The sequence below is a fragment of the Myiozetetes cayanensis genome, unplaced genomic scaffold (genome assembly GCF_022539395.1).
Source record: "Myiozetetes cayanensis isolate MyiCay16 unplaced genomic scaffold, myiCay2020 scf13, whole genome shotgun sequence".
Classification (NCBI taxonomy): Eukaryota; Metazoa; Chordata; class Aves; order Passeriformes; family Tyrannidae; genus Myiozetetes; species Myiozetetes cayanensis.
The window spans coordinates 20,699,906-20,844,084 of NW_026086937.1; the positions used below are offsets into that span (position 1 = coordinate 20,699,906).

At 41.0% G+C, this 144,179-nt stretch overlaps 1 protein-coding gene and 2 long non-coding RNA genes across 5 annotated transcripts; 1 reads left to right on the top strand and 2 right to left on the bottom strand.

Annotated features, from left to right (window-relative positions):
• Positions 1-11,400: 11,400 nt before the first annotated feature.
• Positions 11,401-27,404, bottom strand: LOC126636141 (uncharacterized). 2 transcript variants are annotated; one of them, XR_007627913.1, is made up of 5 exons: positions 26,774-27,404; positions 20,791-20,834; positions 15,667-15,735; positions 15,021-15,170; positions 11,401-13,335 (listed from the first exon to the last, which is right to left on the bottom strand). It is a non-coding gene; the product is annotated as an uncharacterized LOC126636141 (long non-coding RNA). The 2 variants fall into 2 exon arrangements; XR_007627914.1 differs by lacking the exon at positions 15,021-15,170.
• An 82-nt stretch (positions 27,405-27,486) lies between these two features.
• LOC126636140 (uncharacterized) lies at positions 27,487-47,170 on the bottom strand. The gene is made up of 4 exons (XR_007627912.1): positions 46,911-47,170; positions 36,045-36,154; positions 32,547-35,256; positions 27,487-30,153 (listed from the first exon to the last, which is right to left on the bottom strand). It is a non-coding gene; the product is annotated as an uncharacterized LOC126636140 (long non-coding RNA).
• A 1,325-nt stretch (positions 47,171-48,495) lies between these two features.
• BCHE (butyrylcholinesterase) lies at positions 48,496-97,768 on the top strand. 2 transcript variants are annotated; one of them, XM_050308028.1, is made up of 4 exons: positions 48,496-48,607; positions 72,615-74,136; positions 90,689-90,855; positions 97,446-97,768. In XM_050308028.1, exons 2-4 carry the CDS (start codon positions 72,620-72,622, stop codon positions 97,565-97,567), a joined length of 1,806 nt encoding a protein of 601 aa, XP_050163985.1. In that variant the 5' UTR covers positions 48,496-48,607; positions 72,615-72,619; the 3' UTR covers positions 97,568-97,768. The 2 variants fall into 2 exon arrangements, with proteins under 2 accessions (XP_050163985.1, XP_050163986.1); XM_050308029.1 differs by lacking the exons at positions 48,496-48,607; positions 90,689-90,855; positions 97,446-97,768 and adding an exon at positions 69,297-69,415 and having other exon boundaries at positions 72,615-74,140.
• The last annotated feature ends 46,411 nt before the right edge of the window (positions 97,769-144,179 follow it).

The following is a 144,179-nucleotide window of genomic DNA, read 5'->3' on the forward strand; positions in this document are numbered from 1 at the left end:
ATCTGGCAGCACAATTGTCAGAGCAGCTCTATCAACACAAGGATGGAAAACAAACTCCCTGGCAGCAGCAGGCACAGCTGTGGGTGCCCACTCCCTCCCTCTTCCTACCATGGAGTGCTTTTTTAGCCTAAACTCTTTGTGTGAATTAGAAGGGGGAATGTGAGATTAGAACTATCTGACAAAAAAAAAAGAAAAGACCTTTAAATGCAGTTAATGCCTCTGCAAAATACTTTTTTCATAAACTTGGCAGTTGCTCTTTTAAAAAAAAAAAAAAATCAGCAACCTGCCATCTGAAAATAACTTGTAATAATTGGGGGTGTGAATGACAAAGGAATTAAATGTAAAAAAAAAAAAAATTATTGTTTCTGCATGAAAAGTTAAGCTTTGACCACTTCCACCTCATCAGGGGACTGTTCAGTGTGGAAGTTTAATGACACTTAGCCCTGGGTTTCCTTGTTTTGTATTTTTTTGTACATTAAGTGTATGGAAAAGAGCAAGAAATATCACGAGTGTAGCAATATTAATTATATATTAACTTTTTAGTGTTCTTGCTAATGGTGGTCAGTTTTATTAGAGAGTCTTAATTCATGCTGAAGGCACTGGAGCATCTCTGTGACCAGGACAGGCTGAGGGAGCTGGGGCTGCTCAGCCCCCAGAGGAGACACTGAGAGGGGACCTTCCCAGTGCGTGTCAGGGTCTGCAGGGAGGGGGCAGAGCACGGACCACGCTCTGGGACAGCAGGTGGGACAAGAGGAACAGGCAGGAAATGATGCCCAGGGAGTTCCACCTGAACATGAGGGACAACTTCTTGCAACAGACTGTCCAAAGAGGGCCTGGAGATGCTCCAGAACTGTCTGAACACAATCCATGTGCTCTGGGATGACCCAGCTGGAGCAGGGGGGTGGAATACGCTGACCCACTGGTCCCTTCCAACCTGACCCATCCTGTGAACTATTGAATCGAGAGGCTTTTTATTCAGCTTAACAAAATTTTCAGGGTAGGTTCACCTGAGCTTCCCAAACCATCATTGCTGTGTTTCAGGTCTTTAAAGGAGAGACTAAATGAAAAGGAACACAACTGAAATAAGATGAGGCTGCACAGGCAGTTTATGTGCATTCCTGGGCTAATTATAATGCCTCTTTTAATGCCATTTATTTGCATATCTTTTGGTGTATTATACAGCTTGCAAATTCTTAGCAGGCATTTGGAAACTATTATACATTATTACTTCCTTAAAATCATAACACTTAAATCAGGTCACCCAGCTGTTTAGCATCTGATAACAAGATTAGAGGGATTGATTGTACTCTCTGTAAGACTGCAAATACCTATTAATCTGGGAGTCTTTGGAAGTTAATCAAAATGATATTTTTCTTCTGAGAATGTTATAAACAGTGGAAAATACATTCATAATTTGCAACGGGTATTTTAGGCTCTGAGGTACATTATTCTTTTTGAATACTAATCTTTTCAGCCCTTGCTGTAATTATTCCAACTTCACACAGTAGATAGTTAATACTCCAAGTTTCTGCTTTTTAGTATGTTGGAGCTGTCCCCGTTTTCATTAATTCCATCAATCAAACTTAACTCTCCTCCACCTCTAAGAAGTAATTATAATTATTTTTATGACCATATATATGCTAATGAAAGAACTATTTCATGACATTTTAATTAATTCTCAAAATGCTTATGGACTCAACACTGACATTGTCTTGGAATGACTAGTGCAGAGAAAAAAGGCAAATTACAAAGTTATGGCTAATTGGAATAAAGCAGGAAATACTGGCAAACACAATTGGAGCCATCTTGGTTTGGTAATTCATTTGGCTTCTAATTCTCCTTTGTGTAATTATAAATGTAAATGTTTTTGATTTCAAGGCAGTGTAAACCTGCATTTTGTGGAAAACTTTGACATGTGGATATTTTTCAAAATTTTTACTTTTCTTTATCTTCTCTCTCCTTGTTCTTTTGTTTGTTTCTGGAATTTGTTGGCAAAATCTGGCTCCCATCCCCTGCCTTCATGTGAAAAAACAAGGGAGCAAACTCTGAAAATGACAAAACACTTTCATGCAAATGGAAATAAATAGAGCAAAATAGTAAATAGAAATGACTCTGACATCCAAAGGTGTCTTAGGCCATTTCAATGCCCAGAGCAGAAATTGCTGAAGTAATTTAGGAGTACACAGGGAGTGAATAAAACCTGTGTTTGAAAATCAAATGGGATATTTTTTGAAAGCAAAATGAGTGGGGGGAAAGCTTCCAAATTTTTGATTTGGCTTTAGCTCCCTGCTTTGCTTCATTTCCGATTCTCAGCCATAAGCACACAATAAAATAAGTGTTGTTTGATATCTTAGAATCCTAACTGACCATCTGGTGATATGGGAGCCATTTGGGATGGTGTTGTAGGAGGGGATTTAGTGAGGACTGGGGTTTTTGGAGAACTGCAGAGAGGTGGAAGGGGAAGGCCCATCCTGGTGCTTGGTGGGCTGTGGCCAGATAGAAAAGCCTGAACAGAAGAAAAGTGTCCCTGCCTGTGGTGGGTTGTTGGAACCAGATGATCTCTGAGGTCTATTCCAACCTAAACCGCTCTGATTCTATGAAATTAGTGCCTAGGCTGCATCTTTTGTAATTTTTTTGATCAACATCCCAAGGGAATTGATCCAACCCAGCCTGGGAAGGGTCTCAAAAGCTCCACATTCCTCCTTTCAATCACACCATGCGGTGCCACAGGACCTGCTGACTTGAGCCAGGCCTTTGACTCAGCTTAGATTTAAACTCTTCAGATCTCTTTCCTTCTCCACCTAGGCCTGAGCTCCCATTTTCTGCCCTGAATTCCTGCAGTCTCCTCTGACACATCGGTGTCTGAGGCAGCAGAGCCGTTCCTGCCCTGAGCCCGGGGGAACTTCAGAGCGCGGGGATTTGACAAATATTTGCTTTATAATGGCAAACAAGGGTGAACATTAAAGACACGAAAGATGTGCCAGCATTGGCACAAGCACTTTTCAAGGGGAGAGTCTTGCAGAACTAACAGTGTCATTTCCTTTTCTACTCATCATTAGCAAGTCCTTTGTCAGCACATGTTGTGTTCCTTGGCCCTTTCCTGTCAAAACGGTGTTAAGGGCGAGTGCTTTGAGTTCAGGCATTTGTGGGGCACTGGAGTTCTTGTTCTTATGCATGAAAAGCTCTAAAAAGGGATGGTTATGCTATGGTTTGGAGGAGGGCAGGAAAAATCCAGCTGTTGATTCCTGCAGGGCAGTGAGTAGGGGCTGAATTCTGGCCTTGCCCCGTGGTGGCAAATCTGGGAGACCCTGCTGGGGGCACAAAGGTTGTGTCTGTGCTGGGGTTGGGTCCCAGATGCACAAGTTTCATCCCTTCCTGCACAGGAGCTGGCTTGTTAAAACATCTTTGCCCCCTCAACCCTTTCAGCCCTGATGGCCCTCCTGCAGAAATAAAATCTTGCTGTTCCTGCTGGCTCATCTTTACATCTCGAGGAAATATTTTTACACCTCCAGGAGAGCCACATCTGATGGGCTTGTTTGCTTTGCTCCTGCCTGTGATGTGAGGTTTCTAAGAGCTCTTTTTGGTGTCACCTCCTCTGAGGGTGGCAGGCAAAAGTGCTGCAGGTTGGAGCACATCTTGGCTGATTATTTCCCTTCTATTCTGTCTAAATTAATTCCTACTTTCTCCCCCTAAAATATGATTTTTAAGTGAAAGCAGCCATTGACCTTTTTTCCAGGGGCAGTTTCTTGGGTCAATGAAAGGATAGAAGTATCTTCTTGGAAATTCTACACAGTTGCCTGAAGAGTGAAATGAATTTCTTAGTCCTGGATCTCAATCTTACAGGAAGTTGTGTTTTTTTCGTGTCAATAATTATTTCTAACCTAATGAAGTTCCTAAAGGGAAAGTTAATTTAGAAGATCTAAAGTTTGTGCCCAGATGCACACTGTTATACCATGTTCTGGAACCTTCTTTGAGGTATTCAGTACATGTTGCCAAATTACGAAAAAAACCACTAAAATAAAGTAAATGAAAATGTGTCAGTGGAATTTTACAGATTCCATGTGCTGGAACTTATGGTGGGGTTTTTTGTGGGTTTTGTTTGGTTTATTTTGGTTTTTGCTTTTTTCTTTTTTTTTTTTTTTTTTTTGTGGGGGTGTGTGGGGATTTTTGTGGTTTGGTGTGTTTTTTTGGTGTCTCTATGATTGTTTTTTTTTTGTTTTGTTTGCCTTTATTAAAAATTTGGTCACATCAAAGTGTTGGGGCAATAATGAGATATGTTTAATTTCTGTGCTTTTTATATAATTCCTAAGTCTTCTCATGTCCTCTGTAAAAGTGATTGAGCAACTCAGTTGGAAAGCAGTTGGTTTTGAAGTAGATATATTAAAGGGGAATAAAAGAAGCAGATATGATTTATTTTAGGTGGAGAGCTTTAGGAAGCACTGTGGGCTTTCCCATTAGGCTGCAGAGGTGTCTGGTGTTGGGTGTGACCTTCTCCACAGGACCTGGATTGAAGTTCTCTTGCACAAATGGCTCTGCTCTCCTTCCCCACCGAGGCTGCAAACACAGAACTGATTTCCTTTTGACCCTGATGGTTTAAACCCACCCAGAGCCCCCCATGATTGTCTGGATCAGCCAGGAATTTCCCCTGGTGGCACCACAAGGAGCAGCTGAGTCAGCAGAGCAGTTCAGTCAAGCTGCCCCTAAACCCAACTATCTCAAATATAATGTCAATAATCATTTCATCCTGGTTTGTACAGTGGCTGTTTTTTAATCCCTGCTACTGAAACCTTTTCCTTTTTATTTTCTAAGGGCAATTAATTCCGTGAAGTTCAATATTTTTCTTTTTGAAGCACTGTGGGGATAAACACTAGATTTTCTCTAGTTCTCAATAGCTGCTGCTTTTATTAAAAGAACCAAGAAATAATAAAAAAATATCTTGCTGTTTTTATTGACTGATACTTGGGGTGTTTTTTATGAAGGCAGTAGAGAAAAAAATCAGCAGCAGTTTTTCAGGTGAACACTTTGGGTGGGATTACCTTTCACCACATGGTTTGTGTTTAAGCAGAAGGCAAATCTCCAGTGTTGTGGTCCAAAATTGTGTCAAACCAAATCAGAGTTTTATGATTCTAGCAATGCAGACCAGACATCCAGACCCTGGAGACTCAGATCAGTTAAGAAATCACTAATAAATAACCCCACAAACAATCCATGTTCCTTTTTTAACAACACTGATCTAACCCTTGCTGTATTTTAAATGCATTAATTTCTGCAAAATCTGTGGTATTAAAAATGTAAATGAAAGTTTTAATGCAAGGAAACAAATTTCTTTTAATGTACTATAGGAGCTTCTGCTTCCTGAGAATTAAATTGCATGTAAATGTGATTGAGAGTTTGGAAAAAAAAGAGATGTTCACATACAGATAAATGATATTTAATGGCTTTGAGTGGAGGATCAGTTTACACCTCGAAGAATCATGCAAATTTCTGTCTAAATTTGATACTGCTGTGTATGATATACACCAAGTAAAACCACTTTGAAAACCTATTAGAAAACACAAAGGTTAAGCAGGTACAATAAATAACATCCAAGTGATAACAGAGTAATTGATGCCACAACTGCAGGGATATGTGCAGGGGATTGTAATTAAATTGCTGAGGATTGCAATGCAGGTGGCAAGAGCTGCTGATGGACTCGGTGCTGCAGACACTCATAAACACCCACAACTGTTTGTAACTAGAAAAAATCTGCCCCTATAAAACTAATTGTGTGTTCAGCACTTCGGGCAGTAAATGTGTGAATGGGTTGGTGTTTTCCTGGCATATTGTGATTCCTCAGGCTCTTAAAGGGTGAGGCTCTGGAAGGGGTCTCAGAGATTCGTTTTCTTTGAAGCAGCCCTTGTGCCGTGTTTTGTTGGAGATGGGGTTTAAACCTGAGTTCAGAGTCCTGTGTTCTGGTGGAGGAATTTACAGGTATTTATATCTCTACATTCCTTCTCCACCCACCCCATCCCACGGTTTTACAGGAGCAATCCCTTGCCAGAAGTTGAAGCCAAATGAAGAAGTTCCTCTTAAATTCACTCTTAACTTCATCCCTTTGACCTGACCCTGCAGTCCCAATTCATGAAGCAACATTTGTGCTTCAATTTTTACCAGATTTCATTATAAAAAATGTTTTTATTTCTGCTTGCCTTCTCCATTTCCCTATGATATTATGGGGAAAAACCCTTATTTTTCTTTGTGATGTTTCCTAGATAACTTCTCTTGTATTGTTTTCAGCTTTTCAATAAAGGAAAAACTGTCCCTGAAACTATTTCCAGAGGAAGGGACTGTTTATATTCAGAAGAAAAGCTTTTTAAAAATACCTTTTCTTGGCTGCTTACAAATCTTTTATCATCACTAAACTCCAACAATCAAATAAGAACAGTTAAAACAGTTCAAGAAAAAAAAAAAATTTGGCTCTCCAGCAACCTCGGTAGCTTTAATGATCTGGTAAAAGACCAAACAAATAGACATAATTATCATAAAAAAGCTATTACATAGCTCATCTCATTTCAATTGTTTATGGGAGAAAAATTAAAGTACTTAAACCCATCAGAGGTTTCCTTTGCTTTCAGAGTCTGTCCTTTCCCACTGAGCTCAGTGAAGCCATTAAGGCTCTTACCCTGGGAAGGCCTTGGATAATGAAATCCAGACTGTCCTTTACTTGAGGAAAATGTGTCAGTTCACTGATCTGCTGCCTCTGTTCCAGTCCCAGCTGACAGCACTGGAGTGGCTGAGTCGTGGGGGCTCATCTGTCCATTCCCAGATATTCCTCAGTGTCACACCCAAGTCTCCTAAAGTCTGTGGGAATAAGGTAGTTTGGACTTTAGGTGGGAATAACGAAGTCTCAGTTCCGTATTTTCAATGTAAAAAAATAATCCTGGCTGATAAAAAATAAATAAACTCTGAATTAATTTCTTTTGGCTCTACTTGTTGGAGTAACACTTTGCTTTGCAACCTGTGCTGCACCTTGGAGGTGTAATTAAGGCTTTTCCCCCAATTTTGTCCTGTAAGTATTTCTGTACTACCCATAAACAGCAAAATACCTCTTAAAATATCTATTTGTACTCTAATACATACAAGAATTAACCAATTTCCCTTTTCCCAGTACTTACATGTTAAGTATGTGCTCATAGGGCAGAGATAATTTAAAATGAGTAAATATTTACTTGTGTTTGGGTTTTTTTTTTTTAGGTTTTGGCAAATGTTTTAAAATTTGTTTCTCTTGTTTGTATTTTGAATGGGTTTTGTTGTTGAGGTTTTTTGCCTTTTTTTTTTTTTTTTTTTTTTTAATATAAACGTTTGGGAAGCCTCTAAAGCAAAGAATTTTGTACTCAATCTTGATTCCTGCTGCCTGTTTGCTGCCACAGAGACTCTCTCACAGCTTTAAGGACAGCTTTCTTTCTGCCAGAGTGATTGATTTGCCCTATAAATCAGTTCCCACATAAAATTCACAAGGAACAAGTGATGGGTCATGTAGCAATGAACTGATGGTGAGAATTTGCTTCCTTGCTTGTGTTTCTCCCTCTCTAATTCTAGTTTTAACCATTTTCATGCCTCCCTTTAAAGACTTCATTTTAATCTCTGAGTGTGTTTGAATTTGGACTGAATGAGCCTAATGAAGTAATATTTCCTGCTACTAAATTTAGGAGGAAAAAAATCACTAACTGCTACCTTGAATCCATGAATTAAAGAGGACTCAAGGAAAACGTGAATTTCTGCTGTAAGTAAGGATATATGGCATGTAAATTGATTTAATGTATGGTAAAAGGTAAAATAAATATATTTTTCACTTTCTAATGGAAATAGATGGGCTCAGTAACCAGGAATCAAAGACACCTGCCCAAACCTGCTTGTTCAAAGACATTTTAGAACACTAGAGCTGTGAGGGACCTGCAACCTCCTCTACACAGGTTTTGTAGGAAACACAGAATTTTTGAGAGCCAGAAACCTTAGTTTTGAAAGTGATAGCAACTAATGGGTGTAAAACACAGAGAAATTGTTTCACAGAATGGAATGGGTTTTGATGTTCTGGTGAAAACACAGCCTTGGTGGGGTTAAATATTCCTTTTTCTCAATGAGTATTTGGCATAAATGGCTTTGAAATTTGGCATAATTTGGTAGGCTCAGGTGTGGGTACCTAAAATGCTTTAAACCAGGGACTGGGCTGTTGTGCCATGCAAGAGAGATGCATTGCTAGATTTCCACCTTGCAGTACTGATGATGATGATGATGATGATTCGAGGATGGTGGGTTTTGAGGGTCTCTCTTCTCTTTCTCTGTCCTGTCCCTTTGTATCTTTGTAATTCTTTCCCAATTAACTCTAAGAAGTGCAGCAGAATGAGGAGATAATCTGGGGGAGGAGGCAGCTCTGAGGAGGAAGGAGGTGCTGGATTATTATTAGCAAAAGACCTGCAGAGAGAACTCCTGTTCGAGGACAGTCGGTGACATTCTGAACAGACCTTGCATGACAAATCACTTGAAGGCTGAGAAAAAGATTAAAAAAAAAAAGAATCCAAAAAAATCTTTTTACATCCTGCAAGGATGTCACCAACTGTCAGGGACACGCAAGTGGATTTTCCTTTTTTATATATATATTTTTTTTTTAGTCTTGCCAAAAGAGCGTTTGGGAGCAGAGTTTGGTTTGCACCAGGCTCTGCACAAATGGATGATCTCTCCATGGAAGGATCTGCAGCATAAATAGACAAGAGGATGTCTGATGGTTCCCAAACCACAAGTGGCAGAAGACGTCGCTGCCGCGGTTTGAGGGATCGCGGGTTGTCGGATTGGGGGTGAAGCGAGCAGGGTTTTAACTGGAGAGAAGCAAAAAGGTGGCAAAGGGCACAGGGAGGGTGACAGGGTGAGAGAAGAGGAGGGGAAAAAGGCGTTGGGTAAGGCGAGGATGTGCTTTCTCACTCGTGGTAGGATGGATTTAGAACAAGCATGAGGAGAAATAGGGAGCTGGGAGAGATTTCCATGGAGTCTGCTACCATCAGAGTGATGGCAAGCTGGGCTGGCAGCAGCAGCCAGAGCTGCCTGCAAGAAGAGGAGGAGAGAGATTTGACTGAAACTTAGTGGAAGCAGAAGAGAAAGGAACAGTAATGTTGGAAAATTAGCATTTTGCTTTCTTTGATCTTCGTGACTCTCCCCACAGCAACACATTTTATCGTTACATCCCTGTCTCCCCTGCAGATTTCACTGCCTTGACAAACACAATAGAGGATATTTTTTTTTCCCCCCTTATTTATTTGTTCTAAAGAGTTTCAGCTGTAAGGCCAGCTGTTTGACTTTGAGTTCAAACTTTAGGTGACTGTCATTGTTTTGGCTCTCATGGTGGGAAGATGAAAGGAGCTGAGAGGACAAAGTGCTGCAGACTGAGATGGGAAGAGTCTCCCATGGAATTTTTCCAGAGTCTCCAAATTGACTCTGAGGCTTATGGCTTTATTGCTTGATTCAGTGTAGGAAGGAGATATTAACAAGTTTTCTGCAGTGATTCACTAAAATAATACCATGTATTGTATTATATAGGATACACTTGGGCACATATCCTGTAAATGCACGGAACAGGCATTATTGATGAGGGAAACAATGGAAAAGGTTAAATGAAGAACCAGGAACAGAAAATGAATTTGAATCAGGTTTGGTTCTAGGAGGAGCTGAATGGCATGGCCATGAAGTACAAGGTCACTGAAGATCCAAACTAATCTAAAAATTAATTTTTTTCTCTCCTTCTTTAAATTAAGAAACCAAAACACCTGATTTTGCTAAAAAATACTTTATCTTGTGGTCTGAAATAATTTGCTCTGTTAGTCCTCAAGGTTACTCACAATGCAAGATAATGTATTTGGGCTCAAGGTGGAATTCAGTTGTGCACTTGTTCTTTCTGAGATGAGAATTTTGTGTTAGCTGAGATTTATGTGCTTTTGGATTTATCTTTGAGTTTGTTTTTAACTTGTGCCAGATATATCTAAAGAGCCAGGTCAGCAAACTTCTGATTGCCTCACTAAACCAAAGAATTGGGTTATAAGAAGCATCATCCTTTGAATATCAATGAACAAATAGGAAATAAATTTAAAAAAAAGGAAAAAAAGAAAAAATGAACTTGAGGAGTTTGAACTGATGTAAACATGAAATCAAAACAAAATCAAGAAGTCCCAAACAATGTGAACTGTGCTCCTGGATTGTAGGCAAACCTCCTGGAAGCCAAAAGTCCCTTAACTCAGTCATAGGTGAGTTATGTTGATGTGCTTAGCTGAGCATCTGGCTGATAACTTTTCTTATCAGGGAATGCATCATTTTCTTGAAGTTAGGGAGTTTTGCAATCATTTGTTAGGGATTGGTGTTCCATCTTTTCGTGCCAGAGATGTTCAGAGTTTGCATAATATCTGACAGCAACTTTCTTATCTTCAAGATGTGGAGAAATGAGGGTTAGTGATTATGGAAGATAAATATAGGCAGTAATGATTAGTGAAAGGGATTGATAAATGGGGTGGGGAATGGGAATAAACCCAAGACACAAAAAGGCAGAAACAAATGCTTAAATTTAGAGTTCTGTCCTCAAAAAGTCCCTGCCTGTCAAATATGGCGCAATAAATGATGAAAACCTTGGCATTTGATATTTCCCAGCGACAGCCATGACATTCCTGAGATGTATGTTGAGAAGTCTTTGCCCAAAGGAGGTTTGTGCAGCATCTGCAGCCTCTCCAGGAAACAGGCAGGGAACTTAAAGATGTTTTGGAGACCAGAACACACCAACAGTTTGGGTTGGGCTCTGGGACAGGGTGAAATCTCGCCTGTTTTGTGACACAGGCGGTTTCAGTGCCAGTGGTGTCACTTGGGTACAGGCAGACAAAATAGTTCTAGGTGGTTGAACATTTATTTCAGGCCATTAACAGCTTAAAGTCAACAATTTACGTGGGGAACTCAAAAATTGGATCTTCCCCTCTTGACATCAGTGACAGAAATCCCGTGGTTTTCCATGGTGTTGCATTTCATCCACATGCTCCTGGTGCCTTTTCCTGCTGTGCTCGAGCTGAGTTTTCAGAAAACACATAAATATTTTGTTTTTCTCCTTAGAGCTTTTCTTTTCATAATTATTATAAAACCAATGTGAAGACAAGTTGGCTGCTCGTGGCCTCACACCCCAACTCACCAGGCTACTCAGTTTCATTCCTCATTCCTTGTATTTATTAATCTACACCTGCCTGACATTTTTTATTTGTGTGTTTAGACTAAAAACTTTGTTTATTTGAATTACAAAATCACAAAGGTTGGAGAAGATCTCTAAGATCAACAAGTCCAACCATCAACCCAGCACTGCCAGGTCCACCACTAAACTTGGTGTCCCAAATCCCCACATCTACAGAGGTTTTGAATGATTCCAGGGATGCTCATCCCACCACTGCCCTGGGCAGAACACCTCAGGGAAGTGGGATTGTGCACCACCTGGCACAATGGATTCCATCTAGAGAAAAATATTCTGGATGTTGAAATATTAAAAAAAAAATAAAAAAAAAGGATAGATTAATTTTTTCATTAAAGCCTTTGAATTCGAAAATAACAATGCAATAAAACAGAATAACCCATTATTGTTGTTGTTCTTTTTCTCTCAGTATTTTATGGAAGAAAAATAACGAAAAGGTCAGAAAAATTTCACGTGTCCCAAGATGATATCGGATGGATCCCGTATTTATTTTTCGAGGTACAATATTTAAATGTCAAGCCTCCCCAGGAGAAATAAATTATTCATTATAATTAGAAAATGTAATTTTTATTTTTTTTTTAAATCATTTATTGGTGACTAAGCAGCATATTCAGTGAGAATGTTTCTTCTTTTGTACAATAGCTGTGTACTTTGAGATAATGTTCTAATTACCTAATTGCAGCTATTGTACTGAACTGGAGGTTGAGATCCAAAGTGTCATGGCAACTGGCAGGAAAGCTCTGCAAGCCTCTGCTTCCTCAGTAGAGTCTCAAAAATAGCTCTTTATTGTAGGAAATAAGGAGGTAAATCTTCTTAACAAGATAAAGCTTGAACCAAGAAAGAATTTTCCCCTTTGCACTTGATGGTAAAGCATAAATTAAGCATTTCTGCTTCAATTTAATTAGCATAAGCCATCATAATAATGTAGCCATAAGTGTTTGCTTTTCCAGTCTAGAGCAAACCTCCTGTGCTCAAGAGATTTACTGTAAATCATTGAATATTAATTTCTTGGATTTTATTGAAGAACATTTTACACAGTCAGCTTAGGAGAGAGAGAACAATCATTTTCTTTCCTTCGCAGGAAAGATCTTATTTAATACTGTGATATTAACTAAAAGGAACTCCATGAAATGCTGCTCCAGTTTTATGATCTTGTTAAACTCTGGAGACTTCTGGGACTGGGAATTTCAGAAAATAGGAAGAGTATATTTTAAATATGTCTGACTCTGAATGTCTGATAGTATTACGTCTCTCTGTTCACTGCAACTCCAGCGATCTCTCATTAACAGTTGTAATGCTAATTAGGAAGCTGTTTCTCACTTCAATTCATAGAAATATATGATTCCATTCAGGCTGAGTAATGATTGCAGAACTGCCATAAATTCAGAAGGGAGCTTGGCACGAATAAAGATCCCAGTTCAAGTCTAATAAATTTTGTAAGTTTAAAATGTAATGGATTAGAGTTTACTTGCACGTTGGTGCTCTGGTGATCTAATCAAAGCAAAGGTTGTTACTGTTGTGCCAGTTCCCATAAATTATGCAACTAATCCTCCACATCTGGGTTTTGCTGTTTGGTTGTGATTTTTTGTTGCTGTTTTTTTGTTTGTTTTGGTAGGGGTGGTGGGGGTTGGTTGGTTGTTTTCCCCCTGAGAAATGTAAAGTTCATCTGTATTGGACACAATTTCAACTGACTGCTGATGCCTGTGCTTTCTGGAGAGCCCATAAAAATGTCCCATCAAACTGAAGTTTCATGAGCTTTTTTTGTACTCTGTCATTAACTGATTTGGGAAACAAATATTTACGAGGTCCATTTGGTTTCCATATGTTTGCCTGGGAAATGGGAGCAGCTGGGAGAAATCTCCTGCCAGGATCACTGGTGGTGTCCAGGAATGATTCTCCTCTGCTCCCAGCACGGCCCTGATGGCACATGGGGCTGGACCTTAACTGGTTCCTGGAATTTTCTGCTTCCAAACATCCCTTTCCCAATGTATTCCACTTCCCAATGTATCTAATTTTCTTTCCACAGAGAAAAGCCTTCACAAAAATATGCCCTTTACCTGTGGGTTTGCACTGAGCCGCTGGAAAACGTGGACCTGGAAAAGAAAGGCCAAAATTTAGGATCTTTCCTTCCCTCCTCTAAAATCCAGCCCAAACAGCAGATTTATGGGAAAAGTTAACACTGATATTGGCTTCCTAGGAAACACAAGATGCTAAAACTATAAGTGATTGTCCCTTAAATTCTGGAAATATCATTAATTCCCCAGGCAGGAGGAGGTAGTGCCTGTTACTGTGGTAGATTTTGGTGAGGTAAGGGCCGAACGTTTATCCTGGTGTTCCAATAGCTCACAAAATGCATATTTGCAAGGCTGCTGGGAATGGCATTTCATATCCAACTGTCTGATGTGCTGAAACAACACTTGCATGAAGGAGCTGGAGACCTGAACTTCCATCTCTTCCACCGGGACACACAAATGTAACTTGCCCGTGGAATTCTGCGGCCGTAAACTTTTATATCTGCAAAGGGAAAGCTGGTCAGGAGGCAAATCCAACTGCAAGAGGAATGCAGAAGTGGTGACCAGCGCACCACACGGTCTGGTTGACTGCACTTAATTTCCTCTGTGAGACTCGAGGCCGTTAAAGCAAATCCCAGGCTGAGACGCCGCTGCTGCTCTCGCCGCTGGAATTCTGGAACGCCGGCTCTGCCTTTTATGAGCTCCCATATAAATCTCGACGAATCCACTGTGAATTAAAATGAATTGCAGCCTCCAAAGTTCTCTCATTTTGCTTTCTTGCCTATCTCTAAACTTTTTTCTTTTTTTTCCCCCCTCTTGTACCTAAGTGAAAATGTTTTCTCTAAACAGTTTTAAGCGCTTAAAAGAATATGTCATTTTCTACTTCCTAAACCTCTTTTCTGTCAGGAAAAGAATATAAGAGGTCCACAGAGATTAAGGATTCAATTTAAAAGTCATCACATACTCATTTTTCTTATGAATATTTAGACCAGTGACTTTCCAGAGCTCACACCTGAATCTGTCAAATTCTGGGCTTATTTTCCTGGAGTCAAGGACCATCAGTTTCTCCTTTTTCTGTTCTTACACAGGATTTTGGTTTTTTTATGCTCTGGCTGCTCCATTACAATCCAGAAACATCTGTTGCAGCTGCTCTGAGCAGGAGCTGAACCAAAGGTCTCTGAGTCAGGAGCAGCAGGAAAACTGATCAGTCCCTCAGATTTCTCCATCACTTTGCAGCCCTCAAAAGCAAATGGAAATTCAGGGAGAGGGAGGCCTGGATTGAGCATTTCCTCTCTAGAAAAGGCAGCAGAGATTCAAAACCGAGTTGTGCTGCAAAGCTGATGTCGCAATTTGTCACATCCGATACTCTCAAACCACATTGAGCTTGTTCCAGTTTACAACTGGAGCTTTCCCTTCTTTTTATCCCTAGATGTGGTTTTTTTTCAGTAACAACAAACCACGAGATGCAAACGGGTGACATTTGAAATTTGTTCCTTTACCGCAATGGAAATTTTTTTTAATTATTTTTTAAATCCCCACCTTCTTTGCCAGTGGGGGTTACTGGATCCTCAGTTCCTCTGCTGTTCCTACATGTTTTGAAGGATTGCTTTGTCTCCAGCTGCTGGGAGCTCTTTTCTTCCTAACAAATGTCAAGAGCTGTTTTGCTAATTCCTCTCCTACGTGTCATCCCTCCTCATTAATTCTCCCAATGACAATGACATCTTTTCCAGAGACACTTTCCCCCCCACCACGCCCCGAGCTGTCACCTTATTTATTTCTTCCTCTGCCTTGCCTTGAGGAACATGATAAACTTGAAGTCAGTGCAGAAGGTTTCTCAATTTGTTTAGGTTTTTTGGTAGAGTTGTGTAGCTCTGGCCAAAGCAGGTATAAGTCTCTCTGTTATTATTTTTTTTTCCCTATAAATAAACATACATATAACAGTACAATAATTGAATAAAATCATTTTGTTAAAATAAAATTAATTTATTTTATAGGGTCCTTTCAGGCTGTGCAGTCTGACCTCTAAAAATAGCAGAGCCAAGAGCTTTGACTCAACACTGTAGAGCTGCAGCTGGTCTATCATGAAAATACCTGATGTTGACTTGGAGAAATCAAGTAATGAAAAGCCTTTAACACCCCTATATTAACAACTAATAAATGCTACTGTTTAGGCTGAATATCTTTAACCCCCCTCCCCCAAATTGTAGAGTTTTGTAGAAATATTTCTATTAGATTTTTCCACAGAGTTTACATTAGGGTGAACATTTCTTCTCTTTCTAGATCTCACCCTGTAATAATTTCTCCTGTTATGAGAATTTCTGCAGTTGCCGGTTTTAATCTTTTCTATTGCTCTGTTCCCTCTCAGAGGAAACACGGTTTTTCTCTGGCAATGTTGCTCCCTTACTTACTCACCTTTCTTTAAATAAACATTTGCTTTTCACATCTTCTTTCATGAGGTGGTTCTTGTAAGAGGAATGCACACTGTAAAGCAAGAAAATAAAAATTAATGCATGCTCAATCTTCTTCAAAGGTCAGGAAGGATCCAATAAAAGCTGATGGGAGCTGGGTGTGTGATTTACCTGTCTGGAAAATCCTGGCCACAGGCAATATTATTATCTATTAAGCAGCAGTAACACGAGTCAGATCCTTTCCACCACACAGGAAGATTTTTTTGTCAACCCAAAGACCACAGGAAAAAAAAGCATTTAGTAGAAGAAAATAAACCCCAAGAAGTATCTCAAGTCTTATCTTGGAGTCTGTGAGTCAGAGACAACAAAAGCTCTGAAGATGGAATGATTTGTACTAGAGGGGAAATAATTCAGCTTAATGAAAATCAAAAAAAAAAAAAAGGAGATATGGACTTCAGAGTATTTGAACAGATACTTTTAATAGAAATAAAATTTATGTACTACAAGGAAAGGTTATGAATACAATTAGGAGGAGGCAGCAGTTGGAAGAACAAATGATGGTTAAAGCAAAATAGGAGAAAGCATGAAAATAAATACCTAGCAGGTGTGCAAAGGTTTATCACGTGTTCTTATCTCCTCCATTAGTACTAGAAATACTGCCAAATCTCCAGAAATGTATTTAAATAATTATTCACTCAAATTGATGATAACTACTAAAGTTTGAGGGCTTTGGTGAGGATGAGGTTGCAACAGTTCCATGGAATATCCCAGAGAGCCTCTGGGAAGCTTCTGTTTGGATCCATCAGGTAAATGGGAGCTTACTGGTTTGGTATCAGCATCGCTGCACCTCTTAATTTACATCACAACTTCATGCCTGCAAGTTGAACATCATCTAAACTTCTCCAGTGCCTCCTCTGAAGCATTAATTCATATTTCTCACAAAGGTGCTGAGCAGGTGTTTTCCCTCTCCCATAAATCGAATAGTGTGTCAGGAAAATGTATTTTCACACTGCATGGAGAAACAGCCTGATGCTGTAAAGTGCTACTGCAAGGGCTGGGAAGGCACCATGAAGTCTCTCCTGCTTTGTGAAAGTGGAAAGGAAAATCAAACTGCTGAGTATTAAAGATCAACCCTAAAAAAGGGAATTCATGATGCTTATTGTCCCAAACAGAGATCCAAGATTCCAAACCTATTCCCCAGCAAGGCCTCCTACCCACACATGCTGTTTTCAGCAATAAATGAAGTTCTGGCTTATGGAAAAAACCAAAACAAACAAACAACTAAACAAACAAATAGATTTGTTTTCCATTTGCTTGAAAAACTTTTTCCGTGGTGGCTGTGAAAAAATGCACATTTATAATTATAAGGGTATTACTTTACTTAGGTCCAGCTAGTTTTAGTTCTTATATTCAAGGATTAATGTTTCAGTTCTTGTGTTCATCTTGCAAAAAATTAAAAGAGAAGATCAGCATTTTCATCTTTCTCCCCAACATAGAACCTAAGTCCTGTCTGACCAGCCTAGAAGAGAGGATTTAAAGTTGAAGAGCCTTCAAGGGCATCCAGAAATTAACTTCACGTCATTAAAAATGGTTTCCCAGCTGATTCACTGTCACTGTAATTCAAAGTTAGTCCTTCCATGAAGGTTCAGCAGTAAAAGATTTCCTTCTCCAGGACTCTGAAACTTTTTGTTCGGGAGGTTTCCAAGAGATACCCCTTGGAAATTTGAGCTTATTCTTAAAGAAATGGAAAAATAAAAGCCAACTGTAAGGCCACAAATGAACATAAAAAAGCCAGACACACTTTTAGCAAAAAAAAAAATTTAAAAAGAAAATTCCTTTCTATTTATGTTGTAAAAGGTCAGCTGCCTCTGTTGAGCAAGATAATTCAATCAGATTTTGGATTCTGAAGGTTTTTTTACTTTTCTACCCATTTAACAATATTTAGAAATAGGTCTCTTTTTTTTTGTGGGAAAAACAGCCCTGAAATTGGGATGGTTCTTCAGCAGAGCAGTCAAGAACATCATCATAACACTGTTTGAAATGTGCCCTTATCCATAGAAATTTGCCCAAAACTGAATTTTGTGGGGAAATTTCCAGAAACTTCTGCCATTTTCTGGTAATGGGTGAATTAACCCACCCCTCAGATTCCTGAGGAAGGTTTGCACCAACCTGCAGGGTTTTTTGAGTGCAATTCTAATGCCACATTTACGACACAAATTCAACACAATCTTCCCATTTGGAGGAAAGGAGAGAGATTTTCCTGCCTTTTAAGCGAGTGGGGAAGGTGAGAAACAGCACATTCTTAGGAATATGAAGTGCTGGGATACACAATTAGAAGAGGTGTCTAAAAGTTTAATTGAACAATGACATGCTGTCAGCAGCAGCTTAAATGCAATCCCATAATGACACTTGCTATAAACTATGTCAAAATGAAAAATAGGTGAGAGCTGACGTGTGGAGAGGCTGAGATTCCTGTGCTGCTGATGGATATTCCTACAGAAGCAAAACAAGTGACAGGAACATAAACTACAGCACTGATTGCCCTGTAATTAAATGGAATTAATAAAGGATGGAGGTAACAAAACATGGAGTGGGACCTGTGAAAATAGGGACAAATGTTGGCTTGGAAATTCCACTGTAGGAGTCCAAGATTTAGGAATAACAATTGGTTGGTCGCCTCTGGTGGCAGATTTGTGAGCTTTCTGTCAGACAAAGCAGCCAATTCTTGTTTCCCCCTCTCATTTTTCCACTCCCTGTGTCACATCCCGTGCAGGTTTATTGCTCCTTGGGAATTGTGAAGGACTTGGGTGGTGCTTTTCCTAACACAGCACAGTGCAGCTCTCCCTCCCCACTGCAGGGAGGGCTTTGATTGTCACTGGGAATAAATTCCTGCTTTTCCTCTGGCTGTCACACTCCAGCCTCATCTTCAGTTTAATAGACCACACATTATTTTAGGAGAGCTCTCCCTGGTTTATTTTAGTGCCATCATCACAGTCAACCAAGTGCTGACTTCTCAGCTCAGCATCCCAGGATAAAAGGTATTTCTTCTCTCCCACATCCCTCACTTTGCATGAGTTTAATTTCAAACAAATCTCAACAGAGATATATAAAAAACCAAAACAAAACAAACACCACAAAAAACGGATGAAACCCAAAATATCATCCATCTGCTTCAAATGCTTCAAGGTTTGATTGTGGGGTGTTGAATATTTCCTACTGTTTATTAATAGATAATAGCAAATGGAATTTGTTAAATAACTTCAAATCACATTCTTAGGAAAAAAATTAGCATTTCTTTTATCAAATTCATTTTCTATTATTTACCAGCTTGTAGAGTTAATTTTAATAAGTGACTTTAATAATTAACTTTAATAAGTAATGCCAACAGTAAATAGTTCACCCTAAATTCTATATTGAATGCAGCAGACCCTTACTAATTCACATTTTGCTAATCCTCACACTTTCTGACACACAGGAGCCTCTCCCTTCACCTCCTGTCTCTTTGCAAAGATTTAATATCCTAATGTTTCGGTGACTCCTCAGCCTGTTGGAATCTCATTATTTATACAGCATAAATAATTAAACTAGACCCTCTTTTTAAAATTAAATGAGCCATGGATTTCTGAACTAGTTACCTTAGTTATAAATTGTGCCAGGAGCTGATCATCCCTCACTTGCAATTAAAGTGTTCACCGACCTCTGGCACTGAGGCTCCAGAATTAGGGAAGTCACCCAAGCAAGGACAGACTGGCTGGGATGCAATATGGACAGTATGGACAGTGCAGTGCTTATGATTTTTTCCCCCTCCATTTTTTTGGAAGCCAAAAATCACCCTTTTTATTGGTGAATATGTGTCCAGGTGGCTCTGCTGCTCACTCAGTAAATTCACTGTGTCACAAACTGGGGCTGTGCTCACATTCTGCACCCAGAGGTACTTGTGGAAACCTCAGATTTATCAGGAAGAAGATACTTTTCCCTTGTTATTACTTCCCAGTTGTTATTCCATCATTTAACAGAGGGGTGAATAGTTCCAACAGGTCCCTGCAATTACTATTTTTTAGGTAACTTGTTAAAAAAATATTTTTAATTGTTTGATCATTAATACCATTTCCATGCATATTTTGAAATAATTAAAAAATAGATATACACTATAAAAAAAGTCCCCTGGCCAAAGGGCAGTGCCCTCCCACCCAGGGAGGGAGTTTACTTTTTGAAAATTGAGATGCATGGCTTGTTTTAAACTTCACAGAGGAATATTTTTTTCTGAGTTACCTGAATAAATCTCTGCTTAATCCCTGGGTGATGACAGAATTTCTCAACTCCAAACTAACACCCAGCCTTTGGAAATCCTGATTAGCCACCCAGCCAGTCGGAGGGGCAGAACCAAACCACAGGCCAGGCTTGGAGAAGCTGTTTGTAGGGAACACAGCTAAACAAACAAAACACGGTTCAGCCACTCTGGGCTGGTGTTTGGGACCAAAAAACACCTCCAAAATAAAAATCCCTCTCCTAAAAGTGTTTAATGTCTCATCAGTACACGGGGCTGAGCATAACAGAATATTGGAAGTACGAATACGCTGCGTTTGTGCAGGCAGAGCTCCAAACGAATCCAGCCTGCACGACACACGTGTAATTACAATGCCTTGGCCCCTTTAGCTGCAAACAAATGAGATTTGTTTGATGTTTTACGCTGCACCACAGATAAAAGATCCCCAGCAAAACAGCCAGCCTATTGCTTTGATCCCGTGTTGAAGCACGGAGATGCAGATTAAGGTCTAAATCCAGCTTTTTCTGATGGCAGCACCACTGAAGGAAGGGTGTGTATCTTGGTGTTTTAATTAATAAATAAAAGGAGTGAGAAGGATAGTTTTTTATTTTTCCTTGTCTGAAATAATTACTTTCTCGCCTCGTGGTCAGCAGGGCTCATTTTGCTGACAAGAAACCAACAATAAAAACACCTTCACAAAACTAAGGGTGATGTGACACAGTGGCTGCTGCACTGGAGGGTGGGAAAAAAAAACCAAACTTCTCCTGCTCTCTATTGCAGATGGTTCATTGCATTCAATCAGACAACCATTGATAGGTTTAAAATTCAAGGGAACCAAAATAAAGATTGAGATTTTATTACCTGTTTGGCGGGAATTTTTGGTCCTCCCAGAAGTAGCTGCACACCTGAGAAAGCAGAGAGCGAGAAAAATCGGTTTATAAAAGGTGTAGAAACTGCAGCAAATTGAAAGAGCATAAGAAAAAAACCCAAACAAACCAAACCAAACCCAAACAAACTCCCAAATCCTGTTACTGGGATTTTTTGTTGTTGTTGTTGTTGTTGTTGTTTTTAATGAAAATGAGATTAGGCTGGAAAGTGCATAAATTTACACTTATTGAGAAGTGGGAAAACACATTGAAGAGTAAAAAGGTATGAGAAAAAAATTGCCATATTACCTTATGGTTTTAGAAATAGTATCTAAGTTAAATGTATAAAAAAATTAGAGAAGGAAGGTTTTTTTATTTTCACTTACTTTCAGTACTCTTATAAGATACTAAAATACATCCAAAAATAGAATAACACAATTATTCTGGGAGATGAATGGAAACTTTCTGCATCGGGTTTTTTAATCACCTTTGCCTTTTGGATATCAAATGAAACACAAGAAATATATCAGCAAAATAGATGTTTTCGAATTTAAAGGCCCTCAGTGAAAGAGAAAAAGTTTGAAAGAAATCAACAACAGGCTTTGTAGGAATATTTTATAAATTATCTACTTCTTTGCTGCAAGTTACTCAGCTGTTCCATCCCTCATTTAAAGCCACATTTTTTTCAGATGTTTGGTCACTGAAAGCAGAAATATTTTCTCTTTGCAGTGCCGTGCCAGCTCTTGTTTATTCCTCCTGATCCTTTATTTTAAAATAAACCTGCAAATCTCTAATTAAAAAAAGTCAAAATGCGTGATTAATTACAAATCAAGAGTATTTTGAAAGCAGGAAAGAAAATAAACAACTGTGGTAAAGTGAACAGATGGGATTACAAACTGAATTGCCATCATTAGCATTATGAGTCTGATAATTAGTTATTAGAATAACAATACATATTTAATATTAATATGAGATAACACAAGTGTTATTTCAGGGACAGAAGAAGAAAATGAACTTGGAAGGTTCTAGTTAAGGATAATTGGAGTTGGACTGCCTGCCAGTGTCTGGGATTGACTTTCAAGGCTCTTGTGGAGATAATTCTGATTTTTGGGGCAGAACCCTGATTTTTGTAAAGCAGAAAGTGGCCTCACTGACGTCTTCAGGTTGCAGAATTCAGTATAGCAGAGAGGATCAGCTACTCCTGTAGTTCCCTTTCAGACAGCCTTATCTATGAATAAAAGTCTTATAAAATAAAGTCTTGTCTTTGCTAATACTGAAGTATCTTGTGCTTGATGTAACTGCCACTGAAACCAGTAAGAGTTTGCTTATTTTGCAGTAATTAAATTAATTAATGAGGAGGTTGTCATGTCACCTGTGAGCACTGGTAACTTCTGCAGGCCTTTTTCCCCATCCCTCTGCTGCCAAAGCTGTAGAGATGCAATAATTTCAGACCTCTGAACAGGATCCTGCCACCAAAAACCCATCCTAACTCATCAGTGCTCCCAGAAAACAGGGGTACAGCTGACCCCAAGTGGAAGTTTGAATGGATTGAACCCTGACTCTGTACAATTTCAGAAATCTTGGTTTTTCTGCCAAGCAACACATGATTTCTGGTTTATTTGATGAGACTAAATCTGGTTTTATTGTGGGATTCAGGCTCTAAAAACTCACTGCATGTAGAAAGAAGATATTTAGAATTATGTGTATATTGAAGACTGGCATAACTTGCTCTGAAGAAGATCATGAGCAAGTGGAAAGGCCTTTTATTAGTGAAAAAGGCATTGATCTCCCTAATTCCCAAAAAGTAGACTAAAGGTGAGGGTATTTAAATGACAAATAAAAACTGAATACAGGGTAAAACAGTATTTTCCCATAGTACTTCTAATAAGTTATAGTTTATAGGAGTGTAAGATCAGGTATGATAGCTAGGACTGGGCAAATTGAAGTCAAATCAGGGAATTATGATGAGCTGCCAGGTGACATAAGGCAAAAAGTGAGCCTAAACTTTGATATAATAATAGTAGAAAACTAAAGTCACTAATAAGATGGGTTATTTTTCCTCTTAACTTCGAGTGGCTTTGCTTGGATTAGAGAACTGGAGAATCTAATTGAAGCAATTGTATAGTTAGTTCCATTTAATGGCTCTTATACAGTCAAATATACATTAAGAAGAAAAATGTTAAGTGCTGATGTGCTGAATATACTGTACAGGCAACATTTAATTGCAATAGGATATCATTTGGAAGGACTGCTATTTCCCTGCCTCCCCAAAATGAACCTCCCCACCAAATAATACAGAGTGTAAGCAAAACTGAAGTTCAAAGATCTAATTTCTAATTCAGGGAGGCATTAAACATATGCTTAACTTTGACCAAATGTGTAAAGCCATTAACTTCCAGGACCATAAAGAAGTGCTTAAAGTTAAATGGGTACTTAGGTTATTATTCACACAGGGTTGCCTTCTTGAATCTCACTCCCCTGCCAGTATTAGCACTTTCTTTAGCAGCTGGTCCCATTGATTACCAAAACAAACCCCCCCCCCAAAAAAAAACTCCTGTTCCTGACCATAAAAATCAGAACCTGATTCTCATCTGTACATATGGGTTTAATTTTATATTATATTTATAATTGTGGGGGTTTTTTCCTGCATTAAATATGAGCAGAGGAAAACTGGGCTGTGCTGCCTGATTGTTAAAGGCAGGCAGGTAGATGAATATTTGTGCCTGTAGTGAATTGTGTATGCAAATGAGAAGCTGCCTTTAAAAATCAGGTCTTATGTTTTTGGAGACTCCAAGAAAGACTAAACTTAAGGGAAATCCAGGCTGAAAAGTTTCAGCCCTACAAATTTTTCTACTGACATGAAGTGGGGAGAACACTCTTAAAACCTGAATTTCATACAGAAAATACCTAGAACACTTTCATGGTGGTTAATAAATGGGCTACTAATCTAAACCAACCCTGAAAGAATAGAGCAGAAAACATACTTGCTATTTTCACTTATTCTTCAGTAATTGAAGGAGATGATGGGTTATTTGATTTAATTATTTTTCTCTCTAATGATCTCAAAATCAGACCTTGAATTTTGTGTTCTGCCATATTTTGATTCCCTCCCCTTCCCTGCCAGACCAAAATCTTCCCCTTGACTTGCACTTGTTTCACACAAGCCCGGAATCAATTCCAGCTTATCAGTGTCAGACAAACCATGTCTTATCAGGGGAACTGGAAAATCCAGATAAAGCAACAATTTTAGCAAGTTTTGAGACCTGTAGCTATTTTAGGTAAGTTAGACTCTATTTGCATTAAATTATTTTTGAACACTTGGGAATTTTAGTCAAAAATTCCCCCTGGAGATATTAGTTGTGGAGGGCTGCCTTCCTTGTTTTCAAAACCAAACCATGCCACAACCATCCAAACTCCCAACACCCAAAACTCCTCTGGGAAAATACGTGCCCTCTCTCACTTACAAAATAAGGATATTGCCTGGATTTCATGGATTTCATGTTTTCTGTGATTGTTTCTGTGATTGTTTCAGTCTGTTCTTGGAGAACAGGTAAACAAACGTGGAAAGAAGGAGTTTAAAGGTAAATTGTTACTTTGAATTTTGCATTCCTTACCTTCCCCTACTGGGATTTATTGCTCAACACTTGAGTATAACCACAAAATCTCCAACCCCAGATAGAAAGTCAGTAGAGATGTGACTGCCCTGATCCTTTCCTCTCCCTCTCCAGCTCAGCTTTAGCTGCCAGCTGGCCCTCCCTCCTTGTTTTTTTCCAATGGACAAAGTGTTTGAAAATCCCAAACCAAACAAACCAAAGAGGCAGTGACATAAAAATCAGGATCATAGCAAGAGGGATGGGAGGAAGAGCTGTCCTGCTCAGCCTGATGCTCCCACGTCCATCTGCAACCTCAACCATCTGCACAGGGGAAAAGAACTGCAGGAAAAAACACCCTGCAGGAACAAGAGCTGCATTGCTGGGTTTGCAGAGGAGAAACATCCCCATTTTCCAGCACAAACAACAGGTTTGGAATATCATCACCCAACTCAGGAGGAGGATTTCCCTGTCAGACCACCACAGAGAATTCTCTAGATATTGTGGGGTGAGGGAACTTCCAGCAAGGACTGAGTCACCTCATCCTCAATCGCATGCACTAATCCAACCTGAGGATTATCAAAATCAACTAGAAGATTCTGTAGGGTGAAAATCCTTTAAAAGAAGTTTCTTTGAGGAGGAAAACGCCCACCTTTTCCACCTGAAACTTTCAGCAAATTGGGCAAGTTCTGAAATCAAACTAAGAGGGGATGGCACTCAAATAAATTTCCCTGTCCTTTGCCTTTCTAAACTCCTATAAAATCTGTAGCCAAGGCTGCAACCTGATAGAATATACAACTTTTTACAAGAGTAAATATATATTTTGGAGTCCAGAAAAATCTGCATATTTAGCCCAGGATAATCCTCTTGGATGTTTGGCAAACCAGCCTAAATTCAAGTCTCTTACCCATTTTGGAAAGGACTTCTAGAAAGATTAATAAAAACACATTTTGCCTCAAACAAATCCTAGTATGGATTGTCTAGTTATCTGGAAATATGCCTTGCACTTGAACCCTCCTGTGAAGTATTTGGTTCTATTTATTTTCCCTGAAGTCTTTATTAGAGCCGACATTTAAAGTTTTTAACAGAATTGACTTTAACTGGAATTTATTGGCCATTCTTCCCCTGCACAAACACTTTTTAATTTAAAAGAACATGTTTTTTTACAGTGAGGTTTCAGCCCAACTGTTTTTTTTTTTTTTTTAACTTAGTGAAAACCCCTTGAAATGCAGTTGTACTTTTTACTTAAGGAGAAGTTATTCATGTGAGGAATGGCAGTAGGTCTAAGTCCATAATCCTAAATAAAAGGTTAACTCTTGCAATGCATTATAGAGTGGCTGTTTGGCCACTTTTGCTTTCCTAAAGCAATTTCCAGAGATATATTTACTCTGAACAAGGATTACTCCCCAAGAGATAACTCCTCCTTTATTGGAAGGTTTATTTAACTAAGAGTGAGACGTGAATATTTAGAAGGCAGCACATGTTTCTGAGACACTTCTCTTGCAGGTTGTAGATGATTCACAGGAAAGAAACCTTTTGATGCCTTACCAGAATACAAAATGCCAGGTCCTTCCATGGTGCAAATGAAAGGAGCTCTGTTTCCTTCAGCACACATTTGGAGCTGCAGTCTGGCTTATTTTTGCTTTTGTAGATCTCTCTCACCCAACTGCTTTCATTTTGAAGAGTCTTCTTTGCCCAAAACCAAAAAAATAGCAGCTCAAATACCTGACACTGGGCAGAGAAAACTTTGGAATTATGGAAATGTGGGTAGGAAAAGAGTCTGATGATGTTTGAGTCAAGTTCATGAGCGAGGTCTTTATATAAATAGACCATAATGTGAACATTTGAAGGATGGTCTCAGATCTTAAACTGCTTTTCCTCAGTGAAGTTCACTTTTGAAGACTATTTTTAAAGACTATTTTGCTGGCTTGTATTGTAGCACTTTTGTAATACAGGTTTTATGTGATCCAGGTGCTAAAGTCATGATTTAAATATTATGACATTTATTATTAATATATACTGTCATTTGCTACCTGAAAAAATGTAATGCTACCTCATGAATAAATTATCCTGGCGAGATACTACCCAAATAATAACAATTTCCTGTGTGAAAAGAGCTTAAAAATTAGTGCTAAATAATAACATGTTATTAAGAATGTATTCTGGTCCTTACAGACAGCAGTAAATTAAATATTTCCCAGCTAAAGCCTACGAAAAATAAGTATTCCAATTACAGACGGAAGGGAAGCCACGAATCCCTTGGAATTGCTCCAGCAAGGGGTTTGCCAGTGCTTATAACAAACAAATGGGTTTTACCTGAAGGAATTGAAGATTAAATCTGATATATAACTGTGAAATAAATAATACAAGCATCTTATGGTTACTTACAGGATGAGGTCTGAGCCGGTGTCTGGGTAGAATTAACAGCAAGGAGTTATTTCGAGGATCAGTGGATAAGAATTGAAGATTATACATTCAAACTGGAAAAGTGTCATTCAGCATCCAGATTTTTTTTTGTCCAGTCTTGCATTTGCCACAAAACTTCGGCCATTGCAACGGGCCACGTCTGTGTTTTCACATTAACCTGAGAGGAGGATGTGTCCATGTGTATCAGGGCATCTCCCACCCATCTCTGGGATGAATCTCCTCAGCAGTGAGAAGGATGGATGGATTTCTTCAGAGAGGATTCTACTGAGATTAAATATTAAATTCCTCCAGCTCTCTTTTTATCTACATATTTTCTTATTGAGCTGCCTTTTTTTTTTTTTCACCCTCTTTTTTTTTGTCTAAAAGTCATTGCTTAATTTTCTCATGTGTCCCTCTAAAGGGAACAAGGTGGTGAACCTCTCTGTGGTTCACCAGCACCTTTGCCAGGCTTATCCAAAACCTGGAATGCTTCGATTTCCTTCTTTGTCTCTGGGTATCTTGGTTTGCAGCCTGAGTGTTTCCTTCTAAATCAATCATCACATTCTAAAGACAAAATCCTCCTCTTGTAGATGGCAACAAATGACTTGAATTTTTCCGCTGTAAGAACAAATAATCAAATTAGAATTTTCCTAGGATATTAATTCAATCTAGGAAGCATGATTAACCATCCCACTGCTAAAAAAAAAAAAAAAAAAAAAAAAGCCATATTTATTTATGCTGCTTTGCTAAAGGTGGATACAGACCTGAAGGTTAATGCTCAAAGAATAGAACAATGCTTTGCTTTTTAAAATTAGACTGTTGCTGTGAGTGATGTGGAGCGAGAACTCAATTGTCAGGAATGCACCAGAGAATAACTTTTAGTCATTCTCAGTTATTTTTGTACCTCTTGATTTCTTTAAATAAAAGATAAAAAAACTGGCACCTCGTGCATTCGTGTTTCTCTATTTAGTGCTGGAGAGGGTAAAAGGGGAAGAAAGGTAAAATATGGCAGTGAGCTGTGGGCAGTTTCCATCCCAATTAAATGGCTTTTGTCGTAGAGAGATTAATGAGATATTTCATAATTTTTGCCAACCTTGCTGTTGGCATTGTGTTGTCTGAAGCCCAAAAACTCACCTTCCACATTTTTCAGACTCAAAGAACCAGAACAGTTTAAAACAAAAACCAACACAAGCCCCTTTGTACGTTTTGAGCTGCGTTTCCTGCCGATTTCCTAAAACCAGAATTAGCAGCATGGCAGGTTACTGATGCTGATGGGCATCTAAGCTTAGATAACATGTACCTGGAGATAAATTTGGCTCTGTGTGCTGCATAATGCTGGAAGAACTGCAACATGGAGGCTGAGGAATAACTGAGGATAAAAATCCTCAGGGGTGAAATACCTGATGATTCTGTGGCTGCACGGGGTGTAATAACACGGGCTGGAGATGAATTTACAGTGTGGGAAATCAGATGCCACCTGAATTCGGAGTGGGTAGCAAATAATTGTGAATGCTGAAATATTGGGGGTGTTTTAAGAATATCAAGCACTAGAATTTGGTATGCAGGGAGGGTGTGTGTCAATGCAAGAAGGGCTTATTCAGAGACAGACTATGAATATGCAGCAGCTGAACTTTCCTCCTTTACCCAAGTTTGTGGTTCAGCATTTTTTCTGTTTATTTTTACATTTTCCAAGGTGAAAAAGCAGCTGGATCCAGTTATCAGCAGACACCTTCAGAGCCTCTTGCCCCAGGTTTCCTAGCAGGGTGCAGATGGGGGTGGATGTTTTCCCTTCCAACACGCCAGTGCTGGGAGATTTTGGTGCATGTGGGACATCCTGCTCCCGTTTAGTGCCTGCAGCTCTTCCCTGTGCCAGAATTTACTGCATGGGAAGCATTTCACAGTCCCTTCTTTTGCTGTCCCTGCTGGCACAGCCACCTGGACTCACCTAACCCTGCACCACACACCAAAACAGGAGCCACCTGAAAGAGCTGAGGGGTTGAATGAGGTCATTAAACTGAGAGAGTCGGACGACTCGCTTCATTTAAGACTTTAAAACTTAAGTGTGTGAATCTTTATTTAGTCACTTAAGTCAAATGTTCTCATTTCCAAACCCGTTTCAAGGGAAATTAAACATTTGGCAGTCCTAACAATTTTGTCAGCCTGCAGACAGGTATGGATTGCTTCATATCCTTACATTGTAAAAACCTTCCATTTTAATATAAACCTAGCCCAAATTTCATTCTAGGCATTGATTAAATCAGCATGAATTTAAATAAATAAACAAATTATTCTATTTAGTGAATAACAGCTACTACAGAAATAAGATATAATACAATCCTATGCTTTGCATGAATTTGCATGAGGTCATGGCTTAAACTTACCTGATATAATAAGGATTTAGGAAAAGTTGATATTGTTTTCATTTAGCATTTTTATTTGCTTTTTTTTTCAGCAGTATTTCCTCAACTTTAACAAGCGTTTCAACACAGGAGAAAAGTCTGTTAGTCATCAAACAGAAAAAAGTACTGATAACCTTGATCTCCTGGAACAAATTGTGGCCATGTGTGACATTTTGGTATTTTTACTATTGAAAGTACCTCCAAAAATACCTATTGCAGATACCAACAATTAGTGATCATGATTATGCAGTTTAAACTTCAGCATTTCTTACTCTCTTTTTCCTCACTGAATCCTCATTCCCCAGATAAGTAGCCCATTGCTGCTGCTGCCGGGATTTTTTTATGTAAGCTATTACAGGTGATGACTCAGAGTTATCTGTTGAAATTAATTCTATTAGGAATATATTCACTGGTTTGTTCTAAAGCAGCAATTTATCACATTTGAGTACAACACACTGATAAATCTCCGAGCCCTGACAAAACACCTTCCCGAGATTTATTTCTGCACGTTCCAACGGACCAATCTGTATTTCCCACACATTCTGGGGTTCAGAGAAATGCACCGTGGCTGATGGGGAAGTGAAGCCTGGGAAAGCTTGCTGGATAATTAAGTGATAATAGTACTATCTCACTGTTTTATGAGGCAGTAACACAGTCCCTGAGTGAATAAACCACGGAGCCGAAAGCCTGCGCCGTTTATTCCAACGAGGGAGCTGGATCATTGCCAGGAGCGTTGTTACAACAGCACCATTACATTAGCGGGCTATAAACGTTTAATTAAATCAAATTTGGTGTGGATTCCTGCACATGGCATGGGAAATGATGTCAGAGCTTGAGGATTAGGAGAAAGCGCCAGTGGAGACGTTTGGGGGTCGCCGCTTTTGAGGCGTTGGCTGTGGGGTGGGATCCTACTCAGCACACCTGCCTGGGGAATCAGAGGGGATTTCTGAGGTGCAGAAGGTACTGAAATGAGAAAGAACACAGATAGTGTCAGTGCAGTGGCATCCTGACGTTATCCTCAGCGCCACTATCCCTCCTCAATTTTAGGACTGGGGGATTAAGGCAAAGATAAAGCCCAATGAGTTGTAAAGCAAGAAGCTGATGTGTTGGTCCCTGGTCCAGCCTGTGATCACTATCTTGCTTTTCTCTATGAAAGACAGATGGAAAAAAACCCCACACCTCAGAAATATTCGGGAAGTTATCCATAAAGCCCAGTAAGACCTGGGTAAACACTGACAGGGCACGGTGTGGTTCCTGAGACAAATCCCTGTGACACCCAATCCTGAAAGCTCTGCTGAGATTTTCCAGATAAAGGTACAAATTTAATATAAATATTTGGATGCAGAGGCCTACTTGCACTATCCACTGGATGGAGGCTACTCATTTCCTTCGTATAAATGACTAAAATGGTGTCAAACTGTCATGGTTTGGGTCAAAATCCTGCTTTTGAATGACCTAAAGAGAAAAAAGCCTGTGGGTGTGTGGTGATTGATCCCCTCACACCTCTTGCTGTACCTCACCTGCTAGGAGTGTACTCAGGGAATAAGGGAGGTGGGATGGCAGCAAACAGGGCACTTTTTTGGCAGACTAAATAAACCCATAAAAATGCTACACCTGCCACAGAAACCAGCTCAGACTTTCACTTCCAATGCAAGCGACAGTAAATGCTTGCAAGCCAAAAGTATCAAACAACTTGCATCGCATCGGCCAGAAGTGCTGCAGGAATTAAGATTATGGTATCAAACAAGGCCAGCAGCACACAATAAAAAAAGTGTCTGATATAAAAATTTAAATCAAAAAATAAATACAATGGGAATAAACCAAAAATAAACTGCCATTTCTGTGTTTCTGTAACTGCAGAAGCCCGGGCTACACGTTCTGCTCTGGAGCTCCAAAGCTGTGAAACATTTGCAAGGGGAACACAAAATTAGCAATCAGCCCAACTGATTAAGACAATCAGTTGAAATGTTTTAGTATAAACCCCAGCATTTTTAAACTGAAAAGTTAATGCGAGGCTACTCATTTGAGATGTTAATTAAAATTGAATTAAAAACTGAACAAGCTATTTCCTAACTAGTCCTATTAAATACTTTTCTCATTCGAATCTGGTAAATTTAATAAAGAAATGCTGTAAACATCACTTGAATTTATATATGAACTAGGCACTTTTCAGTAAATCTGGTCTGATTTTGGTGCTAGGGAAGGTCTAATTTTATACAAGAGTATAAAATTAAGATCAAGATTTGTTCAAGGCCTCACAGTAAAACTGAAAATAATGTCAGGTTTCCCCATAAAGAACACTTTGTTCAGTGGGCAAACAGTGCCAGGAAGGAGCCAGATATTGTTGTTATGGCAATATTTGCAACTGCTCATAACTCTTATTTTTATGCCTGGATTTTATTCCTTGCACACACTGTGACACAACACACCCTGGCTGAGCACTGACCCATATTCCCAAAATGCCAATAAGGGAATAAAAAAAATCAACACAAAAGCACGTGGCAAAAAGCAGTTGCAGAGAGGGATCAGCCATAACAATGACAGTCTTCTTCTAGTCCCTCACACTTATTTTCATGCAGAATATTTGCATTAAATCCCATTTCCAAAGTAGGTAATAAGAATGTGTTATTAATGGCAGCTGGATGAGAAATATATTGAAACACCACCAGCTAATTCCTAACAAAATGTGGCTTTTTTTTAGGATATGCTACAGATAGATTGGTGGATAGATCCAGCTGGATTTTCCCTCATTTTTTGTATCCATTCTTCCTTCAAAAGGACTATTGAGGCTAAAGGAGCTCTGAGAGCACAACCTGAGTACCATCATCCCCTCCTGGAGCCCTCACACCCCTCCCTCTGGACAGGACCTACACCATGAAGGGCAAACAGAGCAGACATTCAGCACTGGAGGGGACTGGGCTGTTGTACCATGACAAAATATCTTGGCTGGTGATCCCAGGCTGCTTCAGCAACTCAGCACTCAAAGGAATTTGTAATACAGAGCAATTTCCGAATTTACACCACTTTTCAACTTCTGGTTCCATCACCCTCTTGGCACAGTCAACCAGCTGATCTAATGAAGGGATAAAAGAACAGTTGCTCCATTTTATAAAATGATTATATAGTTTCTCAATCAAGAAAATGAGGGATCAAAGGCCACATTTAATTTTTTTAGCTTTTTGTTGTTGTTTTTTTTTTTTTCCCCTATAAAGGAACCAAATAATTGACAAGTAAAATGGAACCTCTTGCCAGCAATCTTTCCTAGACCTTGCCCTGAAAACATTTAAATTTAAGATAGAACTGTAAAAACCAAAGTAAATATAACCACCCTCATCTTTTTATTCCACACTTCTTACCATTTCCAAATATAGGTTCAACTTTCTCTTCTGCCCTTGTGCAGTTGAGCCTTTTCATCCTGGCCTTTTTAGTTGAGCTAATCAGTACTTTTTTTTTTTTTGTCAACGGTTTTTTTGTCCAATTTTCTGCATTTTCTCTTCTGCTTAATTGGAACCAAAATAGTCTGGATGGCTGAACTGAAGGGGAGTAATTTTTGTCAATTCAGCATTCCACTGCTGCCGTGCTCCCACACTAAATGGGAGATGTTGGAGTTCAAGTAGCTCATCCCTCCGGTTTTCTCTCTCGGCCAAGAAAATCTTTTTCATTTCGTAGCTTCCCAAAAGATTTTTTGCTTAGCTGCTCTTTTGAGACATATTTGCAATCCAGAAGCTGATAGAACAAGCAAAGATGTAAATATTGTCCTGCTGGCAAGCACTGATTCATTGAAATGGAAATGATTTATGTGAGAGCATCGTTTGTTTTGACCATTATTTGTGTCAGGAACGAGGAGCCAAAGCAATTTAAAAACAGGTGCTCTACATTTGTTTGTTTTACAATGTCTTTTTATCATTAAACTTATTTATAATCTGTATAACCTTCCCGATGCACAGAATGTAAAAGTGCAGTACAACAGACAGCACACACAGAGCTTTAAACATATCAGCTTTACAGAACTAAAACAATCCCCTCTGTGGAAGGGGAGGGGGCTGGGGGTTGATATTCACTCTTTTTTTTAGCCTGTTAATGAAAAATAACAAAATTAAAATCACTTTGATGTGTCAGGTCTGAAACTTTAAATGCCTAGCAAGCTCTAAAAGTAATGCCTCAAAACTGGGTTCCTCCCAGGCTGAGCCTTCATGCTTGAGCAGCCACAGGATGCAAACCATTCCTCGATGATTTATATCATGGAATCAATTCTGAATCAATTCTGAATCGATCATTCCTCGGTGATTTGTACCATTGAATCAATTTTGTATCACGTTCATAAATAATTCGATTCCTCACATCGTTCCTCAAGGAGGGCTTCAGGGTGCAGCTGCTGCATCCCAACTGCAACATTGACTCCTGTGCATCCTGAACATTCTGGGGTCACCAGCTCCTTTGTGTGGGCCTGCCATCTCCCTGTGAGCAAACAGAGTTGAGCTTGGAGAAAATCCAGTGGAGAACGGAGGAACAGGAATAATTTTCTCCCGCTTTAGATTTGGTAACAAAAATACATCGTGCTCTGTGGAAATGAAGATGATGGACAGAAGTTAAGGAGTGGGTGAGAGCAATCTTAACTTGTAGCCACTGAGATTCAGTGCAGAAATTTCAAGTGGCGATTGAAAAAGAAACCTTAATAACCAGTCCCATTGTGCTGGTGGCAGCGAGAAGAGCTTTGTGCTCTCGAGTGGTCCTTATGCAGAAGAGTCATCCAGTGCTGCTGCATTCTGCTTTGCTGAGAGCCTCGATTCCTCCTGCAGAGCTGTGGCTTCGTCCTTGGCACTGAGGCTGAACTCCCTGCAAATCACTCGAGAGGCTTTTCCAGCACAAACAGGGGGATGCAGCAGAGCAAGTGCTGTAAACAAAAGCTCCACTTCAGGGGGAGCTCAGCCAGGGCAGGGCTGCTGGAGCTGGGCATGTTTCAGGTGCTGGGTTGTGTCAAGTGGAATTTGGACCACAAATAGCAATATCTGAAGAGGTGGAGGTGGAAGATTGGGAAGAGCACTTTAAGCTGTTGTCACAGTGCTGTCGTTAGGAGTTGCACAATATCGTCATTTGGAACTTCCAGGACCTAAAGGGGCTACAGGGGGGGCTGGGAAGGAACTGTCAACAAGGGCATGGATTGATGAGAGAAGGGGGAACGGCTTCAAACTGACAAAGGGCAGGTTTAGGTGGGATATTGGGAAGAAATCCTTCCCTGTGAGGGTGGAGAGGCCCTGGCACAGGTTGCCCAGAGAAACTGTGGCTGCCCCTGGATCCCTGCCCAGATATATATATATATATATATATAACAAGAAGTTATAATGTTCTTTACAATTTCAGAATTTCAGTCCCTTTATACTGCAGGTGTCTAAACCAGTTGCACAATTCTTTTTTTTTTTTTTTTAGAGCAAATATACTTCAAAATGCAGTTACTCATCCAGAATTTCGGTTTTGCATAAAAAGAAAAAAATATATATGTACCCTTAAAATAGAGCAATAAAATAAATTTCAGGTACTTCTTGTCTTGCAGATTTCAAAGAGAAGAAGTTCTGAAGAAACAGGAGTTGTGCTCCTTCCCAAAAATATTCATAGAGCCTGAATTTTTAACTCCCAGAGCATCTCTCTGATGTCTCTGTAGCTATATAGGGATGTAGGTACAGGAATATCTAACAAGGAGAGATGTGTGAGGAGGATTGAGGTGGATGGCAGAGATTAAAGCCTGGGTGTCTCTGGCATTACCATATGAGATGCTCAGAATTCTGTGCAGGGCAGGCCTCAGTTCCGAAATGGCAGATGGCATTTTTGGTGTGTCAGCATCGTTAGTTGGAGCTTCAGAAGTCAAAAATTGGGGATGGGAGTCGCCCTGCAAAGTCAGCTCTGCTTCAAAATAAGTGCTGGGAACACGTTCTGTGACTGAGGGACCCACAGGGCAGGAATGATGTAAGAAACCATGGCTGGTACCTTCTGCAGGTGCTGCTTTGCAAGAGGTGCTTCCCTCTGCTCCTTCCCCAGCGACAGAACAGCCACGAACTTTCAGCTGCTTCACTGGAATTGAGAAGAACAAGTCAAAAATGCTCTGAAAATGGATATTATTAATGACTATTGTTGCAGTAAAGCAACTTGCTTTCGTGGATTCATTTAGGCTGGGAGTCAAATCAACAGAGGTTTTACAGAAATTTTGCCATGTTTGAGAACAAACATTTGTATTTTTGCCGCTCAGGACTAATCAGGTATGAATTTCACCCATGGTTTAGTACTCAGAGCAGACTGAGCTGCAACAAACAACTACTTAAAGTCCAATTATCATAAATTCAGCACAAGGAAGAACTTTCCCCCTTTTCCAATTAATTAGAAAATCCACAATGATCACATATTATGAAACCCATATTTTGTCTATCAACAAAGAGCAGATTCAGAGAAACCTGGGGAGAGCAGGAAGGTTAATCTTGTTTCATATTCTTTTCCTATCAGTGGTGTTTTGGAAAAGCTGCCACTGCTGGTGGCAGTCTCTCAGGTGTCTCTGTTGTAAGTGTGGTGTCCTTAGAGCATGGAGGGTGAGATTCAGCTGGAGATGAGAACACAAGTACCAACACACACTGCAGCTCAGCCTTGGGCCATTCTGCTCCCCTGCCCTTCACCCCACACAACAAAGGAGAGAAAGATCTTAAAAACTGGGAGGAAAAAAAAAGCTGATTTTGTTTACATTAAAATTCATGAACACATGGTTTGGCCTTTAATCTCCAAAAGTCACAGTATTTGCTTGAAAGGGACAGTTCCTCACCCACAGACCAGACCAGTTCAAAAAATTCAGCAATTACAAAGGCAAGAATGACCTTTTTTTTGGAGCAAGTAAGAAGGACCTGGGAAGTCTCCTCTTTCTTTTCTCTCTTCTCATCTCCTCAGCCTCTTTTTATTTCTCTCCCCAACACTATAAGCCAGTTTTCTGAAAAAAAAAAAAAAAAGATTAACAAGAACGTGTCTGGCAATGATGCTGATGACATTTTCATGTTCATCTTTGTGCATTACTGTTATCACACAGTATATTCTCAGCTTTGTCTGCAGGCTCATTTACTTCCTAATTTGTCTTTGAGAACAGAAAACCCACAAATATTAGAGCTAAAAGAAAAGAAAAAAAAAAAAAGAGAGAAAAAAATAGAAAACTGGACTTAAAGATGTTATATTTGACTTGAGGGTGCTGGTAGAGAGACAAGATGAAATGTCAGATGAATAATTCCATACTTCAAAGGACAGCAAATTATTTGCAGGGGTTAGGAAGCAATGTCAGGTTCTTTCTCATACTTTGTGGGGAAAAATATCAGATTTCCTGGGAGTACATGAAGTGTTTTTCCATATTCCCTGAGGAACAAGGACACCAGCACAGGGGGAAGATGGGGACTTGTTTCCCATGGCCAGGACAGGGTTTTAAAGGGAAGATAAACCCCCACCATTTTCACACCCATCATTTCCCAACCCCACACTTTGGGTGTCACCAAACGAAGGGCTCTGCTGCACCCAGGAGCAGGTGGTCACCACCTCCCAAAATAGCAGCACTCCAGTGTTGGATTTCACATCCCAAACAACGGGCTGACCGTGTCAGCAAAGGGATAAAGAGATGTGATCACACAGTCTGCATCCTCAGGACGCTTTTAGTGCCAGGCCAAGGCCTTTTATTTTCATCCCTGCACCGTGGCATTTTGGAGCCTGCACCTAATGGGGAATGACTGGCAGCCTTAATGACAAAACAATATTCCAAGCTGAGCTCATGACTCGCAATAACCGAACGCTGCTCATGGGGCAGCTCTGGGAATCTCCAGTGTGAACAAAAAGAGTCCTGCAGTTTTCTCATTTAATTAAATTTAAATCTATGGGGACTGACAGTGCATGTCTCGGGCTTATGCATTCTTTTTTTTTTTTTTTTTTGACTTGTTCTTTGCAGCTTAATGTCATTGTAAAGTAGTTTTTAATCAACAGACAGGCTCCACTGGAGATGAAGCTGACACCTAGTTACCTTTATATCAGGAGTTTTATTAATTGCAACACTAAGTACAGGGAAAATATCTAAGATGACACAGAGTAATAAAACACCTGATGGTGGCACAGAGTTCAAAAGCACTTTATCATTTTCTTTTATGGGTGACTTGCCCTTGTGCCCTTGCCTGGAAATTTTTTTCACTGGGTGGGCTCTCACTTTCACCTGGTTTCATTGTTGCAAACCAAATTATTAAGGGGTATATTCTACATCAGAAAACTGGGGTATTTTAGAAACATCTGGTTTCTAAAAATTCATGGCAGAACCGCATCTGGGTTCTAAAATGCCTCCAATTTGCTGGTTAAAGGGGAACTGCTTTCAGTGCTGTTTCATGGAGAAACACTACTTCTAAGTGGTAGAACGAGTTGTAAACATAGATATAGATAGAGATATAAATATAGAGATTAAAAAACCACCTGCACCACATGAGTCAGTATTTCTTAGAACCAGTTTCTGCTGAACAATTCCTGAACTGCTGTGCTGAACTGTTCCTGACCAGAAGCCACCTAGCCCTTCAGCACAGGGAATGAAATTAGTCACGTTGCATTAACACAACATTAGTCAGGAATGGTGCTAATTGCTAAATCCAGGGCCTTTTGAATTCAGCATTTCTAGGCACAGGAAGCCAGCGAGGGATTGTTTCATTTAACAGAATTCTTTTTAATGTAGGGAAACCCTTTAAAACTACCTCCCAAATACAAATTCGGTTCTATAACAAGCTTCTGAAAACCCAGGGTGCACACAGTTGTTCTTTAGAAATCCAGACAAGATGCCAACAAGCAGCTGACAGTTCATTTCCACTCTCTGTGCTGCTCCCTCTCTCAATTCCTATTTATTAATTAGACTATTCCTGGTCACAGAATGGTCTGGGTTGGAAGGGACCTTAAAGATCAATGGGAGCTCGAGTATTAAACAGGGCAGCAGAGATCTGGTTATAAGCAAGATAAAAGGAGGGATTAACTTTTTATTATTATTATTTTCCATATCCTGGTGCTTCTTTAACTTGTAAAGGAGAGATTGGACCCCTCTTTCCACGCCCATGTTTTGCTCAGAGCCTTTACCCAGTAGAGACACCGTGGCTGGTTCAGGTTGTGTTGCTGAGAGACAGAAATATCCAATTTGTAGCTCCTTGAGAGTCTAACCATCCCAAACTGGCTGTGTTTGGCCAGCTCTGCACGTACCACTAAGGAGACAGGTTTCCTAACCTGGGGCACTTATCTTTCTCTGGGTGTTGGAAAGAACATGGATTTTATGTTGACAAAAACCCCTCTACAGATGTTTCTTTTTTTTCTTGTAGGAACGAACCTAACCTTGTGCTGTGGATGATTAAACAGACATCCTACAAAGCCAACAGATGTAGGATGGACCATGACACCTCAAGGGCAGCATCAAGAACTGGAATCATAGAAGATCCTAGAATCATTGAATCATGTCATAAAAGGCTTTTTTTCCCCTCATTTACTTAGGAATAACAACCTCATTTTGAAGACTATGCAATTAATACTAAAAAAAAAATATATATATATATATATAAATATCAAGAATTCGATGCAATATTTAATGACTGCATTACAGAGCAGTGAAAAAACTGAAGGTGGCAAGATACAGTGGAAAAAATAGTATATTATATTGTAATAAAAGATGATGTCAAAGAGCAAAAAAACATGTGATGTGATTTAAAATCCCATGAGTAACTTTGCAAGCTAAGGAATGCTTGAATTGAGTGTTTCTGTGCAAGCAGCTGCTCTTTCCATACACATTCTCTATTTTTAGCACAATACATAAATCAATGTCACAACAGAAAGATAAAATGATGCACACTTGAAGTAAAACATGAAATTACCTCTTTATGGGCTATCTGCTTCTTAGGTGCTATTTAGAAAGCACAAAATAAAACAGAACAGCTGTTTTGGAGCTGCCTAAAACACAGGAATGGAGGAGGCAAATTTCACAGGGATGCATCTGCACTCTCAGTTGGTTAAGTCTGAGCATCACCTCATGATTGTCATGAAAATCACATGCCTTGTGCTGCCATGAAAATGTACAATTCCTCTTCCTTGGACAATAGAGGCCAAACCTACTTGAATATTTTATTCCCATTCTGCAGAGAGATCAGAAAATACTTTGCCTTCACCTGAAGTCCAGAGAGAGGGACAGTTCTGATTTTCCCCACAATCTGGACATCGTCCATACCTTGGAAACTAATATTGGATAACTCAAATGTGAGTTTTAATGTATTGTCTGAATCTCTGGGAATTCTAATGGTGTTAGGGACAAACAGATAAGAATCATCATCTCATGAATGGAAATGCCCACATCTTTATATTCACTTAATCTCTTGGAATCTACATCTGAACACAAGTAATAAGTAAATAAAACTTATTTTTCACGACAAACTTTGCAAAAAATGCCTGGGCTAATGTAACATCACCTAGACAGGCTTTTTCTGCAAATGAAGCTTTATTTCTCTGCTTTCTGTCCATTTTATCCACTAAAAACAGCCAAGATGAGATTGTTGGCATCCTATGGATTAGTGGATTTTATTCTACATGCACCCAATTTTCTTCTAGAATGCACCCAAATATTGAGGGTAAATCATTCTACAACACCAAAAAAACAGCACCAAAACCTGCTGCAGGGCACCATTAATGGAATATCTTAGAACAAACTTTCTTAACACAAAGAAAACAAAAGTCACCCATGTCTGCAGTTCTACTCTAAGTGTTTTGGGAAACATTAATGTACTGATTGTGCTGCCCATAATTCACATCTTTTTGATGCTGTTAGAAATAAATGGACTCTGTAAGAAGTTTTAGGCCTTAGGAAAAATATTGTCAGCCTTTGGAGGCTTAGGAAAGTTATTTTTTACAGAACATTATAAGATATTTAAATATAGAGAAAAATCGCTTGATGAGACCTGTTTCTTTCTTCACTCTAAGAAATGTATATATTTTTCCCATTATAGCAAATTCAAGGTTTTGTAGCATCAATTTCAAATAAATAATAATAATAAAAAAGAAATCCAGTACCCAGGCAGTAAAACCAAATGAGAACATGCTGTTATTTTCAAAATTCTTCTCGTTATAAATCGATGCCAATTAAACCTCGATATACGTGTTAATCTCAGAAACAAGGAACAATTATTTCACCACTGCTCGCTGCTGCGTGTGCACATTTCTCCCCTCTGAAGTTAATTTGTAATTCTTGTGAAGTTTAGAGCAGTTTGGATGGAAGGTGCAGAGGTAGCTTTGCACATTTTTGTAAATACCTTTTTTTTTTTTTCCCCTCCAGGTGCAACATCTGTTGCTAAGCTCTAACCACGTACCTATTTTTCAGGTAATGTTTTCTCATCCGTGGCAAGGCTTAATTTGCTCTCACGTTTCAGTTGTCTCCTATTATTTAAAACATCAGGCGATTGACTCGTTAATTTGGCAGGTAACAGCTCGGCCTCCCTACCCCTTTGTGAATGCAAAGTCTGCACATTTCTTCTTGAAAACGGCCTAATCTCACCCAAACTTCTCACGGGGAGAAGTCGGGCTGCTCCTTCTGCTCTCGAACAAATAAAGAAATCAAGCAATAGGACCTCACAACGCGATCATTAGCACTTAATAGCCTTAAAACGCATTTCGGAACGTAAAAGCCTGCTCTGTAACGAATAACAAAGGAAGGGTAATGAAAGTACAAGCGAGGAAGGAGTTCCCAGAGACAGTTGGTATCTACAGCAGAGATCTACTCGATTCAGTAGCTAATTGCTAATTCGATGTCTAATTGCTCAGCATCACATTCAAATGGCTTCTCGCGAGGGCTCCCGAACGGCGCAGTTGCGCTAAATGTTAATTATTCCAGATGCCATCTGGAATATCGAGCAGAGCAAGGAGCAGCCTCCCCACCCACCTGCGGAACGTCCCGCTGCTTCCCGAGCAGCCCCAGGACCTTCTCCCGAGGAAGGCCACCCCTTGGTCCCTCCCCGGTGGCATCTGCAGGGAGCAGCATCTCCCTGACACTGCCCGTGGCCCTCTGCTGCTCTCCAGTGAAAGTTTAATAAGCATTATTTTCTCCCCATTATTGTGTGTGGGACATCACGTCCTTATTAAAAACAAACAAACAAACAAACAAAAATCGCAGTGCCAGGTCCAGGTTCACGCCGCTCACCCAATTTATCTCATAAATTAGCCACGCTAAAACATTTCAAAGCTCTGGGACAGCTCCGAGAGTTCGGGGGCTGTTTCAAGGAGAACTCTGCAACTTCCTGCGAGCGGGGAAACCTTTTCCAGGTTCTGTGTCCAACCTTCCAAACGTTTAAAAGGAGCACAGACACTGCAGGTAAAGCAAGGCAAGGATCATCCACAACTTGCTGAGCATCAGTGTGTTCAGATACAGCTGGTAGTCTCTGTATGGCAATTTATGCTGCAGCAGCCACTGCGTAGAAACAGCATTTTGTATCCAATTTAAAAACATGAATGCTCTGCCCTTACCCTAGAGCTTAAAGACAATTTACAGAAGTAGGGCAGTATGAAGTATTGCCACAATAAACTGTTGGTTTACTTCCCTTTTACAGCAAAAATTAGGGGAATGCTGCAACTGTTGTCAAGCCTTAAAATATGTTTGCAATAAAATAGAAGCCATTGGCTTTCTTTAATTTCAATGGCTTTCTTCATTATTCAAAAGCCTCTTTAAATCTTTCATAGATTCAGATGTGATTTTTTTAAAAACAAGAAAGAAATTCATAATCCTTCAGCAATTAATCTGAGTCTCTGACTACTGAAAAATTGGGCACTGATGGTCTCTCATGGAAGAAGAAAGCACTTTAATTCTTCAAAACTTGCTTATTGGTTCCTCTGTGTTGGCAGGAATGCAAATATATTATAAAATACTTTCCTGGTAATATTCTTCTGGAATAAATGAAGAAACGCCTCCTAATTAGTCACTGTGAATTAATTTGAAAGCCATTCTCGTGGCTGGAGATTTGATTTTAATTGGACAAGAATGACGTGTTCATATTCAGAGGAACTTACTGTCTTTTTAATCACATAAAACTTCCTTGGTAAAGAGCGAGGATCCAGGACACAGGGAGTTAATAGAGACAAGAACAGTCATTCTCACAGCTGTTTTCAGTGAATGAAAGGAATTAACTAAATGTTCAATAATAGGTTAATACAACAGGTCACCATCTTTTCCCCCCCTCAACAAGAGAAACACAGAGCAGCTCTAAAAAGTCCAAGTTAGACTATTTTAATTAACATGAACAGCACTTCACGACATGATTAGTCCCTCTGAAAGCAATGGAAATACCAGAGGATTAATGGAAAGGAATGAAACTGTCAAAATTCAAACCCTTAGACCCTTTGAGGAGGAGCACCCTGGATTTAGGAAGCCTGGGTTTGCTGGTTTGGGCAGACCACGGACACCAGATGATGGAGATGGAAAGAAATCTCTCTAGCTGGCATAAAAATAAGAGAATGCAGCTACAGATTCATCTGCTGCTTTTTGGACCATGATAAGGAACGGACAGAAAGCATTTTCCAGACGTGTAAACTAAAATAATAGAGAGATTTAGGAGTCTGAGAGTGGATTTAGTCAGAACAAGCCTGTAACTCCTTCAGCTTCCACCAGTCACTCTGCAGAGGGAAGGAGAGAGATGTCTCTTCATGGTCTGCAAACCCTGAGCTAAATGGTATTTAGACAAGCAGGCAATTCAAGTTTACCTGTTGACAAGCACAATTTTAAAGTGATCCAGATGTGGAATAGTTGTTGGTGTCTTCGTGAGAAGCACTTGAAGGAATAAGCTTTCAACAGATGGAGCAGGGAAAAAAAGTAAAGAAAAAAAAATAAAAAACCCAATATGGGAGTTGACAGATATTTGGATTTTAGTACAGCATTTGACACTGTCTCATGAAATCTTAATTGAAAAATTAATTCAAGTCTGCTTGGCTAGAGACAATGGTGTGTGGATTGAATAATGGCTAAAAGACAAATGAAAAAAATGACGACAAACAGCTGTGAAACAAGATGGTTGGAAATGTCCAGTGGGGTAACACACACTGATTGTTAGTCTGGGTTCACTTCATATCTTCATTAATGATTTAGAAAAAGGACATAATTAAGATCTTAATTAAACACACAGATTATGCTCATTCTAGGAGATTTGAAATATCAATAAGGAGAGTGAAATAAAAAGGGACTGATAGGAAATGTGGGTGAACATTGGCCAAAAGAGATTCAGCAAGGGAGGAAAATTATTCTACTGCAAACACAAAGCCAACAGAAAACATAGAACCAAGTAGAAGATGAGCCAGAAATTTAGGAAATGGAAGAGTAGTAACAGATAAGAGAGTTGGAGGATGCCACAGGAAGTACAAAAAGTAAAATACAAGTTTAAGATCCAGCGCCCTTTGCATCCACTGGAAGCTCAGCCGTGGACTTCAAAGGATTTTGGCCATGGATGGCAGACACAGAGCAGGGATTATCTGCAACCTTGCTCTGGCCACTGCAGGCAACTGTGAGAAATGCTCTCCCAGAAAGATGTTAAATTGGAAGGGAATCAGAGAAGAGACAGAATAAAAAATTAAGGGGTTTTGTGAGAACTGAAGTGGGAAGAAAAATGAAGAGGACCGAGCAGTTATAATTTGGCCAAATAGGGAATAAGCAGGAACACAATAACAGCTTTCAAGTGTCTGAGGACATAAGCTTGTAGAAAGGATAATAATTATTCACTCTGTTATATGACAGCAGAATTTTAACAGGTGAAGGGAATATATTATAAGGGATGAAAGACATTTGATGTAAATATCAGGAAATGCAGCATATTAAACTGCTGAATAATAGAAGAGATGGAAGTCCTGTGGTCTGGGATTTCTAAAAATCAGATTGAATGCCAGCTATTGAAATGCAGAGAGTAATCTTTCCTATCCCCCAGGATGCCATGAAATACATCTGCCTTAAAAAGATTCCTATCTCCTCCCAGCCCCTTCCTGTGCAAGTTCCATGTGTTTTAAAGCCTGCACCAGGAGCTGCAGAAATAGCAGAGGATAAATTGTTCTTAATAATGAATAAACACTCTTCCTATCTTTTGATTGTGTAATCTTCTCTCTGCTTCCACCCCTCCCTGATTAAGATTACAGTCTTTTCTCAAATGTAGTATTCAAGTCATTATCTTCAAACTGTTTTGCTCCACTCAGAGGCAAAAAAAACCCCAAAAAACCAAAAACTTTACTGGGATGGGAAATGAGGATATTTGTAGCAGTAACCCAAAGATTTGTTGGCAGAGAACATTTTTTACCATGGTTTATCTGAGACTATTTTTTTTTTCCTACTAGAAATGCTGCCTACAGGTGGTTTAAGACTCTTTTTCAGGAGTTTTCCTCTCTGGTCACATTATTTTCTTAAGTCTTTAGATTTTAAAGTTATTGACAACATTAAAGACCATTAGTAAATTGGTTTATTTGCATGTACCCACTCATTTACACTGCAAAGAGCTCAACTAAAAAAACTATTAGGCAAAGAGAAAAATGTAAAAATGTTTATTCCATAACACAGTTCATAACAGGGGAGGGAGCTATTTCTATTCAGAAATCCCTGCCTTTTTTCCACCCTATGTATTTTGGTTCCTGAACATAGGAAGCAAAGACAAATTTCAGATGATAAATTAAGAAGTTGGTTTTTTGGTGTTTGTTTTTCTTTTTTGGTTTATTTGGTTTTTTGGTTGGGTTTTGTTTGTTTGTTTTTGTTGTTGTTTTGGTTTTTTCTTTCAATATGAAAAAGGCAATTTAAAATACAGCTAGATATTTGTAAACTTAGGAAATGCCAGCTCTTACTTGGTATAAGTGATCATAGGTTCATTCATTTTGATTTCAGCATGACTATTTACACTAGAGGAGGATCTATACCACTTATTTTTCAGTAGGTGTTAAAGTACAGGACTTCACTCACTCTAGTACCAGTTTTAATGATCAATAGTACACTTGGGCAACATTAAACCACTGCTTTTAGACTTTTCACACTACTACAATCAATGTTAAAAGACATTGAAAAATAGTTTCTGGCCATTTCTCTCTTGGTTTGATACTAATGTACAATGAAATGTGGATTAAAGAAACACTGGGGAAGGTTTGTCATGTCCAAGTGTAAATCACATCTATTTTACCATAGACAAACATGTTTTTTACATCTGCAGTGTCATATATTTATGCTCAGAAAATCAACATATCCTGCACTGCAGAAACAAGGATCTTAGGTGAGAAGCTGAATATAAAGTGTGAGCAAAGTGCTGCAAGAAAGAGCAAGGGCAGGAAGAGGAACCAGCAGGCAAGAGGTGGCATCTGCCCATGGAACACTGGGGAGACCATTATTGCAATGACCTGTTTAATTCTGCAGCCTGATTTCCAAACTGATGATGAAAATAGGAAATATTCAGTAAATGGAAAGTAGGATGCCCAGAAAAGATGTTTTATAGAGAGTGAATTATGAAACTGGATGTATATGGTTTCTCTGAGTAGGGTTTAGGAGAGTTGACTTTCTTGAAGTCAAGGAAGCAGTGATGTGAAAAATCATGTAATAATAAGTTATTAAACCCAGTAGCTCTTCTGATCCTTACACAGACTGTGACAGCATCACTGACAGCACTGGAGCCTTGCTATTATGTGAGTCATAGTAAGTTCATAATGGGGGGTTTCTGTGCTGGTACTTTATCCCCAGGTAAATTCAATCTGTGCTCTGATTTGCCTGCAAAAGACATCCAAAATCAGCCCCAAATTCAGTCAGGGATACATGTACAAGTTATAAATACCTGGAAATAAACAGACTAAGGCTGGTTAAAATAAAGAATTAGCTCAAAAAATTAAAGGGAAAACAATACATAATCCATGGCCTGTAAAATGTCCTGACATCCTTGAAAACCAAGATTCTGTATTTCTACACACTTGTATTATGAACTTAAAAGCATGAATATGTTTCATTCCTTGCCAGGTTTGTTCTTCTACTTGGAAAACATTTATTCTGCTTCTTGTTTACCCTGAATTTAGAATTAATGTGACTGTTCTGGTTGAGCAAAAGCAACCTTGACTTGTATTAGGCAACATTTTATTATGCCAAGGTATCTTGTGTAAAAACACAACGTGAACACAGTTCTCAGAATTAGGCTAGTTAATAATTACCATATAAACAGGTCAAGGATCAAAAGAGACAGTAAATTCTTGCAAAGTGTGTGTATTTCCAAATTACAATACTGAAAGCCAGAGCTGTCTTAATGTGCATGGAATAAATCTAACACCCAGAGGTGAAATATCACGTCCTCAGTGAACCTTTTCCACAGAATAATAATCAAAATAATAATGCCAGCAGTTCATTTGTGTAAAATAATGCACTGTTGGCATTAGTGAAGTATTTCTTAGGTACAATAATATTTACTGAAAGCTTACATAAACTCAAGCCACATTTTCTTTAATACTGTAGAAATCAACAGAAACCCCAGCTGAGAGACTCCAGTCCAGTTTCCTGATGAGTTTCTCAACCTAAAAACCATTTCCCTGGCCCAGCTGTCCTCCCAGACCTGCTCCTACACTGCTCTCACCAGCTTCCCCCAGGACCTGCTGTGGGGTCCCTCAGCTCTTTTCAGCAAGACACCACTCAAAATGAACGTCTACCTGTAATTTTACATCTTAAATACACATACCTTCAATAAAACCTCCTGAGGGGGTGTGCTGGTGCTGAACAGGACTGGTTAGAAGGGCATGTGATGTGTGGGCAGAAGCTGAGCAGAGAAACTGCTCCAGATGTAATGGGGGAAAGACCTCCCTGCTGGAATCAGGGTGTGTGAGGGGTCCAGGAATAACAGGTACCAATAAAGGCCTGGAAGCAGAGATTTAAAGCTGGAAAACCAGCTGGTGGCACCTGGGAGACTCACCCGAGTGGTAGCACTCCCCTCCTTCCAAAGGCTCATGGTCTGTGTCAGCCACACCACCTGTTACCACCCCATTTTATGATGTGACCATTACCAGCTGTTACCAGTTAATTATTACCATCAACTTTGCACACTAATCCCAGCCTGGCTGTGCTACCTATTCGTGTTTACCACTGAAAGAATCACAAAATCATAGAAACATCAGAGTGGTTTGGGTTGGAAGGGACCTTAAAGCTCATCTCATTCCACCCCCTGCCATGGGCAGGGACACCTTCCACTAGCCCAGGTTTCTCCAAGCCTGGCCTTGGACACTGCCTGAGTGGCTCCACTCTCTGTGCAGCTTAGGACATGGTCACCTCTGGTCCTTTTCAAATGTTTGATGTTTCATTACATGGAATCAAGAGCATAATAACGCCAGACTTAAGCCGGGGATGATCATGGAAGCAGCTGGAGTCAGGCAAATGGTATTTCCAACTGAACTTCCCTGCCTTGTTTTAGTTGGCTAAAACTCAGGGCATAAATGGCTCAGGCTCAAGGTTTTGTAAAGCAGATGGCAAATACATGTAGGACTAGAACACAGTCAAGTGACAATGTGAGAGTGACAACACTGCAGATTTCCTGAGGACTCAACTGTGGAGTTTCTTCAACCTGAATTATTTTTCAGACATTTTCTTTCTGCAGCAAAATTTGGGGGTTTTATACTCAATTAAAATATTCACAGAAAATGCTACTATAAAACCACAAACCCAACCAACTAGTCAACCAAAAAACCCATAACAAAACAGTTTTATTTTTCTTCAAAAAGCTGGAAGTGGAAAAGAAAATAGTTCAGTGACCTAGTAGGTACCTAAACAGAATACAGTCCTTTCTCACTGATGTCCCACCACTCATTCAGCCAAGCAATACCATGAAAATTGAATAACTGAGCTGGATGTCTCCCTCTTTGTTATATTAGATTTTAATGCTTCTTTATTTCCAATAAAAGCAATGTGGAATCTAAATTCCACTCAAATGACAAATCCATCCTGTGAATTAAAACTGCAAACAGTTACAGAAAACAATTAAATCTGCGTGTGCTCCTTTTGGAGCTTGGAAAGGATTGAAGAACTGAAAAACCAATAAAAGAACTCCAGTCCTCTCAGTCACTACAAAAACATGCAATACCCAGGAAAGGTCTCAGCAAAGTGGGAACAGCACAGATGAGTAAACACAGCTGAGCAGAAATGTGTGTGGTTCATTCAGTTGTTTGCCAAGGCGCCCTTACTTCAGTACATTATTTACAGATAAAAAATAGCCCATCTTTGGAGTCATGTGGTGTTCCTGGCTCCTCAACCTCCCGCTTATCTCAGGGTTAACCAGCAACTGGGGGTATAAATAGTTTGGCTACTTCGGTGGCCGGCTCTTGGCCCTTTTACTCAAAGGAAGAAGCAGCCAGAGCGGGGAGGAAAAAAAAAAAATCAGCTTGCAAGGTTGGTCTTTTCTGCTTCCTTTTCCAAGACAGGAGTGCTGAAAGCAGGGAGAGGTGGAAGCGCTGATGGGATCAGACAGGCAGGTTGGAGTGAACAAACAAAAGAGCTGCTGCTTTCCCCCCTCATTTTGGTGCTAATTCGATGCCACCTCCGCGGGTCTGACATTTTGGAGGGCAGAGGGTTCGAGCAGCGCCAGCCGGGGCTGTGACAGCTCCGGGTGCTCCCGTGTCCTTTACCCTGAACTCTGAACTGGCCCCTCGGAGCCTGCTGGTCCCACAGACTTCGCCTCTGTCCCCGGCCCAGAACAGCTGGAGGGTGTTCAGAGCTCCAGCCAGGCATGAGGATCGGGAAAATGAACTGAGCTGCCCCCAGAGCCCGGGGCAGGCTGCTAGCCATGCCTCGCCCTGGGCTTTGAGCTGCTCACACAGCGTGGACTAAAGGTGTTAAGCAGGAAAGAAGGGGAGAGGGGGGGTGTCCTCTATTTTGGGAACTCCAAACTGGAATGAACTGGTTGCTGATGGCTAAAAATATCATGTTGTCTGTCCTTTCTACGCTCTTTATTGTCGAAAATGCAAAATGTAGAAAGGGATCCTAAATCCTGGAAAGGAATGGAAGGACCCTAAAGATCATTGTTTCCGACCCCTCACCATGGGCAGGGATGACACCCAGCAGATCAGGTTGCTCAGGGCCCCATAGGCTCTAGAGAACTGGATAACCACTTAAATACATTACAATACTTTACTATTGTGTTCCACTACTGAAAAATCTCTTCTTAGACCACAAAAGGGACATATGGACACCTCTGTGTCGCACTGGGGGACACTGAGAGACTCTACAATATGTACAGACATATGGAAAGGCCAGGGGATGGTTTTCACCCATGTGGGGTCACCCCTGTGCAAAGGGGACTGGTGTAGGAATGATCAGAGCTTCAGAGGAGCAAAACACATCATCTAAATCTAAACATTTAAAAAAAAAAATCAGTGTCAGCCTTAAAATTGCACAAGAATATTGGAGGGAGGATTAGCATTAGGTGGTGTAAACTGAACGAGGTAAAATGAGGCATCAGCGTGGAAGGCAACTGCATGAATTCTTTTCTCTTTAAAGTGTTAGCAGGACACCAAGGTGGAATTAAAATGTTTTAAATGTCAGCTGCCTGCGTGCCCCAGATCCCACTGGGAGCTTTCCAATCATCAAAAATCCAGCCGTAATAAATGCAGTTTGCAGCTCTTTCTCTCCGGCTGATCACGCTGGCAGGTGTCTGGTTATAATCAGAACCGAGGGAGCACACGCTCCTGAGCTCGTTTCCAGCTCCTCCACCGGCACAGAAGGGGTGGAAGAAAGGTGGATGCTTCAAACGTGGCTTTCTTCGTGCTGCTGTCATTGCCACGAGGTCAGCAAAGCCCGGACTCTGAGACCTACCAGCACTTCACGGTGCCTTTCCAAAGTGCTCTTTGCTTGTGCTGGGAATGTCTGAGCTTTCAGGGCTGGGGAAGCTCCTCAGAGGTTGTTTGCAGCTATCCTTAGTCACAGCTCAGCCGGGCACTGCCGATATCCCGGAGCTTCCACAGTTAAAAATTCCAGTTATAATGTAACATGATTGCTCAGTGCTCAGAGACAAGCTCTGAGTGATTATCCCTTCTTCTCCAGCTTCCCCGGGAGTTGTGCTCAGCTTTTCCCTTCTCCCTTCCCTTTTGTCTCCCAGCTGGCCCCAAGGGCTCCTGCAGCAGCCAGGCATGGGCTGTGGCACAATGAAGTTAATTATTAGCTGACACAGCCCTGGGGTGGATGGTGCTGGTAACTTCTGATTTACACGTGTGACGCTGCAGTGGTGGTCAATTAAACCTTTGCATTCTCCCTCCTGGGACTGATCTCATTTTATAGATTTGCCAGCATTTGTGCTCAGGTTTTTGGAGCCTGGGGAGGCCAGGCTGGTCTGTCAGGATCTCAGAGCTCCTCACCTTCTCAACCTTGGCATAAACATCTCCGCATTTTTCCATAGCCAGCACAGTGAGCAACAGCAGTAAATCACTGCATTTCTAAGAACCCTTAAAAATAAATTTCCCAGGCTTTCCCAGCTCTAAAACCCTCAGAAAGGCTTTTCTTCCCTTTCCCCACCTGGTTTTCTCTGGCAGGAGGAGTACGACTGTTACGCAGCAATTTTCTTTCCATGTTTCTAAAGTGGCTGATTTTAATTCGGATGTATTTTCCCCTGAAAATCCTTCCAGTCAATATGGAATTACATAAAGCAGCTTTCTGGAGGGAAAATACAGCTGGAGAAGTTTCCACTGAGAGGTGTGTGTGTGTGTTGGGGCGTGTGGGTGCGTGGTCTGCACAGGGAAAAGAGTTGCCTCCTGCCTGGAACCCTATCAGTTCACTCGGTACCTGGGAGAGGGGAATATTGGTGCAAAGCTGCAGAAAAAAGAAGGAATTTGAGAGAAATGTGGAAAAGGAGAGTCTGGATACCCAGTTCCTTCTGTCTCAGGGCCATGCAAAAGGCTGCTTAGCAGACCATTTAGTGATGGGAGAAATTCGGTCTCAGAATCCACTCCAGGACATCCCAGCCCTGCTTTGCTCCACCTGCCCTGCTTTTATTTCTTTTGCTTCTTTATCCCTGTTCCCAGAGGTTCTCTGGTTCAAGAAATGGTCTGCTCTCATTTCTCTCCCCCGAAAACAAAGCTGCAAAGTAGATGGGGTGGATGAGGCCAGAGGGTAAAACAGCTCCTGTTGTCCTGTACACCACATGAGGAAGGTACAAGGACTGGCTCTGGACAGTCCAGTGGACCTTGATTTCTGTGCAGAACAAGTATTTTTCAAAAAGCACTTATTTTTTTAAGTCTTGGAATTATCACTTTTGAAGGTCAGCACTTGGATGATGGGGGGGAAAGTAAATTTTTTGTTACCCCCAAAAACCCTGATGGACTGAAACAGATTGACTTGGCTTAGAAACACAGTGCAGCTAATACAGATGTTTCCTTCTTATAAATCTTAAAGAACCATCCAGGAAGAGAGAATATAAGAAGAAATTATAAAATTCACAATAAAATTTTATTATACATTTATCTGGAAAGGGGACCAGTGACTGAGATTGCCAAAGGTTTTACATTAGGAGCAAAGTGGCTAAGAAACTATAAGATTATGCTTAATCAAGAAATGAGTGAAATAATACATGATGATTTTTTTTATAACAGCAGAGATCTGGACATGACACAGTAAGTGTTAAGAAACTGTGCTGTGAAAAATTGTGCTCTGATTTTTGTTAACAACATGTTCACATGTTGTTTATTTAACAAAATAAACAAGTAAACTCTGCTTTACCGTAATCTTACTATCTAAGAACAAGAGAAAGGAAAAGGAGGCGCTGAAAAATCCATATCTTAAAAATATTGTGAGCTCAATTTAAAAAATATTATAGATATTCTTACCAATACCAATAAAATCAGGGATACTTCCTGAATTCCTTTTGAGGGGGAAATCCACTGTTGATATCCATCAGAAGAGGGACCATCAAGATTTCCCAACTTGCTAATCTTGAGTAGGGGGTGAATGCTTTGCATGTGCTGCACAAAACCTGAAATAAACCACAGTTACTGCCTTCACCTCTACATTATTCTCAAAAGGGCAAAAGTTACAGTGTAAGCTGGGAAAGCTCCCAAACCCAATTTTAGAAAAAATGGGATATTATTGGTCATTATTCATAAAGCAAATGAAAATATTCCATAGTCCCACTTATCCATCCGGGTGGGCACAACAATTTCTGAGCTCGTTGCTCCATCACCTGACAATGGAAATTAAATGTTCAGCTTTGTTTTCTGCCAAATCCCCCTGCCATGGCACCCGTGGACAGAACAACTTTTGGGCTGAACTGACTGTAAACCAATTTCTGTTCTGCTCCTTCTGAGTGTTTGCCAAGTTTTCTGTGTCGTGACTGAACCCGAATTCAAAATCAAAAAGATTTACAATAACAACAAACTTTTTAATTGGGCTTTATCGTTTCTTTGCCAGCAGTCACTTGAAATACATTAACCATTTTTGGCTGCTTTTGAAGAATAACCAGACATTTTCACTGCATTGTTTAGATTTTTTTTTTTTTTTCAAGAGTTAAACAACCATCTCTGAATCCATTATTGTCTGTATTGGTAGATTCATGAATCTTCATCTGGATGAAACTTTCTTTACTATTTTTTCCAGGTGGCTGCATTTACTGGAAAATGAGCTGTGTGTATGTACATATATATATATTCACTATTTATATATATATATTTTTACTGTTACAAGCTGTATAAATACATATGTATTTATTTCCATGCTGACCATCTGCATACATGCATGTTATCACTTAAACCTTTAAGGTGTTACTTTGTATTTAAATAATCTTTTTGATGTTTCATGCCATTCATTCAGCTATAACAGCAATGTGTTCCACAGCAGCAGCTTGGTTTCCAACTTTTTTTTTTTTTTTTTTAATATATACAAGGGAAAAATATGTTTTATCTGCCTTGCAGAGCTTCAGACTCGTGGAATGTTGAAAAGAAAAATTGTCTTTGTTCTGATTTATGAGCAATCAGCAGTAATACAGATCCCCCTCCTTGGGATGTTTCTGCTGAAGTGGAACCACAAGGAGATTGAGCTTCCTCCCTGTGTGCCCTGATACTCTGGTGGGTGCCATTCCAATCTGAGCTGAAGCACAAGTATTTATTGCAAGAGAGGAGTGTAGAATATTTGCTGAGTAAGCCAGGACTTTTTGCATTATGCCAGGGATTTAAAGGGACAAAAAAAATAAAAATCAGTCCCAGCAGCAAGTCTCAGGGCACTCCATATTAACCTCTCTGTATGGCAAGAATTAGATCTTTTTTCTTCTGCTTTCTCTATCTCATGAATAGTTTTTAATCCATGGCAGAAATTTACCTTTTACCCTGTAGTTTTCAAATTTCTATAATAGGCTTTGCTGATGGATTGGGTCGTAAGCCTTCTGAAACTACCCCTGAATGATCTCCTTTGGTTGGTTTTTACTCTGTGAACCTTTCTGCTGGCACTCAGCAGGTCTGTGGGGCAACATTTTTAACCATTCCAAAAGGGGAGGGGGGAGGATTTCCCCCTTTGTAAATGTTTCACCACTTTGTAAATGTTCTGGAGTTTAATATTCGCATTTATCAGTGTTTATAACACTGGACTGGACACAGCAGGAGGTCGATAACTTGGACGGGAGGAAGTCTGGAAATGTCCGACACATAATTATCCTCTTTCTGAAATGACAGATTCACTTCTAAAGAGATGGACAGAAACAGGCTATAAAGTGCTGCTGTTCAGTAGCTAAAAATGTGGTGGTATCCTCTGGGAGACTGTTTTAGGAGAGGGAGCAACTGTGCAGCCTGTAATCTGCCACTGGAGTGTGATCCACGAGCCAGGATGGTCCCAGCTTCCCACTGGGAGCTGAATAACCTGAGTTGTGTTTCTCGTGTTACAACAATTCCTGATCCAGTGTATTCCCACTGAGGTGCATGAAAGAAAAGGAGTCTTTCCCCTTCTTCTTTTTAAGCTGAGCTAAAAGGTTTTTTTTTTGGAGTACTTTGAGGACAGTATGTGTTGCATCAGTTGAGGAGGAAAGGACAGCGTGGTAAAGCTCCCCAGAGCCAAGGAAAAAGCTGAAGGGTAGTTGAAGAATCCTAAAATGTTTGGGAATATTAAGAAGAGAAAAAATAGTTAAATGCTTAGTGATTTGGATGTTAAAATTCAACTAAACCTTTCTAATGTGACTCTCAGTTATCTCATGTAGGTTTAAAGTTCTGGGCTCCTGGTTTAGTTTCGTGTTGTGGGACGGTCTTATCTCTTGTGTCACAAGCCCATAAAACTGGTTTTATGGAATTACCTACTTTTAGGAGGGAAAGAATCAGGATCCAGCCTTGAACCTTAGCCAGGTTTGCTTTTCCCTTTACCTCATGTGCAGCTACCAGGTGGTGGGTTCAAAGCAAACTGATAGCAACCACTTTTCACAGCTCATGTCCCAGTGCAATGGGTCTTGTCACCAGATGTTCTGGCTGTCGAGTGTTTCCAAGGTTGCAAAAAGTGCTTGGATGAATTCAAGGAAGAAAAAAGCTCTGGGTGGCAACAGGAGGCAAAAACATCCCCTCTTATTGAGGCTCCATTATTTGCTGGTTGGGAAGTTTTACTTGCATCATTTTATGTTTTGTCTGCTCTTCTGCTTGGCTTTTGCAAACTTCCCTGGTTTTGGAGAGAGTCCAGAGGAGGCCACAGAGATGAGTAGAGGGATGGAGCACCTCTGCTATGAGGAAAGGCTGAGACAGTTGGAATTGTTAAGCCTGGAGAAGAGAAGGCTCTGAGGAGATCACATTGTGGCTTTTCAGTAGGAGATCACATTTGTGGCTTCAAACTGAAAGAGGGGAGGTTTAGATTAAATATGGGGAAGATTTTTTTCCCTGTGAGGGTGGGCAGGCCCTGGCACAGGTTGCCCAGAGAAGCTGTGGCTGCCCCATCCCTGGAAGTGTCCAAGGCCAGGTTGGACAGGGCTTGGAGCAACCTGGGCTGGTGGAAGATGTCCCTGCCCATGGCAGGGGGTTGGAACTGAGTGACCTTTAAGGTTGCTTCGAACTCAAACCATTCTGTCATTCTATGAGTTTTGGTTTGCCTTTTCTCAGACTCTGCATGGCCATTCTGGTAAATTCTTAATGAAAAGTGTTATTACTTCCCTGCAGTTACCATATCTCTGCAGTTACCATATCCCTGCAGTCAACACATCTCTTTAGTCATACAGAGTGGAAAACTAATTTTGAGTCACACCCACCTGTCTGAGGTGATCAGTCTTGTAGGAAAAAAAAGTCTTCTCATGTTTTGTTGTGATTTACTTAGAAACTGTGTAAAAGATATTTTGAATAAATTATGGGTGAGGTCAGCATGGCAGAAGCATTCATAAGATTCAAAGGGTTAGGGTAGTGCACTGAGGTTCCAACTGCAAAGGGACAGGATGTCCAACATCTTCATTAAAATCTACTTACCTGAAGGCATCCTCAGAGTTCTCACCTAAGCACACTCTTGAATTTTTTAAATAGTACAGAGTTTTGAAAGATTGGAATGGTCTATGCAAGGGGTAGAAATGCAGTGGTGAAAATAAGGTGCAGCTACGAAATTAATGGAAGCTTCGCTGGAAATTGCACTGAGTGTAACAGCAGCTCTTGGGTCAGCTCTGCAGTGTTTGCATCCTAAGCCTCTGCTGCTGATGATTCTTTTTTAAAGTTTTATTTTAAATTATTTTTATTATTTTATTTTCATTATTTTAGTAATTTTACTTTTACTGCTTATTTTAATTTGGTTTGGACCTGAATTTCAGCAAACACTGCTGGTGGTTTTCCAAGTGAGACGAAGTCCTGTGAAAAATACTGAGTTGTATAATCAGAAGCAAAATGAGTCTGAGGGGCTTGTTTTCTTTCTGGTTTTCTAGGATTTCAGATGAATAGCAGCCACGAGTTGAGCCAGCTCTGTGGTGATGAATATTGCTTAAGGGCAACAGCACAACCTGGTGGTTTCTGGTTATTCTAATGCATCAGATCAGGTATCTGCACAGAAAACACAGAAATTTCCCTTCCCCACAAACCTGCTCAGAACTGCAGCTGGTTTTATTTAGTTCATTTGTAAGATACTGTTTTACCTGAGATTTTCAGAATAAATAGAAAAAACAAAAAACCAGACTGTCAGGGCACTGCAAAAAGATAAAGTAGCAGATCCTTCCCAGCATCACTGATTGTGAAACCTCGAGGTGCAGTTTGTGCTGGATACATCTGAATTTTTGTTCCAAGGTAATAGCTAGAGGTGCATAACTAAAAAGAAAAGCTTGCAATATGCACTATGCAAAATTTTGGAAAAATAGACAAAAGGAAAGTGTGTGCAGAAAAAAAATGCAAGTTTGTCCTGCTCTTTCTGTTACTATGAAGCCAAGCAAAGTATAAAATGCATTTACTCAGAATGACTATTCAGACACCAATAATAATAATAATAATAATAATATTTATTCTCTCTCCTCTGTGTCTTCAGGGTAAGTGAGGTTGGTCAGAGTGTATCTTCTGACGTGGCAGTGAAATGAAACGGGTGGCAAACGTGCCCAGCCAGGATTTCCAAATAAGATTAATTACATTTTGTGTTTCGCTGGGTTCTGAAGAACAGGCTGTTATTACCAGCAATGCAGCTGGCACTGCTGTGGGTGCTGAACTGAATATCTTGCAAACTACATATTCAGTTCCCTTATTGATCATGTGGAAGGGGACAAAAGGCACTGACTGTAACTAGAAAGGGGTTCCAGTGCAGTGCTGGGGCTGTTACTGAGACTGTGAAAGGCTTTGTCATAGAATCTTGGAATTATAGAATGGTTTGGGTTGGAAGGGACCTTAAAGCTCATCTTGTTCCAAACTCCTGCCATGGGCAGGGACATCTCCCACACAGCAGGTTGATCAGAGCCCCATCCAGCCTGGCCTTGACCATCTCCAGGGATTGGGAGTCCACAGCCCTTCTGAGTTATTTATCTTCAGGCTGTGTCCAAAACACAGACTGCTCAGTCCTGCTCGACTTGATAGAAAGAACCTTTGGTTTCGCCTGGGTGGGTTTGGACCTGAGAGCAAAGGGATTTTAAAAGACACCTATGGAAAAACAGAGGGACTGAAGTGCTTTGGGGCAAAAGTAGCATTATATTTATGCAGGGAATATTCCTGCAGGATTTTCCCCACAAAGAAATGCTGAGGTGTCTCTTTGCTTCATCTTTGTCCTTTAGCCCGGTTCATGGCTGAAGAATGACTCACAGTCCTGGTCCAGGAAAGCACTGAGTCCACGTGGAAGGGTGATTAATGCATTTAAACTCACTCAACTTTTATTTATTTATGGTGATCAGATATATAAAGTGTGTTGAAATTCATGAAGACTATTATTATTCTGCTTTGGCTTATTACAGAGGAAATACATTATTGCATAAACAGGAAAAAGTACTCTGAAGGCCAGTGATGACATTTCTGCAAAATTGTACTAAGAGCTTTGGAAAAGTGTAGAATAGAAAAAAAGGGGGGGAAAAAAGGAGAAAATAAATAAGAGAAAGAATTGTTTTCTTTTCCTTGAGTGCCAAATTAGAGGACAAAATGCTGTTGTCCACAACCTTTCCCTATAGCCCAGTAAGCACAGGGAGGTGATGTGGTTCCTACATCCCACTAGAGCAAGTATGGGAATCATGGTGAGTTCTACCACAGTTATCCACAGCTGTGGACAGAAAACAAACCTCTGAGATGAAATGTCTTTGTACCAGCTTCCCACACATCCTGCTTCAGGGTGGAGGAACTCCAGATTATGTTCCAGCTTGCTAAGTAGGATTGGTGAGTGCGCTGATGTCAGGTCTATCTGCTTGATGTGCTTTGATAACTCTCTGATTATAACCCATCAGTTGAGACACTGATTCGTGCTTTGCTCACGAAGCAGAGGCAGTTTTGATGGCTGGATGGAGCATCTCAGGTCAGCTGGGTTGAGCTGACACGTCTCCATCAGCCTCTCCTGCCATAACTGCTGGGTGATGTCTGGGGCAGCACAGAAACCTCTGGTAGGGTCAGTCCTCCACTCTGCTGGCCCTGCTCTTTGCCAGAGTTAAGCCATATTTTCATCTTAGCAGAAAGAATTTGTTGGAAATAATTTACTGTACTCCTTGGGGGCATCTTCCTGTCATGGAATCATTGAGGTTGGAAAAGCCCTCCAAGACCATCGAGTCGAACCATTGACCCAGCACTGCCAACCATGTCCTCAAGGGCCACATCCTCTAATTTTTTAACACTTCCAGGCATGGTGATCCCACTGTTCCAGCCTGTTTCTGTTCCAGAAAACCCTTTCAGTGAAGAAATCTTTCCTGCTATCCAATCTGATCTCCCCTGGGGCAACCTGAGGACGTTTCTTCTGGTCCTGTCACTTGTTACCTGAGAGCAGAGACCGATCCCCACCTGGCTCCAACCTCCTTTCTGGGTGTTGTAGAGAGCAAACTCTTGACAACTGAGTGTCAAAAACCCTCTCAGAGAATAGTCACATTCCCAGTTTTCATGCTTTCCTTTCTCCATGTAAATGGAGAGAACAAGGAGAGGGTCTGTATTGTTTTCACAGAGCCATTTGTGCCCCTGAAATAAATATTGCATCAACACTTACAGTACATGTAGGAGGAGGAGCAACAGTTCTGTAGAACAAATTCAGTGTGTTCCCATATTTGTCCACCGAATTGTGTGTTCTCATTGCTGTAAATTTTGCATTAAATTATTTAGGTCAGCTTAAATTTGGAAAGCAACAGAATAAACACCAATTTTTTTTTTTGCCTCATTTACATGTCTGTGATTATTGTGAGATGGTTTGCTTCCTAAATTAAAGTGATACAAGCAGTCTACCAGGAAAATAAGCAGCAATATTTTTTTGGTTATATTTTTGAAAAGCTGGTTGTGACACTCAGTCATTAACCCAGGAGTAGGTGGACACCTGGAAAATGAAAATTCAGAAAGCACTGGGTGTGTGGATGCTCAGGCTTGAAATGCCCTAATTTTCCTGTGAACTAAACAGCATTTTGGGTCTTTGCCTAATGGTTTAAGTATACAGTGCTGCAGATGTGGGCACTGCACACCTTTGGAGCTGTTGGGGTGGGTGTATCAATATCCCTGATCCAGGGATCAAGGATTGCTAATGGCATGGAATGGGTGCATTGTCAGGATACAGGGTATCACATTTAAAGTCATTAATAGCTGTGTCCTGTGCCCTGACATGATGCAACACAGCAGCTGTCCCGTGCAGAAACTCCTCAGGCATCCTGTCAAAGGTAGACATGCTAATCATTGGGATAGGACTGGCTCACTGCATCCTGATGGTGCCAGAGTCCTTCCTACTTCCCTCTCAATGACTTGTCCTCAACCCCTGCCCTCATCCTACCTCTTGTTTTCACTGCTGGGGAAATGTCCAAAACTCCAGACTCTATTTCTGGCTGATCCTGTCTCGTGCAAGCACTTCCCTGTTCCTCAGGAGCTTCCCATAAACATTTCCACACAACTGTCACCTGCCAGTGCCTTGCATTCCTTTGGTTATACACTGACAAATGTTGCCTTGTGGTTTTCAGTGTGTGTGAGTCCCATCTTTCTGTTCCCACCAGATACCACTTACCTTAAAAGGAAAGCATTTTGTCACTAAGGCTGCTCATACTGATCTTCTTTGCCTTACGTGAAGATCATGACTGAAAATCCGGTCATGGAGTGGCCCAGCACAGCTTTCCAAGTGCTCTGTGTAAATCTTTGGATGTTTGCTATGTCATGTGCTGGTTACCACTGATGGGGTGTTCACTGTGGGGTCACTGTCATCTCCAGCAGATATTTTGGGTTTTACTGTGCTTGGAGAATCTCACCCCGTTATTCAAGTGAGGCTGATGGTGTTTTCCCACCTCAGGAGTTTTGGGTGAGGAGGAGGCTGCAATATGTCATCCTTTCAGCCACTTTATTGAATAAATATCCACTGAGGAATGGGAAGCACCTCTGTAGCCTCTGCTTTGAATCTGCTTCTGTCATGGAAATGGCTAAGCTGGAAAATCCCCTTAATACCTGTAAAACTTTGGGCTCCTGCCTCATATTTTGGCTCAAGCAAAGCATCCTAAACAGACAATAACATGCCTGTTGAACAGCCACTGGATAGCAAAAGCAATCCCATATCCTGGATGCTGGAGTTACCAAAGGAAGAGCTTGAAAATCCCTCCAGCTGCTTAAGGCAGGGGCTGCCTTCCCACCTGGAGCCTCACATTGCTCAGGGTAAAAGCTCTGGGCCCACAGAACAGACACCAAAGCCTACACAACCAGAGCTTGGAGCTGAGAGAACAGGTTTTGATGGGATATTGGGAAGGAATTCCTGGCTGGGAGGGTGGGTAGGCCCTGGCACAGGCTGCCCAGAGAAGCTGTGCCTGCCCCTGGATCCCTGGCAGTGTCCAAGGCCAGGTTGGAGCAACCTGGGCTGGTGGAAGGTGTCCCTGCCCATGGAAGGGGTGGAACTGGCTGATTTTTATGGTCTCTTCCAAACCAAACCATTCTGTGATTCCATGTTTTTCTGCTTGCCAACCACATGGTCTTTGGGTTTGTCTGCAGGGATGAGTTGGACACGTCTGGAGTGTTGGGATAGGGAGGTACCCATGGACACACCAAGGGCTGCAATCACAGGTTGGGCAGCTCAGTGAGAGCAACAAGAGCCTGTTCTGAGGGTCTGATGTAGTACACTCTTTCTTTTTTTCTTTATTCTTTTTTTTTTTTCTCCCAGTTTGTAGAAGCTCTTCCTGATCCTAAAGACTGAATCCCCATTGCCCACGCACCAGGTGCTTATCCCAACTAAATTCCTCCTGCCCGGGCACCCACTGTGGAAAAACCTGTCTCAGCATTAGCTTAAAATCATTTGCATGGTGACACACTTGGATCACTTAAGCCCAAAAGGACAATGATTTGGGAAGCATAGAAAGAGCTGGATCCATTTGATTCCACTCCCTTTGGTCAAACATCTTGTTTCCTGTCTGTTCTGGTATAATTATCTCAGCAAAAATTCATCAGTTTTACCCCCTGCCCATCTTCTCTGGAAAAAGCTTTTAAATTTCTCCATAAAATGTCAGGATTCAGCCCCTTTTCCTATTTCATGCACCAATACTTAATTTTTGTACAGGTTTTTATCGATTGCTTTCCCTAGTGTTATTTTATTTTGCTGTTTTATGGCTGCTGTTAACATTTACTAGGGTAACTATTTTTTACACTCTGTGTGTGAGGACATCACTGCAGATTTTTTGGCGTCATGAATAGCCAACTAGAATTTGGGGGGGTTGTGGGGGAGATGTGGAATAAAAAAAGGAGAGAAAAGGCAGCATAGGAAGGTTAGAAAATTGCTTTTTCACTTTTCACATGGTTAAATCCTAAACACTGGTAAATGCCCTTTCACTGGGGAGGACAGCTCATATCTGATATAGGTATAAGTGTACTTAATCAGAAAAGCAACACCACAGGCACTTCCACCCCTCTGTGCAACATTCCAAACCTTCCATGTTTTCAGCAGCTGGGGATGGGATTTGCTTTTTCTTTTGGCGTGAACACGAATATTAAGCTCACTCGACTGCTCTCACTGAGCAAGCCTTAGCCATCCTGTGTTCCTCCAGGGGCACTGGGAATACACTCACAGTCTTTTCCAAACTAAATGATCCTATGATTCTACTTTATGGAAGCTGTGTTCCTGTGGGATGGGCACTGGAGGGCAATCCGTGTAAATCCCACTCAGCAGCACCCACCCACCTACCTGTGGGTTTGCTTCAGTGTGAGTGAGCTGCTGCTGCTTTGGCAAAAAGGAAGGCACAGGGGTTTGTGCCACGTTATTCCATCTGTGCCTTCTGAATCCACTTCCAGATCGAATCCTCACTACAACCTTTATTATGATTGATTATTGTGCACACAAGATTCACAGCTGTGCTGGTGGCTCCAACAAGAAGCACTGGCAGTTCCTGGGCAGGCTGTTCCCAAGTGGCTTTCCTTCCCCAGCTCAGGAGCCCAGGGATGTTCTTCACTATTTCCCTTTGGGTATTGCCTGTGGTGACTTCCAGAAAATGCAACCTCTGAATTCCGAGGGCTGACTTCTGTTTACTGTGCAAAATGGATGGAAATGCTTCTTTTATTCAAGATTACCATAAAAAATTCTTTATTTTTAGTGATATACTGAGAGAAAACCTACCACGCTGCAGCTATAAAAGTGGGGTATTTAACACAAACCAAAAAGAATAGTGTCTTAAAGTCCTGGGTGTCTGAGAGCAATTCAGACTTCCTATGATCTTGGGCACATCTTTCAATTTCCCAGTATCCTTGGTCTGATAACCTAAATAGAAAGTCTTTCAGGTTGTGGACTGTCTTTGTGCATTTTGCAGTGAACCTGCCTTCAGGCAAAAGGGAGAGAAGGAAGGAGCAGAGAGTTGTAACATTCCTCCAACCGCTAAAACTGCCTCTGCTCCCCGAGGTCTGCTCACAGCACCAGCTCCTCCAGCACTGCCCTGAAGTTTTCCTTCCCTGCTGCAACTCCTGCCAGGGGAAAATACGCTTATGGATCGTTTCTGGTGTTAAAATGTTCCTACATGGTAGAGGGAAAGGGACTGGGAGAAGTCGGTGCTGTTTCAGGCTCGTACACTTTCCTCTGGGCAAACAAAGGTGAGAGGAAGGAAAAATGAGGTTTTGGGGTGGGGTAATCATGAGCAGAATGTACTGTTATTAAGCTAATGCAGAATAATTCTATCTCCTTTACAATGTAATGCTCTCTAATAGTTATACCTGGTTAATGTTTTAGGAACGCTGTTGGAATCAACACGGCCTTAATAATTTGCCCCCCGTCCTCAAAATTCACACCGATCCCTGCATTTTGGGCATCACGTCACCTTTCACTTAATGTTGTGTACTTAATATATAAACACACAGCAAGACCAGGGGGGTCTCCTGTACTTCAGCACTCAGCCAGCTGTTCTGACAGGGCTGTTGTGGAGGCAGATGGCCCCGTGATGGATTACCTGGGACTCACCAACCGCGGCGTCTTCCCGAAACGTTTGCACAGATGTTTGCAACGAGGTTTGCATGATTCCACACCCACAGGAGGAAGGGGCCTTCTGTTGGGATGTCATTCAGCCTGAGAAGGTTGCTGCTGGGGTGGCTCTGGGCTTTCATGACCCTGTGGCAGAGGGTGGCCTGTGGTGCCCCAGTGGTGACAAAACAAGCACAGCCTCTTCCAGGGTCATTTGTTTTTTTCCCCAACATTATATTTTCTTTCCTGGAACACAAAGGCAAAGGGATCAAATCTGCTGGGGATTATAGAAAATGAAGGAAAACTGGCTCTGGAATGTATTTTAGTTTTGCCCTTATGCAGTAATAGTGTGGAAAAATAAAACGTGTCCAATCATTGTGGTTGGAAAAGCCCTCTAAGATCATTGAGTCCACCCACTAACCCAGCACTGCCAAGGCCACCATAAATCATGTCCATAAGTGGCCACATCTGCATGTCTTTTAATTCCCTCCACCAACCCTGTCTTCCCTCTACTTGAGCAAAGTTATTGGAAAGGGCTTTTCCAGCACAGTGACCTCTCAAACCTCCTCTCCCAAAAGCTTCAGACCTACCACAGGGCACCAGTGGATCTGAAATTTAACCTCGTGCCAAACACCTCATTATCTCCACTAAAATCCATAGTTGTGACATATTCAGGTGCTGTGACCCATTTTTGGGGCCCACTGAACTTGTTTCCTCTGTAACTTCCCTCCTGTGGGTCCCAGCAGGTCCTGATGCCAGGTTAATTCTTTCATTCTTATTTTCACCCCCCTGGATGAAACTGAAATCTGAAAACAGCAGTGACTTCAGATAAACCTTTGAACACCCCTACAGTATTTTTCATTAGGGATGTTGCTTCTCTTGTGGATGCAGAAACTGAAAGCCTAAAATAAAGAAAATTGGGAGGTTTGGGGAGAACTCCTGCCTTTCAGATTGAAATTCTACTTTAGAGATTCAAATGAGCTCATTGATCCACCAAACTTCTTAGTTATTCACAGAGTTTGGATGTGAGAGAACATAATATCATGACCTTAATGAATCTGCTGCTGGTAGGTGACCATGGGAATTCAAATATATTTATTTTAAACAATTAGAGCTCTACTACTCATAGAAAAGAAACAGGAAACAGTAATGGAAAAAAGTTATACAGTGAATGATTTAATCATCTGCAGAAACCTGAAAAAAATAACTTGTAATTTAATTAGCTCTAAAAAGCTCACACAAGATGAGCTCTTTGCTGAGGCTTCAATTTTGCCTATTTTCTTGCAAGGTAAACACCTTGCTACAATAATGTCATGCAAGACATATTTTGTACACATTAATCATATTTTATTTTCTTTATTGAACCTGATCCCCATATGAGAAAAAATATTGAGTTATGTAATACCACAAGGAATTAAGACTACACGAACATTCAAAAGAAATAATAATAATACCTTTATCTTTTAACTGGCTATATCTTCTCATTGGCTCTGATTTCTCCAAGACATTTATAAAAGTACAGACCATAACTGTGCTAATAAAGAGGAAATTATACTGATCTATAATTAGAGTAATAAGGGAAAAGGCACAGTGGATCATAACTGAACCAATAAGGGGAAAATATAATCATGTTTAATGGCTTATATGAGTGTTAGTGCCTTCTGTATACTTAATAAATTGGCATCCATTTTCCTGGTGTGTATCTAAGACACCTTTCCTAATATTATCAAATTACCCTTCGGATCCATTGTTGGGAACTTCTGCTCATCCTGGCAGCCACTCTGTGGTGAGGCTTCTTGGAATAATCAGAATAACAACAGAATTTTAGACGGGTCTGACCATCAGCCACAATCACCTGTGGCAACACTTCAGCTCTCTCCAGGTTTATTTAGGGTGTCCCTGTTTCACATCCATGGATAAACAGAGGTGTGTGGGCAGTAAGGGGTGATCAGTCTCATACCAAGTACATTTTCAAAAGAAATACAGAAAGGGTGGAGAGGTGTAACTCTTTGTAATCACCGCATTTGGGCATGAAAAGATGCTCTGAAAATTCAAAAGAAAAGGCAGTGATTTATTTCTTAATATTCACAGTAAAACATCATGGCTACAAAGCCCCAAACCTGAGCATCAGTAGTTCTTTGCTGCTGCTGAGCTCCCTCTTCTGTGTTGTGTTCTTTTTTTTTTTTTTACCTGAAAATCTCACAGCTTGCAGCTTTGATGTTTTCTCCCTGTGAGTCCTTGAGCTGTTAAGTGTCCCCTTCTCAGCAATCTTACCCCTGTCTGCAGTTTCACCTTTTGCATCTTGTACAGCTCGAGTTCACTTGTTTCCCTCACAGCTTTTTCCTCCCAACGTGGTGGTTTTCTCAGAGGTCCCAGCCAAGGTCACACAGATGCTCAGCGTGAAAATCCAGCCAGGGATCAGAGAGAGCTGAACCCTCCCGAGGGATTTGAGAGCAGGAGTTTAAAACAACCTGCCCACATCTTCACAAAAGTGACATTACATATAGCTTAGCTATAATTTGCCTTCTGATTACCCTCCCAGCACTTAAAAAATAAGAATATCTCCCAATATGAGCATGTAAATATTTCCCTGGACATGCCCACACTCGGTATGTGATATCCTTTACTTTGAAGGGACATTTGCAAAGCTTTTCAGCCCAGTTTTCCTCACAGGAGCCCAGGTGCTCTTCCTGAGATGTAGATGGCTTGGAAGGGCAGCACCAGCTCTGGTGAATGGGGCTCTTCATGTGCAGGTAGACCTCGAGAGCTCAGAGGACACCTCGAGAGAGAGAGGCTCGTGTTCTCCACTGGAAACATCTGAGACACATATTTTCCCCCACAGTTTCATCTCTCAAGGATTTCTCAGCTCCAGTAAAGTCCTGAAGATAAATGGAGAGGGCGTGGAGTGACAGAACAAGGGGGAACGGCTTCAAAGCAAGGGGGAGAAGGTTTAGGTTGGATATTAGGAAGAAATTGTTGGCTGGGAGGGTGGGCAGGCCCTGGCACAGGTTGCCCAGAGAAGCTGTGGCTGCCCCTGGATCCCTGGGAGTGTCCAAGGCCAGGTTGGAGCAACCTGGGCTGGTGGAAGGTGTCCCTGCCCATGGCAGGGGGTGGGACTGGATGATCTTTAAGGTGCTTTCCAACCCAAACCACACCATGATCCTATGATAACACAGACTGTGCATGACTTAGGATATTCATCATTTAAAAAATCTGCATATGCTTAAATAATATCCTGAAAGGTACCCAAATAATTAATTAATTAATAATTAAAAATATATTTTATACTATACATTGACTACGTATTTCCAGGTATGTTTATGCATTTATATATAATAACTATTGTTCTCTAAATTTCTTAACCAGGTAAATATCAGTCTTTCCTAGAGCTGACCTTGGCTTTCACTTCTTAAGACACCTGGACATCTTTTTAATCAAAATTCCTATGACAACGTGACACTGCTTTCACACATACAGTGAAAAGGCACTTTTACATTCTGTAGTGATCTTTAAGAACCTTAAATAAAAAAATTGATATAACCTCATGAAGCCTCATTAGATAGATTGATGGAGATGTTAAAAAGTAACAGAATAAATATATATATGTATGTACACAACACACACACATATATATACACACACACATATATATTATTCCATGCACTGGTTTATACCTCCTTTGCTTTCAAGCTCCCAAAGGATAACTGGGAAAGCAACAATTCTACACAGAATTACAAAAGGCATTAGATGTATTTAATCTCCAATTTTCGCCCAGGTATTTTTAGTAAGCTCAGTAATAACTAAGAGAAGTGTTTCCTCTCGCAGCAGCACACAGTTGTGAAACTTTAATTTATATGTTAATTTTTTAATTAAAGGGAAAAAATTATAGAAGAGGGTTTAGTTTTCTTTAAAAGTGTAGCGTAATGGTCTAACATTAGACTGGAGGATGATAGTTGTGATGTCTAACAGCCCAACCACTCCTCCCTGAGGACATCCAGGTAACCCCAAGGCTGAACTTGCGTTTCCTGCTGCCTCAGAAACAGCCTGAGACAGTTGATTCACTCAGCCCGGGGTCACCTTGTCAGGAAGGCTCCACATTTTGCATTTGCTGAGGGTTCTGCCTGAGAGCAGGGGGTGTTTGGGTGCCTTGGGCACTGTAAAGGGGAGCAGACAGGGGTGAGGAGAGGGGAAGGCACAGCCCTGACAGCAGATGTAGGAAAACACAGAAAACGCCAGAAAATAGATAAAGTCAGATAGATAAAGCATTTTTTAGTGTTTGAGTGTCCTGCTGTTTCGCTGCTGCTCAAGGCAAAGAGGTTTCAGCATGCAAGGGTTAGTCATAAACATCTGAAATACCTCATTTAAAAGCGGCCTCTAACAAGATTTGGGGCTTGTGATTCATTCCTCTGATGTCACGGAAGTGAAGGAAATGTGTGTCACCTGGCCACGTCTCCAAATGGGGGAAAGAGGCATCAGAGAAAAGCAGTGAATGCACATCAGAGAACATTGAAACTGCCTTAATTTGAAGAGCATGATTTGGTGTTTCCTGCAGGAAACTGCACTTGAAAAGTTTTAATCAGCAGGAGCTGTGGCTAGAATTAATTCTGAATTAATCTTGCTTTGTCACTAAATATTTCTATTTACATTGCTGACACAACAATCTTGGCTAAGAATTGGGCAAGTATCGGGCATTTCCACACTGAAAGCTTTTGGATTTATCAAAGAATCATAGAATCCTTGAAAACCCTGGGTTGGAAGGGACCTTAAAGATCCTTCAGTTCTGACCCCTTGCCATGGTGGTTTACTTTTAGACTGGGCCATACTGTCTCCAGTGAGCTTGTCCATGCAATACCCCTGAGCTCTGATCCTAAAGGGAGTCTGCAAAATTACTAGGAGAAATGAACTGACCATGATTTCTTAAGCTTTCCTCTCTTAAAACACCATTTCCCATTCTAGCTGTAAAAAAACCCCACTTGTAGTCTCCATATTAAGGTCTATAAACTTCATACTTAACTTTTTATTTCTGCTTTATTCCTCTTCTCTCAGTTGCCAAATATTGCTTCTGTGTAATTGAAACAGAGCTGTAGTTTGATTATTAAACAGGGAAAGTAATTGTGTTTGGCTGTACAGAGGGAAGTAAAGGTGCTGCATGGAAAAAAAACTTAAACTGTGGAAAAGTTGCTCTTTTTTTTCAGAGCAGAGCTTGAGGGTAAAAGCTCCTGGGGGGCAGCAGTCCCACCACCAAGGGCTGACCTTCAGGGGTGTGGGTTTGACAAGACAGTCTGTAAGGAGGGTGTACATAATTTATTTCTCTTCTCCACCCCTCTCCTCTATTCATTTGTGTCTCAAAATATTTCCATTTCGAATAACCCCCCACCCTGTGTTGTAGGACCCGACCTGTGGCTCAGCCCGGCTTTGTACCTGCAGTTCTGGCGGGAACAGCGTTTGGGAGGCTGGGGTAAGAGGAGGGTATCAGGTGTCCTAAGCACCAGGGGTGATCTCTCCTGTTGGAATCCCAAGAAGACAGAGATCATCAGCATGTGACAACTCCTGGGTCCCGTTTTTTACCCCCTCCCCCATCAGCAGAGGACCACGCAGAGCTCTGCCGCAGCCCTGCTGGCAGCGAGTCAAGCGATACAGCTGATGCTTTGCCAGTTGTGACATGCCTGGGCAGAGCACACTCCTGTTTTATCCGCCACAGTTGCTTAAAACCAAAAATAACCACTTCTCTTACAGCGAAAAGTTTGAGGTGGATGAAAACGGTGCTGATCTTGAGAAAAAAAAAGAAAAAAAAAGCAGAGGAGGGAGGGAGCTCTAAGCAAGACAGAGCAAAGACGGGCAGGACTTATTAATATATTCGAAATTCTGTTTATATTTCCAGCTCCTAAACCAGCTGCCCCGTGCGAAGGGCACATCCCCGAGTTTCCCCAGACCTGGGGAAGCTCCTGCCCGGTTTCGCCCGGGGCGGGTGTCCCTCCGTGGCGTTCCCGGAGCGTTATCCCGTTGTTATCCCGCTATCCCGGGGGCAGATGCCGGGTGGGAAGCAGCGCCTGCCCGCAGATGGAGTTGCTGCTGCCAACTCTCGCGAGCTCTATGTCAGAAACACTCGATTACAATGTCACCGCTGGACAATTTACGGGCTTAGAGCAGCAGCCGCTCGGCTGCGCTTCCCCCGAGGTACCCAAAGATCCCGACTCCTAAAAACTTTGTAGCTCTTGTAACAGAAGCGGGGTAAGTGATTCTCTCTTTCCGTGTCTCTCGTGCCTGCCGGGATGATTTACAGTTCGGCTTGGTTTGCACGGGGATTGGGATCTTTAAAAACGTTCTGCTCCTGCCCATTTGTTGCTCTCTTGGGAGAACTCCCCCTGCTCTGCCAGCGCAGCGTGTGTATCCAACCTCGGGATTATTCAAGGGATCCTGGTCTGAGTAAATTAAGCTGCGCTAGAAATCACTTGTTAATTCGACTATCTCTCCTATTTAAATAGTGATTATATAGCCCCGTGTATAGATTTTTTTGGGCTGGGTAAGGATTTGCAAGGGGAGGAAACAGTGATTGAAATAAACAGTGTTCCCTTGCTGAATAAGAATGCAAAAGTAGACTCTGTTTAACTTTTGCTGGAGGAAACTACTCCAGCAGCAGCTTTTTAAAATATGCAAATACACTGTAGGATATAACTATGCTGGGTTAATGTTGATGAGCTAAAGCAATTTCTGACCCTTTTACTCTCGTAGTAATAATTGAGTCGTGTTTGTTTTGCTCAGTGTGCTTTACATTGCCGAGTTTGGTTTAAAGCAGCATTAAAAACCTTATTAAACGTAATATTTGCCATGCAGTCGAGGTGTAATAATAATCCTCTGTTGCTTGCTGCTTCTGTTAATATTGGCAGTGTAGCTTGAGTCAAGTCCTCTCATTCAGTAGTACAAAACTTCTGTGTTTTTCAAGCTTGATCTGTTTCTAACTTTTCCTTTGAAATTTGCAGAACTAAGTTAAAAGGTACCCAACTGAATTTTTTGCTATTTTTTTTTCTTTCTAATATTCTTGTTTAAAACTTCATCAGTTTCTTTTCTTGAAATGCTACAGTGTTTTCCTCCCATCACATTCCTTTTTAACTAACAGGAAAGTGCACGGGGTAATTAATTTTAATTACTACTTAGAGAGTAAAAGCTTTAGAAACTTTAAAGTCTCTTGCTTTTCTTAGTGTTATTTTCTCTTCATAGAGACAATATTTGAAATATCTTATTATTTCCAGCTTGTAGCTGTGGTTTGGCCCTAATCTTTCTTCACATGGTCAGTGAAGTGTCAGTGAAGCAACAGATGTATAGAAGTAACTTCTCCCATCTCACAGTGGTATTGGGTGCTCAAATACCCAACTAGATCCCTAATATTAACATTCTTCCCAGTCACCCCAGTTGCCTTGGATGCCTCCATCTCTTCTCCATCCCATCTCCATCCATCATTATCCTTCTCCCCCCTCTGGTGGGTTTTTAGGATCCTGGTGGAAGAGTTCAGGTCTGATTTTACAGATAGGGCTGAGATGAGCCCTGGGGTGCTCAAAACCAGTGAAGTTTCAAGAGCAGATTTACAGAGCAAACCAAGTTATTTTCCTCTCCTCTCCTTCCATGGCATCTCTTAAATCTTCCTGAGAAAGTTTCAAAATTAAACACGCCGTGTTAAAAAAAATAATCCCAAGTGAGAGTGGAGTCTGTGTCAGTTTAGCAGGCTGGAAATATTCAGCAAACTGGTTCAGTTATGCCAAATTCTCTCAAAGACAGTGGCATTTAGGCTTGAGTGTTTTAGGAAACTAAGGGAACTGTGAAGACAGGCTCTTGTTTTGGTCTTTGTGGAGGTTTGGGCTGGATGTCAGGAAGATGTTCTTCCCTTTGAAAGGTGGTGGGCACTGAACAGGCTCCCCAGGGTTTGGTCACGGCCCCAAGGCTGCCAGAGCTCCAGGGGTGTTTGGACAACGCTCTCAGGGACAGGGTGGGATTGTTGGGGTGTCTGTGCAGGGCCAGGAGGTTGGGCTGGATGATCCTCGTGGGTCTCTTTCAACTCAGAATATTCCATGCTTCCCCAGGGCCACAGAGGGAGAGGAGCTAAACGCCACTAACTGATGGGAGTGAGCCTCCTGTCCATGCCAGAGCGAGTCCTGCTCACCCAAACTCCTCAGGAATTGCTGGACCACATGAGCTGACAACTCACATCTTTAAAATTTAGCAAACAGTGGGGCACTTGCAGGTTTCTGCAAGTCAAGCTGAAGGTGGAGTGTGACACCAGTTCTGATTGCCCCTGTTCACCACCTTATCTATTTTTTTTAACACAGCAACAAGATAAAACAGCAATACATTTGCATGCTTTCTAAAATTTATCTATTTGCTATCTGTTTTGATGAATGATAAAAATATCCTTGAAGATTCCTCCCTGCTTCTTTGGTGCTGTCTCAAAGTTAAGAACCTCTTTGCACAAAATATTCCCTTTTCCCCCTCCCTACATTTTCTTTCTAAGAACAGGCAAACAATCAGGAGGAGCTCAAATTAGGCCACAGCTGTATTTTCCATACAAATTGGCTTCATTCCTTTTAAGGACACAAATTCTTCTCATTAACAAAGAGTGGCCTGTTTAAAGGGGCAGGACAGAGTACATGATGTACTACAAGGCAACAAGGAAAAAATAGAAGAGAGCTTTATTGAGCGTTTTCAGATATGTAAAGCACAGAAATGGATTTATGCAAATAGCCTTTGTCTGAATTTTCACTTTCAAGAGGACAGTACTGGGGTTTTATAGCATTTGAGAAGGTTGGGGTAAATCAGACTATTAGTACTTATATATGGTATACAATCAGCTTTTATTCCCTTAGCTTTTAGATAATACTAATTATCACTTGGAAAGGTTCTCAGGAAGCAATGAGTGGACAATATGTAAATTTTTAGGCACTATCTACATATATTCAAGATCCTTGGTGTTTTAGCATTTTAATGTTCATTCTAAGTAGCAGAAGTTTGACTACTACTATGTAGGACTCTGATGGCTGTGAACTTGCTTAAACTCCTCTAGAGAAACAAGATCTTGAAAGACATGACTCATTTAAGTCTTTAGGACTAGTGTTTAAGTCACCTGCTAACTGGAGTAAGCAGAGCCTGCTTATGTGACTTTACCTTGCCTGGTCTGGCTCGTTCAGTTCTGTGCAGCAGAATTTTGTTCAGCAGCAGAATTTTTCTGCAGGACTGACCAAATGCAAAACACCAAACACGGTCTTTGCAACACAACTGACAAACGAGAATTTATGGTTAAATACTGCTGAGCTTTGTGCAGCAGCACCATCTTCTTTTCAAAGCCCCTGGGATGAAGAGCACCCTTATTTAACAAATCATTTGGGCTCTGGTAGTAATATATTGCAACACTAATTCTGAATTTCTTTCTCGTGTGTTTCAGGCATCATGATTTGGACAAATGGGCCAAGTCTCCCTACCAGGTTTCTGATGTGGTTTCTTCTTCTGTGCATGTTCATCAGGAAGGTGATGCCTGAAGACAACATCGTTACAACCAAGAAAGGCAGAGTCAGAGGGACAAACCTGCAGGTCCTGGGGGGAACTGTGACAGCCTTCCTTGGAATACCTTATGGACAGCCACCCATTGGCAGACTGAGGTTTCAAAAGCCAGAACCTCGGGAGAAGTGGTCGGACGTTTGGGACGCCACAAAACACGCCAGCTCTTGTTACCAGCACGTAGACACAACTTACCCAGGATTTGCCGGATCAGAGATGTGGAATCCAAAAACTAACCTGAGTGAAGACTGCTTGTACCTTAATGTGTGGGTTCCTTCTCCCAGGCCCAAGAATGCAAGCGTCATGGTGTGGATTTATGGCGGTGGCTTCGAGTCTGGCTCCACCACCCTGCCGGTCTACGATGGCAAATTTCTGGCCAGGGTAGAAAGAGTTGTCGTGGTTTCCGTGAACTACAGGGTCGCTGCATTTGGGTTTTTGGCTTTGCCAGGAAACCAGGAAGCTCCTGGAAATGCAGGTTTGTTTGACCAAAGGCTGGCCCTTCAGTGGGTGCAGGAGAACATAGCAGCCTTCGGAGGCAACCCGAAAAGCGTGACGATATTTGGGGAGAGCGCTGGCTCGGCCTCTGTCAGCTACCACATCCTTTCCCCCAAAAGCCATCCTTTGTTCACCAGGGCCATCATGCAGAGCGGATCTGCCAATGCCCCTTGGGCTGCAGTCACAGCATCTGAAGCCAGAAACAGAGCAGTGGCTTTAGCTAAACAGCTCCAGTGTCCCACCAGCAATGAGACAGAGCTGATTCTCTGCCTCCAAGACAAGGACCCGAAGGAAATACTGGAGAACGAAGTCTTTTCTGTTCCAGGTGCCTCTTTTTTGCAAATGTATTTTTGTCCAGCTGTGGATGGCGATTTTCTCTTAGACATGCCAGAAAAATTGATCGAGAAAGGCCTTTTCAAACAAACGCAGATCTTAGTCGGCGTTAATAAAGACGAAGGCTCAGTATTTCTAGCGTATGGAGTCCCTGGCTTCAGCAAGGATAGTGATGGCTTAGTCAATAAAACCCAGTTTGAAACAGCCTTAACTCTGGCCTTCCCAGGAGCGAGCAAACTTGCGATAGAATCCATCATCTTTCAGTACACGGATTGGGAAAACCAGCACAGGCCGGAGCACTACTGTGACGCCGCGGATGATGCCGTCGGGGACTACAACATCATCTGTCCTGTGGTGGAATTCACCACAAAATTCGCCCAGCTGGGAAACAACGTGTTCTTTTACTTCTTTGAGCATCGATCCTCCAAGCTGCCCTGGCCAGAGTGGATGGGAGTGATGCATGGCTATGAGATTGAGTTCGTGTTTGGGTTGCCCCTGGAGAGAAAGGTGAATTACACCAAAGCCGAGGAAATCTTGAGCCGGTCCATGATGAGACACTGGGCAACTTTTGCCAAAACTGGGTAAGTTTGCTGGGGAGGTCGGTTTGATTTTTGCTTGTTGTTCCACCAGTGGAAAAAGCTTGATGATTTTGGTGCTGCCTGGAATGATGAGAACAGATTTATTGTTCAGTTATTCAGAAATTCTTTTTTAGTTCTGCTAAAAACACTGTCTTAATAAAATAAACTGTTGATGTGCTGCTCACTGTGTTGGATAAGCCTAAGAAAACAATGTTTATCCACCCCTAAAAGCAAGCACAAAACATTTTTTTTGCCTTAGCAGTAGTGTTTACAAAGGAAAGTAATGGTTTCAAGCGTTAGAAACAAAACATTTCAGACTCTGGGAAACAGAGAAGCAGGGGCAAAAACCCCAATTTCCTTGAAGATGTAATTTGCTCAGAATATGCAGGTTTATAATATAGAGGTGTGTTATGGACACATGATGAAGAGATTTCAGGACATGCTTCCCAGAAAGCCCCTCTTCCCACGTGTGCTGTGAGGATGAGCCTGGGCTTCACCGATCCTGGTGACAAATCACTCCCCATTTCCATTCGACTCATCTGTAAGGGAGATGTGTCCAAGCCTGGACAAGAAGCAAATAAGAATATTTCATGTGGATGCTTGAAATGGATTTAAATACAACCCCCTCATTAGGTGCCTTCTGCTGGTGTCCAGGACAAGTGAGGCAGCCCCTGCTCTGCTCAGCAGAGCTGTGGGATCTCAGTGCAACACTCAGTGGGAAATGAAAACATTTCAGAGCAGTAAGAAAACCAGCCACTGCTGCAGTCATGTGTGATTTGTCTCAAGGCTGCAAACCTGATGGGATGGGGAGGGATCTTGTGTTCCAGAAGCTTGGTTTGTGCTCTCTCCTGAGAAAATGACGTATATAAAACTACATACCTTTCAGAACTCACAACCAGACACTTAATTCACTCTACCAAATGCTTGTTTAACTTAAATTTCAAAGTCTTGCATTAATTCTGTTTCTAAGGTGAACCATTCCCTTGATTTATATATAGATTTGTAAAGGCTGAAATCAGCATTGTAACAGGATTTAATTAATTTTCTTAGTAGATTAGAAACCAGGGGAGACCACTGTGCTCATTTAGTCCATACCTTGTACATAACTCAAAACACAGGTAGGACTTACACATTTCCAGTGACTAAAAACCCAGAACAATCATTGGTACGTTGTTCTAAAGTTTAATTACATTTAGAAGGCTTAGAGTCATAAAAATAAGTTTTGTCTCTAATCTGAATTTGCCTATTCTACTTCTACTTTTTCCAAACACTATGTTTTGTTTGACAATTTTTAAGCTTTATTTTATGATTTTTTCCATATGGAGATAAAAATCTTTATTAAGGGTCTATTCAAATAATCCTTAATAACCTTTAATCCTTTTTTATTGTTTTATTTGTTAAATAAACCAGGTTGCACTCTTGAAGCTTTCACTATAATAGAGTTTTTTTCAAGTCCTTAAGTAATAACTATCCACCTTTAAACCTGTGATTCATCGACACCTCCTTGGAGTTTTCCGTGTTGGAGTTAAACACTGTTGTCCCCAAGGTGTTGTAATTAAAGGTGTCATCTATCCCTTCTAGTTCAACCTGATATTCCCTGTTTACTCATCCAAGGGTTGCCTTGGTTGTGGCGTTAATCAAGATGTGATTGATTGATTGATTGATTGATTATCTTGGTTTGTAGGAATATTAATTACCTTAACAACTCCTACCCCTTTATATGTTTGGAGCTTGTGGTATTTCTTTTACCATAGGTGGTGAGGATGTTAAAACTCAGAAAACATCTGTGCTCATCAGTGCAGAGTGTTTTAATACAGGTTTTATTATCGTGAAGTTTAATCTAAACTTTAATCTCCGAGCTCTTCCCGCCTCCCTCTCCACTCTGAGCCTGCTGACACCCCTCCGTGGGAATTCAGTGGGAAAGGCTGTGGTGCAGAGAGAAACATCCAGCAGGCTGCAGGCTCTGGAACTGAGCTGTGCAGTTGATTTGTCAATGCCAAAAATGCGTGTGATAGGTTGCCAGGCTGAGGTGAGGTCTGGAAAAGCCTGGTGACGCTTCCTGCATCGTGAAGACACGCTGTGACAACACGACTTTGAGGTGTCTTTTGGTCCTTGGTGGAGAGCAGAGTGAGTGAAGGCTCCTTATTACACACTCCATGCCCTGCAGGGGTTTGAAATCAGGATCTTACACTAGAGACAGCAGAGCTTTCCATTAAACACAACCATTTCTTAATGGAAAAAGAAAATTCAGGTCCGTATTAAATTTTACAGAACTGTATTCACAGTTCTGTGAACCGTTATTTTACACTAAATTACATATATTTAATTTTCATCTACATAATTTTCATGTATGTGTATATATATATTAATCTCAATAACCTGTTGTGCAAACAAAGGTCACTGTGCCTGTCCCTGTAGCTTGCTAAAAATAGACAACATAAGGTACATTCAGGTTGAATTTTGTAGAAGACAGTGCTGTCATCTCGTCTGATTATCATTCACACTGTAATTAGATTACCCTACAGATTGAATTTCAGGTGGTTTCCACAGCAAACAGCAAAATAATCCCTCTCTCTGCTTCCACACAATAATCAAAAGCATCACTATTGGGATAAACAATAAAATTGTGCAATTTATGTAGCAGTAAAAAATTAGGATTTACCCACTGTGTGACACTTCACTCCCTGACAAGAGCACAGACACCTCAGGCTCTGTTACACATTATTCACAGTGTGAGGAAGTAATAAAAATTGCTAATAATTCCAAGATTAAGAGGTGATCCTTGTTTTCCTGGCATATTTGAGCACACGGTAAACATTTATAAAGAACTGGGGAAGCCCTGTTTTGATATAATGTTTATAGGAAACTCTGACATGATCAAAGGGTAAACCTCAGAGGGGAAAATTCCCATTGATGTCTCCAGCAGATGAGGAGAAAATCAAGCAGAAAAAAAAAAAGATGAAAATGAGAAATGTTGTACAGCACAAATTTTAGTGAGGGCGTTTGACCTAATATTCTAATGTGCAGAAGTACAAGAGCACAAGGGAGGGAAGAGGAGCCTGCAAAGGGAAGGAGATGAGATAGAGTCAACAAAATTGGAAGAAATCATGTTTTTCCTGCTGTTTTCTGGCTAGGAGGGACTGAGAGCTGTTTCTCAGAGGGGTCTTCAAGCCCAAAGTTTGACCTTAGTGGTCTTTGTTTTTTATCCTCATGTGAGGAATTAAATTGATGATAGAAAAAGTTAAAAATATGCACTTCAAGATAATTTTCTGTTTCTGTCATTGTTTAACCCCAGGCAGCAGCTAAACCCCAGAAAAATGCTCACCCACTTCCCCCACAGTGGGATGGGGGAAAGAATCTGAAGGGTAAAAGCAAGAAAATTCCTGAGAAAGCCCCAAAGTCATGAAAGAACAAAAGTAGACTTGTTAGGGAGAAAAGGAGAAGTGACTCCTTCAAAGCATCCCAAGAGTGCATGTGAGATTCCTGATTTCTGCCTTTCTCAGTAACTAAAAGGAGACTGTCAGCCAGCCCAAGGCTTTCCCAGTCCACCCCCATCAGTAGCAGATGCAATTTTCCAAATCTCCAGACACTTCTTATTTCACATCCTTGCTAAAAATAAATATTGATGATAAGTGACCACTTTTCCTGGAAAATTACAGGCATCAAGAATTTTTATTTTTGAATATGAACAGGGAATGGGAGATGTAGATGATTCAGTAGAGACAGGAACAAATATTCGAAGGTAGATGCTCTTGTGAACAGTCTCTCTCCATCTTTCCTAAAGTTCCCCCTGTAGGTACTGGAAGGTATCTGATCTGCAATCAGATCACCCCAAAGCTTCCCTTCTCCAGGCTGAACAATCCCAATTATCACATCATATAGTATTACAGTATTATATTTTATGCTATTAGATCACACCATATTGTTCACTGTATCACAGATTTATCACCTCAAGTAGTTTGAGAAGAATGAAAACAAAAAAAAGACCCGGTGGGAGTGACTATTCAAGCAGTGACCACGGAGCATCTCGGTGAAAGGACAGACTGGGAGGGCCATAGGATTCCTGGCTGTGATGCTCAGGATCAGCCCTTGATTTACTTCCAAAACAGATCTAAGGAATCAGATGGTCTGTTGGGGTCTTGGAAGGAGGGAGAAAGTCCACAGGTAGGGATGAGCTGGCTGAGCAGTGTGAGGTCAGTCTGGGGGTGGATAGTGATGTCCATGAAGGTGCAGAGAAATCAAACTGCTATTTAAAAAAAGCTTCCAGGAATGACAATTCCTTTTCTGTCACCTGAACATTTCTGCTGTTTCATTTCATTATAATTTTTCAAGACTGAACTTTTGATATCGAGTAGGGTTGACCATCTATTCCAGTTTTTCCTTGTGCTATTAATGTAATTTCATAAAATATTTCTTTTTTAGTTGCATGTATTTGATCCTTGAAAAACCAATATTTTCATCATACCCTCAAAAAAATCTCTGTTCTACCAGCAAGGGAAGAAAGAGACTTATTACTTCTGCTGCCTGAATAAATCAAACATAATAAAATATTTGTGTTATAAGAAAGAACAGATTCCAAAATCAATGTACTTGATTTACACTCGGAGTTTAAATTCCTCCCTGTACCTTGACCCAGGGTTTCCTCAGCTGATTATTGTATTTAAGAACATTGGCAGTGGAATATCAATTGTTAGCCTTAAAATCATTTGATAAAATACCACATATCATCAAATTGGACAAAGAGATGTGGTCAAATGGGGTTCAGCAGGAAACCACAGTGTGATGTCATATGGATCAGGCTCAGAATGATCATGTTCCTGTGTAAATAACATTCATTTTAACAGTAATGTCAGTTTTCAGTGGCCCTCTCCTGAATTCTTTCCAGCACACTTTATCCTAAGCTACACCCGTGGCGAAAAAAATTGAAATTTCTCTTTTTGAACCCTTTTAAAGCTCATTTCTTTGCTGCACTTCTGTTATTCTTCAGAAAGCTTCCAAAAGTAGTGTGACACTAACAGGTGCCATCAATCAGAAGCAGCAGAATTCTCTGCTACCTGTAGGAAGGAGCAGTTTTATCTCACATGAAAAACTGGAGGGCCCCCAAAACCAGTGGGCTCCAGGTTATGCTTTTCCCGTTACTTTCTTCATTAATTTTGGTCGCTGCGTTCTTCAGTGGTGAGTGATGCAAAGTGTCAGGGGGACAGACAAACCAGACGAGATGAGAACTCAAATAAGGATATAGAGGGACACACAAAGCTAATATTTTATTTTTTTTTTTTAAGGCTTTGTGAAAAATGTTTGGGATAAAAGGAAACGGGCAAGCCTTGTCTCGCTGCCGGTTTTACAACCACCGAAACAAATCTTTGCAGCTTTTCCTATAAAGTGAAGCCTTTGAAATATTTCCTGCTATGTTTTAGGGGAATTTGTGAGGCTTTGATTGTCCCACTAAAGCTCTGAAGCACTTTGTCTGGTTATTATTGCCTTTCCCTGATGTTCCTCTGGTAGACATAGAATAAATTTCGGTGCTTTTGTTACCAACTTATCACAACCTGTTTATAGAAAGTAGTTTCAGAGCAGTGAGAACAAAACCAACAGCCTCATATAGAGTCCAGGCAGCAGTTGAACTGGGGACCTGTACACTCTATATGGCAGGGACTGGATATACTGGGGAAAAAGTAAAAATAAAAAACTCCAACCACTTTTAATTTTCTTATACTTCAGGAAGTAGGAAGTTTTATGTACCACTAAGCCACTTCGAGGTCAGAAATTTACTGTGGGCTGTATTTCTTCCAGAGAGCCACATGGAGAGAGGAAGGTGGTTGTGCTGGAGCCCCTCTGATCCTCACAGGGTCTTCAAACACACCAGAGCCAGAGCTCAGGGGCACCAAGAGGAGACTTTTCCTGAGGCTGATGCTCCTGACACCTCACATTCATCTAGAAAAAGTCACTTTTCATCTTAACTGGTGATTTTCTCTGATAAGAATCCAGAAACAAAAGATTTCTGGGCGTGAGGTAAAAAAACACAAGGGGTATAAACAAACCATGAGAAGGGTTTCTAAAAGCAAAAATAGTTCTATGGAAAGTCTTCCTTTCCCATGTTAAGGAAAACCAAAGCTTTTATTTTGCCCCAAATGGCATATTTAGTTTCACATTCACTCCCATTAGTGTAATTTCTGAGGCATGAAAAAAAATTGTGGAAATCACAGTAATGAACAAAAAAACAAACAAAAATACAAACAACAACAACAAAAAAAAACAAAAACCAAACCAAAAAAAAAAAAAAAAAAAAAACCACAAAAAAAAAACCAAAAAAAAAAAAAAAAAGACCCCAAAAATCAAGGTCAAATTTTAAGAAACTTTATTCCTATTTCTCCACCTTCAGTTTTAGGTTCTTAAAAGTGACTCATCATCATCTTTGCAGGGTCCCTATATATTGTTATATTCAGAAGAAGTAATGGAAACACCTTTTTAGCGAAGTATTTGGAAATAAGTGCATCATGGAAAAAATCAGTAACTCGAGCCCTGCTTTGGCAGGCATCTCTCCCTTTCTGGCTGCAAGCTGACAAGCTGTCATCGAATTTCAGAACTGAAAACAGGAGTATTTGGTTCAGCCCTCTTTTCAAAATAGGTCTGGGATACAAAATTGTTTAGATTGGTTTAATGCTATTACAAATATTGCAATTACAAGAGGACGTCTTGTGCAGCAAATGCAATTCCGTCCACACAGATTTTATTCCCTAAGACAGATGAGTCAAGCTATTATTTTCAAACAGGAGAGGAGAACATCTCTTAAGGAAACGTCCAAATATTGTAAGGAGTAATTGAGTGAGACATAAAACTAAAAACCTAAGACCACAATGCAGAGGTTTGCCTTGAAGAGAGGACCGGCAGTGCTTGATGGAGAAGGGGAAACTTTAATTCAGTTGTCGAAGGCTGAGGGATCAAAACCATCAGTGATGATTCACAGCCCTGGGACGGAGCAAGGTGAACTCCCTGGGTCTGCAGTGGAGGCAGAGACACATCAACACCCACACACAGGTCTGAGAAAAGGAGTGGATCTCTTTGAGGTGGTTTTTTTTTTTGCAGAGCTGTGCTGCCTTTAGCTGACCCTGTAAAAGAAGGGAGGGAAACCTGAGGGGTTGGAGCATGTGCAGGGAAGGGAACGGAGCTGGGGAAGGGGCTCATATTTGGGAGTGGGAGTAAGAAGCCTGAGTGGAAATAATTCAGTGTTTGATGAAAAACACACGAGTAAGGAAAATGGGAAAGCAAGAGAGGGAAACGCTGACTGAGGCAAGAGGTCAGTGACCAAGAAATACACAAAGAGGAGGGAAAGAGCAAAAAAGAGATTGGTATATGAAAGAAGAAAATATCTGAAAGACTTGTAAGCACTTCAGGGGGTGAACAAATCTGTGAACAGAGAAATGAAGGAAGGGTACACATGAACTCATTCAGACTTGTGTGTAAGGCAGGTTCACTCATAAAGGCAACACCCTTCAGAGATAATCTAGGATTAGGGATTGCTTTCCCTGTATCATAACTTTTACAGACACCTAAACACATGGCTGCCAAAGTCACTGTGAAATTCTAATTGATGTTCACTCACAGTTAATCCTCTTTTTAGGGCCACTCTTCTTCCACGCTGCTTTTCTGCAGCTTAGTCCTTGTTTCATCATCAGACGACAGAAATTGAAGTTTGAAAGGTCTGCAAACCCCATTTTTCCAGGTGGTTCTGGAACACACTAATCTGAAGTCCTGCCGAGAAATTTCCCAGGAAGAATGGAAACCTTTCAGTACACATTTTAATTTACTCCCAAAAGCAAGAGATTGGCTTATTTCAGGGAAGTGGCAAAGGGGAGAAGGGAGGAAATGAGGAGCAGCAGAGGTTACCCAACACCATATTTTTGGAAGGTAGCTCAACATGGTGTTTAATTTTTTTTTTCTAATCAGCTGCAAGAGAAGGCACTTGTAGGTAAATGTAGTTAGAAATTTAGTCACAGGGTTTGTGAGGTTCTGTCCCCACAAATCTAGAAGCTGCTTTATTAGAAATGAGGCTTTTCTACTAAATGTTACACAATTCTATGTAAAATTAAAAGCTTCCATCCTCTGCTTTTCCAGATGTCTCTGATCCCCATCTGTGTTCTTTACCTTTCCTTGAGGGAACATTAAAAAACTTCCCGATTTTATACAGTAGAAACCCTAAAGATTGTTGCCTCAAATTTACACCAGAGGGATCCTTTTCCTATTGGAATGGCTGTTCAAATACTGTGATTTTTTTTTTTTAAACTTTAACTAATGAGATTTTAAATATCTGCCTCTCATGCCTCTTACTCATGGTGTTTTCAGTGAGTAGCCTCCAAGTGAATTTTCTGTACAACTGGAAATGCCTGGAGGTTTAACAGTTGTTTTTTTCCTAGTTGTGAAATAATTGCACGCCATAATTTCCACTTAAGCCCCCTCAATTTTGAAAGAGAACTTTAAAGAGGTTCAGATATCCCCCCTTTTCTTCTTGAGGGCGTCTTTCACAACTCTCAGTCCAAATGTTGGTATTTCCCTCTTGTTGTCTTTCAAATCAGAAGATGTTACAATGCTGGGACAGAATTTGAATGTGTTTATCAAGGAAAATTGCACGTAACTTCCACTTGTAAGTGTCAAACCTACAGTGAATTTATAAGAGACCAGAAAAAACCTTCATCCTTTTTATTATTATTTCCAAATATCTTTGGGAGGTTGTGAATGTTATACATTCTTGTTTACATCTTGCAGCATGAAGTCTCAGCAGTTCTGTTTCTGATGAAGCAATAACACATATACACCCTCCTGAAAGCTGCCCAATAGTTTCCTTTACAGGACTGCTCAATTTGGCCTGGATTACATGGCAGTGAAAGTTTGTGACTCATGCACTTCCTCCCACTCAGAGAAATAAAGCAGTGGCAGTAGTGGGAAATAAAAAGGAAAATGCCACTATGATGAAATCCGTCAGGACACGCTGAATCCACGTGATTTTGTTCAGTGCAGGGCTGTGTGGAGCATCTGCCTTGAAAGGAACTCATGATTAGGGCAACTACAATTGGAAGCAAATCTCAAACATCATATCCTAGTGGACTATCAACTGCACAGTGTGTATTGAAAATCTGGGCTCTAAAGATAAGGAGAGAGCTGGACACATTTATCCAACAATTCCTGGGTGCCTGGGATGAACTTTATTAATGGGAGAGGAAGCAAGGGGTGGAACCAGCAATCATACACATATCAGCACAGTATCCACTCTCTCTCACAACCAACAGGGATGACAAATTTTACCAAAGGCACCGGGAATTTAAAACAAAGTATTAATACTTCCACGGCAATAAAACCATTTTTCTCTCCCTTCACACCCTCTCTTTAGGTTTGTCCCAGGGAGTAATTCTGGTTAAGATACTGTGTAAGATTTTTTTTCCCAGGTCCTGAGGGGGAGGAAAAGAGGTCTCAGAGGATGACTAAAAGGGCAAGTGCCATGTGCCTTCCTCTCTGCTTATTCCTTTACTTACCTTCTTTGGAAGTTACTTGCTCCTTCAAAGTCTCAATAGGGTTCAGGACCTTCTTCCATTTCCAAACAGCCCTCTAGAACCTCTGCAAGCTAAGACTAAAAACTACAGTTCCATTTGATTTCTTGCTGCAGCCAAGAGTGTTATGAAATAACAGCTTTGAAAAGTGGTCCTTTAAAGCTAAAATTGATCCCATACAAAAGGACACGAGGATCTTACAAAGTACTTTACAGGAACATTAAAAAAAAATAAAATAAAAAAGGCAGAAATGTTCCTTCAGAATAAAGAAGGACTAAGCTGGGGTGTTGCCTCTCTCATGTCTGTTCAAAAGTGATGTAAATATGAAATGTGAATATTCGCACCAGAACCTGGAGTCCTGGAGAAGGTGTGAAATCATCACTGTGGCAGTGACTCTTGGAACAGGAAATCGTGAATAAGCACCAAGCACGATCAAGAATCACTTCAATTTGATGGATTCTTTTGAACAGAACACAATAAGACCAAAAAAAAAAAAAAAAAAAAAGCAACACCTTGTTGCTTCATTTCCTGCAACTGATACTGGTTGTAACAGCACATAGCGTGATAATTTATAGTTTAAGGCATTTAAACACTCATCTGCTGTCACCCAGCTGGAATCTGGAAGGAATATCCTGAGCTTTATTTAGCCAGTGAAGGTGTAAGGAAGCCTGGCTGCAAAGGTCCTTCTCCACTTTCTGCCAGTTAAGGGCTGTGCCAGCTGGATCCTACAGGTTTCCTCAAGGATCAGCAGAAGGAATAATATTTACCTTCCATATAACTTACAAAGCAGGTTTTTTTCACTGTGGTTCAGGGGCACTTTGCAATCACTGGATTATGAACTCGCGTGTGTGAGCTGGGAGTGAGAACTGAGCATAACAGGATTTAATGAACTTCCCCCAGAACCAGCTGCTTAATAAATGTATTTGAAGGATTTAAATCTGCACCTCTCCCAGACTTGTAGTGCTCATCATAGGAGTCCTTCCATTCAGTACTGTGGGCTCAAATTTCACAAAATTAGGATTTTTGCACCTTATTAAGGAACAAGCAAATGAGAAAGGTTTAATTACTTAGAATTTCAGAAACTGGTTACTATTTTCTCACAACAATTCACTTCTAATATATCAAATTATTTTAAATATGACCCTTTTTTTTTGGATTTTTTTTTTTTCCAAGTTCCACAGTTCTTCATGGTGTCACAGGCACTGAGACCTTGGGAACACTGATGCCAAAGGCTCCAAGGAAATTTAGTGTATGAAACAGATAATCATGGACACTTTCTAAAAATCCAGTATTGTACATGCTGATATACCCTTGTCTGAGTTGCTACCTTCCAGTATGAGAGTTTTTAAAGTTTGGTTGTTGTAGTAGTAGTAGTATTGTTATTATTGTCATTATTATTCTATAATAATAATAACTTCAGTTAATAGATTAGATAACTGCTGTCTGTCCCATCAGTCTAAGAAGATAAAGGCCTTAAGAGAGTATTTTAAAAATAAACTCCTAATTGTGGCAGCACAATTGTGCAGAGGGTTCAATAAAAAGGATGTTTCATGATAAGCTGATATTAAGGAGTGCTCTGAAGGGCTCCTCAATTAAATTAAGACTAACAAGTTAACTTACTATGCAGTATCATGTATAAAGAGCACCAACTGGTAGCAGCAGTGACACCAAAACCAGTATAACTCCCCCTTGCTTGTTATTCCAAATGGGCCACTCATAAACTTTGGATAATGAGCAGAAAAGCGCCCCTGTCATCTTTTATTTTTTGCTTTTGCATTTTTAAATATCAAACAGCCTCAAAGAGTGCAATTTAATGTAAAATATTTTGGCATAATGTAAAGATTTTATCTGGGGAGACCCATCGAGTCATTTTGATGGGTGGTAGAAGATTAGCTGACTTAGGAAAATGTCCTGGATAACTACCTGAATTTAAAAAGAGCTAAGAATAAGTTCATTATACTGAACCATAGATATATCAACCCAGTTGATGGTGGTATTGCATCAGGTGCAATCTACATATGCACGCAGAGAGAGCTTTTCAGATTTATAAAGGCCTCAGTCTCTGAATGGAAATTTTATACAGGAATTAGAGCTTCTGGGGTTTTTTACAGATATTTCTTCATCCTTTCCCTGGCTAACTTTTTTTAGGAAAGTTTCCAGGGAATGTTCATTTCCTTTGTTCCAGTAGGTAGGACTGCTCCTCAGGGTAAGGGCTTGGAGCCTTCAACCTCATGGCCCTCTCTGGTGTCTACTTACCAGTGAGTCATCTGAAAATAACAGCCTGGCATGAAGAAACCAGTAATAAGACAAACTGCTTGAGGGTTTGAAGAAGACTCAACCAGTAGTTAAAAGTAAAACCTGCTCTTCTTTTTAATGGGACTGGGCTGGAATTATCTGTTAAGCTCCCAGTTGTACTATCCAGGCAAAGCCTAACACAAACCACACCACCCCCCAAAATTGATATTAACCAGGCAGTTGTTGTGTTGCACTGGGGAGATGAACACAGGTAAAAATATCACACGTCCTGGCCTTTAGAAATTACATGAGACATCTGGATAAGTTTGCCTGACTAATGCCAAAAACAACTTCCCTGCCCTCAGCAGAGCACTGAGGCAGCACGAGCCTGGTTGCTCCTCATCAGCATTCCTGCTAATTAGAAGTGTCCTTCTGTCCATGGGGAATAAAAGGGAAAGCAACAAAATGTTTTCTTCCAGACTGTGTGGGGAAAAAAACCACCAAAAAACCTCAACAAAAAAACCAAACCAATCAACCAAACAAACAGATAAGGAAAAACAAAGAAAAGGTTCATCTATTTGGTTTAGACCTTTGAGATCATCCCTGTTACCCCAGCACTGCCAGTGTCCCCAGGTGCCACATCTACATGTCTTTTAAATCCCTCCAGGTGTGCTGTAGACGTAGACAGACAGGTGTAGAAATGTGCAGAACCATCCTTTACTCCCAGAGCTTCCTTTGGGGTGAAACATTTACAATGTGCTTCTTGTTTGAGCTGACTGTTTCCATCATTCTTAGAGGGTCTGTAATGCAGCTGCAGAAATCCTGCACAAGATGATGGGGTTCCTGCTGCTGTTGCAGCTCCAAGGCCGTTCCCCCTCCCAGTTCTGTGGTGCCCATGGTAACACACCATAAAACACCATCCCATAAAAACCAGCTCACTGCCAGTGCTGCCCGACAGCTACAAGGAATCACAAAAGGTAATAAAAATGATTCACATTCACCCTCTCCTTCCTTTAAAAGAAAAGCTGGTTAAAAGAAAAAAAAAAGGGCCAAACTGAAAATGAGCATCAGCAGCTCCCACCAGGGTGAAGCCGACACTGTCACTTTTGGGAGGGACAGGGCTCCCTTTGATTTCCAGGTGAAATCAGTGCTTGAGGCTTCACAGGGAGCAATCCCTCCACCAACAGCTCCAGCCAGGCAGAGCAAACATCTGTCAGTCTGGAGGAAAGGGCTGCACCAGCGACTGGAGGTCAAAATGCGTTCCAGCCTCTGAATCTGTGGGTGGGTTTGGGTTTGGCCTAATTCAGCTGTGCTAGGCAGGTACAACGATGGGCAGGTTGGTTTTCTTGTGCTCTGGGGAAATGCACAGCACATTAACCAGATCTGTTTACAAATAGAGCAGCTAAAGGGGAACATGGTGAAAGGCTGGGACCATCTAAGGTAGCATGTGCTACGCTTGGTTTACAGCACTCATCCTAAAACAGCCTAGAAATGTTTTCGGGAGAGTTAGCAGGGAAAATTTTTCTTTGTGGACTATGTCAAAATATAAGTTAGAAGTATAAAACAACAACTTCTTTCAAATGATGGAATGCACTCTATGAGTTCTCACTCTGCTATCCAGAGCTCACTCACAAAATAAAGTGAATATTTTCCAAGTACCTTCTGACATGAACTTTTACCAAAAAAATAAGTCAGATGATGAATTATGTGTTTTTGTGTATCTGTGTGATAAGCCATCTGTAAAAGGAATACTATGTGAATATTAATAAATATGCAGTGAGCTAGGATTGTATTTCAGACTATATTGATCATATTAATGAGAATGGTAATGTGTTTATGTTTATTATGATTAACAGAACTGTGTTCATGTTGCGTTTTCCATTTGAATGAAATCAACTTTCTCCTTCTAAAATTGCTGAAGATGAACACTAAATACAGAGAAATGATCAGTGAATAAGCTCCTGTAAAACCCTTTTCACTTCTATGTCAAATCTAATATGCTTACTATAAATTAATCTTGAAAAGTAAATGCTATTGACAGTTGTGGACATAAATACTCAAAGGGGGGAGAACCTGATCTTTGCAACAACAAGTACAACCAAGTAACTTCCACTGAGCACAAGATTAAATAATGCTCATGAATTTCAATAACAGCACACGTGAGCTTGAAGGTAGAACACAAGAGCAGCTTTCCTGGAGACTGAGCTCACAAAGATACTCTGGTTTTCCAGTTAATGAGAAAATAAGTTTGGCTGCCCTAAAGACATATCTTAACAAAATAATTAACTGTAAATGAGCTGCTGTATCACTATCAGAGTAGAGAGAGTCCAGCTATAACTTCAGGGCATATGCAGAGGAAAAAAAAAGAGCTGAAATAGTGAGACAAATTCTGTTCACATCAGAATTTAAACACAGGTGGTTTGAATTTGTTTTGGTCTTTTTTGGTTTTGTTTTTTTTTCCTCTGTCTCTTGCATTTCTTCTCTGGGAGCAATTCAAATAGTTGCATTTTGAAATTACCTTGAGACTTGCTCCTGTAAACAGGAAAAACTGTGTAAAAAAGGAACCAGCTTCCTTCTGAAATGTTGAGTGAAGCTCATATTGCTGGTCTAGCTGAAGATGTCCCTGCTCATTGCAGGAGGTTGGGCTGAACAAACTTCAAAGATCCATTCCAACCCAAACCACTTGAAGATTTTCTCCAAACAAAATAAAGGTTTTCCCTGACTAGAGCTTGTAGTTCTGGAGAGAGGTCCAAGAAAGATGAATTGAGAAGGTAGATGCACGAGATGGAAGTTTTCCTGAAGATGCACGATCCAAACACTGTCAGGACACCCCTCCAGGCCCCAATGACAGCACAGAGAGGGTAAAACTGGAATGCAGTGAAGCAGAGATGGCTAGGGAGTGCCAGAAGATGAAAAGAAGGGGGTTTCCATGGAAATTGAACTTATTTTTGTCAGCAGAAACAATTTCCTGTAATCCATCAGCAAAGGCTGTCCATCCAAACACAGATGGACAGAAGTTTGTGCAGCGTATTGGATTCCTGTCTGCCCACTAAGGGTGTTCTCACCACACTTTTACTTTTCTGTATGAATATTATTATACTTAGAATTTGGTGCAAAGAACAGGGAATTTTATAGCCTATTCTGGGCACTGCAATTCTCATCATGAAGTTATTAGCAAGGAGGAATGAAAGCAATTGTGAGGGAACAATGAGGTTATAATCATAACTTGTTCTTCCCCATTCAAAATTATGCTCCTGTGATCTCCATTTTGCTCTAACTGGGAGCTGCTTTTTAACTTGGGAAATTTTCAATAATGAAGCAGAGAAGGAAATTGCTGGACATTTCTTTGAGCCATAAACTTCCTAGAAATGCAGTGGGAATGTCATAATCAGCAGGCTCATGGCTTTCAAAGTGCTGTGTTCATCTGACAGTTCTTTCAATCATTTTTTTTTTAGTAAAATACATCTGTAGCCATTGAGCCATTGTGTAATCCCCCCACACACCTGGAAATTATAATGTGGGATGTCATGATTTATTTCATAGCATAAAAGCTCTTAAATGAATACTGACAGCACCATTAGTGTTCTGATCTTGAACTGAAGTGCAAGTCAGCTCTGCTTAAGTCATCATTCTCACGATCCACAAATAAATGTGCAGTTTTAAAAGGTGCTGGGGGTTAATCAGAGCTGAATCAGTCACGAAAAATTCATAATGAAGGGAGCAATTGAGGAAATGACACGCTGAAGCTCTTCCCCCAACACAGTTTCTCTAAGCAGCCAATGCCAAGGACCCCAGAACACCAAAACCTGATGTGAAAGCTTGGTTAATTCTGAATTAACTGGGAGATGCTGATGCTACTTCAGCAGCTGCATCTTGTGCTTTGACTGCTCCCACCTGCACCTGGTACCTCGTTCCCACTCTTGGCAAGCAGAACCCAAATGGGCTCCACACAGCCTGGACTCCTCTGTTATCTCCTTTTTCTGAAAATCATGTTCTGTCTCATTTGTTCCTTAATGCCAAACTCTTATTGTTCTACGTATTTAAACATTTTTTTTTCACCTCCTTTTTGGAGGTGAAAAACTGGATGCCTGTCCCTAGATCTTTATGAATTCTGTTGGTTTATAAATATTTATCACAACTATTTTAACAGCAACAGCTGTGATCCTTTAACATGCAGAGGTTGTGTTATAAAGGGTCAAGCACTCTGTCCCTCTTCCCAGTTTCCAGAAGATTTCAAATTGTTCCCGTTTGACACTCTACTAACAGGGCTGAACATAACTCAAGGAGGAACAGTTCTGTTTAATGAGGGATAATTGTTTTTCATTCAAGTTTAGACATTATTTGTAGCTTTACTTGCATGTTTATCCCAGTTCTTTAGTCCAATCTATTTAAAGGGATCAGCAACCTTCAAATTAAATCATAAACCACTCAACCTTCCAGACTTGTGGCTTGGCTTGTTCTTGAGTATTCCATAATAATTTATATCTCCAGTGAGAATCTCCAAATTCAAGTAGTTTTCACATGGTCATTTATCAACTTTTTCCCTTAGATGAACCCAGAACACCTAAAAAGGGGACTATAAATACATTTTTTTTTCAAATGAGACTAAATCACATTTACCTTCTTTCCCCCCTTTCCGCTGCTTACAAAAGGATTTATCAGTAAATCCAAACTAACTCGTTTAAACTGAAATAACTGTTAAGTAAAACCGAATAATGCAGTATTGGTAGGCAGAAGTGATTTCTCATTCCAAATGAAGTGTTTCTTTTCCCACTTAGAGCTCCTAACGGGACCCTGATAAACGGAGTAGGATGGCCAGCCTTCACCAGTACTGAACAGAAATATTTGACCCTGAGCACCAGCACTCCAGAGATCCTGACGAAACTCCGGGCTCAGCACTGTCGATTCTGGAAATATTTTTTCCCCAAAGTCTTGGAAATGACAGGTAAAAAAACCCCAAAAAACAAAAACAACAAACCTTTTCTAGATGCTTTTATATAAAACTTTTATGCAGGATTGTTTGCTCGATGTTAATGTGATACTCGAGCTCAGATCTTTATATTATTTGTAACTGAGATGTTCAAGTGGTAGAAAAAACTGTCCCTGATGAGGTGCCCGGGACGTGCCTTGTGCTTCTGGCCTGAGGTCACCACCCTGTTTTATGTTAGGATGAAAACTGGGGACAAACCAAGGCCCAGAACTTTGGGATGTGGAGTTTCTCTGTCCCAAAATGCAGATGCAGCCACAATGGGAGGCATTAGAAGTGCTGCAAATCCCTGTTCTCAAGGTACCCCCCTGCAAGAGTCTTGGTGCTGCCATGCTCTGGAAAGCAGGAAAAACAGTGCTAAAGGAGGGACTTCTGGAAGCTTTAGATGTTCTGTGTGAAATTCACGTGTCTGAGGCTGTTAGATTATATTATCTATTATTTATGGGATTCTATTATCATGCAGCTAATCCACAGAGGATATTAAGTGTGTGGCTGCTGCCAGGAGGGGATTCTGGTTTCCATCTCACGTGAGAGCCTTGTGTTTTATTTCTGGAGGGTCAGCCACTGATGACAAACAGACACTGCAAGATCTGCCTAAACTAAACAACTCATTTGTGCCTGTATAAAACAGGGGTTTGAGATTTCACTACCTACAAAAGTATAAGGGGCTATTTGAAATTCTAAGTCCAGCTGAACAGGCAGAACTCAAATTTTTAGAGGGCCGACCCCATCGTTTTCACAGAGTCCAGCAAACAGACCAAGCCTCTGGGTTTTGGATTGCAAAAGGAATTGATTTTATAAAGTGATTTTGCAGCTCTGGAACCACATCCTGCAGTTTGACTGGGGGAAAGTCTGGTTTCAAAAATAAGATACACGTTTAAAATGTTAATTAGTAATTTAAAATCTTCCTGTAAGGCTCAGTTTGAAAGCCGGTCTTAAAAATATGTTAAGTCTTAAAAATATGTAAACTGTCACGGTGCACAGATGATTCCTTCTGAGATAATTTATTCCTTCCTCATTTGAGTCTATGACTGTATTATGGCTCAACTTTTATCCCCTCTCAATTCAACAGATGTTTTTCAATTAAATCAGGAGAAGCAAAATCAGCAGGTAAAAATGAATAATTTATGAGCCTTACTCTGTGATTTTTAAAATCACGGCGTTCCAAATTACAGATGGATTTTGGGGAGGTTTCAAAGACTCTGACAAGCCATTTGTGCTGAGCCAGGAGAACTGAACTGTTTTCTGTATTTTTTTTTTTGTTTGAACCCGGCTGGGAATCCCTGTGGAGAAATGTGTATCCAACAAATGGGCTGAGCACAACCAAGTGCTCTGGGGTGGAGCAGGAGGGAACACATCCCCCAAAAACTCATCACTTTGCCATAATCAGTGATTTACCACATAAATTTAATGACAAGAAATCCATGAGAATATTCTTGGGAAAAATGAAAAGCATCATCATGTCTGGATCCTCATATAGAGCTGAGACAAGAATGTTGTTGAGGTAGCGCTGTTTTGTCATGTGTCTGCATCTGTCAGTCCTTGAAATATTGTAAATGTAAAAACATAGTATTTCCATTATGATCCCCATACAGTGTTACAGCATTCTGACAAAAAAAAAATTCCTATAAAGTTCTGCTAAAAATCATGATATAATACTTTATATTGCAATAATTCTCTTCACTGAAGTATTATTTTGCATTTCCCCTCTCCTCTTATGCCCAAAGGACAGTGAATGCCATAAATATATGTATTTTCTCATTTTCTGAGGGTGTCTCTTTTCTATTACTCCTTCCATTGCAATATTCTTAGGAAAAGGTTGCTGTAACACGAGGTGATGTGAGGCAACAGAGAAGAAGAAGTGAGGAGATTTTATGTTATCAATTTTACAGGTTCAAGTAGGGTTCAGGTAGGTAGAATTCCATCAGGTAGAACCCAAAGAGGACAACCAAAGCAACTTATTTTACAGAAATTGCCATGATTTCTCAGTGTCAAACGACCAGGATGTGCTTGGGAACCACTTGTTTGGTTCCTGACCCATCCAAGCACAAGCCTTGCCACCCCTTGAGGTCTTTTCAGCTTTTAATGACCAGCTCCAAACATGTCCTGCATCTGAACAAGCCTGTTCCCATCACTGGCTGGGCAAGACAAGTTCCTTGAGGCAGTCAAAATATATGAGAGAGGAAAATATTTAGCCCCTGCCACCTTTATGGTTAGATAATTAACATTTTCCTCGAGCAACTAAATCAGATACATTAAAAAAAAAAAACCAACATGGTTATGGGTTAGAAAAATTAATAAGGAAAGATATAAGCCTCACACAGTAACACAAGAGTAACAGCCACATGTAAAACATGGCCTTGATGTCTCTGGAGTACTTTGTGTGGTTTTGGGAGGTTTCTCAATGTCTTCTCCTCGAGTTTCAACACATAAATCTATAATTGGTCAGAGCTCTTCGTTGTGTGCCCGACTTGGTAACAATCACTAGACAAGTAAAGTGGCCCTAAACCTGCCTCTCGTGAGCTCTAAATTCCAAGTAGACACAATTCCTACAGGGATTTTAACCGTGTTTGGAAGGCACTGGGCACACCCTCCATCCCCTCACCCCCAGACGAGCAGGGAGCACTCAGATTTAATATTCCATTTGAGGGTGTGGGCACTGGGACAAGCCCCAGGAGCTTTGCTGCTGACTGCTTCTGCAAGAACCACACTGGAGGGATAGTAAACACTAAGTGACTTTTAAGTAGCTTTTAGAGCAATCATATGTTAATTATAAAAGCATCTATGTTAGTCTCTACCTCCTCAACACAATCTTTAATGCATCTAGAGCCCTAACTATTTATATATGCCTGCTTCCTCTTGATTATAGAAAGCTGCAGGCAGCCAAGCTTTCCATTACTGGTCCATTACTATTTTAGTGTGCCTAATACATATTTTTTCTATTTTTTTTTAAATATATTACTGCATCATGTATCATCTAAAGAGAATCAAAATAGGTAACATAAATACATTAAGTTTTAAAACCACCCTAAAAAGATTTTGGATGTGGAGGCAGAGAAAAGTTCAACCTCTTGGCCAGTGAGTAACAAAAATAATTGTGTTTGCTGTGATCCTCCAAGCAGCGTCTGGGTTCTACAGAGCTAAATACTCAGGGGAGTCAGGATGTTAAAAATTTGACTAAACAGAACATTTGTCATCAGAATAAGTTTTAAATTTCCACCGAAAATGTGAACTAGTCAAAAGTCACCTCACCAGAACTACAGCACCTACTGACAGAGCAAAATTTACTCTTTGCACCTCTGGGCAATCTGATTTCTTTCTAACTCCAGGACCTTCCATCCCATGGCACTGGAAAGATAACAACAGCCTGTACAGTGATTCCTCTCCCAGAGAGCTCTACTGACTTTTGGAAGAAGAAAAACAGTAAAGAAAGAAATCTGAAGTTCTTAAACATACATGTGAAAATGAATGTATGGTTGGGGTTAACGAAATTTTGATGTTGAGAGAGTGTGATTTAAAGAAGGGGCCTCTGGAGATCCTCCAGTGCCAAGGCAGGGGCACCTGGAGCAGGTGACTCAAGAGCACTGAACAGAGATACTGAAATATAGATCCCATTTCTTTTCTCCTTCCTGGACCTTTGTGGAACTCTCACCACGAGAATCTACAGCACAAACCTGTGGCATTTGATCACACTAATGAATCAAGAAGTTTTAAAGTGCCTTTAATTATGAGCTGTTGAGGACGCAGAAATTAATCCTAACTTGTCATCCCTTATTAATTCCATTGTATCATAACAGCTACATGGCCTTTGTCCCAGTCTTCATGTGAATGCACAAAAATACATTGAAGATTAGCACTTTTACTGGCCCATCCAGAGGATGGTGTGGTGATGAATTTCCCGTTGCTGCAGTGCCATTAAAGGGCACCCTTGGACTGGGACCTGCCCTGATTCACTGCCTGGAGAACCATCCCTTTCCCCCTTGTCAGCCTCACTGGGCTTTGCTTTGGGCTGATGGGAATTACTCCAAGGTTTGAGTTGCCTGAGTGACTGCAGGGAGCAGGATCCCCTCTGTGGGTTGTTAGTGGCCCCCCTGGCAGGGCAGCAGGGAGCAGCCACCCAGAGCTCCCAGCTGTAATTATCGGTCAGCTCCAATTCTCTCTAATCTTTCCCTCCTCTGCCTCCCAGCTGTCAGCTCGTCTTAAGTCATGGGTGGTTGCCTCAAAGAGATTGATGATGCTGGTGATAATGGGATGCATTGACTTGTGACTTCAATTTGGATCTTATCACTGGGATTAAAAAAAAGGCAAACAAAAAAAAAACAAAAAGCAAACAAATTGGAATCCAAGTTCTTATTTCAATGTTTTCCTTCCCCCTTTTGTCTTTTAGATTCATAATGGTGGCTACTCTGAGTTTTTTGCTTTCTCTGGCTGACTCACTTCTTCACCATAATCTTTAAGAAGCACTGAAATGCCCTATAATTTATACCCTACAACAGTGACTTTTAATTCAAGATGTGTCTATGGTAGAGATATTCCAGTTTCTAAAGTCTTTGGGCAGACTTCAAACACATCTACACCTGAATAATTAAAGAAGGAACTGGTCTTTTTTTAATTCATAAGTGGAGGCTTTGCCTGGATGAGTAAAACTGGATACCCAAAATCAAGAGCAAGATAAGAAACATGGCTTTCGTGTTTTTCTCCAAATTATATTAACACTGCTCATACACTAAATTACCAACCCATTTGACTTAACATGGAAAATTTGGCTTTACCTGAGACTCTGCCTACACCTTTAAATTAAGAAATGTCCAAAGGGGAGTTCTTAGAGCCAGGAAAGCAAAGTGTGTCTTCTCCCCATAGTTCTGAACCATGGCTTAGCAAATCAAAATGAGGTTTTATTGTTACCAGCACTTACAAATCCTCTCTGAGTTAGTGGCAATTGTAGCCTGCAGAAGAAAAAAAATGTTAAAATACATGAACTTTTCTTTGATCTCTGATATAACCAAGCTTATTTACAACTTTGAACTGAGGGAGAAGAGTGTGGTTAATTTTTCAATGATTTTTTTTTTTCCCCATACTTGTTTTCTACACTTTCCCTTTTGAACCACATGGAGTTCAAAGCACAGAACTTTCCCAAGAAACAAGTATCTTGGTTTTATTTCTGGTCTCACTAAAACCAAGAAGCAATGTAAATCTCATTTCAAACTCTCATTAAATTGCCATCTGGATTTCCAGACCAAAAAGGTTTGGAAATGTTGAGCTAAACTGCAGATAAGCAACCAAATTACTGGATGCTTCTCCAGACTAAATCTCTGATTCACTTAACTCTCTTTCCCGAATATTTTCTCTACTGATGTGTAAAACACAAAAGTATTTCATTTTCACATCAGCAGCTACACTTGCAGTGCTGGCAGATCATAAAAAAGGGGGAAGGGTGGGTGTATTTATGGAGGGAAAGGGCTGATGCTCCACTGCAGCAGAAGAACATAAAGTCAGAGGAGCATAAAGAAACCATGGAACTGTTCTCTCCTGAACACAATAACCAAGTTTTTTTGGAAGCCAGCTAGGGCAACGGGGACACCCAGATAGTCAGGGCCAGAAAGAACAAAGCATTCCGAGGTCATCAGTGCTTTACAAACTTTTTCTTCAAGTCTGCAACTGCTACAAACTAATGAGCCACAGGGTGTGGCACAGCCTGCCTGTCTTACCTTTAATGTCATTGTTGGATGGGCTCTTCCTGCAAGGTCACTGCATTTCCCTGGGGGTTAAGTACTTTTGGGGGGCTGGAGGGAGCGATCCCTGTCTGTAAAATACTCTGGGAACCTTGGGAAATGTTGTACTTTTATTACTCTTCTCATCCTCACCCTCTGCTCTGAGGCTCACAACAATTCTGGCAATAAATGTAGCCTTGGGACACGGGATTAGTCAGCAAATGCTTTACAGGTTAGAAAGAGAAGATGGTTTCATGTTGACACAGTTCACATTTCACAGTTCCTGCTCCAAACCTGTACCCTTTTTGCTTTTAACTTGGGGGTTTATTCCAGGGTGGGGTGAAATCCTGGCCATCCATCGAAATCCATCCAAACTAATGGCAATCCTGTTGTTGCCTGGAATAAAGCTGTGATTTCACTCTATCTTTACAAGCATCTATCTCATTTTACATATTGTAGTCTTCAGGGTATGGAGTTTTCACTGCAGATGTATTGAACCGAAGGAATGTTTTGAGGACTGAAAAAATTAAAAAAAAAAGTGGCTTTAAAATGATGAATCTGATGGACAGAAGTATTATCCAAAAGCCACAAACCCATAAATAAGTATATTTATTGCCCTGTAATGTGCCAGAATGATATCTTTGCAGTGCTTCCTTCCTGATGTAAAGACAAAGCATCAATCACTGAATTTTCAGTCATTCCAGGTTTAAGAAAAGAAGCAAAGGACCAGCCTATAACGTATTTGGAGCAGATGACATTGATAATCAAAATTATTTTTCAATTAGCATACAAAGAGATTCAAATTTAGATTAATGTAACCCATTTCATGTTTTACAGGAAATATTGATGAAGCAGAACGAGAGTGGAAAGCAGGATTCCATCGCTGGAACAATTACATGTCAGACTGGAAAAATCAATTTAATGATTACACCAGCAAGAAGGAGCTGTGCAAGCTCTAATTAATATGTTTACCCTTTCCAGTGTGTCCCTAGAACTCTTCATCAGGCAAATATCCTGGTAGCTTTCTAACATGTCTGGCATTAAATGTGTTCTGCAGATTAAAAAATCAAAACAACAATGTTACAGATATAATTTTGATTCCTCAGATCTTTCATTTAGATTTTCCCTCCTATCTCAATAAACAGTGTATGGCATCTGTACCCTTTGAAACTTCGCTGGGTTAAATAGGACTGTAAAGTCTGAAGATTAATGATGTACATGTTATTATGAATATTAGCTGCTTAAATTCAAAGAGACAATGTAATCTCTTGGAGGAAAATGGATTTTTTTTTTTTTTTAATAGGAATAGCAGTGGTTTACAGTGTTATCATGCAAAACACAGTTGGGTTTGATCTTTAACTGCAGCACCACCACACTTAAACCTTGCTTCAGACATAGCTGAGTTGACATAAAGGTACAATAGCTTTGCTGAACACTCCAAATGATATTTGTTTGCTGGACAAAAAAAAACGTTTTAGGGCTGCCATTAAAGTGGGAACCACTTTCTTCATGGCCAGATTTGTAGGACAAAGCCACGTTAGGAGAGGATTCAAACTGTGTATTGAAAGGCTAAACCATCAGCACTCTGAGTGCAAGTGTTGGGGTGAAACAAGGCAGAAAACCCGACACCTCTGCTTCCCCCATCCTCATTTTTCAAGGAGTGAGGAACTACAGGCTCACAAGGAATGAACTCACAGCTTTCCCCTGCTCAGTCACCCGCTGTCTTCACCTGGTAAAAGTCTCTGCTGTGGAGACAAGCTCCAATTATGACATTTTTGTCCACTGAGTTGCCTCCTAGTCAGGGGGCAGCCCCATGGGACACAGCAGACAAGTCTTTGCACCTGCAGAACAGGTGGTGGCAGGTTCAGAGGATCACAGAACAGGCTGAGTTGGAAGGGACCCACAAGAACCCACCAGGATCAAGTCCAACCCCTGGCCCTGCACAGGAACATCCCCACGGATCACACAAAGAAAATTGGCCAAATACTTCACCAAATGGTTCATCAAGAACCAGCCAGGAGGGGAACCTTGCCAAAAACTCCTCTTGGAGAGGGTTGGGAAGGGCATCACTGCAGAGCAATGTTGTGCCCTGGGTGGGAAGGACCCAGCTCTTTGACATGCTCTAGGGAGCTCTACCTGCCACCTCCCAGACCCCTTTCTACCCACCTGAGCTGAACCTCTTAGAAGCTTCTAAAAAAAAAAAAAAACAAACCAAAAAACCTACAACCCTTGGATAATTCCCTTTCCTGCTTCTCTGCTTCTGTGGTGATGGGGCTGGAATTTTTATGCCTGAATAACACCTTAATTGGCTGCTTTTCGCTGGCCCAACTGGGAAGGATAAATGCCAAAAATTTGATGAACGTAAGTAGTCTGTAAAAGCAACAAGGCATCTCATAAATAAATTATCCTGGAGCTCTCTGTAAATGCAATAACATCTCAGTGCATCTATTTTCTGTTCTGGTGATTGCAAGCTCTTGCAAAATGCCTCTTTGGATTGAGTAGAGTGAAGAGATCCAGATAATGAACAGAGAGTGTTCTCTTTCTGGCAATCAGTTTGACCACACAGGATCCCTGCACTGAGAGGATTTATTTATACAGAAAGGCCAAGTTCTGCAAGAGATGATGGCTTATCATCTGTTCAGTTATTTCCAAGAGAACACAATTATTTCCTGGCTACATTATGGGAAGCCACCTTTTAGCACAGTATTTCAAAGGCTGCAGTCAAAGCTTCACAATGAAAAAAAAAAAATCTGATTTTTGAACAGGCTGATCAAAACTTAAAATTACCTGGGATTAAAAAGTGCTTTTAATGCAGCACTACATGTTTATAGGAGAGATAAGAAGCTCATTACATATATTAGCATAGTTACTGCTATTAATAATGGCATGGAGAGCTGTGTCAGTCTACAGTGCATTGGGTATTTATTGAATATTCTTCATGCTGGTGATGAGCTGCTGAAAATAAACACAGGAGGATGAACTTTCTGCCCATCACTGAGCAGTTCTGGCACTGCCCATTTTATTTCTGGCCTTCATAGATGTGCTGGGTGCTGATCTGCCACAATGAGCATTGACAGCACCAGCAGCACATTTAAAAGCAGCATTTGTTTCTTTTGATATCCTTTTCTTCGATATATTTCCCCCTCCATCTGTCTGATCAGCCTAATAAATGAGGGGAAAAATACCTGAGCCAATTAAAATGTAAAATAACCTTTGGAAAGGACAGGTGGAGAAGCAGTTCATAAAATATTTTGCTGGGAAGGTGTCTTTTTTGTGAATAAAAAAGAGGTCAAACCACTTTTCGAGATGTGGTTTTACTGATTTCTTGGTGTGAGTTGGTGGCTTTGTATTTATTCACATGCTGGGAAATTACATCTCCATTTATCATCCATATGAAATCGCTATATCATGTATATATTCATGCCTCACACATACAAAAAAGGAAAAAACAAGTACTTGGATGTAAATGGTTAAGGTAACAAAGAGGAAAGAGACAAACCTGTGTCATTGATAATATCAGATCACCCAGACCTCACTGACGATGTAATGTTGTTAATTATGTTTTATTTTTGCTCATGAGAGCTAAAACACACAAGTTCCTCTGTGAAAGCAGAGAAAATGTGTTGATTCTTTCTTACCATTCTTGATATCCAAAGCAAGGATTCTGAATTTGGGCACAGACTTGTTGAAAGGTTATAATAAAATGAACTGCAACGCCAACAAAAGTGTTGGCATTAAACCAGTTGTCATCAGGTTTATAATCTACCAGCACAATGGTTAAATGACAGACATCTCACACATATTTTAGGAAGAAGTCAGATATTTCCCAGCAAAACTGTTTAATAAAACCACCGTTTATTTATTTATTTATTTTTCATTTTAAATGTTTTGCTCTGAATGAATTTGGGTTAGATAAACTTTGAGTAAAGCTCAGAATTCTTTGAGTGAAATCCCATCTGCTCCCCTGCTGGAGAGAGCCGGGATGTTGTTCATGGTACCTTGTCTAGGACCAGTCTGCACAGCTGGACCGACCAGTGTTGATGCCTTTTCACCCTGAACAGGGGCCTTCAGCCCCCAAAAGTCATCTCTAGCTAACTAAGACCCTCCCAAGGTTTCCAGGCTTCCTCCCAACTGCAGATTTGACACTCATTTTTGGGGAGGTTTTTGGGATGGGTGCTCAGGCCGTGCTGTCCTAAACCTCGGCCATCGCTCCAAGTTTATCACACTGATAAAGCCAAACTTCTGTGTAAGTGGAAGTCTGCCTTTTGGCCTTTTTTGGTCACTAGAGGTTATTTATACAGCAGAGATTAGTGCTCTATAAACACAGAGATAGATGTGCCCAGTCTAGATCTTCACGAACAGACAACTCATCTCTGTCGGCTCCCAGTTGGAAAAGAATCTTTGCAACATAAGGAATCTAAGCCTTGTTTTTTTTATAATTACTACTTTAATTAGAGTGCTGGAGAGAAAATTACCTCAGTTTACGAAAAAACTGATGGAGGGCCTCCTAATACTCCTTTCCCAACAGACCATCAGCAGGTGATTTGGCCCATTTTCGGGTGCAGATCCCACATGGATTAATCCGAACGTGGCATGAACAGAGGAGAGATGTATATCTGTCTCTATCAACATGATAATGTCGTGGGTTTGGGCTTGATTGTGGTTTATCATTTCTACTGGCTCAGCACCAGTTCTGCAACATCATCAGCAGCTATTTAGGGGCCACAACAAACGTCACTGTCCTTGAGTTACACCTGCAGCGTGTCCAGCTCGTGAAGAGCAGCCTGAGCTGTCACTGCCAAGTGCCAGCCTGGCCACAGAATCCTCTTGTCCTTCCTTCCCTTCCAGTTGTGGGTGGATGGGGAGGGAATTTAACAAGGGGGAAGATAAAACTCCAAAAAAAAAAAAATCCCAAAGAAACAAGAAGGGAGAAAAAAAAACCCAAATAAACACATGGGGGAAAAAATACAAGGGGGAAAAATAGTTAAAATCCAAAGGGAGGAATTTGAAAAAATAAACAAGGAAGGGATGGAAAACAAACAAACAAACAAACACAAGTAAAAAATGAAGGGGCAAAAAAATAGTTTAAAATGTCCCAGGGGGGAATTAAGAAAATGAGCAAACAAGGGGAGGAATAAAAAAACCTGAAGAACAAAAACACAAAGGGGATAGTGGAAAAAAACCCCAACCACTGAGGGGAGAACAAAAATTAAGGAGAATAAAAAAAAATTAAAAAAGGAGAAGAAAAGACCCCTCCACAACCCTTTCTGCCCGAGAATGAACAATTGAAGGGGATAGTACCATACCCAGAGGTACTGAGTATCCCAGGGTCTCTGTTCCAGTAACTCCAGCCAAAAATCCTCCCACTGAACTGCCAAATAAGTTTAGGAATTTGACAGTGATTCAGAATACGGGGTGAGGAATGAGACAGGCAGGTTTGTCTCGGGCTTGGGGCTGCATGGAAAGTGCTGGTGCCAGCTGACCACTCTCTCCCTGCCTTCTCTCTTCCAGCCCATGGAATGAGGGGCATTTGCCAAAAACTCCCTGCCCTTGGCCAGCCGGGGAGCCCAAACCCCAGCACCTGTGTGAGGGATCTGTGCAGCTGGAAACGTTCCCTACGGCTGCTCCACGTGCCACAAACGTGTGGATTTACTCTGGGTGGGTTGGGAACAAGAATTCATTAGGGAAAAATAAAAAAAAAAAAGCTTCCCTGCTGAATTACAAGTATTTCTTTCTTTCTCCTCGCTCTGTTTTTGTTTAGCCTCGTTTGTCTCTGGTTCTAGGTGGGTTTTTCCATTGCTAAGTGATTGCTGTTGGATGAGGGGGAAGAAACTTAAATTGAAAAAGGAAATCTTTAGCAAAACAGACAATCTGAACTATTTGCATACAGGAACTTTGGGATCTACAACAGGAATTTGGCAACTGTGTGCACAGTTATTAACAACCTTGATAATAACACAGATATTTAACCACCTCCACTCTGTTCTGTGAGCTGGGGGGACCAAACAGTGTGTCTCTCTCAGGGAATATGCATCCATGCACACGTATATCCACAGAAATATAGGATCCCAGCCTACCCAGCAACATGAAGATAAAAACTTAGACGTTCCACTTTGAAAACACAAGCCCGGTACCTTTTTGGTCTTTACCGAACAATAAAACGCTCACAAGACTTTCTGACATAAATCAGCACCTCAGCCAAGTTAGTCACTCACAGTTAAAAGTTCAAAAGCTGTTCCTCGGATTTCAGTCGTTTCAGGAGCAAATTTGACGAACAAACATAATTAGGCATTTTGGAATGCTTGGTAAGACAAGATAATTCCTTCCTGACCCCTGCAGAAATCTCGGAGCCCGAGCACTGATTATCCTGTTTTAGCAGGGAAACCTTCCAGTGCTTTGTTGATAAAACCAGATTAGTTGCACTCATAAAAACTTTAACTCATAGACTTAATGACTGCAAAGCACTGATGTGAATCTACAATTAGTGCAGGTGTGAAGTTTTGAGAGGCTTTTAATTGGATTGCAGGTGAGATTAAATAAGGCTTCCAGGCAAGAAGTGCTGGGCTGGGGAGGGAGGGTTTTGGTCACATAATGATTTCAGTTAGTTTGGGGAGAATTAGGAGGGAAAATGAAGTTTAATTCCAGCACAAAAATCAACAATTAAAGAGTTTTCTTCCTCTCGGTCGAGGACACTTGCAGAGGCTTTATGTGGGGTTTGTCTCTTGGGATTTATTGAATCTGATCATTGCACATGTATCACTTTTTAAAAATACTGTAATTCTTTTCAGGGATCTGGAGATAGCCAGAAAACTATTACTGTGTTAAATCATTGCTATATTAAAACTGAAAATTATCTATTCCTTCCAAATCCATCTATTTGCCTGGAAAAGAACGGCACCTTCTGATATTTTCAGTTCTGCTTCAAGATACCCCATGGCTGCAGGAGTTAATGTTTAGAACCACCTACAAATAGTGTGGAGGGTCCCTTCAGTTTGGGAGTGCTGGGGTTAATTTCTTTAATTCATAAAGTATTTAGAAGTCCTCAGTTAGACTGAGTAGTGGTAAAAATGTGGAGGCAGAAAGGAGTTATCACCACACCTCTCAATCTTCCAAATTAAATTCCCTCTTGCAGCATTTCTAATCACTCCAGGGCACCTCATCATCCTCTCTCTCTATTAGAGCCTGTGCAGCACCACTTCTTGCAAAATACATACATTTTTACTGAGTTTTGAGCCTGGGTTTATTTCATCATCTCATATGTGAGACAATTAGGGTATTAACCCCGAAAAAGTAGCAAAAGATGTGACTGATCATTTATCAAGAGTTGTTTAGAAAGTAATTCACAGGCACCTTACTTAGCACTGAGAACCAGCTGGAATTACTCATCCAAAATGATACTTCTGAAATATTAAACTTCTCTCACTCACTAATTACAGAGATACCAATTTTATAGGTACTGTTACAGTCACTAAATTACATCAGTCATTAAATAACCTTAACTATGTCTCATTTTTCCTGACTCAAAACAAGTATATTTATCTTTTTTTCTTAAAATTAGGAGTGATAACTGCAGAAAAAAAAAGTGTTGCTTTGTTATCTTTCAGTATGTATTTTATTTAGACATTCATCCCATTTCATGTTTCATTTTCAGGACTACAGTGACGAGCATAGTTAGAACTTTCCCCATCTCTGCTTTTAAGAAGAGCTTGATCCTGTAGCTCTCACTGCAGGGATAATTCTGGTTGCAGAAATTATTATTACAAACCAAACCCTCAATTTTACACAGACACACTCACCACTGCCTCCATTCTATAAAACTTCCATATCCACCTATCTTTGGGAGTGACCCAGCACTCCCACTTTTAGACAGTTGGGTGACTTTCAGTTAATTAAGGTTTTTTCATTGCCTTCAGCAGAAGCACAAGAGCTCCTTTGAGTGACATTTTCAATCTTCTCTGTCCCTTAATAATCTGGGAGATATTTACTATGTAAGAAAAAAAAAATCCACACCTCAGAATATACTTTTTCCCCCACAGATTTCTCTTAATGATGAGCTAAATGGGAGAACAAAGCTGTGAACAAATCGTATTTATCTACTCCTCTTTGTGGAGAAAAATCCATCAGGTGCTAACTAAAGATGCCATTTACTTTTCATATTCCACGTTTCTGTATATTCCTAGTGAATGGAGTCTGAAAAATACAAGCAGAAACCAAAATTATCCTGAAAAAAACTGGTGGTGATTTCAGCTGAGGGTCCTCTGCTCCCTCGTCAAAGCTCTCAGCAGTTTGGTTTTATTGTACCACAAGTCTGATCCACTGGAGCAGTTCCAACCTTTATCCACACTCAAAGTACATATTATTTAAAATGATAAGAACAATATACCCTAAAATTCCTTTCCAGCCACTCCAGGAGCTCCCAAGCCTGGGCCTGTCCCTGTTAGTCCGGGCTGCAAAGCCAGGTCTCTACTCCTGCTCCAAGAAACTGCTGGATAGGGTCTGGCCAATGCAATTTGGCAACACCTGGGAACAAAGAAAGCAATAAAGAACAATTCAGTGGGTTTTATTTCCTATCCCTGGGCTCAAAAATGCCGGATCAACGGCTTGAGCCGCCTCAGACAGGGCTAAGGCAACGATGGCATCAGGTTTCCCTCAGCTTTGAGCTCAAGTCCGAAATCAGAGGGCACAAAAAAGGGTCTTACCTACTCTTTCTACCTGGTTAACCACATCCTGTGGTGTTTTGCCATAGCAAGACCCCACGTCTAACCCAGTGTGGGGGTGAAAACAGGACTGAAGTCTTCACTTAGGCAGAGATCTTGCACTTTAGCAATACAGGACTTCAGGGGACAACTGGAACCCCCTGGATGCCCTTTAATGTTTCCCTCTGTCAATCCAGCCTCGTTCCTGGGAGGCAGGTGTGCTGTAACATGGAAACTGAACTCTTTTGGACAACAAAGGGAATAAAACTCAGAGCAATGGAGAGGATTCCCAGAGGCTCAGGGTGTTCCCACTCCAGAATAAACTGTGTCATTTCTGTTGATACCAGAACAAGCCAAACCACTGAAAATCACACTCTGTGTTATTTCTCTATTCAAAGGAAGGGTCTGAATTCCTTCTATTTTCAAGGATATTTCTGTTACAAACTCCAAAAAACTAGATTATTGTTAGTACACTCTGGCTCTGCAGTGTATTCATGGCATTTGACATTCATAACTCCACATTTATAAAAGCAGATTAGTCCATTAAAAACCTTCTTAATAACGGTTCTATCAAAGCACACATTGCCTAAAGCAATACAATTATTGGTCAATAATTCCTCTTTAGCTGTCTCCATTACTATCATTTTAGTTCAACATTTGGCTTCTTACCCTTTGATCTGCTAATTATCTTTTTGCCCTCTGATCCTCTCTACAATTCACTGGCAATTTGATCCATTAATTACAGTGCCCATATTCCCTATTTTCTGCAGAATGTGTGTTTTTTCTGACCCTCCTCACCTTTCTTCATACAAAAAATTGCCATCTTTCTGTAGGGTGTATCTACTTTTGGATAAATGTATATACTGATAGAATATACTATAATTAAAAGCACCTTTAAATTTGCTTTACAATCCTTTGGGCTTCACGAAAGTGTCTTAATAGTTTGTCACTGACTTAAAATTTGATGGGAATGGGCACTCTGGTAAATCCTTTGGACTCCAATTTCATTGAACAAAAACAATTAGATTTTTCCAATATTAATAAATATAGATGGTATTTCATCCTGGAGACTCTATTAAAAACACAATTTCTGCTATGTTTTGGATATATATTATAAATAAAGTATTTTCTGATATAAGGCTTTTCTCACTTTATGAGCACATGGCTCATGAATTGCTGAATTTTCTGCAGGGCCAATTTCCTTGTCCCTTCTAAGCCAGATGTGGACTTTCAGTGCAACCCAAATATGTTCTGGAGTGGCAGAATTTTAGGAAGATAAACTCAGGCTGTTTACTTGTGCAATCCAGAAATGATGGTGCTATGGAAGCAGGGGGGGCATTTTTGAGACTGGGGAGCGAAAGTTTGGCAGTTGGAACAGAATCTCAGTGTTTGAAAACTGGGATTCGTGAATTAGCTGTGATCAGGAAATCCTGCAAGAATTCAAACCAGCCATTTCTGCTTGAAAAATGATTGCTTGGACACTTCTTTTCTTGTATAAATAATCTTTGCAGTTTATTTTAATAGAGAGAATTCATTTTGTTTTCTCTGGTGCAAAAGAAAAGAATTCTTCTTTTAAATCAGATTATTCATATAAATATGAGGATTCCAAAGGTGAAATGCATCTTGCAGAGCAGAGCTGTTTTCTTCCACATTCCCAAGGAAAATCTCCTAAGGAATAACATTCTTCTTGCACCATTTCAAAGCAAAAGCGTGCTTGTTGAATACAGCCCTGTCTAATCATATTGACTTATTCCTCCTTTTTTTCTTTTCCCTTTTAGACCTACCTGATAGCGTATAATTTGCCATTTTTCACATTAGTTCTTAAATAGCTCGCACTTCCTTGCATCACGAGGCACTGAACAGCTTTGCAGTGATCTGATTGTTCAATTGTCTGAATATTTCTCAACACACAAAAGAGAAGTACAAGATCAGCTCGAAATACCTTGAAATACAGGGGGCCATTTCAGCGTAACCGAAGCAAATAATGGAGAATTTGTGAAATAAAATACAAAGGAATGAGTTGTGGTTTGCAATAAATACATGCTGGGCTCCAGGGGTATTTCTGTTTGAATTATGGAGCTTCTCCTTCACTGTTTGGGAAGCAGGGCTGGTCTGCTTGACTTCACTTTATAGTCCCCCAGCCAGGCATCTCAGCAGCTTCTGAGACACAGGGTAATTCAATGCTACGGGGAGAAGTTGGGTTCGCTGATTGATGGCAGAGCTCAGATGTGCCAAACGCAACCAGAGGTGGCCAGAAGTGCTGACACCGCACTTTTTAAGTCACTCCCACCTGCTTTATGAAGGAAAACTTTTTGCTGCTTCCTGTGGTGGAACTCGGTGCCGCTGAATATTCCAGCCAGGGATGTGGCATCTCCACCAGCCGGATGAAACAGCCACGGAAATTCAGAACCTGGGTTTGTGACTAACCTGAAAAGTGCAGTAGTAAAAGAAGAAACTCATTTATCAAGAAAATCTTCAAAGAGCAGAACCACTCCCTCTAATCTAACAGCTGTTCTCTTTTTTGTGTGTATGAGTATAATACTTCTCTTTGTCAACATATAGATTATGAAAACCCAGCGAGATAAATAATATGAGCACACACAATTTTTTCCTACTTCAGAATCCAGAGTTCACCTGATTGGGTTACTTTTCAACCTCCAGTTTCAATCCAAATTCACAGAACAAAAACATAGGACATATCAAGTTCATTCCTGGAAGTGTTAAAGGCCAGGCTGGACAAGGTGCTGAGCAATCTGGTCTAGTGGAAGGTGTCCCTGCCTGTGGAAGGGGTATTGGAATTAGATGATCTTTAAGGACCCTTCCAACCCAAATCATTCTATGATAACAAAAACACTTGGGTCATTTTCCTTTAACTTCTGATTAATTAATATCTCTTTCTAACAGCTAAGTAATCTCTCAATTTTCCTTTTGAATCCCTGTAGCAAATTACATCAGGTAGGTTTCAGTTACTCGTGTATTTTTTACCCTTTCCTTTCTATTTCTGTTTTTTTTTCTCTCTCTTTCCCTTGTACTGTAATTCAGTGTTATGGAACTCAAAGAAATCTGTGTGATTCCTCTGTATTGTTTTCCTCTACCATAAAAAAAAGGCAAGGTGATTTTCCATAGTGGTTGCCAACCAGGGTGTTCCCACACAGAGAATTCAACTGCAGTTCATTCCTTAATTCTTTCTTCTTCATTTTGCCTTTTCTGCCACTCCAATTGTTTATAACTATTAAGGCTTCAGGCTGGGAGAGCTTTCCCCAGCTCCTCTGTTTGCCCTTTTAGCTCTGAGTAGCAATTAAAAGCCAAGATTTTAAGAAAACTTAACGTTTTTATTTTCAGTCATATTTTTATTTCATTATCTAAGATTTTTTTTTTGCTGAGATTTGCTAAGACTTTTTTCAATATTTTGCACTAGAAAGCTCATGTAAGGTGAAGTCAATGAAAGCCTTTCAGTTGAAGTTTGTGGGCTTTAAAGTGAGGCCTAATTTAGCAGCCCAAATCTTTCAACAGTGGATCTATGGGTGGTTCTTTGACACAGACACACACAAACTGCAGAACAATTAAACAGGTATTTATAATTTAAGTTGAATGTAAGTCACACACTCTCAAGAATTCCAGTGCTTTGTTGACTATAACCTTCCCCACAGGAAGATTTACAGAAGGGTGAGGTGCCAGCTTCACTTTTGCTGCCTCTCCTATTTGTGCTGGGAGAGGCACAGCCTTTAAATCTGGTTTATCACTGAAATGTTGAGCCATCTCTCCTCTCTTCTTTTCTCCCCGTGCTATTTAAGCAAGAAGCTTTATTTGAACAAGAGCTCTTTAACCTCATCATAGCAATGTTTTTTCTCCTTTCAAACTTGTGATTAATTAACATAAACCCCAGGGATCTTGCTGGCCCTGCCTTGAGAGGAGCTGGCAGTCTGCCTTTTGGTGAAGACAGCTAAGGAGGAAACAGTCTCCAAACAGAGCTGGGACTGCTCAGCCTGGAGAAGAGAAGGCTGAGGTGTGGCCCTATTAATGTGCGTAAAGCCCTGGAGGGAGGGTGCAAAGGTGACACAGGCAGGATCCTTCCAGTGCTCAGAGTCAATGGGCAAAACCTGAAAGACAGGAACACCAGGAAACACATTTAGTGTGAGGGTGAGCAAGCATAGAACCCTTTGTCCCAGGAGTTATTCAGTTATTCTGAAGTTATTCAAAAGCTGCCTGGGCAATTCTCAGAATCATAGAATATTCTGGGTTGGAAGGGACCTTAAGGATTGTCTTGTTCCAACCCCACTGCCATGGCAAGAGATGTCACCCACCAGAGCAAGCTGCTTAAAGTCCCATCCAACCTGACCTTAGCAACTGGTCCTGGTGGTCCTGCCCGAGCAGAAGGGTTGGAACAAATGATCTCCAGAGGTTCCTTCCAGCCTCAACCATCCTGTGACTCTGTGAAACACGTCCATTAGTCCAGAGCCTCAACATGAAGCACATCAGCCCTGAAATGTCAGGATGTCAAGTGCCTTTGAGGACACTCTAGAATGAATATGTGCTGTCAGAACTGTAAAAAAAAGGCACAAGTTGTATCAGATTAGGGTCCTCACCTCCAGTGAGGTTCCTAAACTGTGTAGCACCCCAAATATCATAAAATTTTGATCAATTTTTTTAAATGTCCTTCCTCACTTATGAAGCTTCTCGTCTTACCCTTCTTTGTTTTTTCTCCTATTTCTGTAATAAGAAATAAATGTTTCTTTTGCAGGGCCAATTTCTTTGAACTGAAAAATAAACCTGTAACTTGGGGCATGCTTGGAAGTGTTTACAGATGCTCAGTAACCCTGTGAAGACTCTCATGTCCCTTTGAATTTAATGGAAGTTGACACCAAATTCAATGAAGTGTGAATTTCCCTCTCGATTTCGGGAGCTCTTTCTCTGGATTTATTATGCCTGTGATTTCACACAGTGTCTGTAAATAGTGTTATAATGCAGCCACCAACTCAGCCATAGGATTTCAATTTAGAGACCAAAGTCTTTCGCCATTAGCTGCCTCCAGTCCTCATCTGGGATGGATAATCTGGATTTAACACTCTTGGGGTCTGTCTTTTATTACTGATTTGTTTCATTTATTTTTGAGCAATTTCTTAGTATTAGAAAGGGTGAATCCCCTGCTTTTAGGGGTGCCCCTTCCCTGGCAGTGTTCAATGCCAAGCTGAGTGCATCTCTGAGCAACCTGGTCTAGTGGAACCTGTCCCTGCCCATGACAGGGGAGTAGAACCAGATGATTTTTAAGGTCCCTTCCCACCCAATGATATCAATAATATACTATAAGACAAGATTAACTGCTGCACAAAGGTCTTACAAACCAGAGAGGTCTCAGCAGTTTCCTGGGGGTCTGTGTTAGGAGCAGTGACATGGTAACAAACCTCATGGTGGGACAAGACACCCACTCCTCCAAACTTCTCCCCATCCCATGACCAACAACGTGTGACATTGCCAAGTCCAGTCCTACAGAGATCACCTGCCTATGTCTTCAAAATCATAGTGGTTAAATACCTTAGAGATGTGTAACAGAGGGCTTAAGAGTATAGATTTGGGTTCTTTTTTTAATCCTGTGTGTGTGAGTAAATTGCCATCGACAGGATCACTGCAATCCTGGATCATGTGTGGGACAGGGCATTTGGGCTGTGAGTTCCCCTTGCAGAGCTGGCCGGGGGAGGTTTAGCTCGTTATCCCTCTAATCCTGCTGCCAGCAGGTGCCTGGAAGGAAATGGAGCCAGATATCTGATTACTGTGTGCTCTGGGGGGTGAGGACAGGAGTTATGCCGGGGCAGAGGCGAGCGGGAAATGGAAGGGAATGGCGGGAAATGGAAGGGAATAGCAGAAATGCCACTGCCCTGGGTCATGTCCTGGAGCGAAGCATCCAGCCTGGCACAGTGACAGACCTGTCCCTTGGCCAGCAAAGGAGCTGGGGCCTCGCAGGCAGGCAAAGGTGCCTTGCTGGCAGGCAGCAAAAACCTCCTCTGTGCTTCAGGGACGAGGGAGAGGGGAGCAAATGGAAGGGCTGCCACCTCCTGGCCTCTGCCAGGACAACTGGGTGGCCCTTCTGAACTGTTTGGCTGGGTTTAGTTTCAGCGAGCATCTCTGCAGCACAGCTCTATTAAAATCAACTGACTGTGCTGGTGCTTAAAGCTGCCCACAGAAATAAGTGCTTTGCTGAAAAAAAAGGATGGGCTTAAGCTGAAGGACTTTGCTGCAGAAAGTTCTGAGTCACTATTTTAGCCGGGCTGTGCAATTTCCCAGAGTTTAATGGGAGGCACCTCCAATTCTGAGCAGTCCAATACATATCCCTGGGAAGACTGAGCTCATCCTATGCCTCACTACATCTTATTATGAAATTATAATGCCACTCCATAACCTTGCTGGAGGGAGAGTTTGGAGCTAATGCAGGAAAGCTGGTCTCCCATACTGATGAACAAGTGTTTTAAAGCAGACCTCTCTGAATATCCACCTCAGTGCAGGCAGGATTTCTGTTGGTTTTCTGAGAGAGCTGCAGTTTATATGTTTACATATTACCAGTCCTGAAGTCTGCTCAGAGTATTAGAAATTTAGTTCTTGGGGGTTTTATCTTACATGGCATTTGTCATGTTGCCCAGTCACATTGCTTACACTTTTCAGCCCCCAAATTATATAAGACTACAGACTGTAGAGCCATATCTGGGAAATATTTTACCTGTTTGTTTGCTTCTGATAGAAATTTGAAAAAAAAAACAAAAAAAAAAACAAAAAAACCAAAACCTTCAGAACCACTGCTAGTCAAAAAAAGCATTAAAATATAAAATTAAAGAGTCAGGGCTTTCGAAAAGCCTAATCTGGTCTGAGCTGCTCAAATCAAACTTCACCAGCGCAATAAACAGCCCAGACATTCCCTGGGAGCCTGATAAAACCTGCTGACGTGTGCAGGGAACTATGTGCTGCAGGAATATTGTAACCACTCCATCACTGCTGCTGCTGCATATACAGGCCTAGAGCCAGCCTGGAAATGTTCAGGCAAGGTATTCCCAGTCTGGTTGACAATAACCACTTGTCTCATGTAAAATATCCACGTAGACTCCGCTCTCTGCTCGTCCAGGCACAGCAGTTTCTTTTCCCAAGCTGTGATATTCGGGATGTCACATTGTCTGAGTAACTTCCAGATATGTGCAAGTAGAGGGAGAAGGAAAATCTATGGAAAGCTGTAAAAAACGTTATGGGCAGTCCCTGAAGCCGCTGAAATAATTCTGTGAGAGTTATTCTCCCTGTCTTCAGCAGTCCCAATCTTTCTATTTCAGTAGCAACAAAGGTATTTTTGGAAAGCAGACTGACATAATTACAGCACACAGAAACCTGTAAGAAATGGTAGAACAGCACGAAAAAAGCCACTGGGAGCAACACACACAAAGGCAAAAAAAAAAGAAAATAATGTTATTTGTACAAAGTTGGTGTGTAACAAATGCAGAGAGGAGAACTCTGCTGAGTAAATTCAGTGCAGAATTGTCCTGCTGACCTGAGTTTAATGAGGACACTCATAATGTGATCCATGTTATTTGCTCTGCAACTGCTCTCTGGGTGTGTAGAACTTATGGAAAACTTTAGAAGTTGGTTAAAATAATCTGCATTACTTTAAGGGAGGAGCATGATGGCAGTGTTGGGTTTGGGCTTTGCAGAGGTGGTGGGAAGGTGCTCTCCAGAGCAGGTGAAGATCAGCAAATGGGCTTGTAAAATGCAGGAGCATCCTTGGAGTTTGTACAACTCCAGCTCTGATTCCATGCTTCCTCTTACTAAGGCAATAGGAAGGAGAAGAGAAAAGAGAAGAAGAGGAAGGGAAATATTTTTTGAGAAAAGATCCCTGGTGTTGATAAGCTGTGTACCTGGATAACAGAACCCTTTTTCCAGAGGGCTTGCCTTGGCATGGAGCTGAGGGACAGCTCTGCTCTCCTTCACCCACTGATCCCAGGAACTTGAGCAGTTCCATGTTTTCTTAAAGCCCTTTCAAGTGGAGCTCAGTTCCCTTCACACCCAGTTTCTGGAGTGGTTTCTGTTCCCTCCACGTGCTGGTGGGAAGCAGCTGCAGCATTCCTGCTCCGCTCCAGCTTTCCTGGGAACTCCCCTGGGTGCCCTCCCTCCATCCCAGGATGTTTTACCAGGGACACAGAGACACAGGAATGGCACGTCCCGAACTGCAGGAGGAAATCTGGGGGTGCTGAGATTCCTTTTGACTGTGTTTGATCTGTCCCACCATCCCCACTGACACTGCCCTGCCTTGGCCTGACCCACAGAGAGGAGTGGAAGAAATAAAAGTCCAATTTAGCAATCCTGCAGGGAGGAATGCTGTGCACACAGCTGGGACACAGCAGGCTCAGGCCAGGCCCAGCCTCCTGGATATCAAAAGCAGAGAGAACAGTGAGTTGAACAAGTTCATTATTTGAGATGTAAGCTGGGCTGTCCAATTAATTTTCCCTTTCTCTGGTGCAAGCCCTGGCTCACTTGACCTGTGCATTCTCTGACAGGAACACCACAGATAAGCCTCTCACTGCCAATGGCCTTGGTTATCTGTGTCTGTTTAGGAATAGAAATGTGCTATCAGGGTCTGAAAAAAAAAAAAAAAAGATCTGCTTAATGTCAGTGTCTATAGCAAATTATGGCATGAGAAAAGGAGAGTGATTCTGATATGATTTTCCTTTTTAAAATAAATTATAGCAGGAGAGATGAAAAACTGTTTCCCAGAGATAAATATGCAAATAAAATTTTGCTAGCCATGGAGATCATAGAATAAAGATAATCATAGAATCATGAAGGTTGGAAAAGAGCTCCAAGATCACGGAGTCCAACCTGCGCCCCATGCCCACCTTGTCCCCCAGCCCAGAGCACTGAGTGCCATGGGCAGTCATTCCCTGGACACTTCCAGGGATGGAGACTCCAAACCTCCCTGGGCAACCCCTTCCAATGTTTAACAACCCTTTCCATGGAGAAATTCCTCCTGATGTCCAACCTCAGCCTCCCCTGGCACAGCTGGAGGCCGTTCCCTCTCCTCCTGTCCCTGTTCCCTGGGAGCAGAGCCCGACCCCCCCCTGTTCCCCCCTCCTGTCAGGGATTGCAGAGCCAGAAGGTCCCCCCTGAGCCTCCTTTTCTCCAGGATGAGCCCCCCCAGCTCCCTCAGCTGCTCCTGCTGCTCCAGCCCCTTCCCAGCTCCATTCCCTTCTCTGGAGTTGCTCCAGCCCCTCCGTGTCTTTCTTGCAATGAGGGGCCCAAAACCAGACACAGGAGTCAAAGTGTGACCTCACCAATGTCCAGCACAGAGGGACAATCACTGCTCTGGTCACCATGAACAGGCAGATTGATCCCAGGATTTTTAATTTAATTATTTGTTCTGTGTTTAGCACCAGCCCAGCATCATTCCTGTGGGCTCCAACAGGACCATGAACAGTCTGGGACCAAGAGCTGACACCTCTGGCTTTGACCTGTGCTTTGTGCAGGGTTCTTCTAAGAGGGTAAATATTTACCAAGCAAAACAAGGAGAGCTTTGCCTTTCAGATGTGCATCAAATTGAACTTTTCATAAAATTTTCCAGATGGGCGGAATCTTCATCATTCACAAATTATCCATATGTTTTCTGGGCCCAATTCCCCTGAGGAATTCCTGTGCATCCTGATAGATCTGTTCCTGTCTACCTTTCATGCATTTCAATTTCTATAACATTTTTTCATTACACATAAGGTAACTGTAATCTGTGAAGGGATGGTTAGATCAAGAGAAGGACGAGATTATTCCCTTTGCTTGTCAAAACAAACAGAAGTAGCATTTCTTTTGTCTGCTTGTGGACAGGCAATGGGTGATAAAAACAGAAACCCAGAAAGTATATTCATTTTTCTGTCTCTTGAAGCTAGATTTGGTTCTTGTGAAAAGTTCTCAGTGCCTTCTAGCTGGTAGAAGAGCTTGGTCTAAAATATATTAGAGTCACTTGTAACTATTAAAGGGAAAAAAAGAAAAAGCAGTGGCAGCAATAAAAATGCTGACAATAACATAGTGTCTTAGTCCTCCGAGATTTGGCAATAATCAATACATGATGCCCTCTCTAAAAATACTTTGGCTTTTGGCAGCTCTCAAAGTGTTTCCTCCCCATAGGTGTAGATTAGAGAAGCTGAAAAGCTCGGGGAAACTTTGAGAAATTACTGAAAGAGCAATAAATATTTAAATCTGAGAAATTCACAGAACACACTCCAGCTGGGCAGGAGCAGACAATATCCCAGGTCTGCAACAGCACAGAAAATCAATAGGATGGAGGCCAGGGTTGTTCCTGCTGCAAATGTAATACCGGTTGCTTTATCTTGAGGCAAGAAGCAAAGTTTATTGCAAACACTGGGGGCCTTCCTTTTCCTCAGCTGTGTGAACAAGGAGTGTCTCCACTGAACCCGAGAAAATTATCTCAGTTAGTGGAAAATCAACTCCTGTTTTTGCAGGAATGAGGTGCTGAGGATGTGTGTGCAGAACTTCAGCGAGTCTATTGAAGCACAGCACAGCGTTGGTTTTTTCCCTTGATGTTTGGTACAAAGGGTCAGGGAGCATCATCAGAGCTGTCTCATGTCCTCTGTTGAGAAAAACCAGCAAATCAAACACTGCTGGGTTTAGTGCCTCGCTAAAATGTAATCACTGTTTATAAAACAGGGTGGTTTGAAGCATTTGGTCTAATTTATCCCCACGTTTCTGTTCATCCTTTTGAACCACACAATAATCCTCACTTTCGGAGCACCAAATGTTTTCCTCACAGTGCTTTTCATATGGTTCTTCACTTCAGGTTTCGGTTGCCAGGATGAGAACTGTCATCATAACCCTCCCAGTCCATGTAAAACCAAATCCTACACCACAGGATGGAGCACCAGTTGAAACCCAAGTCCTTGACAACTCGGGGCTCGTTTCCTTCAGAAACATTATCCCCAGATTACCGTGGCTGCTCACGCCTGTGTTTGGTTGATATGACGTCACCTTGCCACATTTATCAGCTCACATGAAGCCAATCCTTCAGCTCATGGGACATCAAACCTTTGGGGTCTCCCTCCCTTTAAAGAACACTTTGTTATTTTTTTAAAGAGCTCCCACGGAGGTGTGAAGAGAACCCTGATTTTTGCAGGGCAGTTACAAAGTGTGGGTGAGAACGGGGTGATAAAACCTCATGGAACGAGTGCAGAGTAGGAAATTCAGGCAAATATTTCTCGGGGTGAGGTTGGACTCGTAGCTTCCAAGAGGAGGACTGCAGGAAGAGAACACGATTATTTGATCCCATCAAATATGTCATCCTTTTTCATGGTTAGATGAAACAGCAAAAGTTTTTAATACTCAGCAAATCTCATGATGGCTGTAGAGCCTTCATGACTAATCAAAAGTTCCTTAATGGAGCGTTTGTGTACAGTTCTTTAGTGCATGGTTAGTCACAAATATGCAAAATAAGAGGGGAAAACAGGGTCTGCTGGCAATAACTGCAATCTGTTGGATGTAAATGGTCCCGCTGTGTGCCAGGCTACCAATACTTTTGCTTCAGATCGTGTTGTTTTACATTTGCAGCAAGTATTTGTTTTCATCAGATAAATGTAAGTAACGTAATCATGAGGCAATGAAAGCAGTAGCTTGGTATTTTCTGCTTTTTTTTTTTTAGTGCAGCTGGTTTTTTACCCTTTTTTGCTGTCTAAGAGAATCAGCTTGGGAATTCTGACTGTGAAGGATTTCTCTTTTCTCCCTGACTAACGGCACTGGTGGTTAATAAAGACCTGAAAAGCTTTTATTAATGGAATATCTTTTATTGCCTGGCTTTTATTCATTTTTTCACACAGATATAAAAGGGAGCAAAGAGGAAAAAAAAAAAGCCAGCAAAACGTACATGAACAGAGAAATAACCCATAAAGTCTTACAACAAGACTGTTGAGGTAATAGAGGTAACATTTTTAGACTGTAAGGATGGGAGGTGAAGAAACATCGATCCTTTGGGAAAGAAAAGTTCCCTTTAAACCTTTCCCCACACTTCTTGTAGCACAATGAACTTTGGGCTGTAACATTATTTAGCTGCAACATAACTTATTGTGGCAGTAACTCCAGCTCTGCTGTCTCCAGGGCCACATTCTTCCTAGGATATTCCATCCAATAAATATTTTGGTCAGGGTGTAGGTTATACCAAGCACAGAAGAGGTACCATGTGTGTACTCTGCAATCACCTCTAGCTCACAGAGGTCTAAGAAAATAGGGTGGTTTTTTTTTTTTCATATCCTGATATGTCACTTATTTACAGAGTTGACCTGGCAAAACTTGTAAATAATATAAAACCTGGAGGGTTCAACCCAGCACATTAAAGGCAACATCATGAAATCACAAAATGGTTTGGGTTGGAAGGGACCTTAAAGATCATCCAGTTCCAACCCCCTGCCACAAGCAGGGATTACACTTGAGTTTCCCTTTTCAAACAATGTTTTGCAGGGATTCTTCCTCATGGCTGGATCCCAGCGCTCTTAGGAGAAGTTTTGGGTGGCATCCTCGTACCTGCAGACCACCTCTCCTAAAAAGCTCTGGGGATTTCCAGTTACAGTGGGTATCTAAAGTGCCTGCAACTCATCTGGGCAAGAAAATGAGAAGGGAAAGCAATGCATTGCTCCCCTGGGGGATTGTGTGTTCCTGCCCAGGTGAGTTTGTTTAACAGAAAATTAATTGGGCTGCAGTTGTGCAGACCAAAGTGAACAGGAACAGGATTTATGAGGCCAAGAAACACCAAGTGGCAAGGGCTGTGAGCAGATATTTCCTGAAAACTTGTAGAATCAGGTGTTTCCTTGTGAGCTAAAACACAGGAGATACCATAACTCCTACTTTTAAAAGAGAGATGGGAAACACTTCCTCACCACTCTGTCAGGAATGTGGGCTATAAAACTCCACAGCTCCAGTTCCTGGGGCTGCCACCTTTCCAGGCATGTCCAGGGGCTCTGGCAGGAACAGGAACAAGCTGCCCATGGTCAGCAATTCCCTTTTTTTTTTAGGTCTCATTGCATTCCACTCAGTGTTCAGAATATTTCTTGCACCTTTATTATGTCACTTGTGAGAATATAATGGGTAAAAAATAACCCCTGCCCTCGAGGTGCTGTAAAATCTTCTTGTTTTCCACTTTCCAGAATTGTTTGCCCTCTCCTGTTCCTGAATTTACCCATGGAGCTGGTCCAGTATGCAACACATTTTAAAAATACATAATAAATCACAAAGGACTAAATATATACCACAAATGCCATAAAAATACCCCTTTTACCCACCTGCTCTTGGAAAAAATGATGACAATGAAAAGAGTGGGTAAAATAAGGCCTTGCAACAAACCCAGAGCAAGAGGGAATAAATGAGAGCACAATCTCATCCTGAATTTGAGAGTTCAACAAGAGGAACTAGCACAAGAAATAGAAAAAGAACTAGAAGGAGTAGAAGTAGGTCTCATTTAAAAGCACATTCCAGTCAAAAATACCTCCCAAGCTTCATGTCAGCCTTGTAGTTTTCCTCTAAAAAAAGAAATCAAGCAAGCAATAGTTATTTAATAACAAAGAGTGACCTATTTTGGGAGGGAAATTAATATGGAAGTGTTCTTCTGAGAATAGGAACAGTTTTTATGAAGTTTTCTCCACTATTTTATGGACCAATTCTATGATGAGCATTTAATAATTCTTATTTTGGCTCTCTCTGGGTATCTCAGAATCCAAACTAAATTTCTGGTGTTTGGCCTTCCCCTAGGGCTGAAACCTGCTTGATTATGTACTAAGCATTAAATTCCTATTAAAAATACTTCCAGATTATGTATATTATTTTCAGAAACAAAGTTCTGCACACTCATCCCTTCAAACAAGAACTTCAGAACATCAGAAATGTTTGGACTCAATAAAAAAATGGTACAGCTCCAATGGAGTTAATGAGGTAGATGAAGGAGAGCTTCTGATTTAGCAAACCCAGATTTTGAATGGTGACACCAGAGAGTCTGTCCAGTGAAAAAAAACCCACAAAAAATATTAAAGAATAATGACTGACTTCTAAAAAGAATGCTCTTATGGAATCTTCTTAGAGATCAGTGACTGATGGGCTTTGCCATATCGTTCCCTGCTATAGCAAATTATCTGTAAGCTTTGCAGGGAGATGTGCCAGCCCCAAGTGTTATTCTGATACATTGCTGGAGGTCGGCTGTTTTCCAAAATAGAAGGGCAATTAATCATTATTAGCATGAAGAAGCTGCTGATGTTGTTCATTAATAATGTGATTTTAATGTTAATAAAACAATCACTGTAACACTGATCTATCGAGTGCAATGTGGTGAAGATATTGTGCCTTGCATAAGCAATGAATATGATTTACCAGCTCGAGTGTTCAACACAGGGTTTGGGGGTAAAAATAACATAATTAGAGAATGGAAAATGTTTTCCCGAGATGAAATTTTCAGCCTTTTCCTTTAATTTCTTTCAGAAAACAAGAGATGCTCTGTGTTCAAAGAACAAACAAAAATTCAGCTTTTTTTTGGTAGAAGTATTAAAGGATGATTAGTGATAAGAAATATAATGCAGCTGTGTTATGTCTTTACTGTCCAACAGCACAATATTTCTTATAACAACTTTCAAAATGTACCTAGGACTGTTTATAAGAAGATCCTGAATAAAATTACTATTTGGGGTTTTTTTGCCTTTATCTCTGCCTTTCTCCAGCAGCTCCATCCTTCTTCCTGATTAGCCTGAATACACAAACACATCTTCTCCCTGGACAACCCCTCTTTTTATCTGCAAACATTTTCCTGAACACTGATAATTTAAAAATTATTTCCATGCACATTTGTCTTAATAAAACATTGCTCAAACACCACCAGCCCCAGTCCTAAAAATCGAGTGCTGAGGCGAAGCAACACCAGAGCAACCTGACTTAACCACAACACTTTGCACAACATTTTCCATCCATTTAACGCTCTTTTCAAGGGTCTTGGTTCCAGGACACTGCCCTGACTCATCATTATCACTTGTGGCATTGAAAGATATTAAATGGTGGTGAAGCTTCAGTTTAAACAGGTCCAAGAAGAGGCACAGATGGGGTTGGAAATGCAGAAGGATTTGGGTTTTTTTGCAGAGTAGTTTCTTTAAACTTGATTTTTAAACTCCCTTTTTCTTCCCTGTCATGCCTATGATTTCTTTTCAAATAATTAGAGAATCATAGAGTGGTTTGGGTTGGAAGGGACCTTAAAGCTCATCCAGTTCCACCCCCTGCCATGGGCAGGGACACCTTCCACTAGCCCAGGTTGCTCCAAGCCCCATCCAACCTGGCCTTGGACACTCCCAGGGATGGGGCAGCCACAGCTTCTCTGGGCAACCTGTGCCAGGGCCTCCCCGCCCTCACATGAAAGAATTCCTTCCCAATATCCCATCTGATCCTGCCCTCTGGCAGTTTGAAGCCATTCCCCCTTGTCTTGTCACTGCACACTCTGGTAAATCGTCTCTCTAAATAACTATATGATAAAGATAATACAGATAAATTGCATATTCTAAAAACCCAGAGCAAAGATAAAAACAAAAGTGGGTGGGTTCTCTTTTAGCACTTTATCCTTTGGTAATAATGGTGGGAAATAGGATTTATCAGATAAGCTGTTGCAGGTTTATATTTGATTGCTGGGTTCCACATGACGTGGAAAGATTTGATCATTTTTTAGTAATCAGGTTTTTGGGAATTGTCTGGAAGGATTTGCAGCCCCTGGATGTGATGCTGATGAGGGCCCTGGATGCCAAAGGGCTCTGGCTTTGCATCTATTACACACACAGACAATGTTTGGGTTCAAAATAATTTCTGTGCTTCGTGCATAATCTCCTGACAGGGAGAGGACTGGAAGTTCAAAGGCCTCTATTTTCTGTCACTGCTTTTATTACAGGCCAGAAATTTTGTTTAACCAAAAGATTCCTTAAAGCATAGTAAAGTTGGGGCATAAAAACCCTGCCACAAATTCATCAGTGTTCTCCAAAGTTTTACAGCACACTTCTAAATAAAAAAGAAAATTAATTAGCTGATGGGCAAGCTCAGGAATGCCACATAAATATGTCTGTTTAAATCTCAGTGCTTGGACAGGAGTGGGTTCTGCTGCAAAACACAATAATCTGTCATTCCATGACATTTGGAGAAGTGCAGGATGGAAAGCAGCCTCTGTGCTTGTGCCAGACTTTATTTTATGTGGGCCTATTTCAGAGGTTGCTGACTATATATTAAGCAGTGTTGGCAGATAAACACTGATGTTTTATTTTCATGGAGATTAGAGAGTGACATGCTCTAAAGTCTGGGGAAGTAGATTACTTAAACCACTATTACTTCTCGTGGATTTTTATTAGTATTTGGATTTTCCAGAATCATCATCTTGCTGTTCTCACCCCTCTGTCAGCTCTGGCAAGAACTGATACCCAGGTGACTTGGCTGAATGAAACAAGATTTGCACTTCCCAAGGTACCATTTCACTTCATCTTCATGCTTATGAAAAACTGAGGAGTTTGGGGTTGTGGTTTTGGGGACGTAGAGTCTTTTCTGGAGTTCTTATGAGAACGTCTGGTAAAGAGGGACTCTTTTTGAGAGGATGTAGGAACAGGACAAAGGGGAACAGCTTCAAACTGAGGGTTTAGATTAGTTATGGGGAGTAAACTTTTTACTGAGGGCAAGGGTGGGCAGGCCCTGGCACAGGTTGCCCAGAGAAGCTGTGACTGCCCCATCCTGGAAGTGTCCAAGGCCGGGTTGGAAGGGGCTTGGAGCAACCTGGAATAGTGGAAGGTGTCCCTGCCCATGGCAGGGGGTGGGACTGGATGGTCTTAAAGGTCCCTTCTAACCCAAACCAGTCTGTGATTCTGTGAACGCAACAAAGAGATTATTTCTTTCTGTATTGTCATGAACTTAATGAAGTTGTGGCATGGCTTGACTTCTACTCTTTATCAAGTCAAATATATATATAAAAAAAATAGTTATTACAAACTACTGTTATTCACCCTTTTAGGGGTATGTCAGATGTTATAATCCATTTATCCATAATTTTTGTAAACCTGCAGGCCTAGGCAAAGAGAGAGCCCCTTTGAGAAAGCTACTTTTGCAAGAAGAATCCCAGAATCATAGAACAGTTTGGGTTGGAAGGGACCTTTAAAGGCCCTCTAGTCCAACCCCTACAATGGGCAGTGACATCTTCACCTGGAGCAGGTTGCTCAGTGACATCATCACTGCCTCTTGCTTGTGTTTCTATGATAAAAGTATTTCCCACCTTCTCTTTGGTGGAACTGTTAACATTCTGATGGAAGCCAGCTGAGATCCAGCTTGCCACCAAATAAATAAACACTTGAAATGGTTTTCATCTGGTTTTTACCTGACATAAATTTCAATATGGAAAAAGTTAAAGCTCTAAGTCTGTGCTTGTGCCTTTGTTGTCATCACAAAACCAGTTTCTGCTCCCAGTCCCCAGACTAACCAAGGCTGTGCAGCCACCCCTGTCTGCACCAGGCCCACCCTCTCCCAGGTGCCTCTGGAGGTGTTTTGTTATTTTACTGGCACTTTCTCTGAGCTCAGTTAAACTGATGGTTTGTGACCATATCGCCCCTTCCATCAAAAACCTTGGTATTCAAGGAGTATGCTGAAGGACTTGCCTCCAAAACAGAGAGTTATATAGAGCTAAAAAAAAATTGGTAAATACAATAGCAGATGGTTTATATCAGTTTGACAGCATCGTTTTTGGCCAACACCCAAAGCCACAAACTTCTGGGCTGGGAGTTGGAGCTGTTGCTGTTTGAAGTTGGGAGCGGAGGCTCTGGAAGCTGAAATTCTCCAAAGCTGATCCCCAATTATTTGGCTCTCCAGCAGCTTAGAACAGTGCTCCAGGTAGGTCAGTGCCAAAATAAGGCGAAGAACAACTTAAGAAAGTAGCATTTAGTCACTTAAGGTGATGGGAATGATATTTGAAATTAAACATGCAAAATAAAGTGAGTGGACTCATCATTTAGAAATGCCCAGGAAGTTTCATTTGCACAGTTTGTTGGGGGTTTTTTTTGAGGAAGGACTGGTTAGAGACTTCAGCTATAGGCACACTTTTACAGAAATGCTTTTCACTTACTACCAAAAGGATTAAAACATTTTAAGCCCTCAGCACGTGTGAGTTGTTTGGGTTGGAGGGTTTTGAAAGCACAGCCGAGAGCTGTTAGATCATTATTATTTATTGATGGCCTGTCTGACAGAGATCTGAAAGTCTGACATTTCAGTTGGCCACAAATATGAAACCCAAACCCAGCACGTTCAAAAAGAACATAACAAACAAAGAAAAGCCATCCCCTTTCCCAGCTATCTCTAAGAGCAAGTCTTGTAAAGGCATTAAAAGGTTCTGAATCAGGCCCATGTCAGCAATTCAAATTCACTGGTAGTTATTACTGCACCAATCACAAATAGAGCTTGGCTTTGCTGCCTTTCAGCGTTTGTCATGCACAGACTGAAAAGTGTCCCTCAGATTTTTCAGCTGCCACAGAAGCCCCATCTATTCCTTCCCTGCAGAAAGGCCAGGCCATTAGAAATTATTGGGGTCCTTCAGGAGCTGGAGGTTTCCCCCCCATCTCAGATTGTGTTCCTTCGTCCCCCCAAAGGAGGATTTTTCTCTCTTCTGCAAATATGGAATGTCCTTGTAAGAGACGATTTTACTGCACAGCTGAAGCAAAGCACCTCAAGGAAAAATGATGATGGAAAAAGTGATTTAATTTGATTTTCCTTGTGCAAGTCCATCAGAGGGGTCAGTCATGGCTGGTCCAGCAGAGCCAGGGAAACGAGGACCAGTCAAGCTCCCCAGGCAGGAGGAACTGGGAAAGTACCTTTTAAGTTTCCTTCTGAGAGATCCTTGTCTGGGATAGTTACACATGCTCTGAAGAGAAGGGAATCTCCTCCTCTGCCAGATTTAATCTTTATCCTTGGTAAGTACATGGTACCAGAGAGGTGAATTATCTTCAGTTTAAATTCTCCCCCAGAACTGTTTTACCAGGATAGATAGTAAAATCAGCAGACAAGAAATCCAAGGAAAATATATTATTGTATTGTACCAAAAATTAGGTCTACACTGAAACCTCCCTGAAGATAGAGGGACCAACAGATTCTTGGACTCTGATTCTGAAGCACAATCTCCACAACCTTAAATCTCAGTGTTTAGTTCTACATTAGAAAAAAATCAATTTTCTAAAGTTTTGTGATTTCAAAGTCTCCCTTTCCAGAAACCTTCTCTTCTGCTCTTTGAGTTTCCCCTGCTCTTTCACCTAATTTCACCTATTTTTTTTTTATTTATTTATTTATTTATTTTGCAAATGTCTTATGATACAAATAAGCAACAAGGCACATGGGATTTTAAATTTTTCATCTCTTCCATTCCAGGCATTGTTATTTTGCTCTCACAGGGAAATTCTTTCTTCCCTGCAGCATTTGAGGACTTTTGTTTAGAACACGGCCAAATACAATCCTGTTTTTTTGTTTTGTTTGTTTTGTTTGGGGTTTTTTTATTATTATTATTTTATTATTATTTTTAAGAGATCAGTGAGTCAGGGAGTTTCTGACATGCATCTTGAATTTATCATATATGCAACTACCCACGAATGGAGCAGAGTTTCACCTGCCAGGTTTGGAGCTGCACATCAGTGACATCAGTTGCTTTCCCAGGGAAGCAAAGTGGTATTAAAATTTCTACCTGGGCACAACATCAGCTGTCAGCAAGATCATCTCCAAACGTTCCTCTGAAGTCCATTCCACAACATGGTTTGTACTTTACTCCTCTCTGATGAGCAGTGCTCTGAGATAATCTCAATTAAGAGGAATGGCCATCAGGAGAGCAAAGATATAAAAATAAACGAGCTTTTCCCAGCAACAAATTTTCCTTGGGTGAAGCAGAAGAAACCAAACTAAGAGATCCCCAAAAACTCAGAGAGACAAACCAGTAAAACTAATATTTACAGCTCCACAGCATGAATGCAACGTTATTGTTTTCAATTCCATCTGTAAATAAAGAAAAAAATAGCACTTATTGTTTGAAATGGGAATGTGCTGGTATTGTTGACATTGCCAGAGTTTATGGTCCCACACTCTGGACCTGGAGTGGGAAATGACCCTTTGTTAAGGCTGTTAGAATATGTCCTACACTGCTGGAGTTGTGAATTCATTGTGTTACAGTTAATTCCATCCCTCTAAATGGCCCTTTTCTTCTTTGCTTTATCCTTTCCTTCTTATTTTTATTTTCTTAGTTAGCCAGCAATTGTTTTTTTTTTTAATCAAGGTTCAGATACAGCCTCATTACTGGTTCAGGCCTAATAATGAGCATTATAAGATTCCCAGGGAAAGTGGGTGTTTGCTTGTCTTTTTGTTCCTTCCCATTCACATTTGCCAGGTTCATATTGTGTATGCAAATTTCCATTTGGGGCTGTATTAGTGTACAATCTTAAAGTTAAAAAGCTGGAATATTTTGAATTCCAGTAATCCTCAACAGCACCAAATACAATAGGCTTTCTCCTTCTACTTTATATAATTATCTCTGTGCAGCACTCCAGGTGAATTTCAACACGAGCACTCTAATAATGTAATTAAAAATGTATAAAGGAATTAAAAATGAATTAAAAGGGGATCCTACAAAAACTTTCGAATTTGGACTAAATTAAAGGAAAAGACTTAAGCCCCTCAGTTTTAAAGGACCTGCAGCTGGGAGATTAAGAATGTTGGGATCCCACCAGGACCTAATGCAAAATAACATAAACTTCAAACTGAGCAGGAAACAATGAATCTGCACATCTCTTGGGGTCTTGTTCCATTAAAGGCCACCTGTAACTTGTAAATAGGAATGCTGTGCCAATAAATCTTGCCACCAGTTATAACATTCCCTGTTTAACAGGCATTTGAAAGTGGTAAGAGAGAAGCTGAGTTGGGAGACCTGGTCTAGTGGGAGGTGTCCCTGCCCATGGAAGGAGTTTGGAATGAGATGAGATTTAAGGTCCCTTCCAACCCAAAACATACTATTATTCCATCATTCTGTGACTATCCTGGAGCTGCCTTTGAGCCCTGGGGCAGGAGAGGATCCAGGTGTTGATTTTCCCTGGTTCTGGGTGGGTTTGGGTGCCAGAATTTATCGAGGACCTGCTGACCCTGCTCCAGTCAGGAGGATGCAGCGCTCCAGGAAGGGCAGCACCCAGCAAAGCCAGCCCTGTCCCTCCCTCCCAGCATTTCCAGCTCTCCTCCAAACAAGCTCAAGCCCAGGAATGCCCCAACCTTGAACAAAAGCACAAATCATGGAATCATCAAGGTGGGAAGAGACCTCCAGGGTCATCAAGTCCAACCTTTTCCTGGATCCCACCTTGCCCACTAAACCATATCAGCAAGTGCCATTTGTCCACTCATTTATGAACACTTCCAGGGGTGGTGACTCCACCACTGCCCTGGGGAGCCTGTTCCAAAGCTCAACCACTCCTTTGGTGAAAAAATGCAGTTTTAGTTCTTCCTGCCACATGTCCAGACTTCCAGGCAATTTTCAGGAGTGCGTGGAGCCAGGGCAGCCCCGGCACGTCCAATATCCTGGGGTGGCTTTGAGGAACCAGGCAGAGCATCCCAGACTGTCCCCACCTGCCTGCACAACCTGCCTGCAGGTGTGGATGAAGGCACAGAGGTCACTTGGACCTGGAGGCACATTCAATGCCCGGGGAGGCCCTCAGGAGCTGCCTTGACATTGGTTGCCAAGGACTCCTGGCTGCACAGCAAAGTAAAATAATTAAATCAGGACAGGCCAACTAAATTACAGGGCTATGCACTCCCCTTCAGTGCTGTGTGACTGCTGTCTGAATTGAGGACAGGCAGTGACCCAACCCAGCAACATCCCAGAAAGACCAAGTTTGCAGGCAGTGGAATTCACTGAGAAACTGCCAATCATCACAAGCAAACATCTGTAATCAAACATCAAAGTCAAAATGCACTCCAAGTGATGTGTGTGTGGACAACGACACGGATAATGTTATTTATCACACTGGGCATCTTCATTTTTCTATTACTTCTCCCTTCCTTCAGGTATTCCAATTATTTTGCTTATTTTTTTTTGTTTTCAGGCTGGAAGATAACAAGAAGTTTACTCCTCCTCGTGAGAATTCTAATACATGAAATATTTCTCTCTAAAAATATATTCCTGAACGTCTAATAACCCAACCACAGCGTAAACAGGAGGCCCTTAAAATATCCTTCTGAAAAATATCCTTCCTTCTGAAGCCACTCAGACTGTGATTAAAAAATAATGACAGAAATTGTAACAACGTATGGAAACACATAAACATATAAGTTGAAAGTCTTTCTTCAAGCTGCTTGCCCCAGTTTGCTTATTTTAGTTTATAAATTGCTGGTTATGAGGATTTTGTAGAGTCTGAGCTCAGGGTATCAGACCAGGGTTTTCCCATCTAAAGGCACTGCAAGGGAAATGCCTTCTCCACCCTCCCATGAAGTTGAGGCCAGTCCCAATCACCTCTGAAAAGTGGGAGGGCGGAGCTGAGGGCAGAAACCACCGAATTCAGGGCAAGTTCTTTCAAAGCAAAAGGGTGTTTTGCCACCACTTTCTTTTTTTTTTTTTTTTTTTCCTCTCCTGTGGGTTTTATACAATGCAAGGTTCACAACACAAACTGAATGCCAGGGTTTTCAGCAGGGAAAAGAAAGCATTAAGAAAACATGCCAAAACAGGCTTTGGGCAAGAATTTTAAGAGGCGAGTGCTTAAAGCCAACAGAAACTGATGGAGCTGTACAGGGCAATTAATTACCCTGGATCGTGCCTGGATCCCAAATTTATTCAGGACTCGGATGGAGTCAGACTCTGCTCTTGCTTTTTTGTTTCTCCTCTCCCCCTCTAACATTTCTTGTTTGAAAGAGTCTTACTCCAGAGTCTTCCTCTGCTTTTGGAGTCGGGATGCACCTCATTGGGTTGGAAACACTGGGATACAATTAATTATGATCTCCTTTGAAGCAAGAGGATTAAGAAATACCCACAGATAGCAGCTTCAAAATCCTTAGCTGCAAGGCAGCACCTCTGTAGTGGATCTATTTCTGAGGAGTGATCCCAGTGTGGATCCTCAGCATTTTTCCTGGCCTGGATTTTGGCGATTGACCCATCCCACACAGCTTTTCCTGCTTTCCCTTTTTAAGCTCCGTGACTTCTTTTGTGCTTCCAGTTTGGACAGACCTCTGTGTACACAACATAAAAATAATTTGTTAGACAGCAGGCAGGTTCTTCACCTTACAGAAGCTACCCCAGTGACACAAGAAGAGCCATTCCTCGGGTTAAACCCTTCCTGAGGAGAAAAGTCCCCAAAGTGCTGCTGGAACTCTCCCTAATCTGATCAAATGATCCTGTCTCAGCCCTGATTTTGCATTTTAGCTGGTAAAGAGAGCTCCAGATGGGAAAGCACTGCTAAATTGGCTTACTTAGAATAATGAGAGCGATAATGAGACCTTGCCTCACCTGCAGGAGAAATGCCCCACTGCAGGGATGGCAGAGAAACCAGCAGTGAGATCTTGGAGCAATCCGAGGTTATCCACACACAGACAATGACCTTTAAAGACTTTGCCCACCGGGGAGAAGTTCTGCAGCTGAGCAAGTGGGAAAACACATGAACCTGAAGAATTATTTCCTCTGGAAATAGCTCATATATCACAGGCTAAATAGACCCACCACGTTTCAGAACATTATTCTGGCCGTGTTTGCAGTTTCCAGCTAAGTTAAAAATCAGCCTGCAATGCAATAAAACAAAATGTGAGGCAGATCTCCACCAGGAAAAGGATGTTATGGTGCAGGCAAAATTGAACCTGCTTTGAAGATGATAAAATTGGCTGAAGCACAGGGTGGTTTGACAAGCTTTACATAACCTTCTGTCCAGGTGTAAGACCTGGGATAAAACTTGAAAGAGGAAAAAGGGGTTATGGTACAGAGGGATTTCCTGCAAAGTCTCTGGGGGATCCCACTGCACTCACCATCTCTCTTCTGACTTGGGTGCACAAATAACAAGTTTTCCGTCTTGATAAGGATTTCTGCCATGAAGCCAAGGGTAAATGTTTATTAGTGGAGAAGCTGAAAAGAGACAAAAGCTCCTGGGAGGGAAATCCCACCGAGCAAGGCTCTGTCTTGCCAAACTCTCCACTCTGACAGTGCCAACATCTGCATTGGAGCTGATCACTGGAATTAATGACTGGTGAGTGGTGCAACCCTTAACAATTCTTTGACCTATTTGAAGTGTCTTGTTTAGGATGACTGAGCTGATCCTGAAAAATGTGCTTCCTCCTGTCAGCTCCAAAGGTGCTTGTAAGAGAACATGCTGTGACACAGCACACGCTGGAGCTTCACAGCCTTGTTACAACACTTACCAGCTACAGACAGTTCAAGGTCAGGATCTTCCCAGACTGTCTGTAAGCTTCTTTCATTTGGTTGCTTTTAATGTACAACTTCCTCACTAATGTGCATTTACATTCTGCATCTGGGTGCTACAGATCATTCTGCTCCCATAAAAATCTAATCTGCCCAAAAACTTGTGTGTGTTAAAGTGAAAATAAGTTCTGAGGGAGTTGTGCAGAATATTTGTGCAGCTAAAGAGTAAAAAGATCTGCAAAAGGATGTAAGTGGTGTAAGAATTAGCAGTGAAATATTAAAGTAAGAGAAGAGGTTTGGGTTTTCCAGAGGAGATGAGGAAACCATTTCTTGCATCAATAATTCCAAGCATAAAATATCAGAGAGGCACGTGGAGATATCTGTAAATACCTCCACAGATATATAGACTATGGAGATGTGATAAACTGATGTAGATAGAGGTTTGAGAGTGATCAGAAGTAGAAATGTAAGGGTTATTAACTCTGATTAAATCTGGGTAACGTGTTTGGGCAAAGGAGCAGCAGGTGAGAGGCTGAGGCAGCAGGAGGAAGGGGAAAGACAATAAACAACCAGAGCTGGAAGAAATCAGACTAAAGCAGAATTTCTAGGGGTGAAAAAAATCAGAATGGTTGTGATTTTTGCAATTTTTCTTATTTTTTTTTTCAATGTGCACATTGAATCTGAGGGTATAATCTCTGGGTGAGTGTGGGGTGCTCTGTTTCCCTCTGATGCTGGGTTATAGATATAGATATATATATGTACACACACATATATATACTCCTTACACAAATAAATACATGTGTAAGGAGCTGGTGATAAACGTGCTCCCAGCATGGAGATCTTCCTCCTTTCTCATGGAGAACTTCTTCCTTTCCCTCATGAAATTCATGATTTCCCGTCCCAAGCCCTCTGCTTGCAGATAACTCAGATGAGTCACGATTATGCAAAGATATTGCACTTGCTGCTTGCAACTTTTATTTGTACACCAGGCATCATTTGAACTTTATTGCTGCCATTTGCCTTCTATCTGTAATACCAGACCTGCCTGCAAACCCCCCAGAATCCTTTAAAACACACAGTTCATTAGCTCTGTTTTGGAAAGCATTGTAAACACTGAAAATACGTCTCAGACAGGGGTGTCTGGAATTGATAATGAAATTATGGTGCATTCTAAGGGCAGGGGGAATCATAAAACAGATATTAATGTGGAACTTGAGCCTTTGGATCCTGCAACATGAAGAAAAATCTCAGATAAAGTGCCATTAATGGCACTAATGTGTGGCTTCCATTTTAATTTCTCTGTAGAAAACTCTAAGCAACATTGTTTATCCCAATATTAGCATGGTTGTTTCCCCTTTTCAGCTTTAAAAACCAAGCAGTTTGTATTAGATTACAACCCCAGAAGAGCAGCACAGCCCTGGAGTAACACAAGGAATTAACTTCTACCCCTTGCTGCATGTTTTTCTGTAGGTCTCTACATGGTCCTGGGTATTTGGTGCATGAGCTCCTGGTTGGGATGCACGGGAGGTACACGACTAATTTAGGCCACGCTGAGTTAACAAACCAAGAGGGAATTCATTCATTACTTAAACATGTAATTTCCAAACTGCTGGTGGTTCACCTGTGCAAAATGCAGCCTTTTTGCTTTGTCACTTTGGAGAATGAGTCTGAGACAAAATTACCTTTAATTGCATTTGCTGCTAGAGAGGATTTTACTTTCTAATGTTACTGGAGAAGTGGGAAAATATTGCTAATGTGACCAAGGCAGAATTCATTTTTAGATGTGCATGAACCACATCTATAATCTATCTCTCTCTATATATATAAGATTGCACACTCATATATCTGTTTACCTGTCCAACTATCTGTACTAATGGCTTTTGAAGTCATTAAGCATTTATAATGAAATTTAACAAAGAGATGGAGTTCACAGAGATATTAAATGCCTTCCATATTTGGAAAAGCTGGAAACTGGAGGAAAGCAATAGGAATAAACATTAGTCCAGATGAATGTATCCCATGGGATACTGCTGTGCTCCCAGGAAGATTCCCACTCAGGAAGGATGGTGACAGGACTCAGAACAGCTTTGGTTTACTGAGGAACTTGTTCAAATTGAAGTATTAAAGTGACTTTAGATCTCCTCTACACACTTTATTGTGTTTGGCTACTTGCTGCCTTCAACTGAATAATCTTCTGCAAACTGACTAAATTAATGTCATTTCAGTTCTAAAATGGTGTGTCCAAAATCTGGCTGTGGCACTTGGGAGGCTGTTGGTTGTTTTTCCATATCCTTTTACGCTGGAAAATAAGGAGTCTGTGTGAAGCAGCGTTCAATGCCCCTTTCCACATTAAAACATTCGTATCTAACTCATGATGGAGCTGGTCTTTATCCATGTTACTGAGTGCCACATTCCCAAACACCTTATTCCCAAGAAGCCAGTGAGTCTCTTATAAGAGTCTCAAACCATCCCAACTGGACGTGCCTGGATTTCTGGGATGAGCAGTGAGGGCCCACGAAGCCTGCACTCCCACTAACTCAAATTTTCCTGCAGAACAAGCAATCCTGCCGAATTGGGGGGCACAATTCTCACTGTGTGTGTGTGGAGTAACCGATCGTAGGGTGTGGCACAAATAAATAAATCTCATCGGGATTTTTCGGGCAAACTCCCATTAGGAGAGCAAGTTTGGTTGTCTCAGCTCGTATGCATTGATCAAAGCTCTTCTCAGTAAAGTAAATACGACGTGGTGAAGGTTGGGATCAATCTATGCCTGGAAAAGATAAATGAACAGTCAGCAGGGAGAGCCCCTGTGAGCACATATAAGTAATAAGACCCAGCAGGACATGCCATTGTTAGGGCAGACACCCTGAAGTGTCTTAATGTGATTATAATGTGGCTTCCTGGAACAAAACAATTATAACTACCTCAGATAAAACATTATTATCAATATTCTGGAGGGTTAACCGAAAGCCAGGCAATTAAATTTTTATTTTTCCCCCCATACGTACAGTTTTAAAAAGCATTTCCAAAGACACTTTGCCAAAAGCACCTTTTTTTTTTTCCTTGGTCCCTTTCTCGTCCCTCGACTCAGCACAGACACTGAGGTCAACACAACCCAGATTTAATTTCAAAACACACTGTTAAAAATTTATATGTAAATTCTTTTTTGCTCGGTTAGTTGGCTACCAAATTGAATGTTCCTCGTGATAGTTTAAAAGGAGATTGAATGTATTCTGAGAGATATTTACAGCTTGTTTTCAAGGTACAACCCCCCCTCATTTGAATGTATTAATTTAGTTTCCCAAGGTGCACTTGTGTCCTATTCTGTAGTGGCAGTGAGGGGGAAAATGGGAAAAGCTGTAGCATCATTTTCATTTGATGAACATTTATCTGGTGTAGAAATGTAATTTATTAGTGGTGAGGGCACACAGTGTACTTCCCTTGGTACAGGCCCTGTTTAACCTCCATGTTAAGGACTTTGGATGGGGCCAAAGTGCAGCCTCAGCAGGTCTGCAGGTGACACCAGGCTGGGAGCAGTGACTGATGCACCACAGGGTTGTGCTGCCATCCAGCAGGGCCTGGACATGCTGGAGAAACCAAGTGGAACATGATGGAGTTCATCAGGGAAGTGCCAAGTCCTGCCCCTGGGGGACACACTGGAGCAAGTCCAGCCAAGGACCGTGAAGATGATTAAGAGTGAGCTGGAGTTGTCCAAAAGTTCTTCTCAGGGATGCCCAGTGAATGGCCAAGAGTCAACAAGCACCAGGTGAAATATGGGATGTCAAAACCAGGTGGTCAAGCACAGGATCAGGTTGCCCAGAGAGGTTGTGGAGTCTCCATCCTTGGAGATGTTCCAAGCCCAGCCTGCTCTGGCTGCCCTTGCTCAGGCAGAGGGTGGGCTGGGTGATCTCCAGAGGTGTCTCCAACCTCAGCCCCTCTGGGACTCTGATGTGACAAAGAAAATGAACCCCTGAGTGTCCTGATTTCCAGGGGAGTGGATGGAAAAATGTTTTGTGGGAAGTCTACCCTTGGGGATGGGGTTTCCCCATTTTACCTGCCTGTGTAATGACACCACACACAGCCTCTGCAACAAGGCAAAATTTATTATTGATATTGTGACTTATTGAGTCTTCTCAGTTTCCACTGGCAGTTTGTGCAGCTCTGCCTTTTTCTCCCTTCAAGGTTCATTTGGCCTATTTAAGATCTTGTGTGTTTTGCAAGACCTTTTTTGTGGTTGGATCTCTGTGGTTGAACATATATATCCTTAAAAGAACAACAAAGTCAAGAATTCAATATCCACAAGCTTTATTCTGGCAATTGTGTTTAAACTTTATATTAAAATCTGTCACAAAGGCTTTAAAAATGCATCTGTGAATCATTTCTAGTTGAATATTTGCTTTGTGTGTTTATATATTTAAACATCTTTTCATTATAGAAACCCAGGATGACTAAACTTGCCCGGATCATTTTTTATTAATAAATTTTTAAAGCCTACATTCCCCAAAATTGCTGGGAGCCTTAACTCCTCCATTACCACCAACAGGGACTAGCTGAGCGTTCATTTTCCAAACCTGAGCAGATAAATTCAATTCTCACACGGCATTTCAGGTATAAATATCTGCGCAAGGATGTTCTTGGAGTTGGCAGGCTCACAGCAGCAAAATGAAGCTGACACGAGTTCCAAATGACCAATGATTTAAAATTTGGAGGAAATAATAAGACAACTTATTTGCAGAGGCCATCCAGGCTTCTGGTGAGATTTTTCACAGCAGGTTACTTATCAACCTAATAGAAATGCTGACATGCACAACCTTAACTCCTGTGTCACCCAGGCAGGCTCTCATCCAATTGATTTGTGGTTGTTTCCTTGGATGAAGACATAAAGTGGATGTGCTTTCCAAAATACCCTCAGTTCTTCTTTAGGACAAAGAGGCTGTCCCAGAGGTACCTGTGATTACATGATTCAAACAGATTTTTATGATTTTTTTTTTTTTTTGTGCTTTAAATGACAGGGTGACATATTTTGCACCAGATGAACTGCAGCCCTGTGAATAATGACAGTATTTTCAGCTGATGATACCCTACCCTGACCTCTATCCAGGAAGTTAATCCCAAATTTACTCACTTTTTTAAGTTCTCACTGCAGCAGCAGCACTTTTTCTGAACTATGTCAGGTAATTATATTGTTTTGCATTTTTCAATTATCTAAATTAACATATAATGTTTGCAGCAACTGCATTTTCTCCTCAAGTTCTTGTTTTCCAAACTATACAAATATAGTAAGGGATATTAATTTTCTTCCTTTTCGTTCAAACTCATGGTGCTGAGAAAAAAAACCCATGTTATATTGCAGGGAGTAAAAGCAGAATGAAAGAGTAAATCTAACAATAACTTTACTAAAAATAAACGTGTTTGTATGACTGAGGTTTGCTCACAGTGTCCATCTGGAAGGGGTTTTGAGTAACCAGGTCTAGTGGAAGGTTCCCTGCCCATGGCAGAGGGGTTGGAAATGGGTGAGCTTTAAGGACTCTTCCAACCCAAACCATTCTGTGATTCCCTGATTTTATGAATGTAAATGCAATTTTGGTGATGGTCTGCCAGTCTTTACCTTCATTCAAGCTCTGTTTCACCTGAGGCCTGGGTGGGCAGCTCTTTTTTTATCCTGGGAGAGTGGAGTGCTAGCACTACATTATTCCAATCACCCAGAGAGACTTTGGCTGATGATGCGGCCCTACGGACCATTTTTTTAATTAGATATTGCTAAAACACAGACTTTTAAGATCTATTTTTTGGATAGATCTTGGGAGCTCATCCACCTTTCCTAACCTGGACTGACAGACCATCCCTCTGCACTGATTTGCACCACTAATCCTACACAACCGTGGCAGGATTTTTCTTCCCCACCCGTGGAATTGCCAGTGACCCTGCAGGGATTGTTTGTGGCAGACACAGGCACTCACCAGCTGCTGTGATTGGTACCAACTTTTGGGCCAAGTCTTGGCAGGATATATAATTTCAAGACCTGAAAAGCACCTCGAATGGCATAGATGGATTTAGGAATTGCCGTGTAAACGTGGACTTGGCAATGAGAGTCTTGTCATGAACTCACTTTCACGACAGGGATTTACTACCCAGGTACTAAAGCCCTGCCTCTGCATTTGGTTAATGCTGTCATTTTGGGTTTCCTGCATTAAACATATGATTGGAAGCCAAAAGATATTTTATAGGCACTGTTACTTTCTATAGCAAAGAGATATTTTATAGTCGGTGTTACTTTCTGGAGCAAACATTTATGAGAGTCTGAAACTTGATACACAAATATTTGAACATTTTCCCACATCCGTATGGTGAATCACTTATATAAATACATTCTGCAGCCTTAGCAAGTCAGGATCCGTTTCAGTAAATCCCCCTTTTAGAAAATCTCTGTCATTCTCTAATCAGCTTTCTCTTTTCAGTTTTCATCCATATGTACATTGAGAAGTTCAGTAAATAGCGAGTTCGGGCATGTAACTAGAAAAATAGTTTCCAAAATCATTTTAAAATATTCCTAATCAAAACCCAAGCAAGGATCATAATCAATTTGTCCTGTGGACTTTTTCATTAAACTGATTTTTTTTTTTATTTGTAAAACACGTTCTTGTTTGCTTCCCCTTTGAAAACGTTTGAAATGAGATGCTTAAGGGCAATCAATAATTTAAGGCACACAAAAAAAAATGGTTCCACTCCTCACTTTGCTAGGAATGAGGTTGTTAATTTCTTTTTATTTGAATCTATTTTTTGTTTGTTTGTTTCAAGTGAAGGTTGTTAAAACTGATAGGTCTGTCTGATGGTATCTGTGCTGAGGGAAGGAATCAACACTGCAAGTGTTTGGGGATCAAAGGCAGGGAAGGCAATCACGTAAGCTCCAAATTGGATTGCTATGGCATATTTTATTTATGTAAACATTGCCAAAGGAATCAAATCACAGGAATTGAAATACCTGATTCAAAGGGCTACCTTGCAGAAATAACAGCAGATTATAGGGTTGGCAAAGGATAAAACCCTACACCTGCTCGTGTAGTGGCAGTGAAGGCAGGAAACAAGTAATATTCCAGGCTGAAAAGCAGTGCTGCAAAGACACAAATCATCAGTCTAGAGAAATGTAGCTCTCAATTAGAACCATCAAGTATGATTTGCCCTGGGACAGTGCAGAGGTTTGATGTGATCCCCCTGTCAAAATAATCACAACCTACCACGGCCACCGTGCTCTCAGAGTTCCTTAATGACAAGGTGGGGAGATCCAGGCCCTCATTTAGACCTGGAGCTGTCGTGGAAATGACAGCAAAGGGCAGCAGATGTGATTAAACAGATTGGCAGCTGAAGCTGGAGGAGGCTGAGTTAATCTGCAGCAACTGAACAGCATCAGCATCCCCATGGTTCCAACTTCCTTTGCAACCAGTGAGGAGTTTCTGCCACATCCTTACAGCAGTTCCACACCAAAGTAGGTGGGAATCGTCACAAACAGGTTGAAATTACAAACTGGGATTGTCTTTTTTAACGAGAACTTCAAAACCCTGCAAGAGAGGATGATTTCTTCCTGCCCTTGAGAGAAATGTTTTCCTCAGCAGTCTCATTTTTGGTCACCTGAGGGCAGTTGTGTTGGCTGAAGGGACACAGTGCCAGCAAAGCCCTGATCTCACAATCATCTCATTTTCTCCAACATTCAATTTAGGTTTTTTTTCCCCTGTTTGCTGCAGTGAAGCTGAATAACATGGATAACAACACTTAAGTACAGCAACCATCAGTGCTGCTGCTCTGTAGAAACAGCAGTAAATACAGTCTAATTTTGCTGTTATAGCTTGACAATAGTCCATTTTGCCTCTTCATTGATGGTAGATTTCTTTTCTCAGTAGAGACAAACAGTTATCTCTGTCCTAGGTACAGCCAAGACACTTAGTCCACAAATTTCCAGATACTTTCTTTGATCTCTGATGCTTTTGGGATTTAGGTCTGGAAGATTTTTAGTCATGGCCAATTCACCACTTTTACATTTTTATCAGAAAGTTGCATATGATCTAGTGCTATCTGGGGCAGAGGATAAGCAGATCTTGGCTCAGGACCCCAGATGTGTGTTCCACAAATTCAGGCTTCCCAATAATTCACTCTTATCACTCACTACATCATAAATTACCTATTAGGAGCCCTTTGCCAGTTAAAGGTCTTTATATTCGGGTCTTGCCAGTGAGTTTGTTGCATGGACTCTCTGACAGTTTAGGTCCTGCCTAGATAAGATAAGATGAGATAAGGTAAGATATCTATTTCCCTTTCTATTGGTCTTGGCCCCTGGTGTAACAAATGGCAGGAGAGGATGGGACAAACAGCTTCATCTGTGAGGGGATTCCTCTTTGCTGCCTTTCCCTGTCTACCAGACAAACAGGGAAAGCACTAAATATGTGCTGAAATATTTTGAGGGGAGGGCTGGGGCAATATTTCAGCATTTCACTGGGGCAGGGGCAGGAGGAAACCTCTCCCTGTGCTGTTTAACAACAGGCAGGTGGCAGGAAAAGAGCATCAGAGAGATGAGGCCCTGGCTCTGACCCCTCCTGACACTGCTGTAATCTGCTGAGGAGTTTCCCCCTGGAATCTAAGCACCAATTTGTTTTAAAATCTATCACTGTCACCAAGAAATTGCAAAGTAGCAGCAGTCACCATCACCACCCGACCCTGCAGCGTTCTGTTCCTGCTGCTGGTGGAGGCCGATGCCTTTTTTCTGGTCTCTTTTTTGAAAGCCAGCCCTGCAAAACTGTAATTACAGACCTGAGAAAGACAGAAGAGGGTTTTCTATGTTTTAAGGCAAGACCTACAAAATTAATTGCAGACCCTAAAATATTCTTTCTTTTTTTCATCAATATGGATACTTAACCTGGATTATGAGATAAAACTACAGTGATAATCATATTCAAACAATTTGTAGTTGCCCATCCATCCATCCATCCATCCGTCTATCTATCCTTTATTAACTCATTTTCTTCTCTACTTTACATCTGTGGCCAGTGGCTAGGAGAAATAAAATTCCCAGGCATTGTCAGCATTTCAGGAAGGGTGGTCAGCACATCTGAAACACATTTACCATCTGGTGACTTCTCTCATGTTGAAAAAGATAACAGAGGAGGCAACTTAAAATGCCTCTGTTTAATGCTTGAAATGAAGAAAAAGCTGAGTAACATAAAACCACTGAGTAACAGCACCAGCCAGCTGAAACCTGCTCAATATTTGGCCATCTACAATGGCAGGTTGAAACAAGGAAAGCAAAGGGCTTTTCCAGCCAATGGCACCAACAGCAGGAGCTCCATGTGCAGCAATCTGGGACAGAAACACCAAATCTGCCTCCAGGATTTTGGGGGTTACTGTGTTCTCAGACTTTGTTGTTTGAGGCAAGCAGGGCTGGGAGTTTTGGGATTCTATTTCCTGTATTTGGTGGCCTCAAGTCCTTGAGTCTCAGGGCTTGAGATGCAGGGAAGTGGGAACTCCCAGGATCCTGTCACTCCTTCCCATGCCTTGTCTCCTCCTGCATTTATCCACCTGGTCTCATAAAGGCAGAAAAGAGACCAAGACTTTCTCACCCTCACAATGCAATATTGCCTCTCTCATCTTGCAAGATCTTCCCTTAAACCCAGGATTTATAGGATTTTGTAAATTAGCAGGAAGGAGGAAACTGTTTCTGTACATTTTCCCTGAAGCTGAATTTTTAAGAGTCCTTTTTTTTTTCTTTCCCGTGTGTTAAAAAGATTCCAGAAAAGTCTGCCTCAGTCCAAGCAATCTCTAATTAATGTGCAGTGAGTTAACTTCAGGTAATTCCTGATCTAACAGTGCCTGGGAACAATGCTGAGAAATTACAATGTTTTTTATTTTCCAGTAGGAACGTGAAATAATAACCGCTCTATAAAACCCCCTCATACCCATCGCTTCCCACCTCATTTGTTTGAAACGTGGTAGTTTTTATGGCTTGTCTGCACCTCTCCTGCAGGGGGAATAATAAGAGGAAATGATGTGACTTGTCCACTGCTTTCAGCATAAAAAAAACCCCTCATGTTTCTGCTGCAACCAGCACATGCCTTTAAAAGACACGACAGCAAATTAATCGAGAGCAAACACGAGTCTCTTCTGCCTGAGGGGTCTGTGCAAAAGGGTAAATAATCAAAAGGAAGGCTACAGCTGATTTATATTTCTTTATGATGATCAAAGGCAAATGGACCCCGATTCAGCAAGGAATATAAATTCTGTGTGAAAACTCACTTTTTCTGCTGCATATAAAATTGAAAAGCCTTCTCCACTGAGCTAGATCTAGTTTAAAATCCATTAGCTAATACTGCACGCCCTAAGGTTAAAAAGAGGAGGAAAAAATCCAGAGGTGGACTAGACATGGCAGAGAGTTTTTTATGCAGCCCCCAAGTTTTATGTGTCTTTCTTACTTTTAGCAGGAGATTAATAGATTTTGAGGTATCTGACTTGTTTAAATAATTGTTGTTGACACAAAGTTCCTATATATATATATAATCAGCTAATGAACTGTGTTTCTCCATTAAAAATAAATCAGCATCTGAAAAAAAAAAAAAACAAATCCAAGAATCAACCAATTATACTCTGAAATTTGGGGTGGGTTTGGTCTCTTCTGAGTGAAGAGAGGAACCCTGAGCCCCCATGGGATTCCAGCTGGCATTTCATGGGATTTTGGGATGGTGGGATCATACTCATCTCACTGTTCACTGTGCTAGGAGTTTGGATCATGGATTAAACAGTCTGGAACGGCCAGCACAGCTCCAGAGAAGCCAAAAAGTTCCTTTTTTAGCCCTGACTGATTTTTATGATTTTTAGATTTTGGGGGCAGTGGAAAGATGCACTAAAACCCAATGATTAGAGAGAAATAAACCCAGTGAAATGAAAAGCTACATCCTCCTCCAGTGCTGGAGGTTGGTGGGTTTTAAAACCTTTATTGCCAGGAAAACAAAGCCAAAATATTCCATAAAAGTTTCTACAACTGTTTCAAAAAGTAAAATAGTGTGCCCAATCTGTCACTGTTTTACACTTTCTGTACACTATTTTATCTCTTCTCTTCTCTTCTCTTCTCTTCTCTTCTCTTCTCTTCTCTTCTCTTCTCTTCTCTTCTCTTCTCTTCTCTTCTCTTCTCTTCTCTTCTCTTCTCTTCTCTTCTCTTCTCTTCTCTTCTCTTCTCTTCTCTCTTCTCTTTTTACAGGTTTTAAATAAAATAATTTTTAAATGCCACAAAAACTACTTGAAGGGGGATAGAAATCAGAGGAATACTTTTATTTAGCTTTTAAGCTCTTTAGTGATGGAATTGCTTTTCTGTAATTTTGTATCACCAATAATAACAGGATTGCTTTAAAAAAGGGGGGGTTTGGTGTTATGTGAAGCAACCTGGCTGTATGTGATTTAAATCTTGAATGGTTTTAGCTATACACTGAAAATAGTGCATTTTTATAATTCCCTGGGCAATAAATGACGCTGAATAAGGTCAAAAGACCTTCAAAATTAGAGCTTCATATTCTAAGATGTAAATTTTTATGTCATAAACCACTTTTCAACACAAGGGTTTGTCATGTCTATCCTTTTTTAGGATATCAGGAGTCACTGCACTGCCCTGATTCTGCTCCCATCTAAATAAATAGGTCTTTTATTTGGATTGGAAGGAAACCAAGGCAAGTGCTGGGTGCTCCTGAAAAACCTTCTCCATAAAGTGCATGGGGATCTCCAAGAATTTATCCAAGATCAGAGACTTAATTTGGTTTGAAACCTTCAAACAAAGCATTTTGCCAGTGAAATCCTTCCCTTCTAGTGGAAGGTTCCCTGCCCCTGGCAGGGGTTGGAACAAGGTGGTCCTTAAGGTGCCTTCTCTGTGATTCTATAAAATTTATGAGAACAAATGTATTAAATGTTTCAAATTCCTGCATGTGCAGGAAAGCTCTGGAAGCCACCCAGGCTGGACTCCCATAGTTTTCAGCTCTAGGGTTCAGCTGCCAACTGCACTGTGCATATTTAATCAAGTGCACTATTGTTTAAAGTGCTTCATTTAAATTCTTCAATTAATTAAAAAAAAAAATCATAAATAACTCTTGTAGAATTGTTCTGTCCCTGCCAAGAATAATTAAAACCATTTAGCAGAATGAACCTGCTAATTGTGTGTGTTTGGCATTCCTAATTCACTGTAAAGCTGCGTGTTCCTGTACGAAGCAAGTCACTGATCCATCGACTTTATTTTATTTTTAGGGGGATGAAATCTTGAAAACTTTGCTCACATCATCTCTGGCCTTTCTGGGATTTTCTCATGTTGTCCCTCTTTCTCTGCTCCTGAAGTAAAACACCAACAAATTAAAGACCTCATTGTGCTCGATATGTATTTTATAAGAGATCGATTTCTCCATGGGATATTAATTAGTTCATCTTTTCTCTCTTTCATTTTTAATGTTTTAGGAACAATCAAAATGGGACCAGTGATTAGAAGTGGGAAAATACAGCCCTTTAGGGAATTTGCTACTTTAGCAGACACAAATATACATATATGTGTAGATAAAGTAGGTATTTCATAATGCTGGTCTCACTTTCAAAATGCAAGATATATTTGAATTTTCAGCAGGAGCTCTGAAATGCAGGTCTGTGACTGTCTGGGATGTGCTAAAGGTGTCCAAGGTGGCATCTGCCACTGCCTTAGAGGAGCAATATCCTCAGAAATGGTGCCCAATATCCAAGGAGAGAATTTCCCATAAGACTGGAGGTGCTTTACTTGCTTTTAGCCTGTGCATTCTCAAATGATTCCTGGCAAGTTTGCGACTGAGCTTTAAATAATACATGAACTATCTGAGATCCGTATGAAAACTCCTATTGATTGCCAGGACCTTGTGTCTGATCTGCATCCTGCTCCCTTTCAAAGCCCTTTCCAGAAAGGTGGGGGCCTTGTTCATGTAAAAGTTCTTGTTGCTCAAACAACTGTTTATTGGATAACTAAGATTTTTTTTTTTTTTAAATTTCTGACCTTTTAGGTCTCCTTTTCGTGGGACATCTTAAAAATAGTAGATTTTATCAGGCCAGTCTTTCAACAATTTACACAAAGTGAAATGGAATCCTTGAACAAAATGGTAAGAAAAACCCCAAAATGTTACTTTGCACCTAAAAAACATTTTTCCTTGGGTTTCCCTTTTTTAGTGCCCTTTTTCTGATGAAGTGAAAATTTCTGCCTTTCAGAACCTTTCAGCTTCCTCCAGGTAATTTGGCATCACATGTTGAAAAAAAAAAAAGGTTTAAGGCCATCATTTAAGAAAATGCCAGGCAATCAAGAGCCATCCAGCCCATCTCTCTTCCCTAAGACCCGATCAACTGAACACCCTTCCTTGTTTATCGAGATTATTCCTGCAGTGCCCCAGACCTGCAACCTCCTAGTTCACAAAAATCCTGTCATGCCTGAGCAGAATCCCCTTCCCTGCAATTTAATCCCAATGCTTTTTGTCCTGCTCTCTGTGGGCACAGCAAACAGGTCTCTCCCTTCTTTTCAAGAGCATGAAAGAACAGTAATTCAGTGTGGTTCTGCAACTTTTTTATTTTTTTTTTTTTCTTTCCCCTGCTTTAGGAAAGGGAAATGCAGATGATGAATGGGAACACTCAGTGGCAGGAGAGAAATGATTTGCACTTAGTGCTTAAAATGTGTAAGTGGTAGTGCTGTATAACCACCAAAAAAAACCCCGAGATGATGTATAAAACACTGAGCCACTGTTGCTGCTTTAACCTTTCTCAAACATCCCCCTCATTTTGTACTGCTTGTGAAGCATTGCAAGAAGGTTTCCTCAGCACTAAGACAACCTTTGTTTTAAAGACTGTATTAAGAATTAATGGATTTAGGAAAAAAAAAAACCTGATTTTTTTATTTTATTCCTGTCTGTGTCATCTCAAGTTGAGAATGTTATGATTTTGAGGAGCTTTAAGCTATTTATTTCTGTAATTCCGAAGTCCATCCTCGAGGTCAAGCAAAACTTTAACCTTGACCTGATTGTTCTATGCCAGGCTTTGGATCAGGATTGGAGATGTTTAAATGGCTTCAGACTGAGAGAGAGCAGGTTTGGATGGGATATGAGGAAGAAATTGCTGTCTCTGAGGGTGGGCAGGCCCTGGCACAGGTTGCCCAGAGAAGCTGTGGCTGCCCCAGCCCTGGAAGTGTCCAGGGCCAGGTTGGACAGGGCTTGGAGCAACCTGGAATAGTGGAATGTGTCCCTGCCCACAGCAGGGGGTGGAATTGGATGAGCTTTGAGGTCCCTTCCAACCCAAACCACCTCACCTCATGGTTTTATGATCCAAATATACTGTACATTCAGCAAAGCAGAGATTCCATAAATCTTTTCCCAGAGAAACTACCCACCAACAGCAAACATCTCCAGGGACACAATGCACGTGTTTTATCACCGTACATGGGACAAC

What these genes read in the sequence shown, in the direction of transcription:
- BCHE (XM_050308028.1), top strand. Translation starts at nt 72,620, where the DNA reads ATGATTTGGACAAATGGGCCAAGTCTCCCTACCAGGTTTCTGATGTGG. An exon ending in GCAACTTTTGCCAAAACTGG is followed by an intron (nt 74,137 to 90,688) that starts GTAAGTTTGCTG and finishes TTTCCCACTTAG; the next exon opens with AGCTCCTAACGGGACCCTGA. An exon ending in CAAAGTCTTGGAAATGACAG is followed by an intron (nt 90,856 to 97,445) that starts GTAAAAAAACCC and finishes CATGTTTTACAG; the next exon opens with GAAATATTGATGAAGCAGAA.